The sequence below is a fragment of the Carassius gibelio genome, chromosome B21 (assembly GCF_023724105.1).
Source record: "Carassius gibelio isolate Cgi1373 ecotype wild population from Czech Republic chromosome B21, carGib1.2-hapl.c, whole genome shotgun sequence".
Classification (NCBI taxonomy): Eukaryota; Metazoa; Chordata; class Actinopteri; order Cypriniformes; family Cyprinidae; genus Carassius; species Carassius gibelio.
Window position 1 is genome coordinate 26053810 of NC_068416.1, and position 144179 is coordinate 26197988.

General features: G+C 36.2%; 1 protein-coding gene and 1 long non-coding RNA gene across 28 annotated transcripts; both read right to left on the bottom strand.

Annotated features, from left to right (window-relative positions):
* Positions 1 to 8899: 8899 nt before the first annotated feature.
* On the bottom strand, positions 8900 to 11771 carry LOC127986415 (uncharacterized). 24 transcript variants are annotated; one of them, XR_008160856.1, is made up of 3 exons: positions 11741 to 11771; positions 9939 to 9998; positions 8900 to 8950 (listed from the first exon to the last, which is right to left on the bottom strand). It is a non-coding gene; the product is annotated as an uncharacterized LOC127986415 (long non-coding RNA). The 24 variants fall into 24 exon arrangements; XR_008160855.1 differs by lacking the exon at positions 11741 to 11771 and adding an exon at positions 11639 to 11669; XR_008160854.1 differs by lacking the exon at positions 11741 to 11771 and adding an exon at positions 11537 to 11567.
* Positions 11772 to 32798: 21027 nt separating this feature from the next.
* On the bottom strand, positions 32799 to 112844 carry LOC127986412 (CBP80/20-dependent translation initiation factor-like). Of its 4 annotated transcripts, none has more exons than XM_052588654.1 (14): positions 112671 to 112835; positions 99905 to 100122; positions 98517 to 98588; positions 96745 to 96849; positions 96594 to 96664; positions 95301 to 95405; positions 94527 to 94602; positions 81576 to 81652; positions 79062 to 79130; positions 73246 to 73738; positions 71944 to 72243; positions 67829 to 67984; positions 38493 to 38546; positions 32799 to 36165 (listed from the first exon to the last, which is right to left on the bottom strand). In XM_052588654.1, the coding sequence occupies exons 2-14, from the start codon at positions 100082 to 100084 to the stop codon at positions 35950 to 35952; spliced, it is 1974 nt and encodes a 657-aa protein (XP_052444614.1). In that variant the 5' UTR covers positions 100085 to 100122; positions 112671 to 112835; the 3' UTR covers positions 32799 to 35949. The 4 variants fall into 4 exon arrangements, with proteins under 4 accessions (XP_052444614.1, XP_052444613.1, XP_052444616.1 ...); XM_052588653.1 differs by having other exon boundaries at positions 96745 to 96861; XM_052588656.1 differs by lacking the exon at positions 79062 to 79130 and having other exon boundaries at positions 112671 to 112844.
* Positions 112845 to 144179: the final 31335 nt, after the last annotated feature.

Consider the following 144179-nt stretch of genomic DNA (forward strand, 5'->3'; position numbering starts at 1 on the left):
AAACTATTAAAATCAATGATTTAAAACAAAATATTTTTCTAATGCTCAGCTCTAAATTATTTGTTAAATAATATTTAGTGTTTATGTTTTATTATTAAAAAATATATAAACATAAACATGTGTTTATATTTTTCTTATGCTAAATTATAAAAAATATTGAATATATGCAAGTATACATATATTCGATATTCATATACATAAACTATATATATATAACTCTAGTCTAGTCTAGTAATCATGATCAACTCTAAAAGTCATGGAAATGTATTGGTCAAAAGTGGTTCATTCAGATAGAAACTCTCACAACTAATGACCCACATTGCTCTTTATTTTCAGAATCGCATTTTATTTCCATCTGTGTCATGTTTTAATATTTAATGAGGCTTCACAGACAATGTGAATGAGCTCCTGTGAGAGAAAATTCCCTCAGTCTAACTCGAATGCCCCGTGGGCCGGTTGTGTGCCAGGAACAGCAGGTCTCTGGGGGAGGGGAGCGTCTGCGGGCCGTCTAGACGAGCGCCACACCTCCTCCTGCCGCTCCTGATATGGACGTCTGCAGGGGGGATTACAGCGTAAGCCTGTTCTGACCCGACCGGCCGGCCCTGAGAGACCTACATTCACCAGCCCAGACTCCCACAGACCTGAGAGCCACGGAGACAAACACAGCCATTATTTCATGATGAAAACATAACAGTAAAAATGTGGTTTTGGTTCTCAGTCTGCGTGTCTCTCTCAGGTCTGTTCGGAGCGTGTTGGTGACTAAAGGGTATTCCTGGGTATTAGTGTCATGGTGGTGTCCTGGTCTCTGTAATCCAAACTCTCCTAATGCATCTAAAGCTTGTGCTGGCCAGGAAACCTGGACAGATGCTTCGACCCGACACCAATACCAAGAGCTTATTTATTCCCTTTCTGATAAACAACTAACTCCACAAAGAGACTGAACCATGAACACACCAGCTAATTACACCGAAGACTAAACTATTACAATTAATGCATTGAAACACAAAATATTTGTTCTTATGCTCAGCTCTAAAATATGTGAAAAAAAAATTATTATTATTTCATTATCACTAAAAATATATATATGCATATATTTTAAGTGTCTTAATGATTTAAAAACCTTAAAAAATATATATATATATATATATATATATATATATATACCTTTATGCAAAAAAAATTAAATAAATAAATATATTTGCAGAATAAAACTGAAATGAATATAAATAAAATATATTCAATGAATAATTAAAACTTCTCAGTATGCATATCATAATACGAATTTATGTAATATGTTTAGTAGTCAGCATACAGACATTTTGAGTGAATTTTGACCCATGAATCATTTGACCCCAAAATAAAATACATAATTGTACATAAGTAATAATTGCAAAATCCAAAATACAGATAAAACACCTGTGTAAAAATAAATACTTGAAATTCAAGTATTGACCTTAAGTCAATCAATAAATCAATGCCTTATTTTAGAACTTTTTTATGTTAAATTTTAGTTTCATGTTAAATAAGCAATGGGAAATTCAATTAACTACTATTAAAAAATGCATAATATCATATTACTTAAAAGTTTTAGTAGTACATTTCAAAGTAAAGGTGTACTGAATTTAATTTAACATTTAATTCAGCTTTCTTTATTACAAACAAAAATGGTTCTTAACATAGGAATCATTATTGTATTTAAGCAATATATATTTGTATTTTGAACACAGATGAGCGTGTGTAAGTGCATGTTACAGCGACCGACCGCACAAGCCAAAACCTGCTTCACTTCACCACACTAAACCACAAAGTCACTTTATCTGATTTCATTTTCTTTTGCTCTTTCTTATCAATCAGATAATGTCGTTGCCCTCATATGCCGAGTGTTTTCGGTTCGCTCTTCACACGCTACGACTGCTACTGACTCCGACGTGGAGCCGAAGCGTCTGTGCGTCAGTCAGCCACCATCCTCCACCGAGTTCAACAAATGAGTCTGGTCAATAGTCTGCCATTATTTACTTGCCCTCATGTTGTTTCAAACTCGCTTTGAGGAACTTGTCATGGTCCAAAGAAGACAAAAGCATGCTAACAGTCATCTGTATGACTCAAATGCTGTTTTTCTAGACTTCTATATTACGTTTTAATAGTCATTTAACAGCTTTGTTTGAGGAAATTTAAGTGCGTTGAAGCTTTGAAATCATTCGTAATATATATATACATATATGAAATGGAACGCATGCAACATGTTTGAATAGAGCAAATGCAGAATGTATTACTATTATAGTTTTTATTAATATTTTGGATAATTTTGCACATTTGTAAAATTTTGTAAGATGTTAATTTCAATTGATTTTTTTCATATTATATTATATTATATTATATTATATTATATTCATACAAAATATATAAAATATGTTATTTCATTTAACAAAAATATATTTTTATGTTTTAATAGTTTCAGTTAACTAAACCTTGTTTGAGCTTCTTAGTTAACAATGCTGCAAAAATCCTGTTGATTTTACAGAAATAAACTAGTTGAAAACTCAAAACAATTGAAAATTCACTGTAAAATTAGGATATGTAAGGTTAAATCTATTACAGTTTTTATACAGTAAGGGAATGTAAAACTACAGATTTTTTTTTTTTTGCAATCACTTTCTACAGTGAAGTCACTGTAATGTTTTTCTAAATGAGGTCACATGACTGACTTCTGTTGTTTTTATATGAAGCTAATTATAATTATAACAGACAAACCCAAACCCTGCCCTAAACCAAACCCTTATGAATCATTTTTTACCTTTGAAGTTGTCTGTGTAGTTCATTTCCAATCTTTCAGCTTGTGGTAGTCCGCATGCTGTCTATAAAACAATCCCCTGGAAGAGTTTTATTATTCCAACTGTTCAACCAGGAAAACACTAGCCCCACGAATATCTGCTGTTAATTTACTCGTGATGAGCCTGAATCACATCAACAGGTTTAACTAAGCCTCTCTTAAACAAAACACTGAATCAAACCCTAAAAATTCATCAAGGAGCTCATTTAATTACTAAATTCACACTCCTTGAATCATTTGAGCTACAAGCAAAACAATTAAACTTTCTTTTGCTCACCAAGGCTGCATTTATTTGATCCAAAATACTATAAAAATTGTGAAATATTATTACAATTTAAAATAATGGTTAACTATGTGAATATACATTCGAATTTAATTTATTTTTGTGATCAAAGCAGTATTTTCAGCATCATTCCTCCAGTCTTCAGTGTCACATGATCTTCAGAAATCATCCTAATATGGTAATTAGAATTTTTTTTTTTATTATTATCAATGTTGAAAACTTTTAGTTTAGTGTAGGTTCAGGCGTCTGTTCAAATCACTCATGACTTGACTTAGTTACCTACTAACAAACTCCTCAGATCTCCAGATGCTCAGATAGTCACCAATGATAAATAAACACGTCTATAAATGTCTCATGATGCAACATTCTCAATATGACAACAGGAGCCCACAGGACACGAACATACCCCTGAACTCACAGCACTTATAAACCAATGAACGAATGAGACGGAGCCCAGAAATCTGAGAGAGAGAGAGAGAGAGAGAGAGAGAGACTTTTAACACCTTTATTTATACTTACACTATAAAGACATTCTTCATAAACATCTATTTTCTCAGATGTACATTGATAAACACATATACCCACTCAGAAACTCATACATCCTCATAGACATTACAAAGTATTGAATAATTTTTTTTTCAAGTCACAAAAGAAACCCTCATAAATTTAAAACCAGCTCATTTTCATAATCCACTGAGCACAAAACATCATTCAAAGCCCAAATTTCAATAAAGTTGTCCATATCATTCATTAGTTTAAAATATGCAAACTCTGCCTTGATTCTGGATGTTATAAGAGCCATAAGGTTGTTATAAGACAGAGACAGAGAGAGAGAGAGAGAGAGAGAGAGAGAGAGAGAGAGAGAGAGAGAGAGAGAGTTGTGTTCTCTGGCTGTTGTTAGGGAAAAGCTGAGTTGTGTGAATTCCTTTGTGGATTGCCAGTAATTACAGTGAAGAAACGTACAGAACAGCATCGATTGGATTGTGTAGATTTGTCTCTCTCTCAGAAGTTCAAACCAGAAAATAACATGTCAAACTCACAAACTTCTGTCTCCACAGAAACCGAAGGCTATAGTCAGAACGCTGGATCAAAACATACAAAATCTCTTGCCTGCTTTCTTTTTTTAGTGCAACTGCATTCGTTTGTGTCCTTGATATTTTGTTTCTTAAAGAGAGAGAGAGAAAATCGTTATGCACCACAGAAAAATGACTGTAAAAAATGGCTAAAATATAAAATAAAATACTAAGTTTATGGTGCTTTGACAAGCGTTTTCAAATTAAAACTCTGACCTCTAATTTATTTTCTACCAAGTCAAATCAAAATAATGATTTGAGATTAGATTTATGCTTAAAATAAGAAACAAGCATTTGCCAGTAAAAAAATAAACAATTTCAGGACTTTTCTCCGAAAATGTTTAAAACATATTAAGACAATATTCTTGAAATGAACTTAACATACTTAAATATTTTGATTTTCAAACTATATTTGATATTTTGTGAGTCATTTTAGGTTTACAAAGCCGACATGCCTAATTTTCTCAATGCAAACTGTATAATCCAAACGGCAGCGTATAAAAACAGCGCTGTGACCAGCAAACAAACAAATAAATGCTGTAAACTATAAATCAGTTCAATAAACAGTGTTCAGACAAACAGTAATAAATGTGTTAGCGCTGATGCTAAACAGAACTAGAGGTCTGGACTCCATCAGACCTGCAGCGTATGGTATAACATCTGTGCCAAAACACAGTCAACTGCCTCGACGTCTACATAGGGAGCAACTTTCTCATTAGAGACCAACCTGAAACACTTACACGAGCAGCAGCAACAGAAGCTTGACTAGCACACAGCAGAGAGCATAATGTTAGCATGTTTCTCATACTTATGAGCATTGACTATCCCCCATCAGTTTTGAACAACTTGTATGTTTATAATAGGCATGAGCAACTCTAATCTAATGCTAAAATTGCACACTGTTTAGATTTTGGAACTGAGTGATGGAATTTGGAATTTACCTTGTTAAATTACAATGTTAAAAGTAATATTTATATTGTATTTAGCTTGTGTATGTAGTATATTTAGCATAAATACACAAAGTGTGCTAATGTTTTGCAAAGCTTGACTGTTTTTTGGGTCCAGAACATAAACACAGTGGATCAGAAAGTGCATTATTTAGAAATTTAGAAAACTAAATTTTGATTTGAAAAAAATGCATTTCTATATTTACAAAAGAGATTACGATTTTGAAAAATCAGGGAAAGACATTTTTATCTGTATGTTTTTTTTTTAAAGACAATATATATAAATATAAATATTAGATTAAATATTGCTTTCGCAGCTATTATTAAAAATAACAAAAATTAATAAATAATTGTATGTTGAAAAACTAAAATGACAAAAAAAAAAAAAAAAAAAAAAACTATATGGAGATATAAAAACACCAAAAAAAAAAAAACAGAAAGTGATAATAAAAAAAATAATTAAACTGAAATTAAAATGAAAACTGAAAATACAAATGAAAGGTTAATTTAAAATATTAATGAGCTATAGTAAAAATATATATTATAAATTAATAACAATGCATATTATATAATATTAATTTTATTTTATTTAATAATTTATATATTTTTATATTTTTCTTATACACTATATTAATTAGTGTTTTTTCTTTGTAGTAGTAATAGTACATTTGTGCTAGACTTATGTTTAAATAAGTCTAAACAAGATGAAATTTTAGATTTGAAAATATGAAAACTAAAAAAATATAAAAAGTTATTAACATTTTAAAGAACCAGAAATAGTAAATAATAGCAAAAACCTGAAAACTAAAAAAATATTATATTATATTATATTATATTATATTATATTATATTATATTATATTATATTATATTATATTATATTATATTATATTATATTATATATTTAGTAATGATTCAAATGAAATTCTGGAAATAAAAATTCAAGGTCAAATTAAAATATTTAAATAAGCTATAACATTAAATAAAACAACTCTGAATAACGCTGTTTAAATGTGAACTAATGACTACACCACTAGCTGAAGTGTAAAAGTTATGACTGTTTTCAAAGAGGTTTCCTGAACACACTCCTCGTCTACCATTGGTCAGCCCTAGAGAAAGCCACGCCCTAAACTTTCGCCATTGGTTCAAGTGTTTGCATTCTAAAAACAAACAATTTTGGAAGTGCCACAGAATTATGCTCAGATGACTCACTTATGATTGTTTCTGCATATTGATTTGCAATTCCAAGTATTTTACCATTGTTAATGGCTGTAGGCTTGTGTGTCTGCTCTGTATCTGTCTGTAGTTCTGTCCGAGTGTGTGTCAGGTTCTCCATCAGTGGGGGGTGCAGGACTGTTGTCTCCCCCACCTGCGGAGCTCCTGACTGGGCAGCTCTGTCTGCTGAAGCCCCATAAATCAACTCTCCACCGCACTGGAGGGAAGTCTGCACTAAGGAACTGCCTTTAATCCAGACGCCTTTTATCTAATTAAAATATCTGAAAGAGGAACTACAGGGAGTCCTATACCCCCGTTACTACACACACACACACATACACACACACACTGCATAAAGCAGAAACACATGTGCCATAAACAAACACACACACACAAACATGAAGCGTGTCATCTAGCCGTGTACAGAGCTGGATCACTATACAACCTTATTTATGGGTCTGTGGAAAAACAAACACACAGAGCAAACACTGAAACACACACACACACACATATAATACATATACACACGCTTATTTGATTCCTGAGGTCAGGAATTCAATTTCCTATGTAACACATGTATATGCATGTATGAATCCTGAGAAGGACATGTCCAGGTTTTTTTTTTTATACACTTTTTGCATTTCATTTAGTCATTGTACCAGAAAAAATATCTGTAGTTTAAGTATTTGATTCTGTTTTTGTTTGTTTGTTTTTGCTGCAAGTAGACAAACAAACAAAAAAGTTGCTATGATAAATAAATTAATATATGTAATATTATTTATTATATATTTATATACTTTTAAAAATAACTTTTTAGGGTAGTTATTGGACTTTACACTGATAGAAAATATATTTCTTTGTTACTGTATGTGTATGTGTGTATATATATATATATATATATATATATATATATATATATATATATAAATATATAGCAGCCAAACGTTAATGCATGTGAAACACAAACACACAGCAAATTTCAGTTATATAAAAATAAATCAATAAATATATAATGTATAATGAAACGTGAATAAATATATAAAATTTGTGCATATACACATACATATTACAGTAACTTTTATCTATAAATGAATAAATATATAATATGTAAAGACTAAATAAATTATTATATATTATGATATTGCATGTCTGATAACAAAAAACTGTAATATATGTAAATATATATATATATATATATATATATATATATATATATATATATATATATATATATATATATATATATATATGTTACATACATTTACATATATATTAAAATTTGTTGTTATCAGACATGCAATATCATAATAATAAAATATAATAATTAAGTTAAATGTTATATTGAAATATATTAACTGTAAATGCAATATATTAATGATACTAATCATTTAAATCAGCATTTAGTTACTCACTTACTTTATTTTGGATTTTAGATTAAAGACAACCCAGATATTTTGTTTAGTTTTTTATTTTATTTTTTATGGTTGTGTGCTTGCTTTTTCCTGAGAGATCTATAAAATTCACCAATCAGAATTTAACTATTTATTTTTAAGAAAGGCTCTTTAGAGGAGTTCAAATGTACTGATGTCCTGCACTCTGTGATCGTCTTTATATTTTTTACATATTTTATCATTAAGCAGGTGAATGGCATCAAAAATATCCAACAGGAAACATTTTCTGTAAAATTGTTTAGCATCTTTGTCGAAATGAAAATATGAAGACAAGCTCCTTTCTGAGTGTTTGAGTGTGTGTGAACGTGTTTGGCATTTAAACACAGTAAAACAATCAACATGCAGGGTTAAAGGCATGTCTGTACATCACATCAACACATCACCATGCTAAAGGAGAGGTGGATTATGGGATGTCATGGGAACACACACAAGCACAATATTGATGTCCTGTCACACTGATTGATGTTAGAAAGAGTCACACCTACTCAGAGGCACTTAGAGAAGACACCTGATCATGAGAGGAAGTGTTGGGTCCATCACAGCCGAATGATCAGAATCTTGTGGATTTGAGTGACAGCTTTTGTGCTGAATTATCACTGTCAACCAGATGGACACTGAAGGAGGGAACAGAGCCATATAAAGTCCAGAAGAACACATAGACTCAAAAGTGAAGGCTGTTCTCACTTCTGACAGTGTGAATCCACCTAGCAACCATCCAGAACACCCTATCAACCATCTAACATCCATCTAGAACAACCTAGCAACAACCCAGAACAACATAGCAACAATCAAGAATACTCTAGCCACCAGCTGACAACCACACAGAGCACACTAGCAACCATCTAGAACACCCAGAACACACTAGCAACCACCTAGAACACCCAGAGCACACTAGCAACACCCAGAGCACACTATCAACCACCTAGAACACCCAGAGCACACTAGCAACACCCAGAACACACTAGCAACCACCTAGAACACCCAGAGCACACTAGCAACCACCTAGAACACACAGAACACACTTGCAACCATCTAGAACACCCAGAGCACACTAGCAACCATCTAGAACACCCAGAACACACTAGCAACCATCTAGAACACCCAGAACACACTAGCAACCACCTAGAACACACAGAACACACTAGCAACCACCTAGAACACCCAGAACACACTAGCAACCACCTAGAACACACAGAACACACTAGCAACCACCTAGAACACACAGAACACACTATCAACCACCTAGAACGCCCAGAACAGACTAGCAACCATCTAGAACACCCAGAGCACACTAGCAACCACCTAGAACACCCAGAACACACTAGCAACCACCTAGAACACCCAGAACACACTAGCAACCATCTAGAACACCCAGAACACACTAGCAACCATCTAGAACACCCATCTAGAACACCCAGAACACACTAGCAACCATCTAGAACACCCAGAACACACTAGCAACCACCTAGAACACCCAGAACACACTAGCAACCACCTAGAACACCCAGAACACACTAGCAACCATCTAGAATTGCTTTGAAATCACCCATAGCACACTAGCAACCACCTAGAACACCCAGAACACACTAGCAACCACCTAGAACACCCAGAGCACACTAGCAACACCCAGAACACACTAGCAACCACCTAGAACACCCAGAGCACACTAGCAACCACCTAGAACACACAGAACACACTTGCAACCATCTAGAACACCCAGAGCACACTAGCAACCATCTAGAACACCCAGAACACACTAGCAACCATCTAGAACACCCAGAACACACTAGCAACCACCTAGAACACACAGAACACACTAGCAACCACCTAGAACACCCAGAACACACTAGCAACCACCTAGAACACACAGAACACACTAGCAACCACCTAGAACACACAGAACACACTATCAACCACCTAGAACGCCCAGAACAGACTAGCAACCATCTAGAACACCCAGAGCACACTAGCAACCACCTAGAACACCCAGAACACACTAGCAACCACCTAGAACACCCAGAACACACTAGCAACCATCTAGAACACCCAGAACACACTAGCAACCATCTAGAAAACCCATCTAGAACACCCAGAACACACTAGCAACCATCTAGAACACCCAGAACACACTAGCAACCACCTAGAACACCCAGAACACACTAGCAACCACCTAGAACACCCAGAACACACTAGCAACCATCTAGAATTGCTTTGAAATCACCCATAGCACACTAGCAACCACCTAGAACACCCAGAGCACACTAGCAACCACCTAGAACACCCAGAACACACTAACAACCATCTAGAACACCCAGAACACACTAGCAACCATCTAGAATTGCTTTGAAATCACCCATAGCACACTAGCAACCATCTAGAACACCCAGAACACACTAGCAACCACCTAGAACACCCAGAACACACTAGCAACCACCTAGAACACCCAGAGCACACTAGCAACCACCTAGAACACCCAGAACACACTAGCAACCACCTAGAACACCCAGAGCACACTAGCAACCACCTAGAACACCCAGAACACACTAGCAACCATCTAGAATTGCTTTGAAATCACCCATAGCACACTAGCAACCACCTAGAACACCCAGAGCACACTAGCAACCACCTAGAACACCCAGAACACACTAGCAACCACCTAGAACACCCAGAGCACACTAGCAACACCCAGAACACACTAGCAACCACCTAGAACACCCAGAGCACACTAGCAACCACCTAGAACACACAGAACACACTTGCAACCATCTAGAACACCCAGAGCACACTAGCAACCATCTAGAACACCCAGAACACACTAGCAACCATCTAGAACACCCAGAACACACTAGCAACCACCTAGAACACACAGAACACACTAGCAACCACCTAGAACACCCAGAACACACTAGCAACCACCTAGAACACACAGAACACACTAGCAACCACCTAGAACACACAGAACACACTATCAACCACCTAGAACGCCCAGAACAGACTAGCAACCATCTAGAACACCCAGAGCACACTAGCAACCACCTAGAACACCCAGAACACACTAGCAACCACCTAGAACACCCAGAACACACTAGCAACCACCTAGAACACCCAGAGCACACTAGCAACCACCTAGAACACCCAGAACACACTAGCAACCACCTAGAACACCCAGAACACACTAGCAACCACCTAGAACACCCAGAGCACACTAGCAACCACCTAGAACACCCAGAACACACTAGCAACCACCTAGAACACCCAGAGCACACTAGCAACCACCTAGAACACCCAGAACACACTAGCAACCATCTAGAATTGCTTTGAAATCACCCATAGCACACTAGCAACCACCTAGAACACCCAGAGCACACTAGCAACCACCTAGAACACCCAGAACACACTAGCAACCATCTAGAACACCCAGAACACACTAGCAACCACCTAGAACACCCAGAGCACACTAGCAACCACCTAGAACACCCAGAACACACTAGCAACCACCTAGAACACCCAGAAGACACTAGCAACCACCTAGAACACCCAGAACACACTAGCAACCACCTAGAACACCCAGAGCACACTAGCAACCACCTAGAACACCCAGAACACACTAGCAACCACCTAGAACACCCAGAACACACTAGCAACCACCTAGAACACCCAGAGCACACTAGCAACCACCTAGAACACCCAGAGCACACTAGCAACCATCTAGAACACCCAGAACACACTAGCAACCACCTAGAACACCCAGAACACACTAGCAACCATCTAGAATTGCTTTGAAATCACCCAGAGCACACTAGCAACCACCTAGAACACCCAGAACACACTAGCAACCACCTAGAACACCCAGAACACACTAGCAACCATCTAGAATTGCTTTGAAATCACCCAGAGCACACTAGCAACCACCTAGAACACCCAGAACACACTAGCAACCACCTAGAACACCCAGAACACACTAGCAACCATCTAGAATTGCTTTGAAATCACCCATAGCACACTAGCAACCATCTAGAACACCCAGAACACACTAGCAACCATCTAGAACACCCAGAACACACTAGCAACCACCTAGAACACCCAGAACACACTAGCAACCACCTAGAACACCCTTGAAATCACACAGAACACAATAACACCATCTAGAACATCCTAGCAACCACCCGGAACACCCTAGCAACCATTCAGATCACCTCATAAATCACCTAGAACATCCTAGCAACAATCTAGAATGCCCAAGCAACCAATTAGAACACTCTACCAATCATCCGATTCACCAAAGCAACCACCAACCCTCCAAAACCCTCTTTTTGGTAGAAGACATTCTCAAAGACTGATTTTAAGAACAGAAATTCATAAAAACAGAATGCAGATAATTCAGAAGGGCTGATGATGTGAAACTGTGCCTGTGTTTAAAACACACCGCACCTGAGAAATATTCACATTGCTATGCATCTTTAAAAGTCGTGCTTTGAATTGGCGTAATGAGAGACCATGAACACCACAAAGAGATACAGTCGCCAAGCAACAAAGCATTTGGAAATAGAGATGATGTACGAGTGTTACTTTTTAACAATAGAGGCGATCGAGTGTAACCCAAAATACACACAACTGAGCTTCATATCCATCAACATGAGCCTGACAGCTCAATCCAGCCTCATTATATCAAACAAACTCAGCTGAAGCAGTTCTGCGTGTCTAAGATCAGCCGAGAACAGTCACACACCTGATGAAATGTGTTCGCTGTAGATGGTGTTACGTCCCGCTGCAGTCTGTGCAAACAAACACATTTTTGTAATGACAAACACTGTAAAACCATTATCATCATGATTGATATTCATAGCAGCAATAAATATGACATAGCCTCACCTGATGGATGATAAAACAGAGGAATAATTTTAGGATAATATTCATGAAGAACCTATCAAAAACGCAATAGATTGCCATATCAACCATTCAGAACACCCTAGATAACAACTAGCAATAAAGCAGAAAAAATTACATTTCACAATATATTCATATAGAAAACATTTATTCTGAATTGTTATAATATGTAGCCATTTTTACCGTGTTTTTGGTAAAATAAATGTAGCTCTGCGAGCAGTAGAGACTTTTTAAATGTTAGTAAATTATTTTACCAAATTTTTTAGTCACTTCTTTATCACTGGCTTCAGATGGTTTATAGGTTTATTCTAGAAATGGGGGAAAAGCTAAAAATAGATCTGAGAAGTTTAGGTTTCAAACATGAACAGCTTGAATGCCAAACTCAGTCCTGACAGTTCTGAACTCTTAGCTGCATTTCACAAAGCCTGGTCTGCTTTTTGATTACAGCACAAAACATCAAGCAGGAGGTGATGATATGTGATGATAACGCATGCATGCAGAGCCAGAACTCATGCAACATTTAAACACACACACACACACAAACCTCAGTGACCTTATCCTGACTATAACACAGACTTCACACATGCACACTAAAAGTGTACGATGCAGAAGCAGACTGAAATAACTGTTTGTGTGTGTGTGTGTGTGTGTGGACTGACACAGCTAACATTGAACGTTCTCTCACGTTATAAAAATATTCTTCCAATAAATAAATAGAACATTTATTCAAAGTTATTTGGTCTTTAATAATATTTTCAAATTGTTAACACAAAACATTTATACATTTTTTTTTTCTGAAATGTTTTAGTTAGACATTCGTCTAATGTTTTTTAAATGTTGCTTCAGAACGTTCAGAGAACATTCAAAACTAACATTCCCATAATGTTTGCACAGTGAATGGTAAAATGGAATTTTCCCTCAAAATTCGCATAAAAAGTACATTCCAAAATAATGTTATTTTTTTTTTTTTTTTTTTTATTAATGAAAACGTTACAAAAATGTTTTTAGAACATGTTTTTGCTAGCCCCTGAGCTGTCTGGGATCTTTAATAATGTTTTCAAAACATTTACATATGTTATAAAAGTAAAAAAATCAGTTTTCAAATCACAAACTAGCTAACAAAAACTCTGAACGTTCAAAACATCTAGTTTTTAAACTCTGAAAGGATTTTTTTTCTTGGTTATGTGAATGTTAAAGAAAATGTTACAGCAACATTCTGTTTTATCAAGCGTTATGGGAACGTTATTTTTGAATGTTCTCTGCACCATAAATATTTACGTAAAAAAAGTGAACAAATCCGTTTCTGAAAAACATTGAATGATATATAAATAATGTTTTTTATTTATTTATTTATTTATTTTTATGAAAAACGTTTAGAGAATGCTGTTAAATACCATATAACTCTATAATAGATCAAAACATTCTACTAAAGCACTGGAAGAATGTTTGTTCAGAACTTTGGGACAACCTTGCCAGAACATTCTGAGAACATTATAAGAACATTCCATTATTTTAAGAATGTTAGCAGGGTGGAATCAAGATGATGATGATGGTGATGAAGGTGTGTTAGAAGAGGCAGGATGTTTTGATTTCTCAGAACCGCTCTGAAATCTATTTTCACGCTTGCAGATCTAAAGCGAGCTGGTGAGAGACGGGACGAGGTGTGAAGCGAGGGAAGCAGCACATCTCTCACATATCATGTCTATGCCTCCGAGGCCGACGGTTGCCGTACTGACAGGAAACCACAGTGATGTCACTCTTGAGAGAGGTTATTCTCCAGAAGCGCTGACAAAAACACCTCATCTGATTAATAAACGCTACACCCGTGCTGAGATGCTGAAACAGATAAATGGTTGCATAAATTCACCACATAGTGCAGACTTCTCTCATATCTGGTTCCAACTCTGCCTTTGAAATAAAGGCATTGATGGTTCCACAAAGAACATTTAACATAGAATTTTTCAATGCACAAAAAGTTTTCGAATGTCTCACTAATATGAATGTCTAAATGTTGAATGTCTTAATGCATGAATAAGGTTTGAAACTTGAAAAAGCTTATTTTAAACAAAGTACACTACCCTTCCAATGTTTGAGAAACACATTAAACTTGTCATAAAAGGAGAATCCAGGCAATACAAAGGATTTCTATTTCAAATCAACTGAGCAGTAAATCTTCATATTAGAATGATTTCTGAAGGTCATGTGACACTGAAGACTGGAGGAATGATGCTGAAAATACAGATTTGATCACAGAAATAAATTACATTTTACAATATACGCATATTGAAATCAGCTATTTTAAATTGTAATAATATTTTACAACATTACTGTTTTCAGTGTATTTTGAATCAAGTTCACGCAGCCTTGGTGAGCAGAAGAGGCTTCTTTTAAAAAAATCTTACCAGCTCCAAAATTTTGATTGGTAGTGTACATAAGTACACTTTGCCATTTATAATAAAAATTAAATTCTGACTTAATTAACAGTGAAAAATGTACGTGCAGTGATTATTAATCCATTTTAATCTATATTAAATCTATATTCATATTAAATGAATTAATTGTTAAATTAAAATAGAAAAACATTATACGTCTAAACTAACATTGTCCATATCAAACAATAATTAATGTAATAACATTATTATAATATATTTTAGTCATTTAAAATATTAATATAATGAATAAATGTATGAAATGTATTCATTGTATTAATATTTTAAATTATTAATAAATATATATATATATATATATATATATATATATATATATATATAGTGACATTCTTTTTTCTTTTTTTTTATGCAATTTACTACATGAAAAATACAGAAAAAAATGTAGGCTACATATTTTTCCTTCTACAATTGCAAAAATGTTCCACACACACACACACACTCACTCACACACTCATGCTTCATAGTCTACAGAAGTATTAAAAACATACATCACTGAAATGTCTTGATATGTTGCTCGGCACGTCTGACAATAACTGAAATGCAATATTATACAGCAGAGCTGCAGCATTCATCATGAATATTGCAGGCAGCTCTCTAGGTTTTTGCGGGCTGTTTGATTGCTGCTGACTGATTAAAACAATAACAGCATCCGCTCTGGAGGTGTCAGAGATATGAGAGACATCTCAGATGAACAGCAACAGTCTCAGACCTATGAGTGTGTGTTTGTGTACTGAAAGAGGCTAATGCTGGTGTAGACTGTGTGTCTGTTTGGACTCTTGATCACATTATAGTGTGTTCTGTTGCTCTTGATGAATATTAATCTGCAGAGATAAACTGCAGTTATCTGATGCAGTGCGTGATGGGTGACCATCTGCGGCTCTCTTGGGGGATTCTGGGATTGTTGGGGGCTGGTGATGAATCTGTGTGTTGTGGGGGTTTCCTATTGTGCAACAATAAAGGCCTGTCAGTCGAGCTAAAGGAAAGATTGATGTGTGTGTGTGTGTGTGTGTGTGTGTGTGACGTCTGAGGATCAGCTGTGTAAAGAATGAAGAGAATGGACGAGAAAAGGCCTGTTAACAGCAACTAAATGACACAAAAATATGACAGTATTCATTACATGTCAACTAAAAAACGTATAAATTAATAAAATGATTGCATGAGACAAAATTATTAAGTATTAATTTGTCAAACGTTTGTCATTTTCTGAAAAACCTAAATAAATTGTTCATTCATTCATTAATAATGAACGAATGAACAAACAAATAAATAAATAGATGTGATAAAATTATTTTCACTTAAAAAGTGAATACCTGAACACATTTTTCAGCATTCAGACAATGTTTTTATTTTATTTTTTATTAATTTAAAAAACAAAAACAACAAAAAACAATAACTAATCAACATAAAATATAAAATTTTCATTTGATGTCAAACTTTTTTTTTTTTTTTTTTGGAAAACCTGAATGAATCATTAATTAATTAATTAATTAATTAATTAATCAATAACTAATCTTGGAAAAAGTACACTAAAAAACAAAAACCATAATGACTAAATGACACTAACATTATCTATCTATCTATCTATCTATCTATCTATCTATCTATCTATCTATAAATGCAGTCCATACATATATATTTAAAAATTATTTAATAATTGGTAAAACTTGGTAAAACTTGACAAACTTTGGTAATTTTCTGAAAAACTAAATTTAAGTTCACTAAGTTCAATCATTAATCCATTAATTTATAAATAAATAAATAACCTGAACTCCATAAAAAACATATATGTAAAATATATATATATCTTCAGACTGTAAATGTTCGCATTGTTGTTTGAAAGCAACGTGGAGAACTGAAATAATTGTTCAGCATTCAAATTATTCTGAAATATACTCTTTAAATAGTAGACATAAAATAAATAATGATAAAATGACACAAAAAATTTAAATAATGCATAAAACGCCCTTAAAATACTTGAAACACGTCAAGCAATTAAAATAATAATAATAAAATAATAACATAAAGACCTTTTCAGTGAGTTATGTCTTCATAGAGATGTGCTGCTCTCATGTCTGCTGTGAACAGACCAGAAAGACATGAAAGAACAAGAGAGACAAGAAACAAAGGATGCGGCAGTCAGTTCAGAGCTCAAAATACACCACAAATGATCACTTCTATAAATAATCATTCAAAGAATTCCCTTTTGCTGTGATTCCAGATTAAAAACATAATGATGAATGATCATAGTCAGTGAAATCAGTCCAAACTGCTTGATCTCGTGCTCTGACAAGCTCTGCGTTATGTGTTCAAACCTGAGCCCATCTCTGACATTCAGCGCTGCATCTCTCAACAAAAGAGCACGGGGTGTGTGTGTGTGTGTGTGAGATGTACTAAAGCCTGCAGTTTCCCTCACATGTCTTTGATCGTTTCTTGCTACCATGCAGCGTTAATACAGGCTTGACATTTCCCCTGGTCAATTAGAGATAATTAGTCGAAGAACACACACACACACACACACACACACACACACACGTCATTGGTTATTTAGTTATTTATTTAGTGTGTGTTTGACGACGATGGAGGATATTAGCTGGAGACAAACATCATTTATGAACTGATTGGTGGTTACTCAGGAGGTTTTACGAACATTAAGTGTGTATGTGACATTAAGAAGAATAAAATACACTTTTGCAAAACTAATGTGGTACAAAAACTGTCTGAAAAACATGGTAAAACTGTCTCAGTAATGTTTTAACCCTCATTAACTATCCCAACGGATTATTATAGCTTCTTCTCATCCTTTATAATTAAACACACTTTAAAAAAAATAATTTAGAATAATTTATCTATTTATTTATTCACATACATATTTACACATACAAACATATACAATTTTTGTGCCATATGTGAATACATAAATAAATACATGTCATAAGTATGTGATTGCAAATGATTCATGTACATAATTGCATTCGTAAGATAAAAGTTCAAGACTCAAAAGCAGACATTAAAGAGTAATCAGTTTTTTCTCTCAGTTTTGTTATTAACTAGAACTAAAACTGATATAATAAGAAGTTGTTTCCAGAACTTAAAATAAATCTGAAAAAAAAGAAATAAAAACAAACTTAATAAATTAAAATGAAAAAGAGAATTAAAAAGAAATGTTGGCTGTGTAACTGAATTAGTTTTGAAGTACTAAAATAACAAAAAAGAGAAATATAAATATATAAAAAACTAAAACTATCTAAATCTATACATATTTATATATTCAACATGAAATCTTTATTTCCTGTTTTAAATTTAACTGTAACTTTTTTATTGTATTTCAGTTAATATTTATCTTATTTCACTTATTAAAGTTTAAGCAATTTTTTTTGGGGGGGTTTTTGCTTTTTAAATATTTCTATAGAATTTGTTAGTTTAAGTTATTTTAGTACCTCAAACTAAAGGAAAATGCGAAATGTTGGCAACTAGCTGAAATAAAAAAAAAAGTTTAAGTTTAAAAAAATATATATTTCTAATATTTTATTTTATTTCAGTTTATGTTTATCTTTTAAGTAATAAAAATGTTTGTTTTTAGTTCATAATGATAACGTTGTTTCATAGAAGGAAAGTAACACTGGTTTGAATCGACATAAATAAATAATGACAAAATCTTCATTTTAGGGGAACTATCCCTTAAACACACACACACGCACATGCACGCACGCATGCACGCACACACACACACACAAACTAACCAGTGATGCTTCCAGATCGTTTTATACATATCTAATATAATCCATCAGCAGTCATAAACCAAAACCGTTTAATATTGCGTGTACATATTACAGCGGGAAACATCACATGCAGGTCATTATATCTGTTTAATTGGCTTTAATTATAACTTCATGAAGCATTACAGGTATTTATATGATAAATTACACGATTCCAGTCATGTAAGCATGCAGAACAATTACTCTGAATAGCTGAATGAAATTGGGTGTGTGTCTGATGCTGAATCTGTACGTGTGTGTGCCTGTACTGTCCTCAAACACAGGGCATTTCCCACAGACTGCATGTGTGTGTGTCTCTGGTTGTGTGTATATGAGTGTGTCTGCTTGTGTGTGTGTGTGAGTGTGTGTGTGTGTCTGCATAAGAGTGTGTGGGTGTGTGCGTGCGAGTCTGCATGTCTATGTTTGTTTTTTTAATGCATGTGTCTGTGTGTGTTTCTGTTTGTCTGTATTTTCAGAAGTGAGGGGGACAGAAATGATATTTATTTATATAACATTACAATATAACACATATATTTATATATTTATGTATTACAGTTATATTTCTTATATATAACATTACAATATAACATTTCTGTAATCTATAGCCTACCAGTCAACAGATTTTGAACAGTAAGATTTTTCATGTTTTTAAAGAAGTGTCTTCTGCTCACCAAGCCTGCATTTATTTGATCCAAAGTACAACAAAAGCAGTAATATTGTGAAATATTTTAACCATTTAAAATAATTGTTTTCTATTTGAATATAGTTAATTTATTCCTGTTATCAAAGGTGTATTTTCAGCATCATTCCTCCAGTCTTCAGTGTCACATCCTTCAAAGATCATTCTAATATGATGATTTGCTGTTTATTAATATTTAAAACAGATGAGTATATTTTTACAGTATTCTTTAATGAATAGAAGGATCCAAACATCAGCATTTATCTGAAATAAAAACCTTTTGCAACATTAGACATTATATAATTCAAAAGCTTAGAATGATTTTTATTTTTTTGGAAAAGAATTAGAGAAATGAATACTTTTATTTAGCAAGGTTTCTTTGTTGATGATCAGAATTGATGATAAAGACAAAAAATGATTTTACAAAAGATTTCTATTTCAGGTAAAAAGCTTTTAATCGTTCACACCACAACTTTAACAACAACGCCACTGAGGAACGGTAGCATGGACGCTTGCTTCTGCCATGGGATAATAATAAATGAATAAAAAGGTCATTGCAACTTTTTTTTTTTTTTTTTTTGCAGTTCTATTCTTGTTAGTTTATATCTCACAGTTCAGACTTTTTTCTACCAATACTGAGAAATATCTGTAAGAGCTTTAATTGCAGGATTTGTGTGGTGTGGGTGCTATTATACTGCTGTTATCGTTCTTAGTGTGAACAGAGTGTAAGAGCTTGACATTAGAGTAGCAGCAGACATTTGGTTCATCGTGCATTGATCCGCTGATCATAACAGTGTCGTGCTGTATTATGGCAGAGCTTGCAGTGTAGACAGCAGTATTGATTCCAATAGTTTTGCTGTGTTGCATATCGTGGGTTTGTGTGTGTTCAGCTGAAGGAAGGCTGCTCAACTGCTGCTAACAATTTGACATGCCAGACACCGTTTACAGAAAGAAATGCAAGACAAGCGCAGAGTGTGTGAAAGGAGTGTGGATGGAGAACAGGAGGATGAGAGAGAGAGAGAGAGAGAGAGAGAGAGAGAGAGAGAGAGAGATCAGGAGGAAAGGAATGAAGGATGAAAAGAAAGGCCAGCGTGATGAAAAGAGCAGAGAAATGACTGAGGCAGATCAGACGAATAATGAAGCTCTAATCAAAGCCCTGTGCACTCTCTCTCTCTCTCTCTCTCTCTCTCTCTCTCTCTCTCTCTCTCTCTCTCTGTCTCTCTCTCTCTCTCGTCTTGTTAAAGAGTTTTGTTTATATACAGAATTTTCTCTGCAGTTTTTCTTTACAGTTTACATCATTTAATTCAATATTCATATATACATACATAAATATGTATTCATATGTATATATAATAATAATAAGAAGAAGAATAATTAGTATTATTAAAATTATAAACGGTTTTCTATGTGAATAAATCTTAAAATGTAATTTATTTCTGTGATGTACCGCTGTATTTTCAGCATCATTCCTCCAGTCTTCAGTGTCACATGATCTTCAGAAATCATTCTGATTTGCTGCTCAAGAAACATTTCTGATTATTATCAATGTTGAAAACAGTTGTGCATTGTGCATAGAATACATTTTCAAATGTTCAAAATTATAGAACTTTTTTGTAACATTATAATGGATACACGATAGTTCCTTAATGACATCATCCACCAGGAAATTACATCATTTTGGAGGGAAAATGACAAAAGTACAAGACCAAATATTAGTAGACCAAACAACAAACAAACAGCTTTCTTTGAAATGTTTGGCTTGGAAAGTGTGTTAGCGTTGTGTCACTTTACAATAAATGACCGGTAGTTTCATGTTGTGTTATTGAATCCAATCATGTTCATATATTTATAAGTGTCCGCACAGTTTCTGAGGCCGCTGCAGCTGAACCTGACGCTGCCATGGTGACGGCCAACATAACATGAGCTTCTGATGCTTCACAGTGAGAAACACTCCGCTCTGTGTGTGTGTGTGTGTGTGTGTGTGTGTGTGTGTGTGTGAGAGAGAGAAGCTGTGACAGAAGGAAATGAGGAATGAGACCACAGACCCCCTAAAACCAGGCAGTGGGGTGGTTTGTCTGGAATGTCTCTTACACACACACACACACACACACACACAATCTCTGATTACATTCTTAGACAAACTTTGGGAAGTAATTATGTTAGCAATTAAATCTTGAATCAGAGTGGAATACAGTGGGAAACACACACACACAAACTATTAATTTCATTGCTTTAAAACTGAAGTGTGTAATTTTAGTACCAAAAGCTTAACAAACACTCTTCCCATCCATCATTGGTCAGACAATTAGCCACGCCCCCAAACTCACACCATTGGTTGAGTCAGTGTTGCTGTCTCTGAAGTCATTTCAACATCTAGATCACACATTTAATCATTAATTTACTAATTTATTAATTTATACTCACTCCATTAAGAACCAAAAAGGAAGGATTTTTTTTTTCAGGAAAGTAGATGTATGTGTATATGTTTGTTAAAAAGTGTATAAAGACCTTCTGACCCTATTCTGCTACTGAGATGACACATTTGGGTCAGTATTCAGCGGTTATTCAGATTATTTCAATGCAAACACACACTCTCGAGGTGACATGTTTTTCTCTCAGACATCAGTTCTCACTAATACTGCACTGTGTGTTCAAGATTTCACACTTTCTTATTTAGTTTGGCCTTCAGACGCCGTTCGGCAGGCGAGAGTCAGAATGATTCAATCTGGTGACCTGCGCAGCGGTTCATGTATTCACAGCGCAAGGTGAGAAAATCAAAAAATCCTTTCACCGATGTGAGCTGTGATTTTATACGAGCCGACTTATGCAAACACTACACAGTTAAATTATTTCACAAAAAATCAGACTAGAATTTAACATTTGCAACATGTATGTGACTCTAAAAGATGAAAGATGAGAAAAAAACGAGCTGAATAATGACACTTTCATAAAGTAAGTAAGGTTATGGTTTATTGATGTCTACACCTACGACAACCCTAAATCTACCATTACAGTAATGCAAATACAGTAAGTACAGTTGTAGCTAGAAGGGATACAGTTACAGGAAACCAACAATAATATTTCTTTGTACCAATTAGATTGTGTTTTTATACAATTCTACACCTACCCCAACCCTAAACCTGCCTAATGTACAGTAATGCAGATTAAAACATTAAAAATCATTGTTTAGCATGAGAAAAAGGAAGCGATATTGATGTGTGCATGCGCAGTAAACCCGGGTAGGAAAATCTGACGTGTAAAATCGATAAAATGTCAGGACAATGGCTTAAATAGTTGAATTTCCTGTTTATTACTGTGAAGCTGCTTTAAACTTTGAACTCTGTACTAAAGTGCTACACTACAAAAAACAGATTAATAAATAAAAAACAATAATGCACAAAATAATAGTATTTGAAATCATAATAATAATAATAACAACAATAATAATCTTGTCTTGAAAACTTACAAATCTTTCAACTTTCTTAAATCAAGAGATATTTATAAATGAATGAATGAAAAAATAAATAAATAAATAAAATTTAGTCTAGGATATTATGATGTTCTGTTTTTTTGTTAAAAAATAATTAAATAAATTTGATTTTATGTGTTTTTTTATATGTTTAGACTCGTCACAATATTCAATGCTTCAAAGTATCTTTAGAGAAAACTCTTAATGTTAAAGTGAGTAACTGAGTTTATACTTAATACAAAAAATAAAAAATCTGCAAGTGTGGTAAATACATAATTCAACGGAAAATCAAGATAATTTTTCTCAACAGATATTTTGCTTGTTTATGCATGAACTCAATTAATTTTTACACATTTTTCAGAAAATATTACTTCTTCCCTTATTTTATTTGCTTCTCAAGTAAATGTATCTTTATTTAAGAATGTTCAGATATTTGTCCTGAATTATTGAGTAAGAAACACATTTCAGTGTATACATAAAGTAAAAATCATTTTTGGTCACAATAATCAGAAAAAATACATTCTACATTTAACAGGCTATTGAAAGCATTTAACCAATGTGAGGGACTCAGAAGAATTTCAGGATCTCACACACACACACACACACACACACACACACACACACACACACACACACTGTAGGGGACTGAAAGGATTGTTCTGCCAGAGATGAGAGTAGAAGACTTTGCCCACGCCAGCAATGTCAGCCAGAATATCACACACAGAAAGAGAGAGAGAGAGAGAGAGAGAGAGAGAGAGAGACAGAGAGAGAGAGAGAGAGAGAGACAGAGAGAGAGAGAGACAGAGAGAGAGACTGACTGTATGAAAAGAGAACGAGGATGTGGATGTCAAGCGATTAGTTGTGTGTGTGTGTGTGTGTGTGTGTGATGAGTGCGTCTTTGTCTGGCTCACGTGGTGGGGCAGATTCGCTCGACCCGCGTGACCCCTGACCCTCAGCGACGAGGCAACTCTTGACTGCAGGAGACAATGCAGAAGAGCTGTGTTTAGCAGATGGAGAGAGAGAGAAAGAGATGAATTATCATATCAATTACAGACAACATCATATCACTTATGTCTCGCAGTCAATCAGAACTGAGTCAAAATCCATCAGTAAATCAACAGAATGATCTCAAGCACTGTATACAGTAACCAGGCTGTCAATGATGTACTGTATTTCATTACAATCACCTTCTGACAGGGCAAATCAACCCTCTTTACCATGGTCATCATTATTATTGACAGAAAAAGCTTCTTTCAAAAACATTTAATAATACAGACTCCAAATGCAATGTCATCATAATAAAGATGCATTATAAAAGCAATAAAGCGTGAAAGGCTGTTCATCATCGGTGATTTTACCAGGATTATAGTAGTTTGTGTTCATGTTTGTGTTGTTAGGTGTTCGGTGCCTGAATCCCATTGAAAAATCACTGGTAAAAATCACTGCTTTACACCAATAAAAACACCAGTTTTTACTTATTAATCAGAAATATTGATATTTAATTATTTTACATTATGATTATAATTTTTTGTAATTATTCTAACAATTTTAAATGATTTTCACGTATTATTTTATTACAAATTTGACTGCAGACTGCAGTGATTAACCAATCAGCATCAAGTATCAATAACAAGAACAGCACAGAACTGTTTGAGTTATATTTGGTATTTCTCTCTGTCAGACCTGAGGACGTTTATATGACCAGAACTGATCCTGAAGAAATACAATAATGTCTGGCAGCTGACAAAGAGACAGAGATGATAATTGTGACCACGCAAAGGAATGCTGTGGGTGAGTGGATGGAGAAATATCTGCTCATGTTAAACGCTCCTCTCTGTCCGTTCCAGCGGTGACCGCGTCAGTCCTCAGTCTGTTTGTGTCTCATATTCTCAGTAGTCTATTGTGGCGAGAAACAGACACGCGTCCTTGGTGCTCGGGCTCCAACGCTGCTGGATAGAAGAGACAGAGAGGAGGTTCTGGCTCCAGACACACACACACATACACACACACACACACACACAGTCCGCGCCACTCAAGTATGCAGACAGATCCGAATGCCGCTTATCCAATCAGATTTCAGAGAAGGGAATGTTTGTTTTATGAAGAATGTTTTGGAACACAGACTGCATCCCACAATGCAATGCGATTAAATCAACCTCTTGTGTGATGCATGAGCTGAAAGTATTTCTGACTGAAATCCAAAACATTCAGTGCAAATAATAGCAATAATAATAGTATTTAACAATGAACATTTTAAAAAAAGTTGCTTGCCACATATCATCATCATGTCAAATTTTTCAAGTTTTATAATCATCATCATCATCAATAAATAGAAATTAATACAAAACAAAATAACCCTAAAATAAAATATTTTAAATATTTGTAAATAATTTTTTTAAACATTAAAAACAATAACAATAATAATAATTATTATTATTTAAATGTCAAATAGTAATAATAAAATAAAATGTGTAGTAATACCTTATAATAATATTTTATTAATATAAAACAAATATAAACAAAATAATTTGTTTTAATATAAATAATAATTAAAAAAGGTATTTCATTATAACTAAAAAAATTATGAATAATATAATTTTAAAAAAGTAAAAATAAAAATAAAAATGTATATTACGAATATTATTATTTTTAATTATTTTAATATAAAATAAAATAAAATAATATTTTTTAAAAGTATTTAAATCTCAGATAATAATTTAAAAGCCATTGGCTGATTTAAAGAGCTACTGTTAACATACTTAATAGAAAGTATTAATGGTCAGTATAAAGACTACAGATTGTGCACTGCACTATATTCCAAACACTGACTGTGAATCTATGATGAGCGGCATTTTGAAAGGGTGAAAAATACTTTGAGACAGTTTAAGTTAAAGTGATGTTGAAGGCTGATGCTGTTTCCTCATCTCAGTCTGTCAGACAGACAGAACACACACACACACACACACACACACAGTGGGAAATGTGAACAGTGGCATGCTGACAGCGCTCACCGTCACACTGTTTCTAGGAGACAGGAAGCTGTTATTCACAGCGTGTCAAATCATGCGGTCGCGCTCCCGCCCGCATCATATTCACACGGCATGAGAGTGTGTGTGAAGGAGCCAGACAGAAATGATGAAATGCTCTTTGTCATTCTAGATTTTTTCCATCCATTATCATTTCATCTATAATTGAGTTTAATTTAAAAAGTTAAAAAGATGAAAATCTATTTATATATATATATATATATATATATATATATATAAAAAGAAGAATACAATGGTTCACTATACGAGAGTTTGACTTGCATGTGTAAAAGGAACAACTCAGGCATTGTCTTTGTTTCTGGAGATGTTTAGTGGGATGTTCACGCAGCTCTTTTCCATGCAATAGTGCCCAGCATCCGCTAAACCCCTAAACAAACAGAAAACACCATTAACTTGAAAATGGGCTAAACACTATTTAACGAAATACTTATTTACAAAAAAGTAAACTACAAACTACAAAAAGAGAACACATAAAAAAACATACAGGGCCTTCTAAACAAGCAAAGAATTTAATAAAAATATTCTATGATAAAAGTTCTCTCAGCAACTAAATTAAATAAGTTTAATTTAAAGTAATACACTTATTACATTTAAAACTGAAATAAACAAAAGGACAAAAGAAAATGACTGAACCATAAATTAAAAATCTAAGTATAAATTGGAAATAAATATAATAATATTTCAAAGTATTAATAAATACAAGACCATCGGGTTCAGAATATATATATATATATATATATTATCCACAGTAATTTTACACTTGTCTAGCACAAATATGTGGCTTTTTTTGATAATTACAGTGTATCCTTTTTCTGTATTTACCCTCAAAAAATGGAAGTGCAAAGTGACAACATGCCCCGTAGGTAGAGTACATTTTAACATGACCATATGACAGCTTAAAATGTTATCTGATTGGAAAAAAAATAAAAATAAACATATATTTTCGAGTTTAACAGTGAACACATTGCAACCATGCTTGGGACGGCCCACATTAATGAGCAAAAATGCCTTGCCTATTGACTGTCTCTCTTTTTGTCTCCTGAAGAATGTATGAGACAGACAAGAATATATTTGAACAGTCTGTTAGTGAGATGTAAAAACCCCAGTGAATTCTCAGCAGCGGTAGCAAGCGTGTGAAACATGTTTATTCATTCAGGAATATTCTCAATTAAAGTCAAAATAAAAGTCTGTGCAAACCATCAAGAGCATTGATCTTGAAATATTCTGAGATGTGCGATGCATCACAGTTTTTAAACCTGTTTTATGGTCCAGCAGGTGAAAAAGGTGCGTCTAATAATCAATATACACACTGAACGTTCACGAACACTAAACATGAGCAACATTAAACCTGATTCTTGACTTAGCAAACATCTCGAATTACTGTCATCTGGAAGCAAATCTCAGCTTATGATTTGTAAGCTAATAATGTCACATATTTAGCACTAAATCCTGATAAAATCCACCATCAAAGACTCAAAACTAGTAAAGAAACCACATTGACGGCGGAGGCAAATAATCCTGCCGTTCACACAAACACACACCTGTGTGTGCAATAACTGACGGCCGGCCAAATCAAACCTGCTCACGAACAACGGGGTTCGTTGTAGAGCAGATCACGTGGCCGTGGTGTTGGGTTCAAACTTTCATGTGGAGCTGCTTTAAACATGCGCGCTAACACACACACTCACTCTTCGAGACTCATGCCACCTTGCAAATCAATGAGCTGTGTGTGTGTATGTGTGTGTGTGTGTAGCTGGAGATGTTTTGAGAACCTCCTGACCGGCATGAAAACTCAAGCGCTCGGCTGAAGGGACACGGCTGTGATTTCATCAGTGTAAATGAGAGCTTGGCTCAGCCAGCAGAGAACTCGAAGAAATATTCTGGGTTATTTTCAACTTCATTTAAATGCTAGTGTAACGGAGGCCAGCTATAAGACCTGTGGAGGTAACCATTACTCCCCTGACCTCAGGAGGGATTGATAGAATAGACACTGTTGCTTGGTTTAGGCTACGCTCACACTAGTGTGCTTTCTTTTCAAAATGCATAACTTTTGCTAGAGTTACACCTGCTGTTTACACTACACCTTCAAAAATGGAGACTTTCGAAAACTCAGTTTTAGTTTGAAGACTCTGTGGTTGCGTTTCAGTATAGGCAGACCAAAGCTGAGACCTTTACAAGTCAAGATCAGATCACACTGCATCTTAAAAAGGTTAAATCGCATCATTAGCTGCTTCATATGTATCTTTAATGTATCATCTAGATGTGCATCACATCGGCCTCAGACTACTATACATTAAATCAGTTCCTGCGTTCCTTGGGAATCAAACCCATGATCTAGTGCCTAGCGAGCTCTGGGAATTTTAAATATTCATTCACCCACTGTGTATTTACTCTGACAACAGGAAACACACCTCAGGATGAAGTTGGAGAGACGAGATGAGAAGGACACGCTGCTGCCGCTGTCACTGTTGAGCGTAGCAGGGGTCAAACTGTCAGCCGGTCACCAGAGTTCACATTGCATAGCGACAGTGGCACACTCCCAGGATAGTTTTGCGGTGACAGTTGCTAGACAGGAGCAGAAGCTTAGCAACAAAGACATCAGGTGCTACTGCCTGCTGCTCATGAGCTGACACCTAAACCACATGCCGACACACACCATGTGTGTGTGTGTGTGTGTGGGACAAACATAACACTGCAGAGTCAAACATAATAAAATAATCTCCTGCTGAGGAAAAACAGACAGACAGAATGACGGAAAGTCAGAACGACAGATAGACTGATAAATAGACAGACAGACAGACAGACAGACAGATAGATATACAGACAGATAGATAGAAAGACAGACAGACATATATACAGACAGACAGATATATAGATATAGACAGAAAGACAGACATATACCTGTATTAATTAATTTGGTGACATTTGATTAATGTTTTTGTATTTACCTTGTCTGATTAGAATTTGTTTTATGTGTTTTGTAAACTTTAATATGGTCATCTTGGCCAGGACTCCCTGGAAGAAGAGATTTATTTTAAACTCAATGGGACCTTCCTGGAAAAATAAAGGTTAAATAAATAAAATAAATAAAGATAGATACATATACAGACAGACAGACAAATCAGACAGACAGACAGATAGATAGATGGATGGATATAGACATAGACAGACAGACAGATATATAGATATAGATATAGATATAGATATAGATATAGACGGACGGATGGACGGACGGACAGACAGACAGACAGATAAATAGATAGATATACAAACAGACAGACAATCAGACAGACAGAAAGACAGATATATAGATATAGATGGATGGACAGATGGACGGACAGACAGACAGACAGACAGACAGATATATAGATGGATGGACAGAAAGACAGACAGACAGACAGACAGACAGACAGATAAATAGATAGATATACAAACAGACAGACAATCAGACAGACAGACAGATATATAGATATAGATGGATGGACAGAAAGACAGACAGACAGACAGACAGACAGACAGACAGACAGATAAATAGATAGATATACAAACAGACAGACAATCAGACAGACAGACAGATATATAGATATAGATGGATGGACAGATGGATGGACAGACAGACAGACAGACAGACAGACAGATAAATAGATAGATATACAAACAGACAGACAATCAGACAGACAGACAGATATATAGATATAGATGGATGGACAGATGGACAGATGGACGGACAGACAGACAGACAGATATACAGACAGACAGACAGACAGATATACAGACAGACAGACAGACAGATAGACAATATACTTTTTCTACGGAAAACAGAAAGTCAAATTTGGAACAACATTTTTGGGGTGAACTAGAATCCTTTTTCTCAGTGTTTCTCTATCGAGATATCTGAGCGCTCAAGATTAACCCTTATAGCCAACGCTGTCACGCAAGTCTTCCCTCTGCAGGCTGAAGAAAGAAGCCTCTTTGAGTTAATCACTGCTGAAATACGCTCCAGCGCCTCTGTGCTCCGCACGGACGGCCTGTTGGTGTTGGCAGGCAGGGCAGGGAGGATTTGGAAACGGATCAGGCTTGGCTGGAAATGAAGAGAGGTTTGGGTTTTCAACAGAAAGCCATAGCGGGATTGGGGTGGGTGGGGGAGCGCGAAGGGCTCAAAAGAGAAGATGAAAGCGGGAAAAACAGAGCAAAAGTGAGAGGGATTGAACAAGAGACAGAGAGGGAGAGAGAGAGAGAGAGTTCCAGGCTCCAATAGCAATACGTTATGTGGCAGAAAAACAGAACCATTAAACAGTTCATTCAGGAAGTGAACAGGTCATGACATCATTTCCTCGCTGGCAGGGGCAGGATGTGGCCCGATGGTTGTACAGTTCCTCCAGAGAGAGAGAAATATAAACGACAAATGGCTGTAAAACAGAACATATCTGAGTTACATATTTGAACACTGAGTTACTCAAGCCATCCAAGATGTGGATGAGTTTGTTTCTTCATTAGATTTGGAGAAATATAGCATTAAATCACCAATGAATCCTCTGCAGCTGAATGGGTGCCGTCAGAATGAGAGTCTAAACAGCTGATACAAACATCACAATAATCCAGAAGTAATCCACACCAATCCAGTCCAATTAAAGACTGCATGTTTCTAAGTAACTAATCCATCACGAAGACATTTTTAAATTCAAACCATCACTTTTAGCCAAAATACCAAGTCCATAATCCATAATAATGCTTCCTCCAGTGAAATCTGGTCTGAATCAGGAGAGAAATGTGCAAAGATCAAGCACAAGACAAGAAGCACAAAATTGTGTGGATTTTGATTTGAGTGTGAGAGACAACAGGAGATGGACCTTTTCACAGGAGGAGGTGTTCTTATGGATAGAGGACTCACGTTTTAGCTGAAAGCAACAGTATGAAGTTAAATGTCTTGATGGATTTGTTTCTTGTAAACAAACAGATTTTGTCTTCTCCAGATGTTAACTTGATGGACTGGAGTGGTGTGGATTACTTATTGTGATGTTTTTTTCAGCTGTTTGGAGTCTTATTCTGACGGCACCCATTCACTGCAGAGCATCCATTGGTGAGCAAGAGATGCAATGCTACATTTTGCCAATTTTGATGAAGAAACAAACTCATCCACATCTTGGACAGCACAATTTCACACCACTCACTCACTCACACTCTCACACTTTCTCGCTCACACTCTCACTCTCAATCTCTCTCTCAAACACACACACACACACACACATTTATTTTTGTGAAAAGTGTGTTCATCCCATAGGTGTAATGGTTTTTATTCTGTACAAACTGTATATTCTCTCTCCCTTCACCAACCCTACACCTAACCCTAACCCTCACAGGAAACTTTGTGCATTTTTACTTTCTCAAAAAAACTCATTCTGTATGATTTATAAGCGTTTTGAAAAATGGGGACATGGGTTATGTCCTCATAAGTCACCCTCTCCTTGTAATACCTGTGTCATACCCATGTCATTATACAGAGTTGTGTCCTGATATGACACACACACACACACTTTCTCTCTGCAGGTAGCTGATCTCTGTCCTCCTGCACAGCTGTCAGATCGCTGCGCTTGAATCTGTGTGGCAGCTGCACCAAGCGTCCAGCTGTGTGTGTGTGTGTGTGTGTGGAGCCAAATGCTCCTTTGTCAACTACAAACAATAGAAACAATCGGGCGACACACTCAGCCCGGACATGGCAATTAATCACACAGAGTGGGGGGTGCTATGGAGATTATGATGATGATGAAGGAGTGTAGAAGAAAACAAAAGGGATGCTAGATGCTAATAAAGACACAGATACAGAACCTTTCAGTCAATATCTGCTTTTTAGAGCTTTTGTCATTTTATATTAGTGTTTTCATTAGTTTTATTAGTAATTGCATGAATATGATGTTCAAGAGGAGCTGGATGGTGTACTATTTCTAGTTGAATTTTAAAGTGTGCATTCATGCATTTTGAGGTAACATTACCCACAGTCCTTTGCATAACCAGGTTTGATGAACTTGAACAAAATGTTCGAAAAAAGGTATTTTTTTTGCAAACAAATATAATTTTAATACTTTAAATAATTGGAAATGCTTGAATAATGTGAACAGTAAACCTAGATGAAGCAGAATTGAATATATAGAATAAATAAATAATTTAATTATATCACCATAAAAAAATTACAATATAAAAATCCTAAGCTGATAATATTTTTTTTTTTTTTTTTTTATTATTAATGTATTTATTTAAACATTTTGAACCCAGACAATACCAGAAAAAAAAACAAAGTGAAAATATTTAGTAGATCAATTTGTTAATTGGGATGTGAAATGTAGGGCCAAAAAAACCAACACAAAACAGCAGTGCTGTTATTGTTATCTGTTAACTGTTGTTAAAACCTACAATTATTAACAAAATTATTAAATAATTTTAAGCTGCAGAAAACTTCTAAAAATTGTAATACATTTTTTTATTAAACTATAAACAACTAATTAAAAACTCAAAAGCACATAAAATCAGCCAAATTTAAATTAAAAAGAAAACAAATAAAATAAAATCTCATTCAAAATATGAAAAAATACTATAACCATTTATAACTCTCAATAACAGAACACTTGAAGTTCTTCACTCTGCACGAAAGGAAGATAAATGGATAGTAAACATGACTCTGAGCAATAATCACCAAAGAAAAGGACAAACACTTCATCTTACACTCCTCCTCAGTTTATTTTCATTTGCATAAAAAACAAAACAATCGCTGACATCTTTGAATGAGTCCAGATCTACAGTTTGGTCAGCTGACAAGGCTCCCACATCTGCTTTGCATGACAATAAGATGCAAATGAAGATGGTCAGCATTGAATAGTCTGGTGGGTCGCAACACTGAAGAAGTCAAAGGTCACATGATGCCTGCTGCTTGAATGGCGCGGAGCCTAAAACCAACCCTGATGATGCTGAGAGCAAATGAAAGGAAACTCTAAAATACAAAAAACAACCCAAATCATGTTTGAAAGACAAACACACACTCACCGAGCATCAGCTATTCAGTATGCATGGATAAATCACTCTATGAGGGGAAATCTGACCAAAAAAAAAAAAATTTGAAAGAAAAAATTGCTAAATCATATTTTGCGTGAAGAAAACTTCAATTTATTTAAAATCATGAATATTCATGCAAAATATTAAAATATTTTTCCTTTCAAATTTAGGGTGAAATATGGACCAGATTCAACCCTCATGTGTGCATTCGTCTTTTCTAATGGATTCTTGATGCAAGACAGAAAATACACAAACCCCAAACCGGCCGGCAAACCACGAGGTTCTGCGTGTGTTTCCTCCTTAAATTAAGCTGGAGGCCACCGACTAGTTCAAAAACACTTCCAATCTTCCTCCTCATGGTCTAAAACTCATATTCATATGCCGTTTACAAGATTACATGTACTGTAGCGTATTTATAACTAGATGACTGGCTCGTGTTAAATCAATATCAATGCACACAGTTGTCAAAGCCAGAGAAATTGACACGTAATAGCTAGATATACCGTTAAAAGATTCGACCACCATCCTCGGCAAACAAATTTAGTTCAAAGTAAATGGTTTTAAATAGAACGACTTGCAAAAAACGACCACAGCAAAACGGCCTATATACTCAACAGCCATTGTTGTTTAATTTCATTTCGATTCATGCTTGATTTTTTATGTTTTTCGACATCTCACATTGTCTATTTAGGAAGCTGAACGTCGCAGTGCGATAAAAAGAAACTGGTCTTCGCTGCACAGGCCTTTCTATCAGCTAGAGATTCAACTCGCAGGGGTTTCCAAGGCCACTATTATCTCCCAAAAAACCTGATTCTACGAATCATTCTAGCAAAAAGTGTTCGACTAACATTCGAAATCCTCCACAACCTGCATTACCTTTTACATACACATTTATCTTCATTTTCTTTTTTTTTAAAGCAATCGCCTTAAAACAGTGCAAAACGAAAGTAATCCTGTGCAAGATCTACGACTAAAAACGCAAACCTCACGTGAAAAACGAGTAGGTGAATCATTCAACAACACAACGTTACGAATGATTCGTGTTCCGCTTGCATTTCACAAACGAAGCCTATTACATGGACATTTATACGTTGTTTGTAAAAAAACACGACTTTGAGAGAAAAAGAAAGAGTAATATTAATAATAACAATAATGCATAATATTAAGGACACTATAACACATTATAAACAGGAACGCGGCCCGAGATGGAACGAGAACAGGAAACTCAAGCGATCCGACTGATGTTAATGAAGAACCTGACCACTTCTTGTTAAATGTTGAGTGTCCTCTCACACACACACTAAAGTGTGTCTCCCATCTGCTGTGTGTGTGTGACAAAAGAAAGGCTCGCTCCTGTAGAGAGAGTGTGACTCCAGCTGGACGAAGAGCAGCCCCCGGGCCAAAGAAAAGACGCGAGAGCTTGTCCCGTCTCTGGGGCTCACAATTCTGCCAGAGAATATCTGACAACAAAGTCAAAAGAAAAAAATAGAACAAGGAATTTTGATTTTGCTTAAAGAAAATGAAGCCTATTTTGAGGAGCTTTAAGACTTTGTGCACATTGGCATTATTTCCATGAATATTAAGCACATACCAAGAATGACCCCCAAAAATGGTTAATTAAAACATATTTAAAAATTATGCAAAAAAAGATTTAGGCAAGTGCCTGACTATGAAAATGATGCAAAAACATTAAATTAAATCATTTAATTTTTTGTTTAATATTTTCAGGAACAATAAGTCAATTCTCATGAATATTTGTAACCCAAATTCTCAAGAAACACAAAACAAAACAAAATAATATTTATATATAAATAATTCTCAAAATGAATATCATTAATGTAAAAAATAAAATAAAAATAAATGTATTAATAAAACTAACATTTATGATGTTTTTTTTTTGGTGCTTATTAAAATATTTGTGAAAATACAAATTTGAGTTAAATTTAAAACTTTTAATAAAAATGATTTAATTCTCAAAATTATCATCATTACTCGAATGCGAAAATATTTATTCATTAATTAATTAAAATGTAAAGTATTTATGCATCATGCTAAATTTTGGGGAATGAGGATGTGCTTAATTGTGAGGAACAAAACTAAATTAAACTAATTTCATTCTGAAAATGAGCGTTCATGCAAAATAATAAAGTATTAATTTAATTGTAATTGAAGTAATAAAATAATGTAAGCATCATGATAGATTTTGGGGTGGAAATGTGCTTAACTGTGATAAAAATAATGCAAAAAATCTAAAAACCTAAAAGTGATTTCTTAAAATTATCATTATGCAAAATATAATGATTTATTAATTAAATTGTATTTTTGCATCATAAAGAAAAAAATTGGGGGTGGGGGTGGTGGAATGTGCATAGCTGTGAAAATAATCGCAAATGAAAAAAGAAACTGATTAAAAATAGGCTTCATTTTACTGCAAAATATTCTTTTTTCTTTTGATTTTCTTCTGTCTTTCTGTGGAGGTTTGGTCTGAAAGCATGACAGACAGTGACTGGCGTCTGCACGTATGCGTCTAATGACTGTCTGGTATCACTTCTGCACGTCTGGCTCACCTCATGAATATGCAGATGTGAAATGTGAACATAATCATATTAATTTCAATCTGCATATTTTACCCTCTGACCTCTGACCCAGCCCCATATCCCATAATGCCTCATGCCTCATCTGTCCATGTCCGATTCTTTCCTCCTACTATAGAAAGCTTGTGTGTGTTGTAGTGTGTCCGTGGCCTCTGTGGTTGGTTTGCATCTCTGGATGGTTGTGTTGTGGGTCGCAGTGGTCAGGGCCTCCAGCGGTGCGTGTGCGTCACGCGGTGAGTTTCTGGATGGTTCTGTTGTAGTAGGCGGTGGTCAGCGCCTCCAGCGGGCTCCAGTGGTGAGCGTGGAGCTCGATGACCTCCATCAGGAGCGAGCGTGTCAGCTGAGACTCAGACGGACACAGCATCTTATCCCGCACGGCCGCCAGCAGCTCCGTCATCATTTCAGGAAGCTGCTCCTCCAATAACCGGCCGGTGCTCTGGAGCTGCAAGAACAACACAGAGACAAACATGACTGACAAATCCTCCCAAACAGAAATAATTATCCCAGAAAAACTGTGAATCTGAATGTGTGACTATCACAGAGTTTTTAAAGTACAGTATAACCGTAATGGTAAATAATGGCACAATGCAAAGGTCTTACAAATAAAATAAAAAACTAAATGTGTTTAATTTCCTTTCCTTAAATTAACAATAAATAAAAACTCATGAAATGTAAATTCTAAAATTCTATATTATTATTCAGAAAAAGTGTGAAATTGTGATGTTTTTTTCATTGCACCACAAAATACACAATTAAAAAAATAATTAACTGATTAATAAATTTAACAATTGATAACTTTATAAAATTATGTTTTTAATACTCTGTAATATATATATATCTCATTATAGTTTTTAAAAGTATAATTCAATACTAAATCTTTAAAACAGAAAATATGACAATTAAATTAAATATAAACATTTAATTATCAAAACTAAATGACAATGCAAAATGTTTTTTTTTAAATAATAAAATACATTGCTATTATTACCCCAAAAAATTGTGTATTAATTCAATTCTCAATTGTCAGTATTAACTCATTATGCATCACTTGTGTGATGTTATTATGAGACTAGTTTTTAAATGTCATGAACATAAGGTCACAAAAAATAGGGTTAATTTTCTTCATGCAAATATGTTTCTAGATATTTCATGTGAGATTCACACTGAGGCTGGAGCTGAAATGACTCTGTGCACTGACGCACGTCACGGATGCGGTGCATCAACATTTACTCCAAATATCCTGTCATACTACTTTAAAGCGGGGTGTTGATGGACAGACAAAGAGAGGCAGGAATCACTGAGTGGCTTCTGAGAGGAAATAAGATGTTCAAAGGGAGATGGACACACTCAGGCTCAAGCAAAGGTCAGAGGTCAACTCCACAGGGGGCACAGAGAAACAGATGCTAGTCTGAGAGAGCGAGACAGAGAAAGAGAGAAAGACAGAGAGAGAGAGACGGACTGGAGGGAAGCCGTCGGATGTCGAGACAAACTGTCTGCTGATGATCCGGTTTGTGGGCAGATGGGACATCATCTACTGGATGGATGGAGCTACACTCAAGTACACATTGAAGGCCACTATCAGAGCAACCTGGGCTCTCATAACACCTGAGCAGTGACACAGACAGATCCACTCCATGCCACGCCGCATTGCTGCAGTCATTCAGACAATATATTATATATATATATATATATATATATATATATATATATATATATATATATATATATATATATATATATATACTGAACAAAATTATAAACACAGTTTTTGCCCCCATTTTTCATGAGCTGATCTCAAAGATCTAAGACTTTTTCTCTGTAAACAAAAGGTTTATTATTCTCAGATATGGTTCACAAATCTGTCTAAATCTGTGTTAGTGAGCACTTCTCCTTTGCTGAGATAATCCATTCACCTCACAGGTGTGGCATATCAAGATCTGATTAGCATTATTATTGCACAGGTGGGTCTTAGGCTGGACACAATAAAAGGCCACTCTAAAATGCAGAGCAGTTTTATCACACAGCACAATGCCACAGGAACCGTCTCAGGGAAGCTCATCTGCTGCTCGCTGTCCTCATCGGGTTCTCGACCTGACTGCAGTTCCTAGTCGTAACTGACTAGAGTAGGCAAATGCTCACATTCGATGGCGTCTGGCACTTTAGAGAGGTGTTCTCTTCACGGATGAATCCTGGTTTTCACAGGACAGTGCAGATGGCAGACAGTGTGTATGTCGTCGTGTGGGTGAGTGGTTTGCTGAGGTCAGCGATGTGGATCGAGTGGCCCATGGTGGCGGTGGGGTTATGGTAATGGCAGGCGTATGTTATGGACAACGAACACAGGTGCATTTAATTGATGGCATTTTGAATGCACAGAGATACTGTGACGAGATCCTGAGACTCATTGTTGTGCCATTCATCCACGACCATCAGCTCATGTTGCAGCATGATAATGCACAGCCATTCATATATATATATATAATAAATATATATATATATATATATATATATATATTTTTTCAAAGGATAATGTTATTTTAATCTAGCCTTTGATGTGAATAAACGCTGGTAAGCCTGGCCACCGCAAACACATCTAAAGACTTCTGCATTGTGCTCAGCTGAACACAAGAACACGTGCGCTCTCACAGCTGTAAACAACTGAGAAAACAAACCAAACGGAAGGAAAAGAAACAAACAAACAGATAAAACCACATCTTCCTCTGAAGCAGATAGTCAGACCGGTCTCTGGTTCATCATGAATGTTAAACTCACCTCCATCGAACAGCAGAGCACCGCGTCCTCCTTCACCTCCGGAGACTCCAGCAGCTAAAACACAGAAAACAGCTCGCTTCAGCGACTGACCAATCACAGCCAAGCACATCATTAAACATTCAACATCTTCAGTACGTTCACATTTATGCTTTTAGGACATATTTTATCCACTGCATCCATTGAGTCTATATTTAAGTCAAAACATTACAGGTGAACAGATTAATAACTAATATACTGTATATCACTATGATTATCAAAACCTAAATATTATTATTATAGAAACCTTGGTTTTATGATATTCTTAAACAACAACAACAACACTAACTAGATAGTAAAGTTTGTTTTCAAACTTTAAGTTGGCTTGAAAAAGCCTGGCCAGAAAGTTAGAAAAATGTAGAAAGTTTGAAAAGCTTAAAAAGTTTTAAAAATGTAAAAGTTTGAAAAGTTAAGAAGTTTAAAAAAGAAAGTGATTAACATATTACTAGTATTATAAGCAAGTGACTACCATGTCGTTAGCATGATTAGCAAAGTTGTTAACATGTTTCTAGCATGTTGAGAGCATGATTTTAGCATGATTAGCATTTTGCTAGCATGTTTCTAGCATGTGACTAGCATGTTTCTAGCATGATTAGCATGTTGCTAGCATTTCGCTAACATTTTGCTAGCATGATTAGCATGTTGCTAGCATGTTTGTAGCATGATTAGCATGTTGCTAACATGTTTCTAGCATGATTAGCATGTGGCTAGCATGTTGTTAGCATGTTTCGAGCATGATTAGCATGTTGCTAGTATATCGCTAACATTTTGCTAGCATGATTAGCATGTTGCTAGCATGATTAGCATGTTGCTAGCATGTTTGTAGCATGATTAGCATGTTGTTAACATTTTAGTAGCATGATTAGCATGTGGCTAACATGTCTCTAGCATGATTTTCATGTTGCTAGCATTTTATTAACATGATTAGCAAGTGACTAGCATGTCGTTAGCATGTTTGTAGCATGATTAACATTTTGCTAGCATTTTGCTAGCATGATTAGCATGTTGCTAGCATTCCACTAGCATGTTTGTAGAATGATTAGCATGTTGTTAACATTTCGCTAGCATTTTGTTAGCATGATTAGCATGTTGCTAATATGTTTGTAGCATGATTAGCATTTGCTAGCATGTCGCTAGCATGTTTGTAGCATTATTAGCATTTTGCTAACATGTTTCTAGTATGATTAGCATGTTGCTAGCATGTTGCTAGCATTTTTGTAGCATGATTAGCATGTTGTTAGTATGTAACTAACATTTTGCTAACATGATTAGCATGTTGCTAGCATGTTTCTAGCATGATTAGCATGTTGCTAGCATGTTTCTAGCATGATTAGCATGTGGCTAGCATGTTGTTAGCATTTTTCTAGCATGATTAGCATGTTGCTAGCATGTCGCTAACATTTTGCTAGCATGATTAGCATGTTGCTAGCATGTTTGTAGCATGATTAGCATGTTGCTAACATGTTTCTAGCATGATTAGCATGTGGCTAGCATGTCTCTAGCATGTTGTTAGCATGTTTCTAGCATGATTAGCATGTTGCTAGCATGTCGCTAACATTTTGCTAGCATGATTAGCATGTTGCTAGCATGTTTGTAGCATGATTAGCATGTTGCTAACATGTTTCTAGCATGATTAGCATGTGGCTAGCATGTCTCTAGCATGTTGTTAGCATGTTTCTAGCATGATTAGCATGTTGCTAGCATGTCGCTAACATTTTGCTAGCATGATTAGCATGTTGCTAGCATGTTTGTAGCATGATTAGCATGTTGTTAACATTTTAGTAGCATGATAAGCATGTGGCTGGCATGTCTCTAGCATGATTTTCATGTTGCTAGCATTTTATTAACATGATTAGCAAGTGACTAGCATGTCGTTAGCATGTTTGTAGCATGATTAGCATGTTGCTAGTATGTCTCTAGCATGTTTTTAGAATGATTAGTATACAACTAGCATGTTGCTAGCATGATTAAAATGTGACTAGCATGTGGCTAGCATGGCTAGCAAGTGACTAACATGTTTCTATGCTAATCCAGGTAAAACCAGTTGATTCAGTTAGAAACCAGCTAAGACCAGCGTGACAGTGGCCAAAACTACTTTAAAACCATGTTAAAAGCATGTTTTTGACATGATTATCAAGTTACTAACATGTTGTTAACATGTTTCTATGATAATCGAGCTAAAACCAGTTGATTCAGTTAGAAACCAGCTAAGACCAGCTTGACAGTGGCCAAAACCACTTTAAACCATGTTAGAAGTATGTTTCTAGTCTGATTAGCAAGTTACTAGCATGTTATTAACATGTTTCTATGATAATCTAGTTAAAACCAGTTGATTCAGTAAAGAAAACCACCTAAAACCAGCTAAGACCAGCTAAAGCCAGCTTGACAGTGGCCAAAACCACTTTAAACCATGTTAGAAGTATGTTTCTAGTCTGATTATCAAGTTACTAACATGTTGTTAACATGTTTCTATGATAATCTAGCTAAAACCAGTTGATTCAGTAAAGAAAACCACCTAAAACCAGCTAAGACCAGCTAAAGCCAGCTTGACAGTGGCCAAAACCACTTTAAACCATGTTAGAAGTATGTTTCTAGACTGATTAGCAAATAACTAACATGTTTTTAATATGTTTTTATGATAATCTAGCTAAAACCAGTTGATTCATTAAAGAAAACCACCTTAAACCAGCTAAGACCAGCTAAAGCCAGCTTGACAGTGGCCAAAACCACTTTAAACCATGTTAGAAGTATGTTTCTAGTCTGATTAGCAAGTTACTAACATGGTATTAACATGTTTCTATGATAATCTAGCTAAAACCAGTTGATTCAGTAAAGAAAACCACCTAAAACCAGCTAAGACCAGCTAAGGCCAGCGTGAAAGTGGCCAAAACCACTTTAAAACTTGTTAGAAGTATGTTTCTAGTCTGATTAGTGAGTAACTAGCATGTTGTTAGCATGTTTCTATGCGAATCTGGCAAAAACCAGCTAAAAACAGTGGATTCAGTAAAAACCAGCTAAAACCCAGCTTAGACCAGCGTGAGAGTGGTCAAAACCACTTAAAAACCAGTTTGGGAGACTAGCCAAAACAACTGATCAGCTTAGGCTGGTTTTAGCTGTATTCTCAGTAGAGAGTTTTTAAGGTTTGCCCTGGTAGTAGACAGCTTAAATATATTATAAGCCTTATTTTTCAAAAGTTTGTACCCCCGCAATGAAAGTCTATGGGATTTAAGGTGGTTTTGGTAGTCTGGTTTACGAAAACCATAAGCAGAATCAGTTAGAAAAGATATAGCAACCCGAGTCAGACCAGTCTGAAGGTCTGACCCGAGTTTGGTGGTTCTAGCTTGAAAGCTCTAGGAGGAGATAGTGTTTAAAATTTGGCTCAGAAGAATAATAATAATAACTAGAATTAAAAGTTAGTGAACTAACTTTGATGTTGGCTTGGCCATCTTGGCCATGGGGCAAAAGAGCCACAGTACTTGTGTGCCCAACATTCTTGAGTTGCCCCGCAGCAAAAAATAAAAAATAATAATACCATAAAAAATACACCTTATTTCAGTCTTTTTCCATGGTCCCTTGCTGTTTTCTTTTTTAATAAAAAGCCTAGGCTATGATAACAGCTACGACAGGGTTGTCTAGCTGAATGCGAAATAAGTCATGCAAAAACCATAATCTCCTAAATACTATTCAATTTAATCTTATTTTAATAGTACTGACAACATATTTTAAGTTATCACACTACTGAAAAATTAAAGAAGGGACACTATATATAGTATACTTCGGTGAGTCAAGAGCTAAACAAAAAGTTCTGTTTCATTACAAAATACTGTAACTTTTATAAACGTTATACTATCACCACAAAATTTTAATTAATATTTAAAATAATTATTTCATAAAACTGAAACTTAAATATATTATTTTTATAGGCTATACAAAACAGAAAAGAAAAAAGACTAAATAATAAGGCTGAATAAGCTGATCTATAGCATGTTAAATGGTGGTTGCCTGTCTATGAATGGTACACCCCTCTAAGCACACAGAAGTGGTTTGACCCAAGTCCTCAGCAGCCAATTACACTGACCTGTTCAAACTGATTTTTAAGGCATACTTCACTTGTATTTCACGTGTATTTAACTTGTATTTAAAACGTGAAATACACGTTAAATACACGCTGATTTTTCACTGTCATGAGTAAACAACGCGTATTTAACGCTTTAAATACGTGTTGTCTACGCGTGAAATACACGTATTTAACGTGTATTTGACCCTCTTGGCCTTCCATACACATTAGAAGGGAGACGTGAAAAAAGGACATCGCGTACTTTATCACAGAATATTTGTTCGGCAGCACTTGTTTAGTTTAAAAGTAGACATGTCAAGCTTTCTATAGATATATCTCTCATGTCTCTTCGTTGAGTATTAAGATCAGCGCAGACAAGGTTGAAGACAGCACACCTTGTTTGTTATCTTTATTTTATAAGTGCACAAAGTTTTGTTGTTATTATGTTTGTATCCAAAAAAAGTAGACCCTTTACAGATTCGATTGATGTATTGCTCTTATCTGTACGATTAAAACTGAAAATGTAATTTAAGTAATTGTCAGGGTTATCAGCAGAAAATGACTCAAAACGCGTATATGCGTTAATCGACTCCAGAGTTAAAAGGCTGTCGTGACTTTTTTCCTTCCAGTATTCATAAGCTGTATCACGCTGTCAAATTATATGTCATTTTTCACACATAAACATATCAAAAACACCTGAATTCTGCTCTTGTTGTGTTCTAATGGGTGGACTAGTGCTGTGATATTATTTTTGAAATCTCTTAAAAAATGCTGATGAAGTGCTCATTTCTCTCTCGTCTTTCTCTCTGTTCTTTGGTCAGAGACATAATTTATTAATGAGATATCTGACCCGGTAATAATAACATATGTTGATTTAGCTTGTCAGTGTGAATGAAATGTGTAGCCTATTTATTTGTCTGATCTCGCCCTAAACGCGGCTGTCATGTGACTTTTTTTTCCCTTCGCGATGTCAAATATTGCATTTTGCGCACATACACGGCTCAAAAACCCCTGGATTTTTCTCTTAGTGTGTTCTAATTGGTGGATTGTGTGCATTCGCAGGAATATTTATTTTAAGAAGCTCTTAAAAAATATATATAAATGACTTTACCATGTTGTGACGATGGATAACAATTGATGTGAGGTTCAGCCTGACAGATAAAATCTCACAATCACATATAAACACTCATTTTCATGTGTATAATATATTCTTCTAATTGTTTTGTGCCGTTTCGCTGCAGTGTTTTAATGTGACAGGCTGTAAATTCTCTTCAAGTGTTCAGAGAAATACATGGCGAGCTCGCGGGCAGTCGCGATGCCGCGAATATATCATGTTATTACTTTAAACAGTTCAGAAACATCTGATTTTAGCTCTTGGTGTGTTCTAACGTGTGGATTGCGTGCAATCGCCGTTTTAAAAGGTCTTAAATAAGAAAGAATTCGATCGTTGTGAGCTCCGTGGAGACAGCAGCAGTGATTCTCTTCAAGTGTTCAGAGAAATACATGGCGAGCTCGCGGGCAGTTGCGCTGCCGCGAATATATCATGTTATTACTTTAAACAGTTCAGAAACATCTGCATTTAGCTCTTGGTGTGTTCTAACGTGTGAATTGCGTGCAATCGCCGTTTTAAAAGGTCTTAAATAAGAATGAATTCGCTCGTTGTGAGCTCCGTGGAGACAGCCTGAGCTGAGCAGCAGTGATTCTTCTCTCATCTTTCTGACTGCTCTCTGCCCAGAAATCAATTATTAATGAGCCCTGACCCCTGTAATAATCAGATATGTTGGTTTAGCTTGTCAGTTTGAGGGAAATTGTATTATTTACTTGGTATTTTTAACCGGTTTAAAAGTGAAACGAAACCTGACTCCTCCCTTTAATCTCGGTTATTGCAACTAGGGGCGCATTTTTTCTCAGTTAATGTAAGTCTATGGGTAATGTATTTGACATTTAAAAATTAATAAAAAAAAAACTTTAAGTCTGATCAGTCTGAAAAGATATAGCAACCATCACCGCTCTATCCCGCAGGTTTCTGCCAAGTTTGGGGCTTGTGGCTTTAAAGCCCTAGGAGGAGTAGCGTTCAGAATTTCTGTCAGAAAAATAATAATAAGAAAAAAAAGAAGAAGAAGTTTAAATAGCATAACAGTATGTTGGCTTGTTGCCAAGCCAACATAACTAGAATTAAAAGTTAGTGAACTAACTTTGATGTTGGCTTGGCCATCTTGGCCATGGGGCAAAAGAGCCACAGTACTTGTGTGCCCAACATTCTTGAGTTGCCCCGCTGCAAAAAAAAAATAAAATAATAATACCATAAAAAATACACCTGCAACAGTCTTTTACCATGGTCCCTTGCTGTTTTCTTTTTTAATAAAAAGCCTAGGCTATGATAACAGCTACGACAGGGTTGTCTAGCTGAATGCGAAATAAGTCATGCAAAAACCATAATCTCCTAAATACCATTCAATTTAATGTTATTTTAATAGTACTGACAACATATTTTAAGTTATCACACTACTGAAAAATTAAAGAAGGGACAGTATATATAGTATACTTCGGTGAGTCAAGAGCTAAACAAAAAGTCCTGTTTCATTACAAAATACTGTAACTTTTATAAACGTTATGCTATCACCACAAAATTTTAATTAATATTTATTAAAAATTAAATATTTCATAAAACTGAAACTTAAATATATTATTTCTATAGGCTATACAAAACAGAAAAGAAAAAAAGACTAAATAATAAGGCTGAATAAGCTGATCTATAGCATGTTAAATGGTGGTTGCCTGTCTATGAATGGTACACCCCTCTAAGCACACAGAAGTGGTTTGACCCAAGTCCTCAGCAGCCAATGACACTGACCTGTTCAAACTGATTTTTAAGGCATACTTCACGTGTATTTCACGTGTATTTAACGTGTATTTAAAACGTGAAATATAGCTGATTTTTCATGAGTAAACAACGCGTATTTAACGTGTATTTGACCCTCTTGGCCTTCCATACACATTAGAAGGGAGACGTGAAAAAAGGACATCGCGTACTTTATCACAGAATATTTGTTCGGCAGCACTTGTTTAGTTTAAAAGTAGACATGTCAAACTTTCTATAGATATATCTCTCATGTCTCTTCGTTGAGTATTCATGGAGTTACAGTTCATTTTAATGACGTGTTTGTAAATGAAGATCAGCGCAGACAAGGCTGGAGACAGCACACCTTGTTTGTTATCTTTATTTTATAAGTGCACAAAGTTTTGTTGTTATTATGTTTGTATCCAAAAAAATGTGGACCCTTTACAGATTCGATTGATGTATTGCTCTTATCTGTACGTTTAAAACTGAAAATGTAATTTAAGTAATTGTCAGGGTTATCAGCAGAAAATGACTCAAAACGCGTATATGCGTTAATCGACTCCAGAGTTAAAAGGCTGTCGTGACTTTTTTCCTTCCAGTATTCATAAGCTGTATCGCGCTGTCAAATTATATGTCATTTTGCACACATAAACATCTCAAAAACACCTGAATTCTGCTCTTGTTGTGTTCTAATGGGTGGATTAGTGCTGTGATATTATTTTTGGAATCTCTTAAAAAATGCTGATGAAGTGCTCATTTCTCTCTCGTCTTTCTCTCTGTTCTTTGGTCAGAGACATAATTTATTAATGAGATATCTGACCCGGTAATAATAACATATGTTGATTTGGCTTGTCAGAGTGAATGAAATGTGTAGCCTATTTATTTGTCTGATCTCGCCCCAAACGCGGCTGTCATGTGACTTTTTTTTCCCTTCGCGATGTCAAATATTGCATTTTGCACACATACACGGCTCAAAAACCCCTGGATTTTTCTCTTAGTGTGTTCTAATTGGTGGATTGTGTGCATTCGCAGGAATATTTATTTTAAGAAGCTCTTAAAAAATATATATAAATGACTTTACCATGTTGTGACGATGGATAACAATTGATGTGAGGTTCAGCCTGACAGATAAAATCTCACAATCACATATAAACACTCATTTTCATGTGTATAATATATTGTTCTAATTGTTTTGTGCCGTTTCGCTGCAGTGTTTTAATGTGACAGGCTGTAAATTCTCTTCAAGTGTTCAGAGAAATACATGGCGAGCTCGCGGGCAGTCGCGCTGCTGCGAATATATCATGTTATTACTTTAAACAGTTCAGAAACATCTGAATTTAGCTCTTGGTGTGTTCTAACGTGTGGATTGCGTGCAATCGCCGATATAATTTAATTATAAAAGGTCTTAAATAAGAATAAATTCGCTCGTTGTGAGCTCCGTGGAGACAGCATGAGCTGAGCAGCCGTGATTCTTCTCTCGTCTGTCTGACTGCTCTCTGCCCAGACATCAAGTATTCATAAGCTGTATCACGTTGTCAAATTATATTTCATTTTGCACACATAAACAGTTCAAAAACACCTGAATTCTGCTCTTGTTGTGTTCTAATGGGTGGATTAGTGCAATATTCGCTGTGATATTATTTTTGGAAGCGCTTAAAAATGCGGATGAAGCGCTCATTTCTCTCTCGTCTTTCTCGCTGTTCTTTGGCCAGAGACATAATTTATAAATGAGACCTGACCCGGTAATAATAACATATGTTGGTTTAGCTTGTCAGTTTATATAGCTAGCCTATTTATTTGTCCGATCTCGCCCCGAAACGCGGCTGTCATGTGGACTTCAAGTGTTCAGAGAAATACATGGGGAGCTCGCGGGCAGTCGCGCTGCCGTGAATATATCATGTTATTACTTTAAACAGTTCAGAAACATCTGATTTTAGCTCTTGGTGTGTTCTAACGTGTGGATTGCGTGCAATCGCCGTTTTAAAAGGTCTTAAATAAGAATGAATTCGCTCGTTGTGAGCTCCGTGGAGACAGACTGAGCTGAGCAGCAGTGATTCTTCTCTCATCTTTCTGACTGCTCTCTGCCCAGAAATCAATTATTAATGAGCCCTGACCCCTGTAATAATCAGATATGTTGGTTTAGCTTGTCAGTTTGAGGGAAATTGTATTATTTAGCCTACTTGGTATTTTTAACCGGTTTAAAAGTGAAACGAAACCTGACTCCTCCCTTAATCTCGGTTATTGCAACTAGGGGCGCATTTTTTCTCAGTTAATGTAAGTCTATGGGTAATGTATTTGACATTTAAAAATTAATAAAAAAAAAACTTTAAGTCTGATCAGTCTGAAAAGATATAGCAACCAGCACCGCTCTATCCCGCAGGTGTCTGCCGAGTTTGGGGCTTGTGGCTTTAAAGCCCTAGGAGGAGTAGCGTTCAGAATTTCTGTCAGAAAAATAATAATAAGAAAAAAAAGAAGAAGAAGAAGAAGAAGAAGTTTAAATAGCATAACAGTATGTTGGCTTGTTGCCAAGCCAACATAACTAGAAGGTACATTTCCTGAAGAAAATGTGAGTGGTGCTTGCAGTGGCAAAACTCGCCCCTCTGTTGCTAGGCTGTTGCAATGAGGTTGCTAGGGTACATGGGGTGGTTGCTAGGGCGGTTGCTAGGGTCCCCATGATGGTTGCTAGGGCCGTTGCTAAGGTACCAAGGGTGGTTGCTAGGGTAATCGGGATGGTTGCTAGGATGTTGCTATGTGGTTGCTAGGGTACCCGGGGTGGTTGCTAGGGCGGTTGCTAGGGTCCCCATGATGGTTGCTAGGGTGGTTGCTAGGGTACCCAGGGTGGTTGCTAGGGTAATCGGGGCGGTTGCTAGGGTGTTGCTATGTGGTTGCTAGGGTACCCGGGGTGGTTGCTAGGGCGGTTGCTAGGGTCCCCATGATGGTTGCTAGGGCCGTTGCTAGGGTACCCAGGGTGGTTGCTAGGGTAATCGAGGCGGTTGCTAGGGTGTTGCTATGTGGTTGCTAGGGTACCCGGGGTGGTTGCTAGGGCGGTTGCTATGGTCCCCATGATGGTTGCTAGGGCCGTTGCTAGGGTACTCAGGGTGGTTGCTAGGGTAATTGGGGTGGTTGCTAGGGTGTTGCTATGTGGTTGCTAGGGTACCCGGGGTGGTTGCTAGGGCGGTTGCTATGGTCCCCATGATGGTTGCTAGGGCCGTTGCTAGGGTACTCAGGGTGGTTGCTAGGGTAATTGGGGTGGTTGCTAGGGTGTTGCTATGTGGTTGCTAGGGTACCCGGGGTGGTTGCTAGGGCGGTTGCTAGGGTCCCCATGATGGTTGCTAGGGCCGTTGCTAGGGTACCCAGGGTGGTTGCTAGGGTAATTGGGGCGGTTGCTAGGGTGTTGCTATGTGGTTGCTAGGGTACCCGGGGTGGTTGCTAGGCAGTTGCTATGGTAACCAGGGTTGTTGTTATGATGTTACTAGGTGGTTGGTAGTTGTCACAGATGGTCACTATGTAGTTATTATAGAGTTCTTAGCCCATTTGAGCACTTAGCTAATCACTATTAGCATGTAGCTAATCACTGCTAGCATGACTAGCATGTTGGAAGTCCAGTGTGCTAGCATGAGTCAAAAAATCCAACCGCCATGTCTGTACGATGTTCTGATGCAGAGATATAGGTCGTGCAAAACGGTTGCTAGGGTACTGTGTTTGGTTGCTATGGAGTGGCTTGGCAGCTGCCAATAATGATACTCCAAAGGCTGCTTGTCAATATAAACCAACCCCCATGCTTCTATGTCTTTCAGATGTTAAGATATCTATCTTTTGATTTAGGTTGCTAGGTAGCTCTTAATGGTTGCTAGGGCGTGGCTATGAAGTGTTGAAGGTGATTCGTGATTGGCCATTTGCTGCCCCGAGTCAAACGAGCCCACCCTCATGTTTCTATGACACTTCTATCCAAAGTTATTCATTTTATCTTTCTCAATGGAAGTCTATGGAGCTTGTTGCTATGGCGCTCTCTATGGTTGCTAGGGCGTGGCTTGATAGATTCACAGTGATCCTGAGAGCCTGATTGGTTGCCTGATTCAAATGAGCCCACCCCCTTGTCTCTATGACACTGTCATCCTGAGTTATGTTCAATACAATATTCCTATGTAATTTCCCATTTCAGGAAAAACACAGTGTTTCATGGGCTATCCCGCACCATTGTAAGTCTATGGGGAAACTTTGGGGGTCTCTAGCGCCCTAGGGGTACAACTTGTACCCCTCTGCGAGGTATGTTCTCACACAGCCTTATAGCCTCTCCAAATGTGGTGATTCACATGTTTCTGCGAAATTCTCTCTCAGAGCTATGCTCCGTCAAATCTTTTTGTAATGCATTTCCTATGGGACGTTTTTCGGCCGATTTTTCGCCCGCTGTACGAACATCGTACGCCCGATCGCTTATAAAAGTCATAGCACACCTCTCCTCAATAGGCCGCACGATTTGACGCCTGTTTCGTTGGTCTTTGACAAAAACTGCGGGACGAGTTACGCGCCGAAGTTTTGTACGGAAGAAGTAAGAAGAATAACTAGAAGGTACATTTCCTGAAGAAAATGTGAGTGGTGCTTGCAGTGGCAAAACTCGCCCTCTGTTGCTATAGGGTGTTGTAATGAGGTTGCTAGGGTGGTTGCTAGGGTACCCGGGTTGGTTGCTATGGTACATGGGATGGTTGCTAGGGCGGTTGCTAGGGTCCCCATGATGGTTGCTAGGGCCGTTGCTAAGGTACCCAGGGTGGTTGCTAGGGTAATCGGGGCGGTTGCTAGGGTGTTGCTATGGGGTTGCTAGGGTACCCGGGGTGGTTGCTAGGGCGGTTGCTAGGGTCCCCATGATGGTTGCTAGGGCCGTTGCTAGGGTACCCAGCGTGGTTGCTAGGGTAATTGGGGTGGTTGCTAGGGTGTTGCTATGTGGTTGCTAGGGTACCCGGGGTGGTTGCTAGGGCGGTTGCTAGGGTCTCCATGATGGTTGCTAGGGCCGTTGCTAAGGTACCCAGGGTGGTTGCTAGGGTAATTGGGGCGGTTGCTAGGGTGTTGCTATGTGGTTGCTAGGGTACCCGGGGTGGTTGCTAGGGCGGTTGCTAGGGTCCCCATGATGGTTGCTAGGGCCGTTGCTAGGGTACCCAGGTTGGTTGCTAGGGTAATCGGGGTGGTTGCTAGGGTGTTGCTATGTGGTTGCTAGGGTACCCGGGGTGGTTGCTAGGGCGGTTGCTAGGGTCCCCATGATGGTTGCTAGGGCCGTTGCTAGGGTACCCAGGTTGGTTGCTAGGGTAATCGGGGTGGTTGCTAGGGTGTTGCTATGTGGTTGCTAGGGTACCCGGGGTGGTTGCTAGGGCGGTTGCTAGGGTCCCCATGATGGTTGCTAGGGCCGTTGCTAGGGTACCCAGGGTGGTTGCTAGGGTAATCGGGGTGGTTGCTAAGGTGTTGCTAGGCGGTTGCTAGGGTACCCGGGGTGGTTGCTAGGCAGTTGCTATGGTCTCCTGGGTGGTTGCTATGATGTTACTAGGTCATTGGTAGTTACAGATGGTCACTATGTAGTTATTATAGAGTTCTTAGCCCATTTGAGCACTTAGCTAATCACTATTAGCATGTAGCTAATCACTGCTAGCATGACTAGCATGTTGGAAGTCCAGTGTGCTAGCATGAGCCAAAAAATCCAACCGCCATGTCTGTACGATGTTCTGATGCAGAGATATAGGTCGTGCAAAACGGTTGCTAGGGTACTCCGTTTGGTTGCTATGGAGTGGCTTGGCAGCTGCCAATGGTGATACTCCAAAGTCTGCTCGCCAATATAAACCAACCCCCATGCCTCTACGATGTTTTGATGCGGAGATATAGATCTTGCAAAACGGTTGCTAGGGTACTGTGTTTGGTTGCTAGGGAGTGGCCTGGCAGCTGCCAATGATGATACTCTAATGGTTGCTTGCTAATATAAACCAACCCCCATGCTTCTATGTCTTTCAGATGTTAAGATATCTCTCTATACTTTGGGTTGCTAGGTAGCTCTTAATGGTTGGTAGGGCGTGGCTAGGTTGTCTTGAAGGAGATACATGATTGGCCGTTTGCTGCCCGAGTCAAACGAGCCCACCCTCATGTTTCTATGACGCTTCTATCCAAAGTTATTCATTTGATCTTTTTCAATGGAAGTCTATGGGGCTTGTTGCTATGGTGCTCTATATGGTTGCTAGGGCGTGGCTTGATAGCTTCATAATGATCCTGAGAGTCTGATTGGTTGCCTGATTCAAATGAGCCCACCCCCTTGTCTCTATGACACTGTGATGCAGAGTTATGTTCAATACAATATCCCTATGTAATTTCCCATTGTAGGAAAAACACAGTGTTTCATGGGCGATCCCGCACCATACTATGTCTATGGGGCAACTTTGGGGGTCTCTAGCACCCCAGGGGTACAACTTATACCCCATGTCGGGGTATGATCGCTTACAGCCTGATAGCCTCTCCAAATGTGGTGATTCACATGTTTCTGCGAAATTCTCTCTCGGAGCTACGATCCGTCAAAGTTGGCTGCAATGCATTGTCTATGGGATTTTTCGCCCGATTTTTCGCCCGGTGTACGAACATCGTACGCCCGATCGCTTATTAAAGTCATAGCACACCATTCCCGACTAGGCCGCACGATTTGACGCCTCTTTTGCGGGTCTGTGACGAAAACTGCGGGACTAGTTACGCGCCGAAGTTTTGGCGGAAGAATAAGAATAAGATATAATAATAACTAGAAGGTACATTTCCTGAAGAAAATGTGAGTGGTGCTTGCAGTGGCAAAACTCGCCCCTCTGTTGCTAGGGTGTGGTTGCTAGGGTACCCGGGGTGGTTGCTAGGGCGGTTGCTAGGGTCCCTATGATGGTTGCTAGGGCCGTTGCTAGGGTACCCAGGGTGGTTGCTAGGGTAATCGGGGTGGTTGCTAGGGTGTTGCTATGTGGTTGCTAGGGTACCAGGGGTGGTTGCTAGGGCGGTTGCTAGGGTCCCTATAATGGTTGCTAGGGTACCCAGGGTGGTTGCTAGGGTAATCGGGGTGGTTGCTAGGGTGTTGCTATGTGGTTGCTAGGGTACCTGGGGTGGTTGCTAGGGCGGTTGCTAGGGTCCCCGTGATGGTTGCTAGGGCCGTTGCTAAGGTACTCAGGATGGTTGCTAGGGTAATCGGGGTGGTTGCTAGGGTGTTGCTATGCGGTTGCTAGGGTACCCGGGGTGGTTGCTAGGGCGATTGCTAGGGTCCCCATGATGGTTGCTAGGGCCGTTGCTAAGGTACCCAGGGTGGTTGCTAGGGTAATTGGGGCGGTTGCTAGGGTGTTGCTATGTGGTTGCTAGGGTACCCGGGTTGGTTGCTAGGGCGGTTGCTATGGTAACCTGGGTGGTTGCTAGGCAGTTGCTACGGTACTTAAGGGGGTTGCTAAGGTGTTGCTAGGCGGTTGCTAGGGTGTTTTGGCTGGTTGCTAGGCAGTTGCTATGGTAACCAGGGTGGTTGCTATGATGTTACTTGGTGGTTGGTAGTTGTCACAGATGGTCACTATGTAGTTATTATAGAGTTCTTAGCCCATTTGAGCACTTAGCTAATCACTATTAGCATGTAGCTAATCACTGCTAGCATGACTAGCATGTTGGAAGTCCAGTTTGCTAGCATGAGTCTAAAAATCCAACCGCCATGTCTGTACGATGTTCTGATGCAGAGATATAGGTCGTGCAAAACGGTTGCTAGGGTACTCCGTTTGGTTGCTATGGAGTGGCTTGGCAGCTGCCAATGGTGATACTCCAAAGGCTGCTCGCCAATATAAACCAACCCCCATGCCTCTACGATGTTCTGATGCGGAGATATAGATCTTGCAAAACGGTTGCTAGGTTACTGTGTTTGGTTGCTAGGGAGTGGCCTGGCAGCTGCCAATGATGATACTCCAATGGTTGCTTGCTAATAGAAACCAACCCCCATGCTTCTATGTCTTTCAGATGTTAAGATATCTATCTTTGGATTTAGGTTGCTAGGTAACTTTTAATGGTTGCTAGGGCGTGGCTATGAAGTCTTGAAGGCGATACATGATTGGCCGTTTGCTGCCAGAGTCAAACGAGCCCACCCTCATGTTTCTATGACATTTCTATCCAAAGTTATTCATTTTATCTTTTTCAATGGAAGTCTATGGAGCTTGTTGCTATGGAGCTCACTATGGTTGATAGGGCGTGGCTTGATAGATTCACAGTGATCCTGAGAGACTGATTGGTTGCCTGATTCAAATGAGCCCACCCCCTTGTCTCTATGACACTGTGATGCAGAGTTATGTTTAATACAATATCCCTATGTAATTTCCCACAGTAGGAAAAACACAGTGTTTCATGGGCGATCCCTTACCATTGTATGTCTATGGGGCAAATTTGGGGGTCTCTAGCCCCCCAGGGGTACAACTTTTACCCCACTTGGGGGTATGTTCTCGCACAGCCTTATAGCCTCTCCAAATGTGGTGATTCACGTGTTTCTGCGAAATTCTCTCTCAGAGCTATGCTCCGTCAAATTTTTTTTAATGCATTTCCTATGGGACGTTTTTCGGCCGATTTTTCGCCCGGTGTACGAACATCGTACGCCCGATCGCTTATAAAAGTCATAGCACACCTCTCCTCAATAGGCCGCACGATTTGACGCCTGTTTCGTTGGTCTGTGACAAAAATTGCGGGACGAGTTACGCGCCGAAGTTTTGTACGGAAGAAGTAAGAAGAAGAATAATAACTAGAAGGTACATTTCCTGAAGAAAATGTGAGTGGTGCTTGCAGTGGCAAAACTCGCCCTCTGTTGCTATAGGGTGTTGCAATGAGGTTGCTACGGTGGTTGCTAAGGTACCCTGGGTGGTTGCTAGGGCGGTTGCTAGGGTCCCCATGATGGTTTCTAAGGTACCCAGGGTGGTTGCTAGGGTAATCTGAATGGTTGCTAGGGTGTTGCTATGTGGTTGCTAGGGTACCCGGGGTGGTTGCTAGGGCGGTTGCTAGGGTCCCCATGATGGTTGCTAGGGCCGTTGCTAAGGTACCCAAGGTGGTTGCTAGGGTAATCGGGGTGGTTGCTAGGGTGTTGCTATGTGGTTGCTAGGGTACACGGGTTGGTTGCTAGGGCGGTTGCTAGGGTCCCCATGATGGTTGCTAGGGCCGTTGCTAGGGTACTCAGGGTGGTTGCTAGGGTAATCGGGGTGGTTGCTAGGGTGTTGCTATGCGGTTGCTAGGGTACCCGGGGGGGTTGCTAGGGTGGTTGCTAGGGTCCCTATGATGGTTGCTAGGGCCGTTGCTAGGGCACCCAGGGTGGTTGCTAGGGTAATCGGGGTGGTTGCTAGGGTGTTGCTATGTGGTTGCTAGGGTACCCGGGGTGGTTGCTAGGGCGGTTGCTAGGGTCCCCATGATGGTTGCTAGGGCCGTTGCTAGGGTACTCAGGGTGGTTGCTAGGGTACTCAGGGTGGTTGCTAGGGTAATCGGGGTGGTTGCTAGGGTGTTGCTATGTGGTTGCTAGGGTACCCGGGGTGGTTGCTAGGGCGGTTGCTAGGGTCCCCATGATGGTTGTTAGGGCCGTTGCTAGGGTACTCAGGGTGGTTGCTAGGGTAATCGGGGTGGTTGCTAGGGTGTTGCTATGTGGTTGCTAGGGTACACGGGTTGGTTGCTAGGGCGGTTGCTAGGGTCCCCATGATGGTTGCTAGGGCCGTTGCTAGGGTACTCAGGGTGGTTGCTAGGGTAATCGGGCTGGTTGCTAGGGTGTTGCTATGTGGTTGCTAGGGTACCCGGGGTGGTTGCTAGGGCGGTTGCTATGGTATCCTGGGTGGTTGCTAGGCAGTTGCTACGGTACTTGGGTGGTTGCTAAGGTGTTGCTAGGCGGTTGCTAGGGAGTTTTGGCTGGTTGCTAGGCAGTTGCTATGGTCTCCTGGGTGGTTGCTATGATGTTACTAGGTGGTTGGTAGTTGTCACAGATGGTCACTATGTAGTTATTATAGAGTTCTTAGCCCATTTGAACACTTAGCTAATCACTATTAGCATGTAGCTAATCACTGCTAGCATGACTAGCATGTTGGAAGTCCAGTGTGCTAGCATGAGTCAAAACATCCAACCGCCATGTCTGTACGATGTTCTGATGCAGAGATATAGGTTGTGCAAAACGGTTGCTAGGGTACTCTGTTTGGTTGCTATGGAGTGGCCTGGCAGCTTCCAATGGTAATACTCCAAAGGCTGCTCGCCAATATAAACCAACCCCCATGCCTCTACGATGTTCTGATGCAGAGATATAGTTCTTGCAAAACGGTTGCTAGGGTACTGTGTTTGGTTGCTAGGGAGTGGCCTGGCAACTGCCAATGATGATACTCCAATGGTTGCTTGCTAATATAAACAAACCCCCATGCTTCTATGTCTTTCAGATGTTAAGATATCTCTCTATACTTTGGGTTGCTAGGTAGCTCTTAATGGTTGCTAGGGCGTGGCTAGGTTGTCATGAAGGAGATACATGATTGGCCGTTTGCTGCCCGAGTCAAACGAGCCCACCCTCATGTTTCTATGACACTTCTATCCAAAGTTATTCATTTTATATTTTTCAATGGCAGTCTATGGAGCTTGTTGCTATGGTGCTCTATGTCGTTGCTAGGGCGTGGCTTGATAGCTTCATAATGATCCTGAGAGTCTGATTGGTTGCCTGATTAAAATGAGCCCAACCCCTTGTCTCTATGACTATGTGATCCATAGTTATGTTCCATTCAAAATCCCTATGTAATTTCCCACAGTAGGAAAAACACATTGTTTCATGGGCGATCCCTCACCATTGGCATAGAATGGGGCAACTTTGGGGGGCTCTTGCGCCCCAGGGGTACAACTTATACCCCATTGCGGGGTATGATCTTGCACAGCCTCATAGCCTCTCCAAATGTGGTGATTCACATGTTTCTGCAAAATTCTCTCTCGGAGCTACGAGCCGTCAAAGTTGGCCGCAATGTATTGTCTATGGGAATTTTCGCCCGATATTTCGCCCGTTGTACGAACATCGTACACCCGATCGCTTATAAAAGTCATAGCACACCATTCCCGAATAGGCCGCACGATTTGACGCCTCTTTTATGGGTCTGTGACAAAAGCTGCGGGACGAGTTACGCGCCGAAATTTTGTACGGAATCTATAAGAAGAAGAATAAGAATAACTAGAAGGTACATTTCCTGAAGAAAATGTGAGTGGTGCTTGCAGTGGCAAAACTCGCCCCTCTGTTGCTAGGGTGTTGCAATGAGGTTGCTATTGTGGTTACTAGGGTACCCTGGGTGGTTGCTAGGGTCCACATGATGGTTGCTAAGGTACCAAGGGTGGTTGCTAGGGTCCCCGTAATGGTTGCTAGGGCCATTGCTAAGGTACACAGGGTGGTTGCTAGGGTAAACGGGTAGGTTGCTAGGGTGTTGCTATGTGGTTGCTAGGGTACTCTGGGTGGTTGCTAGGGCGGTTGCTAGGGTCCCCATGATGGTTGCTAGGGTCGTTGCTAGGTTACCCAGGGTGGTTGCTAGGGTAATCGGGGTGGTTGCTAGGGTGTTGTAATGTGGTTGCTAGGGTACCCGGGGTGGTTACTACGGCAGTTGCTAGGGTCCCCATGATGGTTGCTAGGGCCGTTGCTAGGGTACTCAGGGTGGTTGCTAGGGTAATCGGGGTGGTTGCTAGGGTGTTGGTATGTGGTTGCTAGGGTACCCGGGGTGGTTGCTAGGGCGGTTGCTAGGGTCCCCATGATGGTTGCTAGGGCCGTTGCTAAGGTACCCAGGGTGGTTGCTAGGGTAATTGGGGCGGTTGCTAGGGTGTTGCTATGTGGTTGCTAGGGTACCAAGGGTGGTTGCCAGGGCGGTTGCTATGGTAACCTGGGTGGTTGCTAGGCAGTTGCTACGGTACTTGGAGTGGTTGCTAAGGTGTTGCTAGGCGGTTGCTAGGGTGTTTTGGCTTGTTGCTAGGCAGTTGCTATGGTCTCCTGGGTGGTTGCTATGATGTTACTAGGTGGTTGGTACTTGTCAGAGATGGTCACTATGTAGTTATTATAGAGTTCTTAGCCCATTTGAGCACTTAGCTAATCACTATTAGCATGTAGCTAATCACTGCTAGCATGACTAGCATGTTGGAAGTCCAGTGTGCTAGCATGAGTCAAAAAATCCAACCGCCATGTCTGTACGATGTTCTGATGCAGAGATATAGGTCGTGCAAAACGGTTGCTAGGGTAATCCGTTTGGTTGCTATGGAATGGCTTGGCAGCTGCCAATGATGATACTCCAAAGGCTGCTCGCCAATTTAAACCAACCCCCATGTCTGTACAATGTTCTGATGCAGAGATATTGGTATTGAAAAATGGTTGCTAGGGTACTCTGGTTGGTTGCTAGGGAGTGGCCTTGCAGCTGCCAATGATGATACTTCAAAGTCTGCTTGACAATATAAACCAACCCCCATGCTTCTATGTCTTTCAGATGTTAAGATATCTATCTTTGGATTTAGGTTGCTAGGTAGCTCTTAATGGTTGCTAGGGCGTGGCTAGGAAGTCTTGAAGGTGATACGTGATTGGCCGTTTGCTGCTCGAGTCAAAGGAGCCCACCCTCATATTTCTATGACACTTCTATCCAAAGTTATTCATTTGATCTTTTTCAATGGAAGTCTATGGGGCTTGTTGCTATGGTGCTCTATATGGTTGCTAGGGCGTGGCTTGATAGCTTCATAATGATCCTGAGAGTCTGATTGGTTGCTTGATTCAAATGAGCCCACCCCCTTGTCTCTATGACACTGTGATGCCGAGTTATGTTCAATACAATATCCCTATGTAATTTCCCATTGTAGGAAAAACACAGTGTTTCATGGGCGATCCCGCACCATTGTATGTCTATGGGGCAACTTTGGGGGTCTCTAGCGCCCCAGGGGTACAACTTGTACCCCTCTGCGAGGTATGTTCTCGCACAGCCTTATAGCCTCTCCAAATGTGGTGATTCACATGTTTCTGCGAAATTCTCTCTCAGAGCTATGCTCCGTTAAATTTTTTTGTAATGCATTTCCTATGGGACGTTTTTCGGCCGATTTTTCGCCCGCTGTACGAACATCGTACGCCCGATCGCTTATAAAAGTCATAGCACACCTCTCCTCAATAGGCCGCACGATTTGACGCCTGTTTCGTTGGTCTGTGACAAAAACTGCGGGACGAGTTACGCGCCGAAGTTTTGTACGGAAGAAGTAAGAAGAATAATAATAAGTATGTGAGATAATAATAGTGATGCTTTGCCTCCGGCAAGCACCACTAATAAGTATGTGAGATAATAATAGTGATGCCTTGCCTCCGGCAAGCACCACTAATAAGTATGTGAGATAATAATAGTGATGCTTTGCCTACGGCAAGCACCACTAATAAGTATGTGAGATAATAATAGTGATGCCTTGCCTCCGGCAAGCACCACTAATAAGTATGTGAGATAATAATAGTGATGCCTTGCCTCCGGCAAGCACCACTAATAATAATAAGATTAAATAGTAGATCAGTAAGTTGGCTTTGTCAAGCCAACTTAATAATAATAATACTAAAACTAATATATATATATATATATATATATATATATATATATATATATATATATATATATAATTATTTGTATTATTAGTAGTAGTTTTGTATTAGTTGTTGTTGTTATTATTACTACCAAACAATAATAATAATTAGTATTAATATATGTATTATTATTATCATTATCATTACATATTTTAATATATATGATGATTATTTTTATTAGTAGTAGTAGCAGTGTTTTCAGACAGGTCAGTTTTGAGATTATATTATTGTAACTACTACTACTACTACTAATGATGATGACGATGATGATAATAATATATTATTATTATAAAATAAATCTTGGTTTTACGATATTCTTTTATTTATTATTATTTGTTGTTGTTGTTGTTACAATAACTACTACTACAAATAAGTAATAAGTATTAAGATATGTATTATTATTATTATTATTATAAATAATAACCCATTTTATTCCTCATTATTGTTGCTGTTATTATTAGTAGCACTACAGGGTAAAATAACAGATATAAGTGATATAAAATATAAGAATTAGTTGATTAATCACGGTACACTAAGACAATGTTTTACATCTCAGAAACTGCATGAAAAATCATGTTTTTTTTCTGTAGAGTTGAGGCTACTAGTACATGCATCATTAATCTGAGCAGACTTCAGCTTTCAGGAGGTCACTGCTGGTAATCCAGACATATATCCAGACCACACATCACTGCACCAATCATCTTTCACTTCCTCTTTCACTGTTCCTCATGAACCAGCAGCCGACAGACGCCAGCGAGAGAGATATCGGTCTGAGCCAGAGACGACTGCTGTGACAGACAGAAAAAGCGCTGGCTCGGACCACAAAAACAGAAGTGCAACTCACTCAACAGGACTAATACACTTCATTATTCTGCAGCTGAGCCTGACGCAAGGATTATTTCTGTGTGTTATCAGCAATTTTAAATGAACAACAGAAAGTTTACTTTGGTGCAAAGATGATCAATGCATGAATGCAACTAAAAAGAAAAGCACCTCAAATAAGCAAACAAATGCATGCATCTATTAATACATTTTTAGCATCTATTAATGTTCCTAGCATTATGCATTTCACAACTTCGTGACTATATTTGCAGCCTGCGGCCTGGTTTCCCGTATGTTCGGCTGTCTCTTCCCGCAACAGACACGATTATGTCATTTGACACATTTGTAAGAATGTTCTTTTGGTCTTGGCTAATGTGCGTGTGTAATGCAGAATTGCTGATATGACCCAGAGACACATGAACTCTGTTCAAATCATGAGAACTCATTAATGACTCAGTGATTCATTGAGAAATTAGTTCTTTTCCACAGTTCTTCTTTTGTAATTAGCATTTCTACAGCTTTCTCATCTGAGTGGCTGGGTCTTCACATTAAAAATATCTTGGTTTTACTAAATTCTTTTATTGTTATTATAATTATTATACTTATAAAATGTATTAAAACATAATTATTATTATTATTATTATTATATTTGTTGTTGCTTTTGTTAATAATAATAATAATAATAATAATAAATATTATTAATATGCAATAATCTGTATTTTAATTATTACTATTGCTAACAATATATTATTATTAATATTTTTTTTAATATTATTATTTTTGTTTTACATTTTCCATTGTGCATCACCTTATTTGACAAATAAAAATGCAGTGTTTTGTTGTAAATGAATTGTTATACTGTATTTTCGTTCAAAACATTATTTGAAAAAAATGTAATTCAGTCCATAACACACTTTTTAAACTTGTATATTATTTTTAGATCCAGAAAAAAATTACTACAATTATCTGAACAATCTGAATTAATCGGGCCCTAAATGAAAAGGAAGCATATTCTAAGAAGTTTCCTTTAAACAAACAAACAATGATTACATTCATAAGCTCCAACAAAAAGGTGGAATGCATTTCCTTCCCTATTAGTGGTATAAAGTGAATCCTGTGTATATATATTTATATCAAATCATATGGAAAAACATAGCGCGATAATATTTTTGGCCAGATCGCCCAGCCCTAACTATTAGTGCAAAATTCCCCATTACTATTCCTGAAACTAAACGTGACTTAGTTAAGAAACTTGTACAGCTATCATGTGACTTCAGATGATACATGGACAACTTTAATAATAAGTTCATGGTGTTTTTGCTTCTTTTTGGAGCTCTCGCCTCTGAAGGTGGGTTGTCTGTGGATCAGTGTGTGTGTGTGTGTGTGTGTGTGTGTGTGTCTGAAGAGATCTACTGAGATGACTTGCAGAGCGGCAGGCGTGTAAAGCGATCGGGCAGCGACACAGGCAGCTCTTTGTGAGGCAGGGGGCCTTCAGGAGCTGATCAAAGCTGACGCGAGCGGCTCTGGACTCTGTCTCAGAAAACAGCTGACAGCTCTCGCACAAAACCACAAGAACCAGGAATCTCATTCAAACAGACTCGCTCTCAAAATACACTTCACTTCACTCATGGTGACCACTACAGCAGACCTTTATACAGATCAGCTACTTTAAGAGCCACAACCTACACTTGTTTGCCTAGTGTTTACCTATAATGTTACTCCGAGCTCTTTCAAACAGGTGGTTACTGTTCCTTTAAGACTTTGTATGTAACTGAGCTCTGTTAAGACTGGCTGATCTTCTATTATAGTACATCTACATACCACGTCACTCTTTGCTTTCAAAAGACAATATGATGCTTTTTGGTCTTGGTTCTCTGTAAAATTAAAGATAACATGCAAGCAGTGATTCTTCAGAGAAACGTGAAAAAAATGGCAGAATGATCTTTGCATGAGCGAACATGAGCAAATGTCAATTAGTGGGATGTTGAACAGACGGCAGATCTGGCCTATTTGTTACAGCTAAGCTCTGCTGTTACGTATCTTGTCCATACAAAAGCAAAATTGTGTATTTGTTGAGCAAATCAGTGTCAAAATGACAGTACAGCCTGCAGTTCATGTTAAAGAGTCTTACAGGGTTGCCACATTTGACTTCCAATCATTTCCAAGTACTGGATGTTTAAATTAAAATAAAATGAAGAAGAAGAAGAAGAAAAGAATTAAAATGAAGGATTTTCTATACAATTTTTATTAAAATAAGTCAAATAAATAAATAAAAATATAGTATAAATAGTAAAAAACAATAAAGGTACCAAAAAAAAAAGGATGCATTAAATTATTCACAAGTTACAGTGAACAAAATAAATGCTTTTGTTCTGAACTTTTATGACAAAAATATGAGTGGGGATAAACTATTTTCAACATTAATGATAATCAGAAATGTTTCTTGAGCAGCAAATCATCATATCAGAAGGATTTCTGAAGATCATGTGACACTGAAGACTGGAGGAATGATGCTGAAAATACAGATTTGCATCACAGAAATAAATTACAATTTCCAATATATTTACATAGAAAACAGCTATTTTACGATGTAATAATACTTTCGAATATTACTTTTTTTTGGATCAAATAAATACAGCCATGATGATAACAGACCTCTAAGAGACCGTATATATATATAACTTTTTACAAATCTTAACGAGCCACAAACTTTTAAACCATATATATATAAACATTTCACAATAGAGGCTTTCAGAACTGTAAGACTTCATTATATTCATGACATTTCCAGCCTTAAAAATTTTAGATATCTTCAATTTTTCCTCAACTAAAGAGATCTGTTCTTAAACTTTTTAAACTTTTCTCTTTATAAGAAAATTTCACCTGCAAAGACTTAAGGAGCTTTATATGCCAGCATATTATGACCGAAAACCAGCCCAAATATATCCAAAACATCATTTCCAGAGAAACGGTCTGAATATATGAGGAGCTAGCGCAGACGTGCATCCATGGCCAGCGGCGTTTGAAGGAGTGAAAGTGTATATTGGTGTCTGGAGGGATCTAGTCCTGGTGGTCTGGGGTCTCCAGAGAACCGGCTGCTTTAAGTCTAGAGTTATCCAGTCCATAATGATGTCCCCAGAGAACAGCAGCAGAGCTCAGTTACACACACAACACACATCACAATCAACATGCACCAGGCTCTTCAGTACCAGAGACGCATTTCATGATTATATTCATGTCTAAAAACCAGTCCTTTAAGAATGCAAATAAACCTTTCAGTTCATGCATTTCTCGTCTCCTCTGCTTCCTAATTCAATCGTGTGATAAACCTGTCATTTGATCGTATATTACGAACATTATTGGCTCTTTGACTAACTGCTTCTGTTCCTTTCTTGTAAATCACTGGATAAAAATGTCTGCGAAATGCATAATGCTGCTTTCTTTGACTCTGAAAAATAGTTATTTTTAAAAATGAGTCATCTGCAATGCTGACTCATGTCACAGAAATAAAAAAAACAGTATGGCTGCAAGAAGTGCAACTAATGTGCAAAGGTCTAAATCAAAAACACAAACCAAAAACTTCAGATTTATCCTTTGTTTTTACATCTCGAGTTCTCTTTTATAATCTCTGATTGATGATTTCAGGACACAATCACATATCAAAACAAATAAAAATGTATAAAATATAGTTATAACATTATAAAATTATATATATTATAATGTAACATAACATGGATTACATATATATATATATATATATATACGCATACACACACACACACAGAGTATATAAAGTATTATATTTTAATAAATATAAATTAAACATAATTATAATATACAGTATTGTTCAAAATAATAGCAGTACAATGTGACTAACCAGAATAATCAAGGTTTTTCGTATATTTTTTTATTGCAACGTGGCAAACAAGTTACCAGTAGGTTCAGTAGATTCTCAGAAAACAAATGAGACCCAGCATTCATGATATGCACGCTCTTAAGGCTGTGCAATTGGGCAATTAGTTGAATTAGTTGAAAGGGGTGTGTTCAAAAAAATAGCAGTGTGGCATTCAATCACTGAGGTCATCAATTTTGTGAAGAAACAGGTGTGAATCAGGTGGCCCCTATTTAAGGATGAAGCCAACACTTGTTGAACATGCATTTGAAAGCTGAGGAAAATGGGTCGTTCAAGACATTGTTCAGAAGAACAGCGTACTTTGATTAAAAAGTTGATTAGAGAGGGGAAAACCTATAAAGAGGTGCAAAAAATGATAGGCTGTTCAGCTAAAATGATCTCCAATGCCTTAAAATGGAGAGCAAAACCAGAGAGACGTGGAAGAAAACGGAAGACAACCATCAAAATGGATAGAAGAATAACCAGAATGGCAAAGGCTCAGCCAATGATCACCTCCAGGATGATCAAAGACAGTCTGGAGTTACCTGTAAGTACTGTGACAGTTAGAAGACGTCTGTGTGAAGCTAATCTATTTTCAAGAATCCCCCGCAAAGTCCCTCTGTTAAAAAAAAGGCATGTGCAGAAGAGGTTACAATTTGCCAAAGAACACATCAACTGGCCTAAAGAGAAATGGAGGAACATTTTGTGGACTGATGAGAGTAAAATTGTTCTTTTTGGGTCCAAGGGCCACAGGCAGTTTGTGAGACGACCCCCAAACTCTGAATTCAAGCCACAGTACACAGTGAAGACAGTGAAGCATGGAGGTGCAAGCATCATGATATGGGCATGTTTCTCCTACTATGGTGTTGGGCCTATTTATCGCATACCAGGGATCATGGATCAGTTTGCATATGTTAAAATACTTGAAGAGGTCATGTTGCCCTATGCTGAAGAGGACATGCCCTTGAAATGGTTGTTTCAACAAGACAATGACCCAAAACACACTAGTAAACGGGCAAAGTCTTGGTTCCAAACCAACAAAATGAATGTTATGGAGTGGCCAGCCCAATCTCCAGACCTTAATCCAATTGAGAACTTGTGGGGTGATATCAAAAATGCTGTTTCTGAAGCAAAACCAAGAAATGTGAATGAATTGTGGAATGTTGTTAAAGAATCATGGAGTGGAATAACAGCTGAGAGGTGCCACAAGTTGGTTGACTCCATGCCACACAGATGTCAAGCAGTTTTAAAAAACTGTGGTCATACAACTAAATATTAGTTTAGTGATTCACAGGATTGCTAAATCCCAGAAAAAAAAAATGTTTGTACAAAATAGTTTTGAGTTTGTACAGTCAAAGGTAGACACTGCTATTTTTTTGAACACACCCCTTTCAACTAATTGCCCAATTGCACAGCCTTAAGAGCGTGCATATCATGAATGCTGGGTCTTGTTTGTTTTCTGACAATCTACTGAACCTACTGGTAACTTGTTTGCCACGTAGCAATAAAAAATATACTAAAAACCTTGATTATTCTGGTTAGTCACATTGTACTGCTATTATTTTGAACAATACTGTAACTTACATCAAAAAATATATTAAAATATAAAAATATATCTCATTATAATTTATATTTATTAAAATATAATATAAATGTATTAATATATATTATATGGGACTGTTCTAAAGACAACATTCAACAATTTTAAACAATTCTTTCAAGTTCATTGTATAAAAGGTAATTCTACATTTTTCCTAGATTAAGAATTAAAAGTACATACACTTTCAAAGAATTTCGAATAAATTTTTTGTGAACTGTGTAGAATGTAAAAATGTGTTCTCTTTAAAAAAAAAATTTCAAAGTTGTGAAAGACAAGAAAACACTATTCAGTTTTCTACTTGAAATCGCATTGTTATTTCAATGCATTACTTGCGGTTTCTTTGCAACTGCTTGTGAAATGTACTCTCAATTTTCTGCATGAACATTTTCAACAACTTTTTTAGTGAGAAAACAGTGCATACAAAGTCCTTTTATAGACTACGTTTTGCATGTATACTTTGATTCCTAACTGTATGCAACTGTATGTAAAAGTGGTGAAACTGCACAAAAGACTCCAACAAAAGGGTTTGAGAAGATCAGAGGCGAGTCCAACCCTTCCAAATGAACAAGAGACGTCTCTTTTCACCCTCCCTCCATTCATCCTGTCTTTTATTTTCTCCCACACCCTCGGTGCTCCAAATACACCTGTCAGCTCCAAACTGCAGCTGGATCACCTGTAATTAAGCAACCTGCTCTGCCGGTCACACACTTCACACCTGGCTGAGACAGGCTTATAAAAGCACCGTAATCACTGTCACACACCGACACAAAGCGCCTGCTAGGACTCTCAGACCATCGTGTCAGGACGTGCCGATACGAGCGACGAATGTGATGTTAATCCTGCTGCGCTCTTGAATAGCAGCATTCATACGGCACAAACACACGCTGAACTCTCACCCAGATCACGGCTCTGTGATGAAGAACCACACTTGGGCTTTTGACGGATCGCGTCTGTCTTCACCTGAACAACTGACAGGATTCATCACAGACAGGGAAGCCCTGTTCAACAGCCGAGAAACATCCAAGTCTTAAAGGCATCCGATTATGAAAAAACTAATTTTTCCTGAGAGTTTGATGTCTTGTATATAAAAATAATGACAGTAAAACAAACCTGATAGCAGTTATACTGTACTTACAGCACATACTCTTCAACTGAACCCTCAGATATGACCGCGCACTGTAGTCTGTATCATGTCAGATTAAAGCCAGAATAAAACTACAAGCATGTGTCAGATCTGCGTTACACCGAGCAGTGGCAGCTCTTAAAGTAATAGCAGCCAAATAACCTTATAACCAACTACTGTGATGAAAAGAAAAAGAAAAGAGGAAAAATCTATAACTTTTGTAGCTTTAGGATTCATCTTTATGTAACTGAGACTTGTTATAGCACTTATATATCATTGCTCTTTTGTCGTTTTCGATTGCTTCCATTGTCCTCATTTTGTAATTTGGCTTAGATAAAAGCGTCTGCTAAATGACTAAATGTAAATGTAATGTAAATTTAGTGTTTGATAACTTTATTGAATTTCTGTATATCTTCTACTTGCTGAAAGGCACAGCAAATATGATATTTATTATAATGGGTTAATGCAAAGATTGTGTTAAGTTTACTTAAATTAGAAGTTGTGGTCACACTTTATTTTAGGGTCCAATTCTCACTATTAACTAACCATTAACTATGACTTTTGCCTCAATTTACCCCTTATTTGCTGCTTATTAATAGTTTATAAGGTAGTTGTTAAGTTTAGGGTATTGGGTAGGATTATGGATGTCATGAATTATATGTACTTTATAAGCACTAATAAACAGCCAATATGTTAATAATAGACATGCTAATAAGCAACTAGTTATTAGTGTGAATTGGACCCTATACTAAAGTGTGAAGTTATTATTTTTTAAAGTGTAATAAATGTTAAAATCGATAGCTCTTGATTACACGGCAATGTTAGTACAGTCAACATTAGATATAGTTAGTGGTTAAATATTAAGAAAAAAATTAATTTCCTGGGACATCATTAGCATCACTTCAGTCATAAAAATTATATTATATTAATAATACTAATATTGAAAATATATTTAAGTTGTTTCTACATCCTTTTAAAGATTGAATGTTAAATTATTGCAATATAAAAGCATATTTAAATACTTTGATGCTATGTTGGATTGATCACGATTCAGTTTGAGACAAAAAAGAGTGAATAATTGTTTTTTTTTTTTAAATGTAATCGATTGACAGCACTAATTTAAATACAAAAACATTCACATTTAAACAAAAACAAGGTCTGTCCAGTGTTCAGCTCGGGCTGTCTACAGTGAGCTGATGATATTCAGGAAATAGATACCCTTTCAAAACAGCAGAAGAAGTAAATGTGTAGGAAGTCTGTCTTGATTTCCATCTCTGTCTGGCTGTGGTTCAGGTCACATGTCATTTGTATTTCACATCGATCAGAGCGAGAGTGTGTAGCTGGTGAGGTGTTGTGTACAGTGGTTTGTGTACCTCTCTCAGACAGGAGTATATGGGGCAGACCAGCACCCTGAACGGCTCTCCAGAACTGCTCCTCATGGTGCCGAACACTTCACACAGAAACGTGATGAAGCCCAGCCAGCACTCCACATCCGTCTGCTGCAGCTCCTCGCGCCGCGTGAAGTCCCTCTGCAGACGCACAGAGAGAGAGAGACTGTCATGATGCACACATCAACACAGACACACACAGAGACCTACAGGTGTTCCTGTGGCGCAGCGGTACAGGATTGCGTTTCCAGCGCAAAAGGTTGTGGGTTCAATTCCCAGGGAACACACACAGTGGTAAAAAATGTATATCCTGAATGCACTGTAAGCCGCGTCTGCTAAATGCATAAATGTAAATGTAACATTCAGTTTCCCAGCATCTATATTTGGATTCCTTGTTTATTATTCTAAATCAGGCAACTCCTGATCAAATCTGCTGGAGAGTTATCTGAGACCTAAATATTTGCTATCAGGAAAAATATATTGTTAACCTGGATCAGTGAAAGTGTTGCATAATATCATTAGAGAAATTATTATTCTTTTATTATACTGATATATTGAAGTATGGTATTTCATAATGCAACTGTATATATATATATATATATATATATATATATGATTTGTATTTTTATGTATGCATCTATCTATCCATCCATCAATCTATCTTCTCTTTTCAATTTATGTGAGTTGTAGGTACTGGGCTTTGTTTATGCTGTAAATGGTTAAATGTTATAAATAAATACAAAAGACAAATTCCTAGCATGCAGACACATTACAAACGATACAAATGCATACCAAAAAAATTTGGTAAATTGGCATCTTTAATGCACTTATCAAAATAACAAAAGCAGTCTTCAAATAAATAGAATACTGTATGTGGAATCAGGATTTGGCTTAATAAAATGAAATGACGCCATGCATGTTAAATTGACAGGACTCGTTATTTTGTGTCAGTTTTTCTGCTGATTAAGGGACTACATAAGACAAATGGTCAACAAAGGCAAAAATGCTATCAATTGCATCATATTTTTGTAAAAAGTGTGACGCACTTGAGCAAAACAGCCACTATTTTTGAAATCAGCAGCTTAAAATGATTAATGAACATGTATTGGGTCTCATCCAGCAGATATGATTGGGTATGATTATGAAGCTTCTGCAACAAAAATGCTGGAGAGACAGAGAGAGAGACATTTCTGAGGCATTTCTGGAAGATTTCGTTTTCACTTCAAATAGCATCTCATATGAGTGTATCTGTGGCAACCAGGAGTTTAAAAAGCAGTGTTAGGTGTGAAACAAAAAATATATTAACTATAAATGGACTTTCACTCACACACACTCAGTTCTCTGATAAACCGCGTGTGTGTTCGAGGCAGATTGCTAAATAAGTGGCAGCAGACGTGTTCCTTCAGTGAGGTCAGAGACGGCTGCATCTGTGTATCTGCGTTACATAACCCCGTCAGAACCAGAGCGTCTGCTCCAGCGCCAGACGGCTGAAGAGCCAACCAGATGATTCATCCTCCACACAGGGTTAAAGAACAGAATAATCATTCATAATTATAATATATTATTATGACAAATTATTTTTATATTACCATGATATTATTATAATAGTATAATTATATTTTTAGAATTATTTTGTAATCATATTGATACATGAATAACTTTTTATACTTTTAATTTTATCCGTTTAAACAATTAGAATATCATGAATATCATTTTATTTATGAAGGATGCATTAAATTGATCTAAAGTCACAGTAAAGACATTTGCAATATTGCAAAAGGTTTCTATTTCATATAAATGCTGTTCTTTTGAGCTTCTAATTCATCAAAGAATCCTGAAAAATAAAAATATTGGGCAGCACAACTATTTTCAACATTGGTAATAATCAGAAATGTTTCTCGAGCAGCAAATCAGGATATTACAATGATTTCTGAAGATCATGTGACATCGAAGACTGGAGGAACAAAGATAATAATTCAGCATTGCATCACAGAAATAAATTACATTTTACTTTATATATTCACAAGAAAACAGCTCTTTTGAATTGTAATAATATTTCACAATTTCTGCTGTTTTTACTAAATAAATGCAGCTTGGTGGGCAGAAGAGGCTTCTTTCAAAAACTAAAATAATAATATGAAGTAATATGTGTATGACAATTACCAGTCACTAAGCTATTGATATTAAAACAAACTAGTTGATCAACATGATCAACAACTCAAATTTCATAAAACAGTCTATACTATAAAATGCTAAGAGAAAAAAAACCTCCATACAACTACAGTATATGCACAAGAAACACCTAAAAACAAAATTAATATCTAAAACCAGTATGAAATAAGCATCACTATGCTTACTATAAGAGCGTGTCACTAAGAACACTGCCTTTGATTGATGTTAAATAATGGGAATGTTATAACTCATAAAAATAAATCATGAAAAATAAATGCTATACATTATTTATCAAAGGTTGGTAGCTGATGCAGTACAATCCTCTCACAATCCTGTTGCTGAAATGTTAGCAGGATCGTGTTTGCTTGATATATGCAGTGTGTATTGGTCGTTGTGTATTTGTGAGTGTGTGGAGAAGGATGTGTGTTTGCAGGTCAAGTTCTGGTGTCACATCACAATGAGAAATAAGTATAACAATCAGTTCCCAAAAACAATGACAAAATACTTGAACAAATACAGATATATATCCCTGCTGCTTCAAAGCATCACAAATCAAATCAACATAATCATATTCTATTTTTTTTCACTGTTAACTAGGATTATTTTAATAAAAAATATCTATATTATATAACAATAATATTTATATTAAATATTTATATATAGACAAAAACTAATAAAACTGACAAAAGCACATAAAAGAAAAAACTAAGATGAAAAAGACTACTAATATAAAAAGTGAACAAAAACTGAATTTCTTAAGTTTAATCAAGATTAATTATGATTAATCACATCCAAAATAAATAAAAAAATATTTACATAATATATCTGTGTGTACTTTGTATATTTATCATGTATATATAAATACACACAAATACAATTTAGAAAATATTAGAAAATATATATGCATATTATTTACATGCATATATTTATATAATTAATATTATATAAAAATATATTTTATATATAAACGTAATATTTTTCTTAAACATATACATGCATGGGCATGTATTTATATATACAATATACATATACACAGTACACACACATATACTATGTGAACAAATTTTTTTTTGGATGCGATTAATCGTGACAGCAATAATATATATATATATATATATATATATATATATATATATATATATATATATATATATATATATATATAAATAACAAAGCACATTCAATTATTAAAACTGAAATTAAAACTGGAAACAAAGCTAATTTAAAATGTGAATAAAACTATAATAATTATAATTAATATTAAGCATAAATAAAGTAATAGCGCTTTTCCTGAGCTCAATCATCTAACTATGATAGCATATAAATAAGACTTGAGTAAAACTAGATCACAAATAATGTTAGCAAATCTAAACATAATTTAGTTTGTCATGGCCATATTCATAAACGGCTGTTCTTGTTCATGCAAAATTGTAATTGTACGAGTCACTTTCTGGGTGTTTTTGATTATAAGGGGGAAAAAAACAAACAAACAAAAAAAACCTTCAATTTCTGCATTCCACAGGAAATGAGGCTGAACAAACGATGACAGAAATACATTTTGAACTATTTCTTCAAAATCTATGCGTTTGCATGCAGAAACTCTTCATTTCAAAATGAGGTGAAAGCGTTCGGGGCCTAAAAAGTCCCTTTTGTCCAATGAGGAAATTGTAGAGGGTCACTCAGCTTGGATTGCAGGCGTGAGTCACATCCTGATACTTCGGCTTCTTCAAGCCCTTCAGAAAAAGAGGAAGAGGACGAATTGCAGATGGAAAAGAGGAACTAAAGAGCGGAGATGAATGTGGTTGGGCAGCAGGTGGGATAATGTTTGTGAATCGTGCAATCCGATTGGTCCTCGGAGACACAGCACTGGCCAATAGGAGACAACCTGCAGAACATGATCAAGTAAGTTACAAACATTCAGCTCTTACCTGTAACATGTTGAGTAACAGAGAGCGGAATTTGGTTCCTTCCACCATGAACAGAGCCATCTTGTCACAGAGTTTGGCTGCCGTTGCCGCAAAACTTCGGTCGCTGACTGCCTTGCGGTAAATAGTGTGGACAATCTGGTTCAGCGTCTCCTCCGAATCGGCCGAGTTCTGCGCCTCCTCCATGAACGTGGTGAGCTGGTTCTCCACGCCGCTGCTGTTGTTCCTCAAGCTGTTCAGGATCTCTAACAGTCTGTCCATTCGGTTCCGCTGCGGCCCGGCCGTCGCCACGGGAACATCCTCCTGCCAATCAGAGAACAGCGAGAGCGGTCACATGACTTAGAACACCGTACACTACGTTTCAAAGCTAGGGATCAGAACGATTATTGAAAGAAATTAATACTTTTATTCAGCAACAAAGTGTCACATTGATCAATAGTGACAAAGACATTTATGATGTTAAAAAAGATTTCAAATCATATTGCTTGTTTTTGCATGTTACTTGCATGTTTTCCCGCAAGTGTCTAACATATTAACCATGTTTCTAGCTTCTTTTAACGTTGTAAGCATTGTATATTTATCGTCTCTAGCTTGTGTAGCATGATGCTAAAGTTTTACCACTGATAGTGTGCTTCTAGAATGTTTAGCACATTTCTAACTTGTTTTAGCGTGTTTTACCACACTGACAGTGTGCTGCATGTTGCTAGCATGTTTTAACACATTGGTAGTATGTTGTTAGAATATTTAGCACATTTCTAGTTTATTTTAGGACATTTTACCACATTGACAGTGTGTTGCTAGTATATTTAACATGTTGCTAGTATGTTTTACCATATTGGTAGTACTCTGCTCATGTATTTAACATGTTTTCTATCTTAGTTTACATGTTGCCAACATGTTTTACCACACTGATATTTTTCTAACATGTTTTACCACACTGATATTTTTCTAACATGTTTTACCACACTAATAGTATGTCACTGACATATTTAACATATTTCTAGCTTGTTCAAGCATGTTGCTAGCACTTCATACCACATTGATAGTATGTTGCTAGCATGTTTAATATGTTTCTAGCTTGCCTAAGCATGTTGCTAAAATATTTGGAACAATTCTATTATTATGTTAATATGTTAATATGTTGATAGAATGTAGCTAAAATATTTAACATGTTTCTGGCTTGTTTTAACATGTTATTATTATGTTGAAAGTATGTATTTAGCAAGTGTCTGGCTTGTATTAGCATGTAATTAACATGTTTTACCACACTGATAGTAAGTTGATAATGTATTTCGCAGCAGTCACCTTCTCTTTCAATCTCCTCCTCAGTCTCTCTTTAGACGACTGCAGTAAGCAGATCTTCCCGCTCTCTGTCTTCTCCTCCTTGTCTCCTTTCTTTCTCTCCTCTTTCGCAGGCTCATCCTTCGCTCCTTTCTCCACGTGGGGCTCCGGCTCCCCGTGTTTTACAATCTCTGGCTCTTTGGTATTGCGCGTTAGACCCCTGTCGGCCCCCGAGGGCCCCTGATTAAAACTGTTCGTCTGGTGTTTGGGATGTTGATGCCAGCGCCGGTTCTGGCTGTAGCCATGATGTGGGCCGCCCTGCCACCCGCCCAGGTTCTGCTGGCCCTGGTAACCCCGCCCCCCAAACTTAGTGCCAGCACCTGATTGGTGGTCTGCGTTGGGCTGCTGCATCTGATTGGGCTGCTGTTGCTGCTGCAATCCCTGCTGCTGCTGCAGAGGATTCTGGGATTTCAGGGGAGCCCCTCCTCCTCCTCCTCCAGGCAGGCGCTGTTGTCTCCTAGAACAACAACAAAAAGAGCCAGTTATCTTCATGTCAATGAGCTTTTTGTGGGGGTTTCCAGGGTGTTGCTAGACAGTTGCATGAGTGTTTAGAGTAGTTGCTAGTGTATTGTTAGATGGTTGCCAGTATTTTGAGAATGTGTTGAAATTAGTGGTTAATGCATTGTTATGCAGTTGCTAAAGTGTTCCTGAGTAGTTCTCACGATGTTGCTAAGTGGAAGATAATTAAACACAGAAAAATTAATTCATGCACAAAACAAACAAACAAATACACAAATAAATATACAAAACAAATAAATTAATGAATGCATTAAATAAATAAATACTGGTGGATGTTGTGGTCAACATAAACAAAAACAAAAAACTGAAAAACACAAATATATAAATATATTTTTATATATTATATTCTATTTTATATAATAATATATTAATAAATACATTCATAATTATTATCATTCATATTACAATTATTCATCATAATTAATTAACAATAATTCTGGTCAACACCACAGCGCAAATTACACAGATTCAATTTTAAGAGTGTCCTGCTGGGTGGTCAAGATTAAAGAAAAAATAGATTTAAGCAAATACATAAACACAATAAATCAATAAATACATCCAAACAATAAATAAATAAATTCTGATAGACAATGCAGCACAACTCACATGCAATAAGAGCATTTTGGTTGGTTAAATCAAAATATATAAAATTAAACAAATAAACGAATAAATACACAAAATAAAACAATGAATTCATTCATTCATTTATAAAAATAAAAAAAATATATAATTTGAGAATGGATTATGTACACACCACAACTATAACGATAACAATAAAGAGGAATGATACCACAGGAATGATTTTTACTGATGATCGACATGATACACTAACAGCCAATCAGAATCCATCAGGCTTCAAGAGCTTGAACAATTAAAGAGGCAGACGCTTATAATAAACAACATCTGTGTGCTGTGTGGACATTAATATCTAGTTATCTTCATAGCTGTAGTTTGTGGTGTGAATGGGCCTTAACCCTAAATATGAGCAATAGTAATAGTGAGGATTAATTTAAACACCACTAATAATAACCGCGGTCACACACAAGTGTGTTAATGTGTGTGTAATGATTTACAGCAGATGTGAGTCAATATGTAAACTCCCAGATCTCCGTGTTTGCAGCAGGCTGATGGGATGAGTCCAGTCATCCTAATGACCGACACTGGATTATGGGCTTTACTGTGTGTACATTACATGTGTATGCATACTGACGTGTGCATTCAGAGCGCGCCGCGTCACGTGTAAGTGTGTTTGTGTACATTATGAGAAAAAATGCTGTGCACCACTGACTGCAATAGTCTGACTGTTTACTCTTTTCAAGAAAAAAACTATATTCGGATTCTAGAATTAAAACATTTCACAAACAAATTGTGAAGCACTTCATCTAAATTAGTTGCAAACTAGTTTCAAAAGCATCACAGAAAGCGAAATCCCAAACAATCAAAATGTGTGACGTTTAATTTACAGGATTTTGGACCAATGAGATTTCACTGTGACTAAACAAAATAATATGTCAATATGAAACAATATGAACATTATGAAACGTTTGCATGTTATGCTGCTTCTTTCAGTGTCAGCATTGTAGAATATTTATAGTAAACTAATAACATGCAAAAAGTTATCTGAAATAAAAAGTTTAAATGGACGTACTAAAATGACTAAAACTAAGCTAATAATAAATAATTAATTAATAATAGCTTACAATAATAAATTAAGTAAAATAAAATAATATACAAAATATTTTATTTATCAAATACGAATATTAAAATATTTAATATTTTATCAATTAAATATTCAATATAAAAACTAATAATTTCAGGTAATTGTCAAGGCAACATTTCAAAATTTCATTTAATTTAACTAAGTAATAAAATGACTAAAATTATAATAAAAAAATGCATTATACATAGATAAAATACTAACAAACTAAAAATAATAACTATAAATTAACAAAAACTATATAATCAAAAATTACTAAAACTTTCATTCAAAAACTATAATATAGCATATAAATAATTCTAAAATAACACTGTTATAGAGGAACAAGGTCATATTTTATATCTTCAACAGAGAATAAACAAGCACGGAGAGTCCTGTAGCGCACATAATCTATAACATCAGCAGACACTTCAAAGACGAACATCTTCACTAGTGACCGTGAACAAAAGTAATTCTGTGCTCTTTTAAACCCTCAGGCAGACAGGAATCTCCTCGCTCAGAGGACGGGCTTCACGTTTGACTGACAGCTTAAGAGCGAGGCGTCCAGGTTAAGGTCATGTTTGACTCTGGTGTTCTGGTTTTACTAGGGGTTAATTTTAGGGGAGACACACACTGAGTGTGCTGAATGACAGATCGAAAATAAGACGTTGAGGTGCTGACCGTCACATTCTTCAGGCTTTACGCAGGTTAACCCTTGACGTCGCTCTGCGGGAACATGTTTTACACAGATGCTTCACGTATCTATTCCAGCAGTGCCAGAAATACAGAAACAACATATATACTGTAGACTATCACTGAAAAGTCTGAAATGCTTTGGAAAAAGTCTTGTCTGTTCACCAAAGCTGCATTTATTTGATTAAAAACACTGTAAAGATTTTGAAATATTATTACAATTGAAAATAACTTGTTTTATTTGAATATATTTTAAAAGTAGTTTATTCCTGTGATCAAATCATCAACATGATCCCTCAGAAATCATTCTAATATGCACATCTGCTGCTCAAGAAACATTTCTGATCATTATCTGTGTTGAAAACAGTTAATCTCCTTCATATTTCTGTGGAAACCATGATGCATTTGATTTTTCAGGATTATCAGATGAATAGAAAGTTCAAAAGAACTGATTTTTTTTATAGAAATATTTTGTAATGTTATACATTGTAAATGTTACTTTTGATCAATTTAATGCATCCTTGCTGAATAAAAGCCCTTTCTTTAAAAATATATCTACATTTACAATAAATGTAATTTTAATTTAAAATTTTTATTTTATAATTAAAAAAATTCTTTATATTATAAACAATGTTATAACACTAATATACTGTATATACATAGAGAGCAGATTATGATGATGTCCTTGAATGTGTTTTTGAGAAAATCAAAGCACATCTATTATTTTAAAATTAGACATCTGCTAACAGAGTCCATCAATATCTCAACTAGATGTAGAAATTAACCTTTGACTTTGAAAAAGATGAAACAAAAGTTGGAAACAAATAGTGTTTCAATAGTGTTTCATCTAACATCAGAATGCATTATGTTTCAAATTTGTACTTATCTTAGTGCTTATATGAATAGTGCTCATTCAATAATTTAAATGCATGTTGTGCACTGTGTTGTTTGTGTGTGTGTGTGTGTGTGTGTGAGTGTGTGTGTGTGTGTACCTCTCACTGAAATACACTTATAAGCAGCTCGAGAGCCAGTTTGAATGTTGTCCACACCCAACCCTTCCCTTCCCTCCTTCACACACACCACAATACAACAAAAAGCTCTGAGAAAACCTCTTACATAACATTAACATCAAGTGTTTGCTTTACACAAGATAAACCCTGACTGACAGGTCTGTCATCAACGGGAATCTTCACACTCCACGCCTGCATCATGGTCAACTTAAAGATCTCGCTCACAATACACCATACTTAAATTAACACAAATAGAAATAAGACTGACGAACAGAAGAACAATGCATACGATATCTCATATTTCTGATCGTAAATTCAAACTACATCCTTCTAAAATGTTCAAGGAGACAAATAACACACGTGAAACACTAGTTCTTCACCATGTATGTAAAACAGATCATCTATAGAATATTCTAGAAGCAATTACCCACATGTCTGTATTTTTAAGTAATGTCTAGAAGTTGTTGAACAATACATTGCCAAGACTGAATATCAGCTGATATTTGGCGTTTTTTTTTTAATTTCTGCATTGAACCGTTAAGTGTCAAACCTTTATTTGACAGCATTGGGACTTTTGACACCAACAAACTCTAAAAATAAAACCAATTTTTAATTATCGACATTGGACGATATGTTTTTCTGTTTGACCTTTATTTTGACAAAAGTGGGACTTTTATTTTGACACAGCTACAAATTCTCAGAAAAAAAAGTTATATATCGCTCATTCAAACTAAAAGATTTAATTTACAAAAGACAGTAGTCTATTTAAATAGGCTCAAACGAACAAATTGAAAACACATCCTTCTAAAATGATCAAGAGGAGGAATAACTTGGGCTTTGAAAGTTATGACTGAACAGACTGTATTTCTGAGTTTTGTCAAATTAAATAAGGCATTTACAGTACACTGATTAAAGTCCATAGTACCTCAAATTCTCAATCATACAGCACACTAGTTCTCCTGCATGTTCATCTACAGAATATTCTAGAAGCATCAACATCTATTGGTAATATCCAGTAGTTGCTGACATATATATCATAAACACCGATAAATCACCCGATATTTGCCATGTTTTAAAATATTGGCATTGAATGATACGTTCCATTTCCCTGATAAATATCTAACATTTAAGATTGAAGTAACATCAACCTCCATTTCTGTATTTTTTTGGTAATATGTAGTAGTGGTAAACCGATATATCACCAAGACCTTATAAATGGACCGATATTTGGCAATTTTTTTTTTAATCAGTAATGGACTATAAATTTTTCTTTGAATTCATTAAATTAAGTGTTAGATTTTATACATAATTGTCTAATAGTGGTGAACCGATATATTGCCAAAACCGATAAATCGGACAATATTTGGCCTTTTTAATAATCAGTTTTGTACGACAAGTTTAATATATATATCACCTTGGCCATCAAAATATCCATAATTTTTTACACAAAATGTTTAGCACACCTTTTACTCCACCAGAACTTCTCCAACCACTGCAGCTGAACGCGGTTAATGACCTTCATTAATATCCCTCAGACCCGTCACCTTAATGCCTTTGGATTTAGATTTCCGTACTGGACTTACTGTACGGAGATAGTTTGCAGATTAATGATGACTCAACTGACAAGAGGCAGAAGAGGATGAGAAAGTACTGTACAGAGGATTTATGTTGTGCAAGTAGAATAAAGCAAACAGGACCTCAAGGTCACAGATCCAGTCAGAAGGTGGTTAGTTTGAATCCCAAGAACGGTTCGGATCCCATAAGTAGTTCAGAAGTCCAGTTTTCCTGAGCAAAGCTTGTAAGTGGAAGAACAAGAGTAAGCGGACAGGATTCAGGAACTGGACCCGTTTTGAGACACTGACCTGGACACTTGCCTCTTCCCCTCGGCTGAAAGCAGCACCGTCAGCTGGTCCTGGGGCGGATCGAATCGACTACGGGTACCACAGGGAGACGACACGTGAACAATGTGGATGCGAGGGTGGAAACAAGCAGGGATGGAAAACAAGAAGATACGAGAGAACTAAATAAAGCAGGAAGAACAAGATAAAAAAGGAGGAGATGGAACGGATTCAACTAACACAAAAATGCAGGAGTGAATGATTGGGACAATTATTAAAAAAAATCTACTGAGAGCTAATTTATTAAAAAAGATCTACTGAAATCTATTGGAGCTAAAACAAAATAAATTAATAATAATACATAGTTAAGGGTATCTACATAATGCTACAAAACAAAATAAATGCTGCAAAATAAAAACAAAACAAAAATGCTAATAAATAATACAAAAAATAATACAAAAAAAGTTTAAAAAGTTTACAGGAGCTACAGGATTTAAGGGTGACTACAAAATACATTACGCTGCAAAAACCAATGAAACATCGCAGTAAATAAGAAACGATAGGATGGTTGTGGAGAGGAAAGGTGGGAAAATGCAGGAATATATGATTAGGACTATTATGAAACCTACTAGGGACAAAATAAAATAAAAAAAAATTTTTTTTTTTTTTAAATGAAGCAACAGAGTTTAAGGGCATCTACGTAAAGCTGTGAAAACCAAAGATATGTTGCAAAAAATACGAAAAGACATGATGGTTTCGGTGATGAAAGTTTCTTCAAAATATGAAACAATAATGAAACACTTTCTGTGAGCAGCATGTGCTATGCCAAGGATCCTCAAAGAAAAACTCTTGATGCTTTTCGTGCCCATATCGTCCCTCTCTCTTCAACTGTGAAGGTCCTCATCTCTCCTCATCCAAAGGATGAACGCTGTGGGTTTATTTCAGTCCATCAGAACGTAGATTTGAGTCATCAGCTGTGAATTCACCTGATATTGAGCTTCTTTAAAGGCTCTGAACTACTGAAGCATGCCAAAAAAGCCTACACAGACCCGAGAAGCAAAAAGTTTGTGGTTAGTTTGATTTATAATATATAACGGTTTTGAAAGAAGTGTCTTCTGTTCACAAAGGCTGCATTTATTTAAATCAAAATTACTGTGAAAACAGTCAAAATGTGAATTATTATTACAATATAAAATAACTGTTTCCTATGTAAACATATTACTCCAGACTTCAGTGTCACGTGATCTTCAGAATCTGATCAGTGAAGGCTTTCCTGTCAGCGAGCAGTTCATAAGTGACTGCCAAGATGTTTCGATTTAGATTGTGCAAACTAATCTACAGAGAGAGACTGAGAGAAGCGATGCCAACAAACAACACGACCGCAGAGTCCTCTCTGGCAGGAGCAAAGCATTGTGGGTGGCCAACAGCAGCAATAACAGGCTGAGAAGCCTTCTGTTGGAGGAGTGGGAGAGAGAGAGAGATGTGGGAAGAGAATAGTATGTAGTGATGCACACACACACACACACACACACACACACACAGACAGAGAGAAATGATTCCCTAGATTGTTTTTTTCTCTTACATCCAACTTTTGCAGTCAAAGCAGACATATTCTCATATTCTGTGGTCTGAAAGCCAAGTAAGATGTTAAAAATGACACAGTATGCTATTTGTGCTGTTTGCTAGTGCAAAACTCACAAACACAATGCTGGGATGCTGTGGGTGTTGTTATGCAATTGCTAAGGCATTCTGAGAGGTATTATTGCATTGCTATATGGTTGCTATGCTAGGGTGTTTAGAGTGGTTTCTAAGCTACTTATCAATGGGGTACAACAAATATATTCAAATTTAAGATCAATAATCATCATAAAATGTACTTTTTAACCTTATCTTACAGTAAATAACTCACTTTTTTTGAAAAACAATAATTGATATGCTACTATATTTACATTACTTTCACCAGATTTGTATATTAATATTTATTCATTTTAATATTTATACACACTATTGGGAACAGCATCCTAATACTGTGTTTGACCATCTTTCGCATTCAGAACTGCCTTAATTCTACAGAAATCGAGACATCCTCGAATCCGGCGGCATCACAAAACACTCATGAGAAGCGTCCAGTGAAGTCACACACAAGGACATCAGAGCCTTTCTTCACATCAACAAAACCATGAATAACACAAAGCTGTTGCTTTCTTTCTCAATCCTTTTCTTTCGCACAAGTTTAGACCAAAATATTAGATTTTTTGCTGTTTCTTAGCAACTGCAAATTACAACAACTTCTCCGATGAGGTCGAAGTCAAAACGTAAAAGAAAAAGAGTGGAAGTGCTTTAATGGATTAAAAGAGAAGATCCTGAGTAAAGAACTTGCAGAGACAGAGTATTACGTTTTACACATCGCATTAACCGTCTGACACGTGTGGAAAGTGTGAGCTGCTGTTTTCTCTGCTTTACGAGTCTAACGTCAGCGTTCTGTGTGCAATGTTTGCGCTAAACAACTAGAGGAGAGTAACAGTAACACAGACTCACCGGCGGTCATTCCTGCGGCGACGAAACAGTTTTTTCGTGTGTGCGATCTCAGCTTCATTAGGCAGAGGAGGAAAAACCTGCAGAAAGAAAGAGAAAATATCACGAGAAACGCCAAAACAAAAAGTCTGGACAGTTTGTATACAAGCGTGAACCTCATAAAAGTACCAGAACATAAATATTACATTTTGCAGAAATTATGCAATGTTTAAAACATTTGTTAGTGTATTATTTCAAGATGTTTATTATTTTATTTTCATGATAATTATGCAGATGGATTTTTTCAATGGTGATTTCCATAAATGTTTTATATAAATAAATAAATAAAAAAAATGTATACAAATGTTGTGCAGCAACAACAAAAAATGTATTTTATAAAACTAGATTTTGTTTCTGAAAGTATGCATGCATCTTTTTTGTATTTGTAAAAAAGTAACTGTTTTGTATTAATATTTTTCATTACAGAATATTTTTCAAACTTTTTTTCATGATAATGATCGCGCACTTCCTCAGATACTCTCATTACTGTAATGTTTTGTTTTAATTCTCATTATTTTCAATGGTGATTTGCATAACAGTATATAATTCAATAAAAAAAAATGCAAAAAAAACTTCTACAAAAAAATTTTTTATTTTGGAAAACAAATACAACCAGGATGTAATATTTAAAAAATATACAGTATACACACACATGCTTAAAAAAATGTGTCTGTATGATTTTAATATTAATTAATAATATTCTTCATATCTTTTTGTATCAATTATTATATTAATATAATTACATTTTAATGTTAGCTATTATACAAATGTTAATATAATTTACAGAAAGTATATATTAATATATATAAAAATGTATATACACTGAAGAAAATGATAAACACAACACTTTTGTTTTTGCCCCCATTTTTCAAGAGCTGAAAAAGATCTAAGACTTTTTCACTGTACACAAAAGGTTTATTATTCTCAAATATTGTTCACAAATCTGTCTAAATCCATGTTAGTGAGCACTTCTCCTTTTGTAGAGATAATCATTCACCTCACAGGTGTGACATATCAAGATCTGATTAGACAGCATGATTATTTAGACAGATTTGTCAACAATAACTGAGAGAAAAAGTCTTAGATCTTTGAGTTAGTTTTCATTATGCATGCATTTTTGTTGTATTTGTAGCGTTGTATCAATATTTTGCATTACAGAAATTTGATCACTGGACATTTTTGATAATATTGTCAAACTTACTTAACAATTAAGCAATGATTACAAATTCAATCAAATGCAGATGGTTCAAATCAAATCCCAACTTTCATCATTCATTATACTGTTTCACGTGAAAGTAAATCATGAAGATGTGAATGTATCTGTGTGTTTTTGTGCATGTGTTTCAAACACGCCACAAACTACAGATAAAACTTTTCAGTCTCTCTTGGATACTACAGGAGGTTAAAACGCCAAGGTTTATCGACAGGATCTGGGAAACAAGTACTGGTGCATGATGGGTAATAAAACCCTAAACTCTGACACCCTTCCATTTCACAGCATAATGGAACATTCTTGAGCTCTGAGCTGCGGTGGCAGCATCTACACACACACACACACACACACACACAGACACACACACACACGGTCCTCAGGGTTTCTCTTTCTAACCCTACTGAGGCTCTGAAGCCAAAACCACTGTATGCTGATTGGCTGTCTCTGATTGGACACAGATGTGGCGGGAGATTAGTGTAATTGGCTGCTTTTCCTCGCCGGCGTGGTAATGAGGGCTTCTAAAGCTTAACCCCGCCCCCCACACAGACAGCCTGCCAGAGCCGGACACTGAGAGTCGCCAGCCATCACATTTATTACAAGAAATGACAAAAACAACCGAAACTTAAGAAAACACAACCGCAGGATGTATTCATGATGATAAAACACCACGTCAAACATCTGGCAGGGATACACACACTCGACTGGCTCAGACTAAAGTGAGAAATAAAAAAGAAAACGGAGATGTTAGAAAACTGTATGAGACTCCGTGTCTTCTGCAGAAACAAGCAGTGAATGTCTGAAGAATGTTCTGCTCTCTGTTTTTCTCTTTTACCTAGAATAAATTATTAGGGGAAAAGGACATTGCATAAAAACAACTTGACATTTCTAAATTCTCCTGCATTCGAAAAACGTCACAATAGCCAGAAATAATGCACATTTTTCCAGAAACTCTCTTTAAAACTTTCAAACTGACAAAATTACAGACAACAGATAGAAAAACACTTTGGAAACTTTGCACAAAATATTATTATTAATATATATTATAATATACTCATTCATATTAAGTGATATTTTAATAATTTACTCATTCAAATGCATTAATATATATTTGCAATACAGTATTGTGATGATTACAATCCAATCAAATACAGATGGCCAAAATTAAGTCCTTACATTATTCCTGCAATCGTTTCTCGTGCCAAAACCCCTGCTTTCAGAGGACAACTAGATAAGGGTCACATGTCCGTATGCATACACAGATGCCAAAAAGTCTCATCTTATAAGCAATTTGCTGTTTACATGCAAGAAAAGGATCTGATGTGTGCCAGATGTCTGTGGAAAACTAAAATGCATCCATCTGATGGTGTGAAAGCAGCCATAAAGACAACGGAAAGACTTGCGAGGATAAAACTGTAATTTTGGGTTTGGTCCCATCAGAATCCATCAAGTCTACGAGTTTCTAAACTTCATGAGGAACTTCCTTGTGAGAGAGGCGAGGCCTCAAGTGTCCATTCATCTTCTGTGTGTGTGTGTGTGTGTGGAGCTACTGTTGCAATCCTGCAGGATGTCACAAGTTGGACGTCTCTGCTTTAATGTTCTCCAGATGATAATCGCAACCACACCAAACACATTCAGACTTCAAAGCGCCTAAATATGTCAATATTTGCACAAGCGTGAAACCGAGGAAAGCGAGGCACCAGTTTTCGTTTGCCATGATTAAAGTCCTCAATTCTGATTGCTGTGCAAAAAAAGTAAACTATTACAAGGAAATCAGGTTTTTTTTTTGGAGACGTAAGGAATGTGATGAATAATCTGCAGGGAGGAGACCCACGGTTTATTTGAAATAAGGGCTGATTGTTTTTATTAAAAGTGAAACAATGCGAGTAAGCGTGTATGTCCTGTGCGGATCAAAGTCAGTGACACATAGATACACATCTGCACTCGGCTCGTCCCCGCTGAGCATGACCTTTGACCCCGGGCTGTAGGACTATTGCATGCGTGACTGCGGAGGGCCGGAAGGCGGGGGAGTCGCCCGCGGCAGGAAACTTATGCATACCGCCACATTCCAGAGGTCAAAGGTCATAACAGAATCCATGTTCACAGAGTAGGGAATGATGACTCCTCCCACTCAGACCTGATTGGTCTGCACAGAGATACAGGGGTGAGGTAATGATGAAGTAACGGTGAGAACGGGGTCAAGCAAATGTCTCTCCACATATCAGATAAAAACCCGCATCCAGGATTTCACATCGACTATATAACAACATCTTTCTATGGTGTGTGATATAAAATAAAATAAAAAAACATTTAATATTTTAAATGGGGAATTACAGGTATAACAGAGAGCATTTGTAGAAATTGTACAAAGATTGAGTATGATTATGTAAAGCAAACATGACAGACAAGCTACAATAATGCACATCATAACACAATTTAATTGCATTTTGTAACTATAGTTAGACAAGGTGTATAATGTATAATATGATTTATGATGTAATGATAAATCATACTTACTAAAATCATATAAAAATACTCAAAAATATAACATCTAATAAAAACTTTAATAAAGAAATAACATTAATAACAACATTAAGAACATTTGTATTTAAACAATAAATTGAGAATAATTTTTTTTTTATAAATATTGAAATAATTTAACATTTTCCTCTCTCTCTCTCTCTCTCTCTCTCTCTCTCTCTCTCTCTCTCTCTCTCTATATATATATATATATATCATATCGAAAATCAAAGTTTTTTTGCATAATATGTGTGTGTCCTTTGTATATGTATTATCTATATATTTATTTATATGTCCATAGTTTTTATTCACATAATTTATATTATAAATGTGTATTTTGATACAAAGTAATTATATATTTATAGCCAAATTTGTTCGATTGCTAAAAAGGGTTTTAAAAAGACAAAAAATAAAGACATGTTTATTTTGCCCAGGGGTACTGTTTTTAAATGTGATGTGAGAAAAAAGACACGTAAAAGGTGTGTTTTACTTGACTTTCTGCATTTTCCCATCCAACGCCACGTCGTTTAATTAACAAATGGTCTATGGCGCAATGTTTTTTCTTTGTACATTCAAGAGCGTACATTCTGCTTATTAAACATAGGGACGCACAGCAGCACACAAACATGTCAAATAAAAAACACTTAAAGGATATATATATATATATATATATATATATATATATATATATATATATATGCCTGCATGTCATAATGGATAGTCATCACATGTATCATAATATATTTGCTTGCACACGAGCAGCTCCATTTCATCTCTGAGACACGTTCTGTTCTAGCACTTGCCAAATTCGTGCCGTGCGTATCTGCGTAATAGCAAATCCGTCATGGCACGAGTGCAACTGGCTCTTAAAGGGAAAGGAAGATGAGTCTCTGATTGGTTTATTGCACGTTACGCCCAAAAAACACCCATTACTCATTAAGAGACAACCTGTTTAGACCATGCACCCGGGCAAAAAGTGGATTTGGACATGCCCTGAGTGCACCTGTGCCGTGCCCTTTACACTTTGCGTTTAGATCGTTAAAATAGGGCCCTCTATCTTCTATCCAGGGGAAGTTGTTTAAGGGTGCAAGAGAGTTTAGATTTGTCAAGGAGGTAGGATTACACTTGACATCAGTCCTGAAATCATCACAACCATCACCGCTAACAAGATCTACCCACAGAATCTGAGCTCAACATTCACTCGGGCCAATAAAACCACCCGAAACAACATCAACTTTCCCTGCACTAGATGATATTAGAGAGTTATGGGATTCAGACGCCGTGGATCATGAAAGCGGGCATTAACCTGAAGTGAGCGAGGACGTCTCCCGTCACAGGACACTGACGAACCGTGACAGAGAGACTGATTTAAACAGTACGAGCAGAACTCATTTCAGAAAGGTTAGCCAGAGAGACTACAGGTCTTCAGTAAGACACTCCATCGGCTTTAAAACCCAGACATCTGGAAAGAATTCAAACCGCTGATTTCAGATCATTTCTAGAAAAGTGGGTTTCTTAAGCCCACTTAGTATTTAATTATATTATATAATTAATATATAGCAATAATTTCTCTCTCTCTCTCTCTATACATATATATATATATATATATATATATATATATATATGTATAAATGATTAAAGAATTTAAATTAAGGTTTAACTTTATATTAAGGTTTAATGTAATCATTTAAAAATAAGATAAAAACGTATAATATATAAATGTCTTTTTTTTCTCAACATAATTGTTTGTGTATGTCTGTTTATATATAAATTATATTTATCATGGAAATAAGCTGGAAACATCTATAAATAATTCAAAAGGCTGCTTCCCAATAATTCCTTGAAAAAAGTGTTTTACATATTTAATCATGTTTCTGTGTTTAGCTGAAATATCCAGATGATTTCTGAAGGTTGGATGAACAACTGTGATTTGGTAAAACAGAAACAAATTTCATGCTTTTATTTTGCTTTTCAGACAACATGCAATGCGGATACACCAAAAAAAAAAAAAACAACAAAGAAAAAAAATCAGATATTTTCAGGCTGTTTGAACAAAGCCAGAGCGTCCCGTGTGAGATCTGTGCTTCTAAACTTAGCGTCCACCGGACAGAGAAAGCTCTTTGTTAGCCTGACTATTGCAGGATGACTGAAGCCATCACCTCTGGTATTAACGTGACCCTTTTCCTGTTCATGAGTCTGTGTCACGACATTCCGGATGATGAGGCGGAATTCCAAGAGGGAAAGTGACACAGGAATTCCTGCGCTGCTAGCGGGTGGAATGAGGAAGACAATGAACCATCAGTCAAAGAGCCAACACTTGGCATGCGACCATGAGACTGGACGCCTTCCAATCGAAGCAACTGCACACACACACACACACACACACACACACACACACACACACACACACTAAAGATTTCCAAAGAGAAAGAGGGACTGAGAATCAGGGTTCCCACACCTTTAGACCAATGAATTTCCATGACTTTTTTTCAGCCGTTCACGATAACTGGTTAACTTAAACTAATAAGATATAATAAGATATAGTTTTTGTTAATTGAAATACAGATGAATTCACATAACATATAAGTATCAGATAAAAACCCTAAACTTAGTATATTTCCGTTAGTAGCAAAGACAATTAATAATAAATACTATAATAGTACAGTTATATAAATACTAACACAGTTACTGGATAAGCATCGGGAAGAATCATTTTATAGTTGTTACACTCACAAACTGCAATTTCTAGTTTTGCGATGAGCATGACTAGGAAAATGATTAAAGGGGTCATATGACAATGCAAAAAATAACATTATTTTGCGTAGTTTGTGTGTTTAAGGGGTTCAAAAACATACTCTACATTATTTCCGCATCCCGTACATTATTGTTGTTCCTCTGTGCCCCGCTTTTCTGAAACACATCGAAGTTTACAAAGCTAAAAAAAAAGGTGTGGTCTGATTGGTCAGCTATCCAGTGGTTTTGATTGGCCGAATACCTCAAGCGTGTAACAGAAATGTTACAATATTTGGAAACACACAGCATCTCCACAACATTGCGGTGTTGTCAACAATTCTACAGCGAGAATAAATGATACCCCTTCTTTATTTGCGTAAATATTTGGGCGGTGTTATGCAAATCTTCCAACACAGTGATGTAGACATGTGGGGGCGTGTTTAAATTAAATGTTATAAGATGCCGTGGACGAGTCTTAACTTTAAAAAAAAATATTTTTGGGTTTGAGACTTCGTCTTTTCAACGTCACGGATCTTATAAATGCATGAACAGCTTGTAACACTCCAAAGAAAAATAAAAACTTGAAATCGCATCATATGACCCCTTCAATTCCCATGACTATCACAGGTCTGGGAAACAGAGTTTTAACATTCCCTTATGTTTCCAGGTTCTGGACACCTGGAGAAAAATGACTGACCACTGAAACAAAGGCTGCTGCAGAATCCAAGGCTATTCTTGTGTAATTTCAGTGTGGATTCTTTAGCTCCTGAGATGAAGACTGTCTCTCGGTGTATGAAGTGTGTTCAGCAGTGACCCGTGTGTTGTTTACAGCAGCCTGAGCTTTACGTTCCTTTGGACACGTATGCAGAGAGTGTGTTGGTCTGGTTGCCGGGTGACGCGGGATCGAGTCTGAGCGTTTATGATGGGATAGACATCATGGCTCTCTCAGGCCCAATTAGGTAAAGAGTCAGCGCATGATCTCACACTCAAACACACTCCTCAACTAGCAAACAAAACTACATCACTGCATTTTCAGATTCCCGGATCATAGCAATTCTACACAGATTTCGGTAACACTTTATAATAACTGCATGCTATTAATCATTAGTTAAGCATTAGGAAACAGTTAATTCATCATTTATAAATCATTAATAGACATTTATAAGCAGTTTATAAATACAGATATAAATGATTTATACCTGATTCAAAGGTATATCTATAATGTATTTATTAATTGTTTTAATTTTTGATCAATTTATCATTTCTAAATTAAGTATAGCATTATTTAGACACCAGTTATTAAGGAGTTGTCAGTGGTTCATAAGATCACTTAGAAATTGTAAGTAAATGATTAATAAACTATTTAAATGTGCATTCATACATCTTTTATTCAGAAATATAGTAATAGTTACTTATAGTGTTAATAAATGGTTTATTAACATGTATTTCTACTGTAATTCAGGGTTAATTCATGTAGTTGTTAGTTAACTATTTTTGTGAGCTCATCTAAAGTGAGGACTATTTATGCCTTGTAAAGCTTTTACAAAGAAATTTAAAAGCTGTTAATATTTCTATGTTCTGTGTCACTGTGTGGTGTTTGTTTCCGTTTTTTGTTTAGAAGATAACTGAGCCTTTAAATATCCTTTATAAATGCTTTACAAGGCATAACTAGTCCTCACTTTAGATGAGCTCACATAAATAGTTAACTGAACACTACTAAATGCTTTATAACTACCTGAATTTACTACATTTCTTGTGATCTTATGAATCACTGGCAACTCCTAAATAACTGGTTTGTAAATAATGCTGTACTTCATTGAGAAATGATAAATTGATCATGAATAAAGTATGAAATTACACATTATAGATATGCTTTTAAATCAAGAATAAAGCATTTATATCTGTATTTATAAACTGATTATTACTGTCTATTAATGCTTTATAAATTATGAATTACCTGTTTACTAATGCTTAATTAATGATTAATAGTGTGCAGTTATTATAAAGTGTTACCCAGATTTCTAAAACACTTCTATTATTTTGGGAGTTGCTATGCTCAGTAAATAAACAACAAGACACATGACTGAAGCACAACCTCTCACTATGAGTAGCAGTGCTAGTGATGCCCTAATAAGACACTATATATCTCTCTCACATGCACTTTAAAATAGATGTATTTTATCTCTAAAGCGGTGGGGTTTCGTAACAAGACACGTCATACAGTCACTTGAATCGGCCAACAAGCATCCGCCCACAAATTCCTCAACTCCCAACAGATGAATCCGCATCCAAGATTCCCTCACTGACCTCTTCATTCCCGCGTTACGACAGAGCGAGCAGGTAGGAGCTGTGTGTGACTGACAATCACAGGAAAGGGAGGGGTGTCTGACCTCCTCATTGTTGTGTGTCAGATCTGCCGGGGTCTCTCCGCTCCTGTCGGGCCGCACGTAGCTCAGGGGAGCGAGCGCTCAGTGTCTGGCCCGCTGGAGGCCTTTTGTTCTGCAGTAACTAGACACGTCTACAATATCTGAGCCATCGCAGATGCACACACACACACACACACACACACACACACTATAGAGATGCATATGAATGAGTCAAAACATGATGCAAAAAATATGAAATCAGTGTTTTCACCCAAAATACACACACACACACACTTTTGATCTATTTAAATGATGTCATGCTATTGATTTTTTGTTATTTTTAGATAAAAATATAATGACTATTACACAACTTCTAAAAAAGAATAAGATTTACTGCTTTATGAATAATTTTAGACCATTATCAAAACGACACTCTACTGAAAGGCTTAATGTATAATGCATTATAAAATAATTAGTAAAGAAAGTTGTGAAGCATGATATATTTTCATAAATAATTGTTAGTTAACATGCATTACATATAAAGGTTTGTTTTCATGTGTTTTAATGCATTATACTTCATCATACAATGCATTAAAATGTGCATTACAAGGCACAATTAATGCTTTACAATTACTTTCATAATGCATTATATATAAAGGCTTTAAGTAAAGCGTTATCACTAAGTTTAGTAAGTTTAGTTAACAGGGTAAAAAAAAAAAACATGAACAAACGTCTACAGCATTTATTAATCGTAATGTTAATCTCAGCATTAACTAACGACTTTTTAAAATCAAAAAGTACAAATACATACTTGCATACAAACACATACATTTAATCTATTTAGGTGAGTTACAGCTATTGATCTCCAGAATGATTACATCAATTATAGACATTAAAGACTATCACAAATACAAAAAAAAATGAATTAGTTTGTTAATTTCAATATGTTAATGAAAAAAAGTACATCATTATCAGTTAATATGTTGACAAAGATTATAAAGATAACATTAATGAAGATAAGTAAATGCTGATTATATATATATATATATATATATATATATATATATATATATATATATATATATATATATATATATATATATATATATATTAATTAATGCATTAACTAATGCTAATTTTACTGTAAAGTGTTACCAATTTAACTTCAGGGTCAAAGTACAGTTAAGTAAAACACACAAACACACACACACACACACACCTCCAAGACGGAAACAGACAGACTGACTCTGACCTTATTGGAAACGAAACCTATTTTGTGGGAATAATGGGAAGAGTGAACGTGATGAAACACACACACACACACACACACGTTGTATCACTTCCTTCTGCTCTGTATTAAAGACAATAAAAGTTTACAGTGCACAGAAACATCCGCTTACACTGAATCAGACAACACACACACACACACACACAGAACAACAGCACACAATATAAACACACCAGCCAAACACTCAGATTGTGTGTGTGTGTGTGCCATAGGGCATGTGAATCAGGCAGGATATTGTGTATCAGGTGACAAACAAAACAGCTACAAAAATCTCTAACCTGACACACACACACACACACACACACACACTTTAGTGCTCAATGAGGTCTTGGATTAGAGATGTAGACTGTGTGTGTGTGTGTATGTGTGTGTGCAACTAAAATAAATTCTTCATGCCAACAATTATTTCACACAACTCTGACTGGAGATTCTTCAGCTCAAGCTCATTATAAACACCTGTCAGTCTAGTATGCAAATGAGCTCTACTGTGATTGGCTGACCTCACAGTGTTGTCGGGAAACTTTCCAATGTGAGTATAATTCACCACAATTAATATCATCATAAATCTAGTTTTTTTTGTTGTTGTTTTTTTACATGTAATTTACATGCATTATATTTTAAAATAAATTAATATTTTTATTGCATTAAATTTATCAAAAGAATTTGATGCAAAATAATTCTATTTAAAAGAAAAACTGTTCTTTTGAACTTATGATTCACCAAGGAATCCTAAAAAATGAAATGCATCACAGATTCCACAAAATCAGAAATGTTTCTCGAGCAGCAAATCATCATATTAGAATGATTTCTGAAGATCATGTGACACTGAAGACTGGAGGAATGATGCTCAAAATACAGCTGTGCATCTTTGCAAAGAAGAAATTACTTTTCAAAATATGTTAATACTATATTTACTGTATTTGTGATCAAATAAATGCTGCCTTGGTGAGCAAAAGAGAACTTTCGAATCATTGTCTCTCCCAACACCTTATGTAATTTTTCCTCTTTTTTTTGCATTGTGAATTTTTTTCTTTTGCTTTTGGAGAGAATAGAAACACAAATTATATATGCTATGGTTCTCCATGTACCTCTATAGATTTTTACTCAGCTATCATTTTTTTCAATGTTCTGAACCCAAAAAAAAAGAAAAAGTGTTCATTTTAACATCCAACAATCTGCACGTTCACCTTTAAAGTGTTTAAATAAACAGACGCACTTAAAATGACAGAGAACAAGGGGAAAGACAACAGATCACTTGAGTAAGAACAATGGCTGGCATCACACACAGTCCACCCTGTCTGCCATCACCGCGTCCAGACACTGCCCACAGATGACCTTCTGACCCGCCACTGCCACGCTAACAACATCCTGCTGGGTGGAGCCAAGAACTCACCGGTGGCCAGACACAGCAGAAAGAACAAAAAAAGAAACCTATGCTACATTACAGTGGATTGGTGATGGCATTATGAAACCAGTAGATGGCGCTAACAGCGCTGCTATTTTACCATCTTTGTAGCTTTTATTATTTATTTTTTATTCTATTGTCTTCTTCATTTAATTTTACGTTTTTGAATTTTGTTGTTTGTTTTTGTCACTTTTTTCTTATATATATATATATATATATATATATATATATATATATATATATTATTTTTTTCTTTCTATAAATATATGTCCACAGAGTTTTTCATTTTCTTTTCATTTTAGTTTGGTACATCAAGTTAGTAACTAAAATTAAATATATATATATATTGTCTTGCCAACAAGGGCAAATAAGTTCTTGTTTAATATTTAATGGTTTTAGTAGTGCTATCAAACAATTAATCACGATTAATAACATCCAAAAGAAAAGTTTTAGTTTACATAATTGTGTGCACTGTTTTTATTTATTTTTGTATATATAAATACACACACATACAGTGTACAGTATATATTGAAAATTTTGGCATGTATATGTTCATAGTACAGATAAATATATTTAATATTTAAACAGCATGCTTTTCTTAAATATATACATGTTTGTGTGTATTTATATAGACATTAAAAATATACACAGTAATTATGCATATATTATTATTATGTTAACAAAATTTTTATTTTGGATGCAGTTTAGTTGTTGGATAACACCAGTTTTTGGTTTAGTAGCTCTGGTCAACAGTGCCAGCACATCATAATTTATTTGTTTTGAAATATCCTTTTTTTCATCATTCTCTCTAGACTCCTTCTGTAGGTAAATGGAAATTAATCTGAAGCTAAAGTTGCTACAGCAGTTCATAAATACATGAGCGTTAAATTCCAGACTAATGTAATGACTACTTTGCATGGTAGTATCTAGCTAAACTCATTAGCAAAATTCACCTTAAAATTAGTAATCAATGCACATTAATAAACTGCTGTAGCAACTTCATAATCTCACATACTGTTTGTGAACAGCTGCATTCAAACACTTAATTATGCATCTCAGAACAAGAGGACTGTAGACAAACTCAATAGACAGATAAACTAACACTAACTCAGAAGGCTGGCGTAATTCATACCATTCTCGGTATTAACAGCACATTCCTGAGCCTGAGCCAATCCAGTAAAATCCCACACACTGTCGTATCATGACTTCACCACTAGATGTCAGTGTTGGATCAGTTCAAACATGTTTCAGCATCTCTCCAGCAGAGGGCGCACTTCTAAACACTCCGATGGTACACAGCAGAACACATCTCTGCTTCAAATCTTTATTCTCCTGATCGCAGACAGACTCCAGAAGGCTGAAGGATGAATAAAACCTTGAGATAGTTTCTTACCGGAAGGCTGGGCAGGAATTTCTCCATGTTGTCCAGGTCAATACCATCATCGTCGTCAAATTTGCCCTTTATCATCCTGTGAACAGACAGACAATACATGACTGACAATGTTCAGCCAGACAAAGAGTCTGCAGGCTCGTATAAGCGACAACAAATTATGTATAATGATGGGCTTTTGAGTTTCCATACTGACTAACTAAATAAACCAGGCTGTAAAATGTAACTCTGTAAAGCCTGACATATGAAATAATAGTTATAAAATATTTTCTTTCTTTTTTTTCAGACAAAAATATACATTTTATATTTTGTGCATGTGTTTTTTTTTTTTTTTTTGGTGTCTTATTGGATCCATTAGGCTTTTATGTCTCATAAAGTATGATATAGTGTGAACGTGGAGGAAAAACCAGTTGTAAACAATTGTACAATTATATTAAAAGGCCTTTTACTTGCTAAAGGTCTAAACTATCAATCAGTTGACAGAAGGCATGGAGTAGATTGAGTGCAACAGGTTTTTCAGCAAAAGTTTGATCATTTAATTAGATGCCTTAGAAATATTTAGCAAATTTGATCCAGTCGTGCAGCTCTCATTCATCCAGTAGAGGGCAGTAATGAGCCGAGGGCCACATAAACACACAGCCACACCCATCCTGAACTCTCAAAACTCCCTGCACTGCAGATTTACATGCAAATAAATCCACTTTCGAGTGCATTCGAGTGAAGTGATTCAGACCGATGATCTGAGGTCAGTGTTATTGACGGTATCGTCTGTCTCACCCCTCTCGGTCGATGTGCGGCAGGTGTTTCGGTGTCCCTCTGTATGGCCTCCTGTGAAACTGTGACAAATCCAGTTTCTCCGGCTGCATGTCCCACGTAGCACCTCTGTGAGCACAGAACACAGTCAACGGAAATCCTTAACTGCTGTATATTTATAAGGTCCTCAAGTATTACACATATTTGTATATTTATACACATGCATCAAGCTCATTGTAAGCCTCCATTTCTCCCTGATCCGGGCTGTAAAACTCTGCTTATCAGCTGAAACGCTATAAAGATGCTAATTAGCTCAGGCACCTTTTCTTTTTCTTCTTAAAATACGCTGAATAGGTCAAGACAACCTCAGAGCTTGTTTTGAAAGGTAATATGATAGTGGTGTAACTCTAAATGAAAGCGTTTGCAACCTGCAAACTAGAGAAAAATATACTAAACCACAGCTTATGAAATCTATAATGTACACTGATGTTCAAAAGTTTGCACTCGGTATGTATTTTTGCTAAAGATATTAATACTTTTATTTATCAAGGATGCATTCAATTGCTGAAAAGTGGCGTTGAAGACATTTATAATATTGCAAAAGATTTCTATTTCGAGTCGATGCTGTTTTTTTGAACTTTCTATTCATCAAAGTAGCCTAAAAGGTGTAACAGTTTCCACAAATATATGAAGTATTGTTGATAATCATAATGTTTCTCAAGCAGCAAATCATCATATTAGGATGATTTCTAAAGGAACATGTGACACTTCAGCTTTGATCACAGCAATAAATGAAACGATTATTTTTAAATACAGTAACATTTCACAATATTACTGCTTTTCCTGTATTTTTTTTTTTTTAAATCAAATGCAGCCTTGTTGAGCAGAAGAGACTTATTTCAAAAACAAAATCTCAAACTTTTGGTCAGTTTTGATTTGATGTTAACTCAGATGTTTACACACAGCTCAAATCTAATATAAGAAGAACTAGCCTCTAGTGTGTGTGTGTGTGTGTGTGTGTGTGTGTGTGTGTGTGTGTGTCCGAGGACTGAAGGTGACGGCCTCATTAATTAAATTTAGCCGGTGATGAGGTTTAAATTAGACTGTGAGTCAGCAGCACTGCAAAGCTCAAGCAGAACCAGAGCAGATGAAAATATGGACACACAGACACTCAACAGACTGTTTTACTTGATTCACTGAACAAAGAAGTAAATGAAAATCACGAGTTTGGTTTCATTTCAATGAATCATGCAGCCCTACTATTACATGTCCTTATTTAATGGCTAGATTTATTAAAAGTATGAGTGTGAATCTCACCCATGACTGTCCAGGTTTGCAGCCCAAATGTCCGTCCCCAGAACATCGAAAGAACAGTCTCTGTTTCCATTCTACAACACACACATCGTGAACATTTAAAAACATTGAAAAAAAGGAGCCTGATGATATTAATGTATTCATATAATGTCACCTTCGCTGGGGCACTGAACTGGTTGTTTCGTCCTCTGCTGCCCGATCTAGAACCAGAACTGGGTCTAGAACCGGTGCTGCCATTACTGCTGTGCTCCCACTCATCCTGAGAGAGACGCTGGAGGTTAACACGGATACATTTAAAAAGTGATCAGGAATCTTTCAAGATTATTATTTTCATGTTAATGTAATGATAAAACAATGTATGCAACATGGAGTAGGTCAAATGAGTTTTCAGTTCAGTCAAACACAAAGCAGTGAGATGACCACACACACGTTCGGTGACCTCATCGCATCACGTGACCTCAGACACAATACTGTCACTGTGTCATTCACAATGCTCTCTCACACTCACACACACACACACACACACACACACACACACACATGTCTGGTCAGCTATCCTTGTGGGGACTCTCCATAGGTGTAATGGTTTTTATACTGTACAGACCTTATTTTCTATCGCCCTACACCAACCCTACCCCTAAACCTAACCCTCACAGGAAACTTTCTGCATTTTTAGATTTTCAAGAAACTTAATTCTGTGTAATTTATTAGCTTGTTTACCCGTGGGGACCTCAATTTAGGTCCCCACCGTGACACAAGTCCCCATGAGTCTGTGTGTATTCAGGTTTAAGTCCCCACCAGAATAGAAAAACACACACACACACACACACACACACACACAATACAACAGTGCATCCAACCTTCTCACATGTGCCATCTTTAATATTTCATATACACACAGTACTTGAAACCCACTCACACACACTATAAGACAAGAGTCCCCACGGAGGAAAAAACTGACATGGGAAGGGAAATATAAAAATATATTTGCTTTTGCATTCATTCACAAAATCTTGAACACAAAGAATGCAAAGACATTCAGTTGGTTGCAAATGCTAAGTTTGTCAGGAAATGCTTAACTTTTGATATAAAAAATCTCTTATTTTTAACTATATAGTGCCCCTTATGACAACAAGTATGCAGTGCACTCTTGCATTGTTATGAGTACGACTGACATTTCTAAATGATGAAGCACGCAAGAAATTCTTGCATACAGTGCACTTACGGTTTGCGTTTTCAAATGTGACCCTGGAGCACAAGTCTGTGGGGTATATTTGTAGCAATAGTCAAAAATACATTGTATGGGTCAAAATGATTGATTTTTCTTTTATGCCAAAAATCAATAGGATATTATGTATAGATCATGTTCCATGAAGAGATTTTGTAAATTTCCAACCATAAATATTTCAAAAATTAATTTTTGATTAGTAATATGCATTGCTAAGAACTTCATTTGGACAACTTTAAAGGCCATTTTGTCAATATTTCGATTTTTTTCAGATTCCAGATTTTCTAATAATTGTCTCTCGGCCAAATATTGTCCTCCTAACAAACCAAATCTCAGATGATGTATAGATCTACATTTGGAAAAAATGTGCCCTTATGACTGGTTTTGTGGTCCAGGGTCACATATTAACATTAGCATCTAGTTTGACAAACATCATGCCATCTAAGAACCTGTGATGTAATACTTTCAGCTATGATTTGGGATGCTCTAACCCTAACATTGCACTATCCAGGACAGATATTATGTGAACTGGGACCTAGCACTAGTTAGACGTTTCTGTTGTTTTCTGTGTCCATCCATTAATACGCTTGTCTGTTAAGTTTTCTGATGACAAACACATCTGTTCCTGAACACCTCGAGTCAATTTCAAACATTTCTAGAGATGGATCAGACGCACATACACACAGATGAAAACTCACTGGTTTGGACGAGCCCCTGCCCCGTGAGGACGACCAGCTCCCGTCAATCTTATCACTGCAGTCTTCTGTCCACTGAGAGACAGAGACACACCATTACTGTCACATTTGATTTATTAGTTTTTTTATGTTTTGATTATTACTTCGAAAAACAGAATTACTGTACATCATTTTCAACATAGCTTTTGAGGTGCACCATTATGATTTGAAAACTATTGAAAACTATAATTGACAGCATATACAAAGTAAAATCTATACATTTTAATGCAAAAAAAAAAATCATTTACATAATAAAAAATATTAAACATTACAATTCCCAAAATCTGGACAAAGGAACAGATGTTCTCTCACTTAAACAACTTTCAAAATAAAGTGCTAAAAGAGATAGAAATAAAGATTAACTGAAAAGGAGTTGCTTTACTATTTAACAAAACATATTTCATTTCCCACAGTTTCTTAAATTGTCATTTTTTCACTAGCCTTATTAAATGTGTAATTTTTGCATTATTTAAATTAGTTCAGTTAGAATAATAAGAAACTGCAGAGCTGTTAACATTCCAATGAAATCAGTTTGAAAAAACTCTATCTTTCCACTGCAGCAAACACAGAAGCGGCATCTGAAGCAGCATTAGATGTATTTACACAGACTGTTTGATGAAGCTGAGGTGCTATGCATGCATTTACACTTTTTTTGCATTTTTAATGCATACATTTTTTTATAAGGTTAATGTTTTTAAACATATTTTTTTAAATGTACAAATAATAAATGTTGGGCTAAACCATGATAGTTTTAAATATGAAATCAAACCAGTAGGCGGCAAATGACTTTTAGTCATTTAGTAAACAGATTCGTTCAAACGGCTGATTCATTCAGAGATGAAGCAAGTGTCTACTGTCTTTACGAATGAGTTACTGAATCATTGACTCACTTGATTCGTTCAAAGACGTGGATTCATTCAGTAACGAAACACAGCTGTATTGCACAGAGACACAAAATAGTTCTGCTGTGGCTTTGATTGGAACTATATTCATCAGCGAAACTGAGCAAAAACAGTCAATATTGACAAGCTTGTAACTTTTTGTTTATTGTACTACTATTGTGTAAAAACCACATTGCAATCATGTAATGTCGCATACATAAATCATATATAATAAATGTATTTTTTTACTACAGCAGTATGCATCTATATCTTTCGGTGTACTGTTGCGCTGGATTGTTTGGAGTCTCTCTCACACACACACTCGGGCTCCGCGAGCCTCATGTGACATGACGTCAAAACAGACTCGAAATCAATGAATGACCACTTGATCATGTGGAAAATCGGCTAATTCCGGTCCCTGGCCGGTCGATCAGTGCATCTCTGTGCAGTGTGGGACGGGGTGTGTTTTACCTGTGAGGTGTGGGACGGTGTCTTGTCCACATCCTGGTCTGTTTCGTTTTTGTCGCTCAGGAGTCCTTGCACCTGGTACTCCAGCACGTAGCTGTCGATGAAGCGCTCCAGCTCCTCGATCTCCTGCGAGCGCGTGCTTCCCGCCTCTGACGACGCTGATGCTACTGATGAGCTCTCCATGGCAACAGCCCAGTGGGGGGAGGGAGGGAGAGGGGGGGCTGTGGGCGGGGCAAAGAAAGACATTAGTAATGTGAAATGACTTTACAAATGGAGAATAGAAATTGTATAATATATTTTGATGATTTCCACAATGATTTTTTAAGGCACAATGATTTAATATGACATTCAAATGTATATAAATTATGTTTATTATATTAAAAAAAAACGGGAAAACTGTAGTGTTCATGCTGGGTTATTATTGTAATATTACAGATTTTATTGCAAAAAAAAAAAAGAGCCATGAAAACAAATAAAGAGATATACACACACACACACACACACATATACGTACGTACTTATGTATGTATGTATGTATGCATGCATTAGTAATTTATTAATTTGATCAATTTATTTTTACTTTTATTTTTCAAAATGCAAACTTCAGCAACATTGTAATTAAAATTAAACTTCACATTTCTTTTCATTGCTTTAGAACTTAACTAATCAATTCAATTATCAAAGTAGCATTACTTCACACACTTGCTTTAATTTTTACTCATCCATTTGTTTTTGCATTACATAACGGCAGCTCTGGGTGGGACGACATGCCCCGCTTACACCAGGTGACAGAGAGAGAGAGAGAGAGATAGAGAGAGAGAGAGACTTTGACTTTTACAACTCTTTATTTAAACATTTCCTAAACTACTATGATAAAATATGTTCTACTCATTCAGACATACTGACACAACATGCATATATGCAGAGACAAAACCAAAAACCATATAAAATATATAAATGTATATGATAAATAAATATTAAATACATACAAAAATAAGTAAACAAACATTACCAGTTAAACATTATAGTCTCATCTTCACATATTGACAATATAGCACCATTTACACACCATTTAAACTCAAATGCAAGTAAATTCTTTGTACTTTGATAATATTTATGTTCCACCCTGATCCTTGATTCAACCAAAGCAGTAAAAATCAGCAGTGCATTTACGTTTTTCCCCTCAATTGCCATTCTACATGTCTTCCAAATGGCTAATTTAGCTTGTCCAACTCTAAAATTTGCCAAAATACACTGTTCTTTGTGTGTTTTTGAATACTTACAGCCATAAATAAAAATTATCTTATTAAAACAAAAACCTAAATTCCCGAGTATTCTTTCCAATACTTTAAATAGTGGTACTAGCCTGGAACATTCAGCAAAAACATGAAACACAGTCTCTGGTTTAGTACAAAAAAGACAAGGTGATGAAACAGACATATTGAACTTAGAGACAAAGCTATTTGTAGGTAACACACAGTGCAATATTCTCCACTGCAAATCCCCAGAGCGTTTTGGGAGTGGACCTTTATACAGTAACCTCCAAGAAGGAGAAAGATCATCAGAAACCATTAGATGTTCCTTCCACTTTGTATCACATCTACGATTAATATCCTCAAAATGATCAGCCTTTACACACATCTGATAAAACTTTGTTTTTCCAGCAGCTTGAAAATCAATCTCTTGTAGCCCCTTGAACTTCAACAACTTCCCCTCTTGGTTACCATCTGTGCAACCCTTTGGGGACACAAATAACTTAGGGAAGGAACATTGCATCAATTCACCTGACAGAAGACAATTGACAAAATGTTGGAATTGAGAAGGAAAAACAGCTTTCAGACTGCATATGAAATGTTCTACCATCCTCACAGACCTGAATCCCACTTGTTCACAAATTTCCATTGTTGGTCTCCATTTTCTGGAATCAATATCGATCAGATGTGCAACTTTTGTCAAACCCTTTTCCATAAATGTTTTAACAATGATGTTAGACGTGCAAACATTGCCATTAAGATAGGGGTTATAAAACAGTGGTTCATTCAGACCAAAATGGTGATTCTCTCGTCTAAATCCCTTAAGAACAGTCCAGGAATTTAAAACGGAAGCATAGAATTTCACATCAGGTTTAAAACTCCAACTATTTTGGAACATCAAAAACAATTGTTTGTCAAGGGAAAAACCACCAAAAGTTCTAAGCAAAGCCAAGCCAAATGACACCCACGGTGTGGAAAGCTCCCTAACATAGAGAGAGATAGAGAGTGAGAGAATGGGAGGGAGAGAGAGAGAGAGGGAGGGAGAGAGTTTAATCTGGTGTTAAGTCAATACTTTTGGCCAAGCAAAGAGGATTTACAACTGGAGCAGCACCATCTTAACAGCACACCTCCACAATAACACTCCCGCTTCCACTTATAAAACACATCTGCTCATATTTAAGATCATTTACTCAGTTTAGCAACTTTTTCACACCACACAGGATCTGTGCATGGATCTGTTGTGTACATATTCATCATGTTACCAAGCAGAGAGCATTAGAGTAACCAGAGATCTGACAGAGAAACTGAACTTGAGAGAGACAGCTAGTGTGAAAGAAAGACACGGGCGGGACTGACAAAACCAGAAATTGAAACAGGAAGCACAAGAATATGGCAGGAAGTCGAACTGCTGGAATACAATAAATGTTCTGAAGATCCACATCTGCAGCTGTTCGATCATCTGTCCAATCTATATGATCAATACTGCTCCACAGCACACAGCTTATTCTGGTTACAGATTGACAAGGAAGACGCCAACTGACCTGCAGAATCCATTCACAGGCCATTTTTATGTCACATCCTAATAATAAACCATCTCTGAAAGATCTATCTCGATATTTGCCCACACTGTTTTAGATGTATACATTATACAATTATACAACCCTGTGCTGTGCTTTAAACACAGAGTAATAATAATAATCAGAAATGTTTCTTGAGCAGCAAATCATCATATCAGAATGATTTCTGAAGATCATGTGACACTGAAGACTGGAGGAATGATGCTGAAAATACAGATTTGACCACAGAAATAAATTGCAATTTAGATTACAATAGAAACCAGCTATTTTAAATTGTAATAGTTTTTACTGTATTTTTTCAGACACACACACACACACACACAGACTCACGCAAAGTGCATTGCTTTATTATACTGTTAAATTACATTACATTTGTAAGATTAAATAATATTTAAAGTGATTTGATCATGTGTGTCATGCAGATTTCACAAATTCCTCTGATAAGCATGGATTTATTTTCCTGTGTTGACATATTTCCCGTTGAAACAGGAAGTTAAGTAGCATCCAGTTAGCTCACCACTCTTTCATAAACAGCCAATCGTTTTTATTTCTATTCCAGCCCTGAACCTTTATTTGTTATTCTGTGGTTTTGGGGGCGGGGCATTCTCATTCTAGAGAGCATTTGATTGGACAAAACTCTGTACAGTGCAGGATGAGTCATCAATAGTTTAGTTTTTTTCCCAGAAGAGAAAGACTGTAAAGTTGTAAAAAAAAAAAAATAATATATCAGTTTATAGATTGACCTCAAAGTTCACAGACATGAGCTGAAGTCCACTAAAGTCCACTTCTGACCTTATGACACACAGAATCACTTACAAACCCTGTCAAATCAAAGACACAACATGACCAGGTTACAATAAAAGAAATAAAACAATTCATATCTGCTGGTGACTGTTTGTACTGCCATCCTATAGTTACCAAACTAAAACAATGAAAAAAGAAAAAATGAAATATAAAAAGAAACATATTCTCATCTCTTGGACAAAAACTATGATAGAAAATAATAAAAACTATGTAGATAAACTAAACGTTTTATTTTTATTAAACTAAATAATTACAGATTAAAGATAAACTAGAATAAACTAAGGATAAGCTAAAAGATAAAATAAAATAAACTAGACTACAATAAACTAACAGTAACTCGACATAAAGCTGCCATCCATAAATCAATTTTCACATGGTGCAAAGTACAATAACAGGAATTATGTCAAAATTACGTCACCTTACAGCTCAAAAAATTAACAGCATATAATGGTTTATATAATGTGCATTATAAGAGCATTACTACAGGATAAATTACTTTTCATTTCATTTATACAAGTGCATGTGTAGGAATGAGCTGAAAATATCATTAGGTTGGAATGAAAATCAGAAAGAAGTTTTAGGATAAAACAAAATAAATAGCAGTTGACAATGTCTTTATACAGTCTTGAACATACTGGCAGAAAAATAGCCTAAAAATCTGGGGGGAAATCTGCTTAGCCAGAAATAAGATTAATTGAGCTCTCATTAGGGCTTTTCCATTAGCTGGTCACATAATGGTGCTTGTCACAATGAATGTATCTGGCTCCGTGCAGAATTTGATCACATCAAGGGTAAATAATCACATGTGTCTGACCGGACAGTCACAGCAGCCTCGAGCGCTGCGACACATGATCTGCTAATGGAGCCGCTCTTTACACACCGTTCAACAACACACACAGAAACACACAACGTTTCAGTTCCATACTGTGACGCAGTTCTGAGTAATACAGATTTATTTTGTGGGACAATATTTAGGTCCAAATGTCATTTGTCATTTGAATTGTGTACAAAAATGAACTAGTGAATTTAACTAGTAAACATAATGTGACGCATATCTATCAGTCATACATAAATAAGATAAGAAAAGATTTCTGTAATAGTGCACAGGAAAACATTTTGGGCAAAAACTATTTTCACTCCGAAATGCTATAATTATACAAATAAAATAAAAAAATAAAAAAAATAAATGGCAAGTAGCACATTGAAAAACATGAGATTTGGAAGCAGAAAGACAGAAATACAAATCTATTTTATGTATGTGTTATACACAGTTTACCAGGTTTATATATTTATTTAAAAAATTGTGTTGATTAAAAACTATTTTTACTAAAATTGTAAAAATATTTACTGGCCATTAGAAAACTAGAAACACTAGAAAACTGCAACATGTTGAATTAAACCGACTGAAATAATATTTTCATGTATAATTTTGTTTTATTTGCATTTGAAAAATCATTTATTACAGTGTAGCCATATTTTAGCCATGCGTTTAATTTTTAACAGAATAAATGTAATTGTTCAGAATCAGCAGATATTCTAATCGTAATGCATTTTGAAAATATGTCTTTATAATTTAAATATTTAATTTAATCCAAATCACATTAAGGAAATTAAATATTGCAATTTTTATTTAGTGTTTTCTTTTTTTTTTCTTTTGATTTGATTGTATTGTGTGTCTAATTAGCTGGAAAATGTGTTGGTTAATATTATTTTCCCATTGATTTCATCATCAGAAAAGGGACTTAAGGGACAGAAAAAGTTATTACAGTTATAGAATACTTAAAAATAAATGAATTACTTCTAGGATCCAAATACATTATTTTTTTGTGTTTTTTTACTGATATTCTTAGTGACTAGCGAAATCAGGAACTAAAGGAGAAACCCCCTGCACCCTCATGGACAGTAGTGGTTGACCGATATATACCCAAAGGCCGATATATCGACTGATGTTTGGGACTTTTCAAATATCGGCATCGGCCAGATAAGTTTTTCTGTTTTGCTGATGTGTTAGGGTTTTATTTTGCCGGCGCTGAGAGCAGCTGCGCCTGAACACACAGTGCTCACATTCTCTCGTTCACTGTCGTTGTTAAAATTTGTGTCCATGGACAGAAGTCTGTTTATTCACTGGTACAAGCCTCCCTTCTCTCCAAGAACTGTGCTCATCCAGAGTGAGCAAAAGGGCTAGTAAAATCACTCTAGACCCCTCACATCCAGCACACTCCCTCTTTGAACTGTTGCCATCTGGTCAACGCTACAGAGCACTGAACACCAGAACAGTTTCTTCCCTCAGGCAATCAATCTCATGAACACTTGAGAATAAACATGGAACACACAACACCATTATATATCTATCTATTTAACACACATTTTCACCTATCATGTGCACATACTAAAGTGTTAATTTTGTATATTGTGTTTTATATTTTATTTTGCGCATTGTCTATTTTGTATGTTATTATTTTTAATATCTGTGTCCTGTCTTGTCGCTGTCATTCTGTTGCACTTTGGAGCTTCTGTCACTAAAACAAATTTCTAATATATGTTTAAACATACCTGGCAATAAAGATCATTCTGACTCTGATTCTAAAAACATTTACTAGAGACAAACCACTAGAGGAACTAGTAATTTAAAGCACTGAAGACACTGGAGGTGTGAGAAGATTCTTGATTATCCAGAACAGCTTCCATCTACACACACATACACATGAACCACAAACAATGACAACAGCACAGCTATACTAACAGAATTAGGAACAGAAAAAAACACAACAGTATGTGTGTGTGTGTGTGTGTGTGTGTGTTCAGCTGTTTAACACGTAATTTCCCATCAAAATAGTTCCTTCTTGCAGCACTGCAGTAAGATGTCACTGCTCTCTGATCTGATCTGCAGACGCTCACAAAGACCCCCGAGATACAAAGAGAGAATCTGACAGAGAGGAGGAGGAGAAAAAAAATCAAGGAAGAAAGGACAACATATAATGAATCATTTCAAAAGACAAGCTATATATATATATATATATATATATATATATATATATATATATATATATATATATATGACAAGCTATATATATATATATATATATATATATATAATATAAAAGCATAACATTGGTTGATCTTTTTTTTATTACTACTACCCACTGCTTCTGTATGAGAAATGTACAATCCCGGCAGTAAAGTACATTAAACTGACCACACACTGGAACTGAATGGAGCGAGTGGGTGGATGGAGCGATAAATAGAAGCATATGTTCAACCTGGAACGACTCGATGTGCAAACGTGGAAACAAAATAAGAGAAGGGTGACAGGACAGCAGAGAGAGACACTGTGCGCTGATGGCGATGTGTGTCTGGTCTTTGTTGTCTGGTGCAGTAGAGTGTGTAAAATCCTCCACGTGTGTTACACTCGCTCACAACAGCTGTTTGAACAAAGAGCTCACAGACACGCCCCACACACACGCCGGCATCATCACAGCGGTGACATCAGCATGATGCATGACTTTCCCAACATGTTCCATCAGTGCATGTTATTCCAGAGAAAACTCCTCCGTGTTTTCATGATCATGCATCAAAATCTAATAATGGAACATAAACCATAATATCCAATGATATGATGCATGTTTAATTATACACGAGCAAACCTGTGGACGTGCCAAACACTCAAACACACACTGACGGGAAGTTCAAAGTCTCCTGTACACTTTGCCCCGGTGCAATATAAAGAAATATTCCGCATTTACTATCAGACAGTTATAACTGAGCAAACACTTTTAAACAGCATCACAGTCCCTGATAGACACACAAATGTGCTCAAGAGACAGAGAAAGAGGCACTTTAAACACACACTACAGATGTTGTGACACTGAAAACTGGAGTAATGATGCTGAAAATTAAGCTTTGCGTCACAATAATAAATTAAATTTTTCTAATACATTTGCATAGATAATAGTTATTTCGAATTGTAATAATATTTCACAATATTTCTGTTTCTACTGTACTTTTTAACAAATAAATGCAGCCTTGATGAGCAGAAGAGACCAGATTTTAAAAGTTGAAGTTTTATCTAAACCCAACAGACTGGTAGCTGTTCAGCTTTTCTAACAGATGTTTTAAACTGCTTGTCTTGCAGTGTTGAGTCAGAGTGTGTGTTCCAGATCTCCTGACATCACAGAGGATGGAGCTCTGATTGACAGCTGTGATGATGTCAGCTGGTCGTCAAGACGACACCTTTCAGTCACATCAGCACCAGAGCAACGCTGACAACAGGGAGTCAGTCAACCGTTCTCATCCAGCATTATCACAAACAACATCCGGAGCAATTCTTTCTGATCCATGGCCTGATTTTCTGTTCCAGAAGAAGTGTTGTTTAAGTCCGCCTTTTTGGCCTACATACATAATCACATGAGCGGTCATGATCAATGCTGTGAGTTTTCACAGGGCTGCAAAATAATCAAATTAAATTTAAAATAGCGATACGACTTGGATCAAAACAAATCACAAAAACTGTGATTTAAGGAAATAAAAAAAAAATCTTAAAATTTTAATGGTTTAGCATTTATAAAATGAAAAAAAATTAAGAATATAATGTTTTTGAAATATTAAATATTAGTTTTGTAATATCACAGTTGCAATGTTAAATTTAAATGATTACTATTTTCTTATATTCTAATTTGTACAGTGATATATTAAAATAGTAATATACATTTTTCTTTTTCTTTAATCATTTTTATATTTATATTTAGAAGTAATACTAGTAATATTAATTTTGTTGGTTGATGTATTTCCACGTATTGCTTTACGTGGCAAATGCAGATTCAACATTCAACAATATAATATAATAAATACAATAAAATAAAATAAAAACATTGTTGAAAGGACATTTGTTGTCGTGACGTAAAACATTAGGCCAAAAACATGTTTTACAGACAAGTCAGGCATACCGATAAATAATCACAAAATTATTTCCAAATTGTTCAGCCCTACAAACTAGCACAGCGAACCTGGTAAATATTTTTAATCACATTTTAATTCACAATTTTATTTTTTACTTCAGGAGAGGGCTTTAGTGCTGGAAATGATGATGTAAATATGTAAAACTAAAGCCCAGCAGCACCAAAACAATACTTCTGTTGTTCTGTTCTACAACAGAATCTCAACTAGAACAATACCAAACCTTATACTACAAGATCTAATCAGTGTACAGTCTTATTCTTCATAATGTGATCACAGCTTAACTCAAAACAACCCAAGAAGAAGAAATCAACAGTGAACAACATCAGCTCAATGAATGACGGGCGATTCACTCACTCTAGACATCAGGCTCATGATGCCTCACTGAATGCCATTGTATCTCAAACCTTGATGTGGATCATCTTAAAATGGTCAAATACTGGCTGATTAGCTGATTTAATCAGTTTATCATAGTACACTACCAACCATAGTATAGCAATCTTCTGTTGAACTCATCTTATCATTTTCTAATCACGTTAAACTATGACCAAACAGATCTTCAGATAATATACACCGAGAATTTATTCTCTAAATGTTTAAAGTACAACCAAACAGAAGTCAAAAATCAACATCTACAATGACAGACAACCACAGATGAAACTTATACAAAAGCTTTTTAAGACAGATAATGCCGCACTTTCCCGTACTCTATATGACCTATAATGAACAACATCATCCACAACAATGCAACGTCAAACGTCAATTTAGCAATTGTCAATGCATTTGTAGAGACTGTCAATATAAAAGTGCCGTTTAAATGGTCTTTCTGTACAACAAGCAAATAATATGAGAATATGCTGAACGTGCGTGATATGAAACGACCGCAGTTTTTTAACAACGGGCCCACAAAACTAAATTACAGCCGGAAAGGCAGAGACAACACACACACATACACCGATGGCTCTACCTCTCTCACACACTCATGATGTGATCTGAATCCCAATGGAATGCGATGAGATTCTCCAGCTCTGATTGGCTGAAGAAGCAGGAAGTGAACACATTCCGTACACATTCCAACTCACACAGCACCACAAATGACCAATGAGAAGCACAGACACTGTTGGACTGAGCCAATCAGAATCTTCAGTTCATGATGAGAGCAGCTGGGATTGGATAAACAACGGTGGGCGGCTAAAACAGCCCTATCAGTACTGCTCTATGAGACAAACAAAGACTCTCTCATCAAGCAATAGATCTTATACAGCAAGAGGTGAAAATACAAGTTATTATAACATTATGATGTTAGTGTTCACAGTATGCACCATTCCTCATCATAAAGGGATTTTTGTATACTTGCATTCTGTTCTATTGTATCCAGTTAACAGTCTTTGCACTATTTTAGGTTTGGTCATTTCATTATATGTTTATCTTTTTATATATTTTACAGTCAATGAAGCTGACAAAATTAATATTTCATTGCAGATTTTATTCTGTATATACTGTAACTGTGTATGTGACAAATACAAATCTTGAATCTGCATGACTATGAGACAAATTAATTAACTAAGTTTTTAATTGCTTTTTCGTATTGAGCTTTTAAAGTTCGCTCATCAGATCTGACAGTCCAGCCATCATCTGCAAACATGCACACAATTCTCAACAAACCTGCCATACACGCAAGCAGAGGAGAGAATGTAATCTTTATCATCTAATCACACTGAATCCTCTGCTCTGAGATTGATTGATTGGTCAGACTGAAGCATTACAGATACTATAAATATACAGAGACGAAGGACATTTTTATGCTGCTGATTTAGCACTTATATCATTAATCTTATATGACGTGTTTAACAGTTTTAATGCAGAGTGAAACTGCAATGCTATATGATGCTCTCAGACTGACATGTGCCTGTGTAGACATGTCTCTCTCTCTCTCTGTATACTGTACACACATACCTCCGTACATCAAAAAAAATCACAGTGATTTGTGAGACAGCTGCAATCCCTTCAAATATTTCCCCCTATACATTTAAAACTGACTGAAGATACATCACTAAAACATGCATAAATCTTTGACTATATATAAATATATAAATAACAGCAGACTAGTTGTCATGCTTTTTCCCTCCAGTATAGGGCTATTTTTTTGTTATTTGTAAAGACGCATACCATGCAACAGGAGCTAGATTTAATCAGTGCTACAATTATGCAACCACAAAAACAGAACTGTTAACACAAACATTTGAGAGGTTTTCATTCATGAACAAGATATTTCGTTTAAAACTCTTACATACATTTGTGACAGCCAGCCTCACACATGCATTATATATGCATGCAGATCTATCGCATTTTATCAAGTCAAAATTATGCAACAATGCATATGACAATGCAAATGTGTCTGACCATGATCTAGGACTGGATAATAATTCTGATTACAAATGCAATCACAGTCACAGCTAAATAACGCACTAATGCCCCAGTAAGAGAAGAAGATGATTATATACAGCATATAATTAGTACAATTATGCTGAATACAGTCTACCTAACAACCAAACTATTGGCCACAACGCTGGTAACAGCAAACCGAATAGACTAGACTCTGATAACTACTGCTTTATGAGCTGAATCAGACAAACTCAGGATCTCCTAAATTACCACCCGGCCAAAGGACAGAGAGTGAATGAATATAATCAGACACTCTTAAAGGAATAGTTCAACCAAAAACATTCACGTACATCACTCGCCAATGGATCCAATACAATGAATGGGTGCCGTGAGAATGTGAGTCCAAACAGCTGATAAAAACATCACAATAACCCACACAACCCGTCCATCAATTAACATCTTGTGAAGGGAAATGCTGTGTGCTTGTAAGAAACAAATGCATCAAGACATTTAATTTTAAACTGATACTTCTGGTCAAAATATGAGACCATAATACCATTATAACGCTTCCCTGGGAAGTCCATCTCCTGTTGTCTTTCACACCAAAATCACCCACATATTCATTTAGTCTTGTAAATGGTGCTTGATCTGTGCAGATTTCTCTCCTGATTCAGACCAGATTACTATTTTTTTTTACAACAGAAGACAATGTTATGGACAGAGGAAGCAACAGAAGCAATGGTTTGAATTTTAAAAGGCCTTAATGATGGATTTGTTTCTTACAAACACACAGTTTTTGGCTTCACAAGATGTTTACTGATGGACTGGATTGGTGTTGATTACTTCTGGATTATTGTGATGTTTTTATCTCATTCTGACGCACCCATACACTGCAGAGGATCCGTTGGTGAGCAAGTGACTTAATGCTACATTTCTCCAAATCTGTTCGGATCTGTTCTCTCTCTCTTTTATATATATATATATATATATATATATATATATATATATATATATATATATATATATATATAAAATAAAAAATATATGAATAAAAATAACACATATTTTCATGTGAACTACACCTTTAACAGGACTAATAAGTGCAGCTGAAAAGAGGGGCCTATATATATATATCACTAGTGTAAAAGCAGCCCAGCTGCGTGTCACTGCTGATGAGGAAGGTGAAGCAGCAGGGGAAAATCAGGGCTGTTTAACTGCATGCAGGCATGTGTTTGTGGCCCTGCCAGTGTCTGATGCAACCACACCGGAGATCGATGTGATATGAAACCGGTAATAGGGTCCAGAACCGGTCAGCAGAATACAGCTCTGAGACTGCAGGAACTCTCATGGTCATCAAGATGAGGATATTTATACAGACACCGACAGATCCCAGATCAGTTAATCACTTAACACTAGTACATCTGACAGTTCATAACATTTGGGCCTTTATTGCTTTAAATTAGTTCTCTATTATGGCTGGAGACTTTCAAAACAGCAACAATAAAACCCAAAACAAACAGCGATCAGAAGAATGTGAGCTGTCATCAGGTTCAATCAGAACGCCAGACATCTGTCATTTCTCTGTGATCAAAGCGCCGCCGCCAGATCAAACCGATCCATTCTATCAACAACAAGATACAAAGTTGCAGAACACAGCTCGTGTGAGGCGTTACAATGTATCACAGACGTTCCATCCGGTCGCGCGCTGTTACTACAGGCTGCGCTGGATACGCCACAGTAAACACCCCAGACCGGCGAGACCTTCAGATCTGCGGCTAAACACACGCAAATACTCACCGGAGATCTGCAATCGGGCCTGCGGGGATCGCCGGGTGTCCTCCGGGGTTAAATCCGCCCGGTCATGAGTGTTTCCCGTGGACAGAGACGTGTCTGGGAGGGAGAGATTGAGATTAGCTTGCGTCCCTCTCTCTCTCTCTCTCTCACACACACACACACACACACGCGTGCGCGCGCGTAGGGATGATAATGCAGGAATGTGACGTTTAGTCCGGTTTGCTGACAGGACACGGGCACGTGGCAATCGGGGATTGTGGGAATTTGAGTTCAAAGACAATGGCTATATATGGTATCCTTTCTCAATGTTAAATATTTTTACAGTTTATTTTATTCTTGTACTAATGCTTTGGAAATATATATATATATATATATGTTACTTATAAATAAAATAATATTTTTTAAAAATGTATTTATCTAAAAATAAAATGTAAGTATTTACTGACAATAGTTACTATTTTATTATCAAAAAGTTATTTCAACTTAAAAAAAAGTTCTATGGTACAACTTTTTGTAGTGTTATATTTATTTTCCCTAACTAAAATGTAATATCATGCCATTTTGATTCATACAGTAGTACTAAAGTTCATTCATTTTATTTTTATTTCTTTTTATTATGTTATATATATTTATTTCATTTTGTTTGTGATATGGCAGTTTGATGTATACCATAGTACCAACATGTATATATTTGATGTTTATATTTTATTTGTATTGATACACTGGAAGTACTTTTAAAAAAATAAAATAAATACAATGTATTTATTTGTAAATAACCTGTGAAAGATACATAACATAAAACAGTTTGTTATTGTCCTTATTTTGTTTTATTGGTGCTTTGGAAATATATTTTGTAAAAAGGTCATGACAATACTTAAACACTCAATAAGTAATAAATAAGTATATAATATAATAAAATGTATTAATCTATAAATCACCTGTGAATGATGCCTAACATATAAAGAAAAATGCTGTTTAAAAAAAAATAAAGAGACATTTTGTGTAAAATTAGGTATTAAAATAAAATTTTCATTGTATCATCAAACTGGCAGTCTAATTAAACAAATATGTTTCAGAAGTATCATGGTACATTACTTTTAGTGTATCACAGTTTTCATTACGTTACTAAAAAATAGCACGATAATACTAAAATGAATTTAACATGGTATTTATTTATATGAGACTCTAAGGTATTTCCAAGAATACCCCAGTGTTGTCAAAGTTAATTGTCCAAAATCATTTTCAGGGTACTCTAGTTTCTAAGGAGAAAACGAATGTATTTTTATATACAGAGCATATTCAGTCGCATAATAGATGATGGCATATAAAAGTGCATCAGTCTCTTTCCTAGTTTTCTGATGCCCCCTAGTGGTCATAAATATCCTCTGTCGCATTCTGTGGATCTTTGTCCGTTCACTGTCGCCCCCTTGTGCAAGTTCAGTAAAAGACACGTGTTTTTGTAATACTTGTCATTTGGGCTATTAAACTGGAAAATATATTTTTTAATTTATAATGAAGACATAACCTAATTATAAACTTAGCAAAAAGAAAAAAAAAGAAAACATTTAATTTGTTGAGTTGCACTGAACTCCATGTGACGTTTTTGTTTTAGGGTTTGCCCAGTGTATAATGTGTGATTATATGATCTTTGTTATAGTTCACTTTTTTTTCTGTCTAGGGACCTGTTGTGGGGCATCATATGAAAGTAAATCAAGTTGTGAGGAATAGACTAACAGTATTTACAATGCAAGGTCCTATATTAATTTCCACAACACATAATTTCCAGAACTGTTTTATGGAGTTTTGTCCACTTTTTTCGGAAAGACATTTCGTAAACTGAGCAAGCTGTTAAACTAGGGTTGCCAGGTTTACCTAACAAAACTAACCCAAACGGTAATACCCAGGCGATATCCCAACTATCAAAACTTGAAATATAATATAAACTTTAAATATAATTTGAACTATAAATATAATATAGACTTTAAGTACATATAATATACCATATCTATTTTATACAGATCAAAAAACACTATTTCATAGTTATTATAAACTATTTCATAGTTATTATAAACACCCCTCAAAGACTCCATAGCAGTGGCCCTGCTTCAGAAAACATCTAGCGCAGTTTTATCAATGATAGAATATAAAATATCTCAATACAAATATTTCAGTCAAATATAATTCATGCAATATGTCAAAACTTACACCCGCGGGGGAAAAATCATTTTAAAAGTAGGCAAATTTCGCGGGAAAACAGCGGACTTGGCAACCCAATCCTTCACTCTGCACTTCAGTCTCTCACAGCCTCATTATCATTCCTGTCAAAAAATGAAACATGGCGCTGCCGTGACTTTTATGTATTCTGAGAAGATTTAAAAAGACAAGTGAAAAGTCGCCTCCCTCTACATGCCAAATCCACATGTTCACACGCACACACACACAATTATCACTTTGTTTGTGAAGGTCATCGCATGTGATGTCCTTCTTCGACACCTTTCAGTCGCTTGGCCATTTTGGCGAGAACTGTTTTCATCAATAACAGCACTGCCAAGCTCATGTCTTACACACACACACACACACACACATGACACTCAGAAGTCTCCTGAAGTTCCACACTCTCCAGATGGCAATAACACTTGAGCTGTCGCTGTCAGAGACTAATTAATCTTCCTGGTGTGATCCATCTTCCTGCAGACTGCAGACTCTTCCTCCATCCTCTCTATCACTCCATCTCTGGCCCGGCCTGGACAGCCTGTCACCAGCACAGGCTCCACACACACCGGCCCCCGTTCTGTGAGAGCACCTCCAAATCTCCATTTCCTCCTGAGAGACTCCATGGTGCCAAAACTCAGCAGCATCGAGACAGTTCTGATAGTTTAAGTTTGTTGTTTGGGGTTGTTACTTACTTATTACCCATTTTCCTCTTTGCTGCTTGACAATTACAAAAACACTTAATTTGCCATTGCAATCAAAACGACTGATACAAATAAACACATAGTAATAAACATTACAATAAACCAGTGCTATTTTAGTTTCACGAATGTACTCGATTTTGTTAAATTTTTAGCAAGTTTTAGGAATTTTGTTGTGTGTTTTGACATTTTCATGTATTTTGTTAATGTCTATTTTTCTGATTTTAAACAAAATGAGAAATGTTGCATTGGCTACAAGCTGAAATAAAATAAAATTAGTTTAAGTTTTTATATTTTATATTACATTTTATATCATATTATTTTATTTGTTCTTTTATTTAACTTTTTTTTTTTAGTTAATAGACATCAAATGGATAAACAAACAAGCAAACCAGTATTAATTTAGTATTACTTATATATTATAGTTAAAAAGTTAAAATTGTATATATATATATATATATATATGTGTGTGTGTGTGTGTGTGTGTGTATATATATATATATACATTTTTATTTTTTTTATTAATTTTAATGTTGAGGTTTTAGTAAATGTTTATTTATTTATTATTGTTTTTCATGTCTATTTATCATTTTATTTATTTATTTTCTAGTAATTTTAGAACTTCAACTTATACCAAACTAAAACAATAAATGTTTCCTTGGGTACTATCTGGAATAAAATAAGTTTTGTTTTTCGCAACTTAATTTCAAGAAACAACATTTATAAGGAGTTTAGATTTAGCTAATGATAACAACCCTGCAATAAACAACAACAAACAATAAATACATACATAAAACACAGCAAAACGCTATATGAAGGAAATGCAATATTAATTTATGATTTTACAGCAGTATAACTGCTTCTGTACTGTGGTGATATTATAGTATAACACGGTATGTCCACTGTATTTAAAAGTACCATAAAGAATTGTATTAGGACTGTACCATGGCACCATAGTATCTTTCTTTTATTAAGGTGCTATTGGATGTTTCATATGTGATTTATAAGCATGAACTAGTGCAGCTCAGATCTGGTGTGGCTTGGAGCCTGACTGTTTTATATCTGCCATCTGAGCACTGGGTTTGTTTCGGTGATATAACACACTTTATTGTAATAGTCTGTCATTAGCTGGTGAGTCACGCGGGCGTCGTGCCAGCCTGTGTGTGGGCAGTGGGCTCGGGCGGCACAATTTGTTGACTGTTTATTTGTCATGAACCTTTGCGTGTGTTCCGTTCAGTTGTGACACACAAACACACACATTCCCACACAATACGACCACTACATGTGTGATATGGGTCATCCCTAATGCTCTAATATTTTGGATAAAATATTAAACTGAATGTTTTTAAAGATGAAAATCATATTAGCTTGTTTTATCAGTGAAAAAAAGGTTACATTTCATTATTTACTAATCAAAATATTGCAAACAAAACAGTAATATTTTTAGGAATTGTTTTAAATGGTGCTTAATTTGGCTTTCCATCATGTTCATCTTTAACTAATAAAAGCAGATATTAGCAATGGATATGATCAATTTTGTGATATTTTGTGGTATCAGTTAGTTTGTGTGACTAAAACATTCCATTCTCTGTTGTTAAATTACAGATGAAAAAAAAATTATATATATATATATATATATATATATATATATATATATATATATATATATATATATATGTGTAATAATAAGTTATTTTAGTACTTCAACTTACACTAAAGAAGTTTAAGAATTGTTTCGTTGGCTATAGCTGAAATAAAATAAATCTATTTATTTATTTTAATATTTCATATTATTTCAGTCAATGTATATTTAATTTCAGTCAATGATTTGTGTTTTATTGATATTTTTAAAACATTTATATAATCATTTACTTATTTATAAAAAAATTATGAAGCAAGAAACTGAAATAAATCTTGTAAAATTGAGAAATAAATTAGAATTAAAAATATATAATTTAATTAAATAATTAATAAAAAATGAAATCCTTTGTAAGATAATTTTAGCTCTTTATTTCCATCCCATTCTTTTTTTTTTTTTTGATATCATCTAAATATCCAAATTATAACCAATATACCTGAAGTCTCTATTTAAATGGCTTTTTGAAGGTTACAGAGTTCAAAAAACAGGAATGACCCATCCGTTATTCCATATTTCCGCGTATCACTCAAAACGGTCCCACTTTCCAGACACAACACAAGTGGGTTGATGTAAAGACTGTTTTGCATTTGTTTTCCTCTGTGAATACTGCAGCTCTGTCCAGAGCGAGCGAGCAGAGCCAGTGGAGGGTATGCAAGGCAGTAATTAGCGAGGGAGAGCCGGCGTGATGATATTTCTGTGAGGCTGTGGCCTGCGTTTAAAAACTGAAACCTGGAATTATGCAGGACGGCCACCTCCCTTCCTTCTGCTCCACGGCCCCGTCCCAAACATAAACAACATCAGGCCCTGCGTTCAGCCAGGGCCGCACCTGCTCACGACAACATCACTCGCCCGTCTGCGGAGCTGAATGACAGCCAGATGAACTATCAGCAGCAAAAGTAACCTGTTGACCATATCCCATATCAAGTAAGCAAATGCATAGCAACTCCCTGGATCCTCACACAATATTTTAGCATTATATAAATGAGGAGTTTTTCAGCAGCACATCATCAGCATGTTTCTGTCCAGCTCCAGACAGAGAAATGACTGACAGACAGGCGGTTTTCAGCTTAAACGGCTGAACATTTAAACATAATTGAAGATTAGCAGGTGTTACAAACACACAAATCGTCACTCAGTGTGTGTTTGGATCTTTAGCCAGCAGGTGGGGACAGAAAGCCGGCCAGACCATCGCAGTGTGTGTGTGTGTGTGTGTGTGTGTGTGTGTGTGTGAGTGTCAGCGGCTCTCAGTCCGTTGCTGTCCACCATATGTCATCAGTCCACACCAGCAGAGACCCTTAAATTTACAATTATACGCTATACTTGTTTTAATTGTGTTTAGACTTTCATGCAACTCTAGGCCCCACTTCATACTATTCTTTTTAAGTGAAACAGAATTCAATAGGCAACAAAAATATTCCAAAAAGTAACATGCTGCATTATTGTGACATGACCTCATTATTTGCCGTATTTAACTGAGTTGCATGTAGTTTTACATATTTTACAACTCTCTAATCACAGACTGTAAATCATTAAGTTTCAGTCATTACACTGGGAGTGAAAGGAAAAGTGCATTGCATTGTTGTAATCTGCTCATTTTAAAGGGTCTAAAATAGTGCATGCATAAAAGCATGCTGCAGAAATAGTAAAGTGGCCTAGTATGCTGAACGTAGTTTAGAATCACTCCGCTTTAAAAATGTGTCTTTTTTTCTGTAAGTATGCATGCGCGTCGTGTTGCCCCCTGTTGGTGGTCGTCGGTACTGCGTCAGGCCCCCTGCTGCGGCCGCTGGCGGCGTCGGGCTCTGGGTGAGTGTGTGAGCACCCGTTGAGTAGGTGGGTGAGCTGGAAGAGTGTGGGAGAGGTGGTAAGGGGGCAGATGGGCCGAAGAGAGAAGTTCATGGAGGATGTAGAAGGTGTCAGGTACAGGAGAGGGAGGGTGAGAGAGAGAGAGAGAGAGAGAGAGAGAGAGACAGACAGACACTTTCCCATCTAATTCACAGATTCAGTCATGTAGGTGCAGAAAAATAAGTTTTTATAAACACACTCTTAAAAATGCAGGCTGCAGTTAAACCCAAAGGGGTTTTGGAGTCTGATGTTACAAGACGACATAGTTTCACTTTTTGTTCTTTAGTTTAGGCCTATGTATTTTTTTCCTTCTTCTGATTTTCTTATTTTAATACATACAGTCTACACATTTTAATACATACATCTATGAAACAACAAAAACTGGATAATAAGCCTATTTATTTACCGTATTTGTTTCATTCTTTATTTCATTTCGTAAAGCAAACACTGATGTGAAGAAATATGATTCTTGATAAGAATCTTTATTTTGTTTTCTTATTTTCTTTTTTAGATGAATATTGCATAAACCAAAACACTGATCTGAAGAACCTACAAAACTGACTGCATTACCCTCTTACAATATATATATAACACTACAATGTGAAAACTAGATCTTTTTAAAATCACAAGCAGTCCTTAAACACATTAGGGACAGAGTGAGCTGGTGTTCAGCATGTGTCCCAGATGTTAAATGAACTCTGCTTCTGGTTAATTTCTTCTTTAATGAGCATTCCTGTGAGACTGATGCTCGTTTGAATGTGGCTCTTGCTTGGACAGTCACATTTTATTGCTGTTTTCTATTACAGTTTCTGTCTGGACACCTTGTTAAGCACAGATTGGCACATTTCTGTGTGTGTGTGTGTGTGTGTGTGAGATCCTTCAGCAGACAGTCTTTAAACCTCCACGTCTCTGCTGCTCTCAGCCAGAGGATCATGTCATCAACTTTATATGTTAAAATGACCAGATTTCCACAAACTGTCCCACTGTTTCAGCGACCCACATGTCTATTTGTTAAACACATTCACTCATTTTCTTTTGTATTGTGAAAGCAGAAACAATCTGGTGCTTTAGCTGCCAGACGGCAAAAAGAATGACTGGTTAAAACATGCAAAATTATTTTGTGTTTTGCATTAACAGATTCTCATACACAATAATTTGACAATTTTCAGTCTTATCTTTTAAAGCAGTAGTGCTTCTAAAAAGAAACGAGAGCACCTGACAGAAACTTAACACACAAAAATGAGACACTAATACTGTATTCAGACATTTCCTGATTCTTCACATATGAGTTGAAAATCACCTCCCATTATTTAACACATTTAACACAAATGCACCATTTCATTTGATTATTGTTCATCAAAATTATGAAAACATTTGCAGACAAGTGCTTTCTATATTAAAGATACCATTTAAATTAATATGTAAAAGCAATATTTCTGCTATGTCCTGACAAATTTAAAAAAAAACATTATATTGTATATATACTGTATATATAAGTAAATGGTTTTTAAAATGTTTTTGAAAGAAAATAAATGACTTCCGCTCATCAAGGCTGCATTTATTTAATAAAAAAAAAAAATCCAAGTAATATTGTGAAATATTATTACAATATTTTTTTATGTAATTGATTGCAATTAATTGAAAACAGCTGAGCTGCCCAATATTTTTGTGGAAACTTTGATGAATAGAAAGTTCAAAAGAACAGCATTTATTTGAAACAGAAATCTTTTGTAAATGTTATTATAAACGTATTTAATGTCACTTTTAAACCCTTTAATGCATCCTTGATGAATCAAAGTATTCATTTCTTTTAAATGAAATCTCACTGAGCCCAAACTTTTGAAAGGTAGATGAAAGAAACACTTATGAAATGTCAGTATTGAAGGATTATAACTGGTGAGAATTAAAAATTTCATAAATATAAGTGTATTTGGTACAGTATTTTGCATCTGACTTTATAAACATTGACCTATATTGAGTGCTAAGAAAAACACATTTTATAAGTAAAGACTTCAGACAAGAAATGTGATACCAGAGAAAAGATCTTGTATCTACTAACCAGATACAGACACTCGATCTACTGCACTGACATTCATTCATTTTTAAAAAAAAAAGTATTATTATGCAAGACATATTTTTTGTGGCTATTGTGAGCAAATGCATGTAAACTCCTTTTTGTTATTCTTTAGAAGGCACCTTTTTACTAAAGCAATTTACAGGAAAGTGGACAATTACAGCAGGTTTATAAGAATAAAACGTCAATCCCCATAATCACACCCTGATGATTAATTATGATGCTATTGGAGTTTATAAAAGGTGGCGACAGATGAATTAAATCAGAAGAGCAGCCAAACCCATCAAAAACCCGTCAGTTAAGGTTAAAGAGCTAGAATAATCTGTATTTATCAGTTTAATCTGCACACCCATCTTAGATGTTGATCAACGGTGCTTTGATTTCAGTCGTGAGTCGTTTCAGTGGGAGTAGGTTTCAAACCATGAATTTTGAATCAACCAGGTTTTTGAATATGAATAAGACTAGTTATCAGCCCACCGGATCGATATCAGGCCGGAGGCGGCAGGGGAAGGAAAATAAACCAAAAAATGTAACGCACGATGAGGGTCAAAGCAGAATGCATCCCAGTTAAGGCTGGTGGAGAACAAACAGTCACCCCACACCCTGCGCTCGTGTCTTAAAAACATGCCCTGTTGTGTCAGAGGGGCGTAAAGTGAAATCAAGTCTCACTGGATACACTGGCTCTCGCCAAAACCGAACCCACATAAAGACTAACGGCTTTACCAGCCTAATGTTTAATTAGACCAAACCCCTGCCCTCCTTTCCTGCCCCGAACAGACTGGAATCCTGCACATAATCACCCCAGCGTCAGGCCAGGACAAAAACCACATGGTGTGACTGCAACCTCGCTTCTGTGGGGGTTTTCTGGGCAGAGCCCAAGCTTTTGTGAATGCATTTCAGCAGCATCCGGCGTTCCTTCGTCATCGTGTCTGGGTTTGGAGGACGTGAACACCGTCCAAACTATTTACACTAATTGCATATTTACTGTTGGTAAATCACAGTGGATTTCTGAGGGAGGGAGATCATTTAGCACTGAAAATACTGAGCGCAGCAGGTGGAGTGACTTACAGTATACATACAGGTCTATAAACTCCTTTTTACATTTGCAGTGGTCTTGGACTGTTAAGTCACACCTATAACTGTCAGTGGATCTCTCTAAAACATGCCTTGGATTCACACTTTACACCAAAATCCTAAGAAAATATAGGAAATTATATTTGTATGGGTTAAATAGAATGGGTGTCATTCATGAAACTAAAGATGAAGAGAAAAAAACGGTAAATTTTTTTTCATAAATCAACTTTAATTGCTGCATTCAGTTCAATGTGATGTAAGAATGGTTTTACAAAAACATTTCAGCAGATTTTGTACTTATAATTCTCAGTGACGATGCTCGATGATAGATTTTGTAACATTATTACTGTATAGAAAGAAATACTATGTTACATTAGATTAAAATTAAATTAAATACATTAAAAGCATTTTAAAAAACGATTTGATCTACAAAATACTGGATAACTAACTAAATAATAATTAAAACGTAATTGTTCTAAATATGTCAAATATATGCAACATATATTGTGTACTCATTCTCAAGGATGATGCTTATTAATGTAATAAAATAAATAATTTGTACCTTATAGAAAATAAATACTGTACGTGAAAGTACATTTAAGTCAGTATAACAAATACCAATTATGATTTGTGAAAGATTGGATAAGTAAATAAATAAACAGTTCATCATTTTAATGTGGTGTGAAATATGAAATATTATGTAGTGCACAATATACTTTTTTGTATCTAATGCAAGGATATTCAGTTTTACAATTACATTTTAGATTTTGAACTCATACTCAATGTTGATCCTCATTAATGTAATACAGTAAATAGTTTACCTCATTATGGACGGATAAATAAATAAATGCAAATGAGGTAGAAAGAATATCATTCTGTTCATAAAATGTACTATAAATATTTGTTTCACTTTGTTGAATGCAATGACATCCAAACAAACATTTGAAGTGTCAGTAAACTCTCCTGTAGATTCAAAGTATTTAGTCATAATTAAACAAGTGTTGTTGGGGCATAAAGGGTGTCTTCACATCACCGAACACCTGAAGGGTTCAACGGACTTAAAATAAACCCCCCAGACCCTAAACCACAGCCTGCCTCTGTGTGTGTGTGTGTGTGTGTGTGTGTGTGTTGAACAAAGAGGGTTTCGAGTGTGTTTGAACTTGACTTTGTGGGCAGATACTCTTTTTAGGGAAGCGTTGAGGGTGGGTGCTGTGTTTGTTTGAGTGTTTGGGTGGAGGGGCCATGTGTGTGTGTGTGTGTGTGTGTGTGTGTGTCAGCAGGCAGATGCTGAGGCCTGCAGTGTGGTGTGCCATGAGAAGGGTGTGTGTGTGTTACCCGTGGTCTCTTAATGAGTGTCTACAGGCTCTGGCATGGATGTGTGTATGTGGGGGTGAGTGGGTGGGTTTTTTGGGAAAAGGTATTAAAAATACAAATGACCACGATGCAATGACTCACTTTTGTTGGGTTGTGTTAATTTGTACGGCTCAGTGTAAAAGCTGAACAATCAATTAAAATTCTCAATTCATTTCTCAAATCAAGAAAAATGTCTCTGCTTGTTTGAAATGAATTCATCAGGACCAAACTCTTGCTGCTTTGACATTTAAACTTCTATTTTTAATTCTATCCAAGGGTTAAATTAAGATGGAATGATCCAGGTCTCAAACAAATTAAAATATATATATATTTGCAGCTCATTTGGAAACTCAATTCAATAGCATACTCTAAATAAGGTTTCAAAGCATCTTCACAAAAAAGCAAGTTTCAGTGTTACACTCATGCAATCCACTTTCCATCTTGTGAACGATCCAGTGCAGGTTTTGTTTGCTCCAATATACTAAACACAATCCATTTAGTACCTGCTCAAAAACTGTTTTCACGTACTCGCCCTCATGTCATTTACGTCTGTAAAACACAAAAGGAGAATTTTTCCAGTGCTCTGCAAGCTTCACCATGCAGTGACAGTGAATGATAACTAGAGATTTAGACTGAAAAATGACATAAAAGCACAATACTGGGGGACAAATAGCTTTGTTATGTCAATAGACTAATTATGTGAGTATGTTAACAGAAATGCATTGTTGCACAGGAATTCAATTCAAAATATTGACTGCAAATATTATGTTCTGGTGTGAACAAGCACACATAGTTATAGGCAAACATATGGATCCTGTATCATAATCACGCTTACAAAATGTACACGCCCACGTCACACACCCTTCAAAACATCTACCATGGTAACTGTAGTTTCCCACAAAATACTCTGCAGTGAATGGGTGCCGTCAGAATGAGAGTCCAAACAGCTGATAAAAACATCACAATAATCCACAAGTCATCCAGTCCACCAGTTAATGTCTTAATAAAAAAAAGCAGCATGTTTGTAAAAAATAAATTCATCAAGACCATTTAACTTCAATCACTCACTTCTTTCTAAAATGCAATTCTATAATCTAAAATACTATAATAATAATAATCAAACGATAATAATAATAAAAAAAAAAAATTAACTGTTTTGGCTTTTAAATGATATTTGATTTGTGCATATTTCTCTCCTGATTTAGACCAGATTACTTTTTTTTGCCTGACGAAAACAATAAAATGGAATAAAAGACTGTTGCTGAAAACAGCTGTTTGAAGTTAAAAACGTCATAATTATGGATTTGTTTCTTACAAACACACAGCTTTTGTCTTCTCAAGACATTAACTGTTAGACCAGAGTGCTGTGGATTACTTGTGGATCATAGTGATGTTTTTATCAGCTGTTTGGACTCTCATTCTGACGGCACCCATTCACTGCAGAGCATCCATTGGTGAGCAAGTGATGCAATGCTACATTTCTCTAAATCCGATGAAGAGGGTTAGGACATTTTCAGCAAATTGGTGGACTATTTATTATGAACTTTAATACAATAAAACAGCAGCAAAGAAATAAAACATTGCAACACAAAGATTCATTTACTTTTTGGAAAGAGATCAAATGCGTGTGATTTTAACAATAGCTTTAGACTATTGTTACCATGGTAAAGTTCTGCAAGGCCTCTCTGTCGATCTGTCCTCAGCTGCGCCGCTGGTCTCATTTGTAACTCTGCTAACCTGCAATTGTACTGAGCTCCACATTTAGCAGCTGGAATGTTAGGGTGGGCTGAGTGTGTGTCACACAACAAAGCTGAACACAAGGGTGTAGCTCCCCGCTTCACATCCTCCTCCGAAACCACCCGCCTGGCCCGTCTGCATGGAAACACAGCCATCACGGGCGTCCAGCGCTCCCCACCCTCAGTTTAGACTCTAACCTCTCAACCTTTCTCATTCGCTCTCTCTCTACTCCTCCCAAGATCACACTGAACCATAACTCATGTTTAAGCATACATGTGTCACTGAAAAAAGAAATGAACACTTTTATTCTACAAGGTTTTATTAGATTGATCAAAAGTGACAGTAAAGATATTTATAATGTTACAAATGTTACTTTGTATTCATCAAAGAATCCTGAAAAATAAAATCGATCTGTTTCCATAAAATATTGTGCAGCACAACTGTTTTCAACACTGATAATAATCAGAAATGTTTCTTGAGCAGTAAATCATGATGATCCATGTGACACTGAAGACTGGAGGAATGATGCTGAAAATACAGCTGTACATCACAGGAATAAATTATAATTTACTATATATTAACATAGAAACCAGCTATTTAAAATTGTAATAATATTTCACAATATTAAAAATTTTGCTGTATTTTTTTACCAAATAAATGCAGCTTTGGTGAGCAGGAGAAACTTATTTTAAAACATTTCACTTGTCAATTGCATTCAATATTAAAATATATTGAATAAAATATTTATTATTTTTGTAAACTAGTATTTACATGCCATTCAAAATATTTTAATGCATTAATTAAATTTCGATAAAGTGGTGGAGATTACCTTTAACAATGTAACAAATATTAGGAAACATTAAATAGAAACAATAACACATGTTCTTATGATGATATAAGGTTTTATATAGAACATTATACAATCTATTATACAATACTCACTTCTAATCATTTAAAAAAAATTAAAAGTCATTTTTTAAATGCATGAATTGAATCTGTGGCCATTATGTGATTTGGTGCAAATAGTTTGTCGTGCTCAGATTCATCAGGTTAGTCTATGTCTGTGAGTGTATATATAGTGTTACATACGTTTAATTACTTTGAAAATCACTGTAGTTGAATTTGTGCGTGATTTGGAATCATCTAGAATTCTAGAGAATCAGGATGAGACTCAAAATGATCTAGGACGAAATCTGTGGTTTACATTTTTAATAAATTCACAATAAAACTAATCTCACCCCATACTGCTCTATGAATATGCAGATGCTCCCAGTGTGTGTGTGTGTGTGTGTGTGAACACGGATGTGTCAAAATCCTTCATAACATTCTGTGTGCCTCTGATCTGACTTGTGTGTGAGGAAGTGTGGAGCTGCAGTCTGGACACCTGCGTGGAGAGCACTTAAAAACACATTTGTTTTATCAACACAGAAGTGGAAAAAAGACATTTGGCAATAAATGTTATTTGGCTTTTTTGATGAGAGACGAAAATGAGGAAGATTATAGCGTTTGAGCTACGGCATTCAGAACGGACAACCACACTGACCACACTGACTCACAGGGAAACACACACACACACAGACACACAGAGACAATTATAAGACCCATAGGACGGGAAAATCACACATGAGATTCTTTAATATCTCAATGGCTTCTACTAGACATTAATGAAATTAAATCAAGAACAAATCTCCTACTCTTCAGATGTTTCTCCTGAGAAAAAGACCATAGTAATCTCCCGTGTGTCTCCTTTATCATAGTCAAAATAAACTTAAAGATTTCTCATCAAATGATCTGAGCTGCTCCATATTCATTTTAGAGCTCTTGATGATAACGATTAGTGACTGGAGTCAACAAATGAATATATATAATAAAAAAACAACACTGCTACACTGTTACTGAGACATTACAAGCATCACAATTTCACCACTTTTTGTCCACATAAACATCAGAATTTGCACAAAATTGCATATATTTGCTTGAGTTTGGGCCTCTGAATAAAACTGAGCTGTTTCTTCCTCTCTATTCTCACTATATCCGACTAAATAAGCCATAATGTATCAAATAAACACCAGAGCAGTGTAATATTTCTCGTGTTTGGGTCTCAAACCACACACTTTCATACACCCCCTGAGTCTCTGTATGGCAATTAATCCCAGACCTAGACTAAAAAACTTTCCTTTGGCAAATGGTGAAAGCTCCTGAGACGTTCAAAGCTCAGGAAAGCACCTGCTGAAGGTGTTTGAATGAACGATGACAAGCAAACGCCCCTCCCTGACGCCATATCATCATTTCTCTCTATTCTTCTCTTAATGCATTGCGTTGTCAAAGACGGCGGCGGCGGCGGCCCTCCGTCGCCAGCGTGCATTAACCCCGAACAATAGCGAGATTTCACTAATGCGTGTGATGATAAAAGCAGGGAGGGTGTCTCACTCCACCCCGGCTCAAGCATCGCCCGTCTTTCTCGTCGGGTGACCGGGCCCTTGAGATGTCTGTCATCTGCTGCCCCCCCCACACACCCTCCCTCTCTCTTGGGACGCGGGGAAGGAGGCGCGAGACGCCTCCCACCATCTTTAATTTTCACCTCGGTTGCGGCGCCGACACCATGGCAACTGAAGGGTGGCGACCTCGTGCATCCGGATGCTGTCGTTACCCTTCGATGCCCCGAGAAGCCATGACCACTACAGGCCGACGGGGGGAGACCAGAGCCCTGCCAAATATAGTTCTTGTCAAAGAACAGACGAGAGCGCAGGTACAAGGACTGAAGTACAGGTTGTTTAAGTGTAAACTAGTCTAGAACTATGTTTCACAAACATAAAACCATTCGACAATCTTTAGCGTATTGTGGGAATGTTCATGAACATTTGTCACGAACAAAAATGTTTTTGATTTTTTTTATCAATAGTTTTAGTTTTAGATAACTATAGTAAACTGGTTAACAAATCAAAAATAAAAATAAAAATAAAAGTGTTGGATAAAATAGATTTGAACTAGAATAAAATATAGAAAAGCAGCAGCTGCATTTCTTATTTTCACTTCATCTTGATACTAAAATAACTTAAACTAAATTGAAACAAAAATATTAATATTTGTTATATAGTAATTAATATAATTAATATATAAAAAACACTATAAATATTTTAAACTGATTAAAAGGATAAAAACTACATACAATTACAAACACTTTAAAAGTTAAAAATTAAAATGATTCTCAATGAAACTCAAACAAAACTGGTTCAGGTAAGTATACTTTCAAGAATAAAAGTAAATATATATATATATATATATATATATATATATATATATATATATATATATATATATATATATATATATATATATATATATATATTATAAAGTTTAAAAGTGTAAAGGTTTAGGGTTGGTAACGTCTCTGTTAATTTATTTGATAAAAAATACATAAACAACTGAAAAATATTATTCCACCTCAAGAGTTATCTTTTGTTTGCAAATATTTTAACTGCATGCAACTTCATGAGCATCATTCAGTCATAACCATGAAATAACTAATAATTTATTTTTCTGATCAAATGAGTATGTAAGCTGTTTCTCTCATGGAATAAAAAAATATATATATAATTGTTTTTTTTCACAATTCAGACTTAAGATCATGCCATTCTCATTTTTTTTTTTAATAAAAGGGTTTTGCAACTTACCTCTCTTATCTATTAATTCTTTCTTTTTTTTCTCAGAACTGTGAATTATTTCTCACTATTCTGAAAATTGCAAGAAAAAGTCAGAATTGTGAGATAATTTCTTTTTTTATATTTTTATCCCATGGTATAAATAAACGTTCATAAATGAGTCAGGTAAGAGATGCATAGATGCATGGAGAGTATAGAAATGGAAGTTCAAGTCGAATGCAGTAATCTGTTTAATGCGTTCAGTTTGCATGCTGCATATTTTTTATCAAATGCAGCAGGTCATCTGTGTGCTGCATGCATATACAACATTTGCATACTCTGCACAGTATGCATTGCATTGTGCAAAAACACTATAAATCGTATGGTGGTATGCAATTCCAAACACAGCCATAGGGAAAGTTTGTCCAGATTATGTGGGTCAGTCAAAGCTTTTAACCGTGTGACCTTAAAATAAAAGAGCGATTGGTACAGTACCTGGATTTTAAACATGGTAAGTTCAGGCTATTATAGCAGGACATGAACAATCTGGTTTCTATGACGATGTATGTGAGCGTGTGTGTGTGTGTGTGTGTGTGCGTGTGTGTGTGATAACTGAGTCTGGCTAATCAGCTGATGAGGTGTTTACAGACCCCCGTCGCCTGGAGGGGCCCCGGTGAGCATGAGACATGACTTACACTAACACACACATGCATGACACAGGACACACACACACACACACACACACACACCACGCCGAGCTCTCATTACTCTGACAGTCATTTGCAACGCTGCATGCTGAATTAGGCACCAGTAGTCCAGAAACCTCTCTATAATGGTGCTGCCTGCCGGATGGGCCACAATGCAAATAAAAGCATTCTGGGTAAAATCAGGTCAGAAATCCATACGGATGAGATGCATTCCTGATGAAACAGGAACCTCACAAAGTCTGTGCTGATCCGGTGACGTTATGTTAATAAAAACCTGTTCATTTATGAACCACTTATTGATTTATGTGTCTAACTGAATGTTAAAAACATTCATTTGTATGTTTGATCAGTCATTCATGTGCTGTGCTGCAAAACAAGCACATCTGACAAGGATCAATGACATATTTGTGATGCATTATTGTGCTTTACTTATAGATATATTCATGTCACTATAAAATAATTTATTACAAATAAATTAAATTACATAATATTCATTGTAGTTTCAATTAATATTAAGTCATTTATTAGAGTATGTGTATAAACACACTGTTTTTTCAAAAAATGTGTAAGATTTTTTAATGTTATTAAAAGAAGTCTCTTCTGCTCAGTGAGGCTGCATGTATTTGATTTAAAATACAGTATAAATTGTGAAATATTATTACAATTTCAAATAACTGTTTTCTATGTGAATATATTGTAAAATATAATTTATTCCTGTGATGAAAAGCTGATTTTCAGCATCATTGCTCCAGTCTTCTGTCACATGATAGAAGCCATCATAGATTTTTTTAATGGAAAATGTAAAACACTAGTTATGTAAAGTATGTAAAGTATATATATATTCTTTACATACCCCACAGAACATGTCATGTGATCTGGCCATGTGGTCAGTGTGATTGATTATATACATTAATGTCCGAGTCTGTTAGCGTGAGTCTATTTCCAGAATCAGACAGACAGTCAGACAAAGAAAAGACTCTATAAATGGCTGGCGTTTCCCGCTGAGGTCATCTGAGAGGTCACGCGGGCCCTGATTCCCACACTGATGGCAGTTCATCACAATGACACGATGGAAAAGAGAAGCATGAGAGAGGAACAGCCAATGTGTGCCCAGCGAACATTATCAGCCAACTCTCTGAAGTCCAACCAGGAAGTCAGAAAGGAAGTGAGCGATGAATCACCCTGGTGATAACCTTAACTCCTGCCTATCCAGTGTAGTATCTATAGTGCACTGAGTCATGCACACACTCGCAGTTCACAAGAAACAAAAATAGAAAGTGTACTTGAAATAAAAACTGAGGTACAAAAAGTCAAAAAATACAGAGAGAGTAATATATTGTGTGTATTTTTGCCAGTCATTTAAAATGCATACAAATTGTAGGCTATATTTCACTTTATATTATATTTTATTATAGCGCAGAAGATTCTTTAAAAGTCTTTGGGTGAAGTAAAAACTACTGCTTTTTAGATTTTAATCCATTACCAATAAAATATGATCCAGCAATACTGCAAGGAAAAATCAATTAAAGCAACTTTTACTAAATCTGATTTGAATGTTTCCACACCCTTAAGTGCTCACAAATCTTCATATTCTCCTAATGCTTTTGTTGAAGGAAAATGTAATTGTTTCTAGGTGAAATCATTTTATTTGTTTCTTCTGTAATTCATATGTCTGTTTTTTCTTTGTGAGTGTGTTTTCAAACAAAACCTCACTACTGAGAAAACAATAATTACATTATTTTTTAGAGTGAAAATGTGGATTCAAAGAAGTGAGGTGGCAAAGCCTTTATATTTATCTTTGCCATGTATGTTGCGTATGAGCAAAAGGAAACTGGTTGCAAAGGTCTCCATTTGAGACCACAAATTACAAGCCTGCCTCTCAAAGAAACCAGAGCTCAAAACAAAAACGCAGGACAGTGGTCTCTTTTGAACATTAAAACCTGTTAAAATAAAACTGGCCACAGTGGTGGCTGCACAGAAGGTCTGAAAAACCATAGCGGTAAAAAAGAGACACAGGAAACCCCCCTGTGAGAGGTTTTCCTCTTAAACACACACCAGTTCAGGAACAGGAAGCTATTTTAAAGATCTCCACCGAATGTGATCCTAAAAGATCCATAAATCCCAGCCATCCAAAATGTAGATGAGTTTGTTTCTTCATCAGATTTGGAGAAATGTAGCATTGCATCCCTTGCTCACCAATGGATCACCTGCAGTGAATGGGTGCCGTCAGAATGAGAGTCCAAACAGCTGATAAAAACATCACAGTAATCCACAAGTAATCCACACTACTCCAGTCCAGCAGTTAATGTCTTGTAAATAGAAGAGATTCGTGTTTATTAGAAACAAATCCATCAATAACATATTTTTAACTTTGTTATTATTGTGATGTTTTTATCAACTGTTTGGACTCTCATTCTGACGGCACCCATTCACTGCAGAGCATCCATTGATGTGCAAGTGATTCAATGCTTTATTTCTCTAAATCTGATGAAGAAACAAACTCATCTACATCTTGGATGACCTGAGGGTGAGGACATCTTCAGCAAATTTTCATTTCTGGGAGAACTATTCCTTTAAAAATGTCTGAATGATATTGCATTAACTAAAATGTATTTTTTTCATTAACTGTAAAAAATAAAAAATAAAATTATGATCTACTGACAATGTCATTAAAAATGCATTTCCCTTTCCATGTATTCATGTCAGTTTCAGAAGTTTCTGAAAAACTGCACAGGTCATCTGTCCTCGAGTGCTGCACAAGTTTTTCTCCAAACTAATTTCACTTCTTTGAGTCACTTTTGCGGTCTAATGTAAGCAAATCAACACTCTGGGACACTGATGATTCAGTTTCCTGCAACAGCATGTGACTGTGCATTAAAACATTAAGGGTTTTTATCAACATCATCACTGCAAAATGCCAGGACTGTCACACATCTAGATGTGTATCACACATTTCCGTTACAACTGTCTAAAAGTTCGTCATCCTGAATTGTGCACATCCTCCATTTCTGTTGGCTCAACACGTAATCTTTATCGTTGCAAACCTAACAAACGTTTTAAATGTAATGCCATTCAAGCATTTTAAAGTGTGCCGTAAGTGTTTGAAATACCCGCTGGCACACTGGGTAACAAAGATTCAGGCCAGTCACATGAATATATTTGCAGGTGAGATTATCTAAAGAGGTCATCAAACCCTCCGCTCCTCTGGAGGGAGTTTTAGGGCCAGAACCGTGAACCCCAAACCTCTACAGTGAACTGTAAAAGCCGCACGATTGACTCCGATCAAAGGCTGAACACACAAAACGAGAGAGCAAAGCCTCTTCCAGGACCTCACCGTGGGAAATTCCAGCATGAAATAGCGCACAGTTAGAATATTTCTCTCATGTGAGTAAATAATTGAGGTTCTACTCACCAACCACTTCTCAAAACAGGAAACACACACTTGTTTGGTTCATTCATTTTCCACTGATGTTTTCCTTAGAGCAAGATAACAATAGCACAAGTGTTATTTTTTTTGTATCGAGATTTCATTCATTTTTATTAGTATTTTGAATTAGATTGTATTTTTATGGCTTGTTTTTATTTTCATTTTATTTAAAGTTTTAGTATTTTTGGGTCCTTTTTATTATAATTTTTTTTTACACATTTATGTATTTTCTTTTTTTTTCACTTTTAATTTTAGTTTAGTACATCAAGTCACACTAAATGAAAACAAATTTCTTTCTTTATCAGAACAGATTTGGAGAAATCCATCACTTGCTCACCAATGAATCCTCTGTAGTGAATGGGTGCCGTCAAAACGAGAGTCCAAACAGCTGATAAAAACATAATTCAAACCATTATAACCCTTCCTCCAGTGAAAAAAGTCATCTCATCTGAATCATGAGAGAAATCTGAACATATCAAGCATTGTTTACAAGCCAAAACTACACAATTTCTACACAAATGTGGGGGTGTATTTTGATTTAGGAAGACAACAGAAGGACTTTTTCACTGGAGGAAACATTAATATGCATAATGGACTTTGACCAGAAGCAATAGTTTAAAGTTAAAGTGTTTTAATGATGGATTTGTTTCATACAAACACAGTTTTTGGTTTCACAGTGTGTTAACTGATGGACTGAAGTGGTGAGGATTAATTGTGGATTATTGTGATGTTTTTATCAGCTGTTTGGACTCTCATTCTGACGGCACCCATTCACTGCAGAGGATCCATTAGTGAGTAAGTGATGCTGTAGTGATGACCTGAGAATGAGCAAACTTTCAGCAAATTTTAACTTTGGCTAAACTATTTCTTTAAGAAGAACATAGAGGTTTTGTATTTCAGATTTAAACATCAAGGCTGATTTAAAGGGTGCTATCAAAAAAATCGACCAGCCTCTCCTTCCAGACTGTGGTAAAGCAAACTGATACCATCATCTTCAGGCTCTGGTCATGTCTGAAGAACCGGCCCATGTTCCCCTCACAGATATAATCTGACCTGGTTTCCGGGGCTGACAGTGATGTCTGCTCCAAACGGCCGGTGATGAAGGGTTAGATCTGACTTCCGTCCCCCCACGGGTCTCTGTAATGACAGCGTTGAGGCTCTCGCAGGGTTGTGTTTTTACCGTCACTGTCGCTGGCTTCAAAACAAAAACTCGGACGACAACCTACATTCAGCACGGGTCTCCGTTTCCCAGGCTTTCGTCTCGAACACAGTCCAGAATCATAAAATGTGTCACGTTTTGATTCGCAACACTATCGGCATCAACACTATGAAAGAAGAAACCTTGAGATGTCAAACTTAAAGATCAGTTAGACAAAAGCGAACGAGAAGGTAAAGTTCCATTTAGAACCAAAAAAGGTTCTACAAATGATTAATTCCATTCTATATTGAATTCAATGTTTTTACTCAGTCACAAAGTGCTGTTAATGCCAAAAAGTTCTGTATTAGATAAAAAGGCTAAACACTTATTTATTAACCTTCATTGATTAACCTTAAATTACTACTAGTGAACAAAGAAACAGCAAGTAGCAACATGACAATTTGAAGCAGAAGACTGGAATAGCCTTCATTTTATCTTAATTTTTTTTTTATTTTATTTATTTTTTTGACAGAGTTATATTTGTCAGTGAACACTATATTAGTTCTGAATCCAATGTTTGGAAACATTTTGACTTACATATTTTGAAATGAATCCTTACAAATAGCCCAATATCTAACAATAATATAAATTATTATGGATAGATCACTAAAAAAGAAAATTCTGTCCTATTTACTCACCTTCATGTCATTTCAAACCTTGTTGGTGTTTTATTGTCCATTCAATGAAAGTCAATGCATGTCCTTTGAACTCCAAAATTCTTCAAAACATCTTTTGTGTTCTGCAGGAGAAAGTAAGTAAGGTTTGGAATGATATGAAATTTCATTTTTGGGTGAACTGTCCCTTTAAGGCTTCCAAATAAAAAGTGAGTAATAAAAAACATTTGTTGTAAGGGTGTAGTTTTTTTAGAAAACCATTTAAGAAGTTATAATTTACCTATTCCATTAGCATTCCCATTCATCCCAGAGAAAGCTGCAGTGTCCACTTGGTTTAATGGCGACTTCTGTGGAAACTAAAGCACAAATCTTGGATAAGTGGCCTGAAAGATGAAAAGCAAACACTTGCAATAAACAAGATCTTTTTTTAACATGTGCTTTAAAAGAAGTACAATATTTTGTCAGAATGCACAGCTTCTTTTCAATGGCTGTCAATGGAGTAAGATGCTTTTTGTCCCTTTAATACTGTAGTTACAGCACCTACCAGTAGGGGCTAACTGACGCATGCCAACCACACTATGAACCCCTAAATGTTTAAAACTTGTACATGAAAGAACCCAGAAGGCAATAAATACAATGAATCATATTACATCTCAATAAAGAAGATCGCTCTTTATGAACAACATGCACAAATGAATCACGCACACACTTGTGAAAAAAAGCATGCTTCACTGTATTGTATGTGCACTTGTAGTGTACTTCAAATCTTGAGGGCATTCTCAATAAGCTATACTTGTAGATTATTAAATATTAGTAAAAATAGAATAGAGTTTCTTAACACTTTAGTGCACTTTTAAAAAGTGCACCTTTGAAAAAAATATAAAATTAGGCATTTTACTTTCCATTTCTGTTTTTATAATCTTTTAAAGTATGTTAAGTACTTGATGTTAACTGTACTATTGTGCAAATCTACTGTGTATATCATATTGTATTGTTTAGATATATTTTGTGAAAAATGTGAAACCACGTGGATTTAGATACAACAGAAATGACATTTAAGTATACTTTACTTTCCCATGCATGCTTGTCAGTAGATTCAGTAGTGCACTAACATTTCATAGACAATAGAAGTAATTATGAAAGTATATATAGATATAGTATTTACTCACGTGGGCCAAAAAAGCACTCTTACGTTCAACAAACTGCATTTCATATACATTTAAACTATAATGCATTTTCATTAAACTGCAAATAACATGCAATTAAGTGTCAGTAAACGTTACATCCATAATAAGTACTGTTTTTGAAAGCATGCTTTTAAAGTGCTTTTTCAGAAGTGCAATAAGACCAGAAAGGCATGAAGAATTTAACCAGGGCCAATTCTGACTTTAGCAGTACAAGAGAAAGCAGCACTAGCTGTGATGACATGAGTGCAGCTTTATATTGCTTCATGGCCTGTGCGTTCCTCAGTGACCGCAGGTAAACAAGCTCATGCCATTGGTCATTATTGGCTTAGTAACAATAGAGACAGAGACAGAGACTGAGAGAGAGCCAGCCGGAGACAGAAAGAGAAATGAAATGATATTGGTGGTCCCCGAGCATACAGTTTGCCTTTGGGCAGAGCAGACATGCCCTCAAACCCGTGCTGATTAGAGACTGCCACCGCAGCAGGACACACTACACACACCTCTCTCTTCATCACTTACAACACACACGCCGGTCTAAAACAATCACGCCGAGAAACACTGCGCAGGATTTCAGGACATTTAAAACATGATAGGCCTCGTTCACAGAAGACGAATAGAATGAATTTCCAACAAATCATTACGAAATCCTTTCATATGCAGATCGCCGCAGTGAATTAAATGCAGCGGTTATATAAAAATTATTTCATGCATGTATTATTTACATAGAAATTAAAGGGGGGGTGAAATGCTATTTCATGCATACTGAGTTTTTTACAGTGTTAAAGAGTTGGATTCCCATGCTAAACATGGACAAAGTTTCAAAAATTAAGTTGTACGTTTGAAGGAGTATTTCTGTTCCAAAAATACTCCTTCCGGTTTGTCACAAGTTTCGGAAAGTTTTTTTCGAGTATGGCTCTGTGTGACGTTAGATGGAGTGGAATTTCCTTATATGGGTCCTGAGGCACTTCTGCCGGAAGAGCGCGCGCTCCCGTATAGCAGAGCACTGAGAGGCTGAGCACAGACAATCACTGATCAGAGCGAGAGCGTCGCGAAATGTCACAAAAGGAGTGTGTTTTTGGTTGCCAGGGCAAGACAACCCTGCACAGATTACCAAAAGAGAAACAGCATTAAGGGACCAGTGGATGGAGTTTATTTTTACAGAGCATCAACGGAGTTGTGCAAGTGTTTGTGTTTGTTCCCTGCATTTCGAAGATGCTTGCTTTACAAACAAGGCCCAGTTTGACGACGGATTTGCGTATCGTTTATTTCTTAAGGATGATGCAGTCCCAACGAAAAAGGGTCACGATCGTGTGTTGGAACCGCAGGCGGTGAGCAAAACTGCTTAAAATATCTCTGCCTCCTTGTTAGTGCGTCCCCTCCCATGCCAGAGACCCGGGTTCAAGCCCCGCTCGGAGCGAGTCGTTGCTGCTGCTGCTCTCGTTCAGTTTCAGCCGTCACAGCTGTCACAGCTTCCAAACGCTCTCAACGCAAAATCCTACTCACACTCGTGATTCTTTAGCTCCGCCCACACGTCACGCCTCCAGCCGCTCGTGTTTTTCCGGGAAAAATCGGTACAGACTATCTTTCTCTTATGAATATAATAAAACTAAAGACTTTTTGGAGTTATGAAGGATGCAGTACTACTCTATAGGTACTCAAGATTAACAGGATATTGAGTGAAAACTAATATTTCACCCCCCCTTTAATAAATTTTGGTCTAATTTAAGTCTATAAGAAAAAATGCAAACATGCATGTAAAATTCTTGAAAATACTCTATTAATAGTTTTTTTAATGCCACAGGTAACGTTACTGCTCAGATGTTGCTCTTTTATAGCTCACAAGATCTGAGAAAGAGAGTAAGAGATATAAAATGGAGAATCTGATGAGAAAAGTTCAGAAGGGTTCATATTGAGATCTTTGACTTCTGATTGCAAATGCTTCATTGAAGCATCACCTTCATCTCAGACGCTTCTTCTCTAACTCCATCAGAGACATAAAACCAAAATAGACACAATGAGAAATATTCGAGTTCATATTGAGATCTCTGACCTTTGATCACACACTTGACGAATCTGAACACTGGAGTCTCTAGAGGAGAGATATATGTGATAACATGGGTCTTTTCTCAGGAGAAACATCTCAGGAGCCTTCTGTAAAAACTAGGAGAATCAACTGAGATGCTGACTGCTCTTTCTTCCAGGTGTGTTTGTGCATGATAGATCAGTATCATATTGACCGTGCATGTATTCATTACAGCAGCTGAGATTTAATGAAGCTGTTATGGGATGTGTGTGCATTAGCTGCTCATTACTGTCTGAAGACCATCAGGCATCTCACCTCCACAAGATAATCAGAGAAGACCTCAGAAACCTCCTCCACAGACTCTCCTCGCTGAAACCCTTGAGCTGTACCAGGTTTCATGTATATGCAGATGTGCGGCTCAATTCACACGATGTTTTAACCGAGCGATGCATGCAAATGATGCCCTCAATACACAAGGGTCACAAACCATCCTACTCCTCTCTTTCACACACACACACACACACACACACAAAAACAATGTTCCATTAGTATATTTAAACTATAGAAACTGAAATGAGAAATCTATAGTAGAAGTAGTATGGAGTCCGGAGGATGTTTTGGAAAGAAGTCGTTTCTCCTCATTGCTGCATTGATTTGACCACAGATACAGTAACAATTGTGTAATATTATTACAATTTCTAATAAATGTTTTCTAATTGAATATATGTTGCTGTGATGCACCGCTGTATTTTCAGCATCATTCCTCCAGTCTTCAGTGTCACATGATCTCCAGAAATCATGGAAATATACTGATTTACTGCTCAACAGACATTTCTGATTATTATCAATGTTGAAAACATTTGCAATGCGCAATATTTTTGTGGAAACCAGGATCCATTAGATTTTTCAGTATTTTTTGATGAGAAGAAAATGTAAAAAAAAAAGCATTTATTTTAAATAGAAATATTTTGCAAGAGTATTAATATCTCTATCTTTTTTTCATTTTTATTAATATTCTGAAGTAATATTTATTTTCATATATTTTTTATTATAGTTTTAATTTTAGTTACAATTTTAGTATGTTTTATTTTTTTTTACATCTATAGTTTTTTTTCTTTTTACTAATATTTATTTGATTTTTTAGTTTTAGCTATTTTAGTTATCACATCAAGTTAAGCTAAATATAACTGAGAAACCTTGGCAACTAGCTGAGATAAAATAAGTTTGAGTTTTTTATATTTTGCTTAATTGCAACTAATGGTCATTTTATTTCAGGTAACACATTTTTTATTTATTTCATGGTTTTAAATTACTACTGTATAATTAACCCTGCTCTGGATATGATACATGCAGCTTTCAGGTGATGTTATCATCAATGTCATATTTATGTATAAGTGTGAAACGCAGAATTCTCAACAATACACGAGTTGGATATTAATTGCATATGGTGGAAAGCAAGTCTTCCGTCAATACAATAAAGTTTCCATTTCAGTGCTGTATGGCAATGATATAAATGCCAAAACCTCTCAGGGTGCAAATGAAGGCGGCAACATTTTCATTAGATCTGGAAAACCTTGGAAAGACAGTAAGAGAAAGATAATGAATAAAAAAGAAAATAGTTAATTTCAGTCAATACAGGAAAGCTGCGAGCAAACATGAGGGACAGGAGAGGTGTGAGGGCATCAGTGGGTGGATGTGTGCTGGTCAACAGCCGTTACACTAATCAAACCCTCACTAATGCTCCATTAAAACACTAATCGACATCAGAAAACCCACAGCTCACCCAAGATCTCAGCAGAAGTGTGAAAACACTTCATCCAGCCAATATTTCAGCAGACGAATCCAAAGGTAACCCCAGACCGGCTTCCTTATGTGATGTGACGATCAGCGCAGCACAAAAACAGATTTCATTTTACAGGATTCCAGCAAAAGCTACTGAAAATCCTGCAAAATGACATTCACAAGAGATCACTTAAACTTTAAATGCTTCTCCTAAAACTCTGGACTTCTGGGAAATAAAAAAACAGACACAAATGAGTGATTAACTGTCATTAAGTGTGTGTTTAATATTACAATACATGTGTTAATACAATGCAATGTTAATCCAAAATCTAAATATTCACTATATTTATTAAATTAGACTTAATACACATTGCAAAAAACCTGAAAATAAAATATTGTATTATATTACATAATATAAAGATTAAAATAGATTTAATGGTAAATTGATTTTAGGAAAACTTCAGCAAGCAATCATCTTCATTTGCTCTCAATAATGTCACTGCTTTCTACGCGAAATAATAAATATGAAAAATATTAACATAAATATCACAGAAATATTAATACTAAATATAATCTATCATAAATATTATGCATAAATATTACTACAGACTTAAAAAATATATAAGAAAATAAACAATAAATAAAATTTAATTTACAAATATACATTATTTAATTAAAATATTTGTAATGGTTATTAGATTTCATGGGCAACATCAGGAAACATCTTCATTTACTCTCAATTATTGTAATGGTTTTAGGATAAACAATAAATATTAAATATAGCCATATATAATATAATATAAACAGTATAAAATGCTATAGAAATGTTTATATCATATAAATAAACTCAATGGTAAATAGATTTTATGACAACTTTAGCAACCATCTTTCTATGCTCTCAATAATTTCACCCCTTTCCAGAAGAAAAAAACACACACACAAGTTTGTGTGTTTCCGTGAATTGAGGGGACTTCCCATAGACTTCTATTGTTTTTATACTGATCCAAAAAAAATTTTTTATCCCCTAACCCTTAACCTACCCCTTACAGAAAACCTGTTTGCATTGTTACACTTTCAGATAAACATCATTTACTATTTTCAAATTTTCCCCCCTCGTAGGGACCGCAGACCAGCCCCCACAATGTTTTACTATCCTTATAGGGACATTTGGTCCTTACAATGTAGCATAAACACACAGCACACAGCACACACACACACACACACACACACACACACACATATATATGTGACCCTGGAGAACTTAATTCAAACAACTTTAAAGGCGATTTTTTTTTTTTTTGCAATATTTTTTTTTTTTACACCCTCAGATTCCAGATTTTCAAATAGTTGCATCTCAGCCAAATATTGTACTATCATAACAAACAATACAACAGCTTATTTATTCAGTTGTGTAAATTATATAAATGCAAGTATTAAATACATAAGATTTGATTAAATGGTAACACAATGATTGATGTTTTTTGTCTCCTACAGGATCTCGACTGAAGTTGAAAGTCTCCTAGCCCTGTCACAGACAGAGGGACAGACGATGGTCAGAAGGACTGTGTATTGTGCGAGCGAGCGCTCCTCAGATCTGGCTGCTCTGTGTGTTGTATATTTAGGTGAATTGTGCGGTGGGTTGGCGTGTTGTGGGAGGGTCTGATGGAGTAGCCCATCTGCAGCGCTGAATTGTAGGTTGTGTCTGAGCGCGGGGACTCAAACTAAGATAAATAATGAGAGTGAAGCTGACTGAAATAGCCTCCCCCGTCGCCTCTGCGGTTCAGTCCTGCTCAGAGCCCATCCAGGCCCGACTGCCTCTGCCTCCTCCTCTCTGGTTAGCATCCTGGCTAAATTTGCTCGCTGTGCTCCTGTAATTAAGCGTGTGTGTGTGTGTGTGTGCCAGAGTCTCTGATACACGCTGGCAGCTGGCTTCACTTCACTACTTGTTTCTTCCCTCAGGAGATTCACATCCGTCACGTCTGATCGCTGAAGAGGTGCTGCTTTACAGCGTGTGCTTTCATGTGGGTGTGTGTGTTATTAGCCGGCTAAATCATTTGTTTATCAATTAACTTACTCTGTCATTCAGACAGACAGGCAGACATCTGTACAATATGTACAACAACATAAAGATCTAGGGAACTTCTCAAATGAAACAGATGCATCGTGGAGTTCCTGCATACGTATGCGCATAATAATTATATATTTAGGAGCAAAATGAGCTGTAAAATAGTTTAAGATAAAGTATAACATTGCACCACTGCAAAACAGTATTAAAGTAGACTTTAAAAAAATGCATTATGCATAATTTGTAATTAGTTAAAAAATTATATATTTTTTATTATATTTAAACACTTAATTTATTTTTATACTGTACTTCATCTATTTATATGCATATTTTATTATACTGTTTATTTATAATATTTATTTTGCATGCAAATTTATACTCTATTTATATTTTATTTATACTATTTATTTGATATGCATATTTGTTTATATGCTTTACTTACGATACTTATTTTACATGCATATTTATAATCTATTTATATTATGTTTTTGCAATTTATTTTACATGCATTTTTATTTATGCAAGATTTATTGAAACAAAACCAAAATCATGCAAAGGCTTTTATTTAATTACATAAATATATGCTGTTTTATTAAGAGTTAGGAAGGGCACTGTGTTCATTTACACCCGAGCACCTCATGATCATGCGAAGTTCATGAAATTGTGAGGCTATACATACAAAAAAAAGGATTTTATCAGAAGAAAACGCAATTACATTTTCGCCCCCAAATCGCGAAGCCCCTGGTCAATATTCATTATAATTAACTTATATAAATGAACAGAAGTCTATCAGATAGCTAAGTATGTGTGTGTGGGTGGCTTTTAAAGATGCACTAAGAGAGAGAGAGAGAGAGAGAGAGAGAGAGAGATATGAGCGAGTGATCACCGCTCCCCTCCGTCCGCCCTGGAGAGGGGCAAATCATAGCAACCACCCAAACTCCAGCGGCCTGCTCACACTTCTGATTCATGCATTACATAAGGTAACATAACATACACACACACACACACACACACACACACACACAGTCACCCATGACACAGAGAGCAGACGTGCATCTACAGAGCTCCACTAATGCTCCTCCTCATCTGAAGATCACAGATCACCTGTTTGAACTTCACAGGACACAAAGGTCTTTCGTTCTTCAGTGGTCCTTGGGCTCAGCACAGACACCTCTTGTGGTTGTAAAGCCCCTATGAAGAAAAGTTATTTAAAATTACCTCATGAAATTGTGTTGAAAAAGGTACTTTTCCTTCCTGCAACTTGTTATTGCTAGTCAGTGCTATAAATTATAGGGGTCTTTTAACAAAAATTAACCTTTTGTCATCATTTACTCAGCCTCATATCTATGTTCTTCTCAACACTTCTATGACTCATGTTTCTTTCGTGAATAATGTTTTTTCCCATATTTTGTAAGTCGATGATTTTAAGCTCAAAAAAGGACATACTGTTCCTTTAAGAGAAGGGACATTCTCATTGACAGCATTTCATTGGACAAAAAAACTGCTTATTACTTGTGAACAAGATGAGTCACAAATAACTGGAAGATAATGACTGTACACTTTAAATGCATTTATCTGAACTTTTAGTACACTTGAATTAGGATTATCAGACATGAGCTAAACCTCCAATTCTGACCTAATAGGGCCTTTAAAAGCTTAAAATTTAAGAGACACAAAAGCTGTCATTATAGGCAGAGCTTTTTCAAAAAGTATACCATTGTACCATATTCACCCCTAAAGGTGAACACTGGTAACTTAAAGGCACATATATCTACCTAAAGTGCACCTAAACAGTAACTTCCCAGTGTCAGACCTTTTACAGTGTCTGTAGTGTATATTATCTCTTAAAGGGACAGGTTACCCAAATATCCTCCCATTATTTACTCATCATCATATAAATCCAAACCTGCATGAATGTCCTTCTTCTGCTGAACACCAAAGAATAAAGACTTCTCATTTATTGGTGGACTATCACTTTCAATTTCAGCGAAGTATTAGAAATATACACTGCACAGATGCTATTGTTCAGGAGGATGACTGTCTTTTAAATGCATTTATCTCAACTTTTAGTACACCTGAATTAGTATTATCAGACTTGAACTAAAACACCACATTTGACCTAACAGTTATTGTGAGTTCCCCATCAAAATACATTATTTTCTAAGTTTTGGACTATCCCTTTCAATTTTCAGCCCCGTATTCACAATACACATTGCACAAATGTTATTTTTTAATTG

What these genes read in the sequence shown, in the direction of transcription:
- LOC127986412 (XM_052588653.1), bottom strand. Translation starts at nt 100,084, where the DNA reads ATGGAGAGCTCATCAGTAGCATCAGCGTCGTCAGAGGCGGGAAGCACG. An exon ending in CCGCACATCGACCGAGAGGG is followed by an intron (nt 94,603 to 95,300) that starts GTGAGACAGACG and finishes GTCTGTTCACAG; the next exon opens with GATGATAAAGGGCAAATTTG. An exon ending in TGCTCTGCTGTTCGATGGAG is followed by an intron (nt 36,166 to 38,492) that starts GTGAGTTTAACA and finishes TTGTTCTTGCAG; the next exon opens with CTCCAGAGCACCGGCCGGTT.